The sequence below is a fragment of the Brachionichthys hirsutus genome, chromosome 3, assembly GCF_040956055.1.
Source record: "Brachionichthys hirsutus isolate HB-005 chromosome 3, CSIRO-AGI_Bhir_v1, whole genome shotgun sequence".
NCBI classification, from domain to species: Eukaryota; Metazoa; Chordata; class Actinopteri; order Lophiiformes; family Brachionichthyidae; genus Brachionichthys; species Brachionichthys hirsutus.
In genome coordinates, this window is record NC_090899.1 from 4,632,243 (window position 1) to 4,754,138 (window position 121,896).

Sequence of the window (121,896 nt, forward strand, 5' to 3'; positions counted from 1 at the left end):
TCTGACAAATGAGATGAGCAAAACTGGAGCAAAGAGGGTCTCTCACATCAAGATAATGTGTCAGGTGAACGGCCTTTCTTCTACATGTATCGACCTTCTGTGTCTGGAGCCTAAGAGCTAAAGCATGCATGAATTACTAAAGGGGATTCCTAAAGTGGTGCTGTGCTCCTTGACTTTTAAAGCCATTGCTTTTGCAGCGGACTTAAATATTAACGCTTGCTCATAGTGATCATCTGTTGGTATTAACACATCTCACAGCCACCAGTCACCCCCCAGACCATTTTATTTGACACAGAAGTTCTAGGAATCTTTGTTGAGACCCCATTTAATTGCACATTCGTATTTGTAAAGAAGATTAATGTGAGATCGGTGTCAGTCTTCGATGTATGTGGTAAAGATCAGATGAGATCCCTGACAGCGCTCGCCTCTAAAATATGTTAACTGCTGTTGATACCAAAAAGGATGACGCAACTTCCTCGATGCACAATGTGACACCATCTGCATGTGTTTCTTGTGTGTTCAGAATGACCAGTATACAGTGGGAGGCTCAGAGCGGTTCGACACGCTGACGGACTTGGTGAGGTACTACAAGCGCAAAGGCATCCAGGAGATGTCGGGGAACTGGGTGCATTTCAAACAGGTGAACAGCTCCTGCTATTTGCATTCAAATGAGGTCGATTAAACCCGTCCAGGGTAGTGACTCACAATGAGGTCATTTCTGTGGGGAATAATGAAGAATGAATCAGGATGATGGGAGGTAACGAGGTGCTCGTGAAACTTTCGTTAATGGTGAGGGCATGGTTCAGGAACAATGATGATGATGCGCTCTCTGGCTGAGCTTGTCTTTCATCTCTATTACAAGAGCTTTCCTTTCTCTCTGGCTCCATGCTCTTTGCAGCCGTATTACTCCACCAGAGTGAACGCAGCCGACATCGAAAGCAGAGTGCAACAGCTGGACAGGACCACGAGGCAGCAGCAGGAAAGCGAGGGAGAGAAGCCCAAGGCTGGCTTCTGGGAGGAGTTTGATGTGAGGCTAGTTACCAAAATGTTTCAGACTGGAATGATTCATCTGTGCTTTCTATGAAACTTCCCATGGCTTCTTTATTCTGGTCAAAACTAGAGAGGGTAAGCTTTATACTACCATCTGGCGGTGGGAAAATAGACAATGGCCCAATGTAATAATGAGAACATGATGTTCATGCAAGTTATGATCAAAGGAATGAATGTAGTGGAGTCGGAAGCAAAACATTTCTTTTCAAATTATAATGTGAAAGTCAAGTAAATTTACATTGTTGGATTCAACCAGTGTCAGAAAATAGTGAAAAATTGAGCTGTTTGTAATTTCTGCTTAAAAAACAGCAGTCAAAAGCAGTTAGTGTTCAGTTATCTGCTGATCAATTTATTGATTAATCCACGAAAGCATAGCAGAAGATCTGAGATTGCTTTTCTTTATGAAGATGAAGTTTCAACGTGAGTGTACTTCTGGTTCTTGTGTTCTATGTTCTTGTACGATTCATGCATACTATGTGACGCGAGCACACAGTCTGAAATTGGGTGTCAAACAAGTATCTCTCCTTCCTGCAGAATCTCCAAAAGTTAGAGACAAAGGCGAAGAAGAGCAGAGAGGAAGGCCAGAGACCAGAGAACAAATCCAAAAACAGATACAAGAATATTCTTCCTTGTGAGTTTTTAAATCTCATCACTATCCTTAATCAGAAAAGCAACCACCTCGTGCATGAATATGCATTCTCATCATACTGGAATTAATCCCATGCACTTGTTCTCCTTCTCTTCACAAGTCAACGACACTCGGGTCAGCCTGCAAAACGCTGATCCGGATGTTGTGGGTTCAGATTACATCAACGCTAACTATGTCAGGGTGAGTCTCTGAAGTCAGTGGCCTCACGGTGACAAACAAAACAGTCACAAGTTCTGCTTCCCATCATTCAAGGTGTTTTTAGTCTTAAAGATAACAGGCACTCTCGCTTTGTGCTCCTATAGAACACCCTGTGGGAGTCTGGAAAGCAGAAGGTTTACATCGCCACCCAGGGGTGTCTCGCAACAACCATCAATGATTTCTGGCAGATGGTGTGGCAGGAGAACACAAACGTGATTGTGATGACCACGAGGGAAGTCGAGAAAGGGCGGGTCAGTGTCAGAACAACTATCTCCAACTCTCCGAGTGTTATTCCTACAATATTCATCTACAACTTCAGCGGTACATATTCCATATGTTCATTTTTGTACAGAATAAATGTGTGCCCTATTGGCCAGAGCATAAAACATCCAAGAAGGCGGGTCGATATGTGGTGACCTGTACATCAATGACGGAAGCTACTGATTACAAAGTTCGAGTTCTGGAGATCTGTCCCATTGATAAGGTAACCCCCCTCCACAATCACATCTCCCTGTTCTGTGTCTGTGTTACAAAGTGTTTGAATTTTTATCCTTATTTGTCCAAAAAAAAGATGCCGTTTTTCTTGACTACACATGGTTGAATCAGTCGTGCTAATAATTTGCACGATTTACGAGTTTGGGTCATTAGCAGGGCAAAATGGCTCCACAGAACCCCTTAAAGAGCAGCGACTTTCCCATAAATCTGTAGATAGGTGCATCAGACTGATCTGTAAAGGTCTGCAGACACCATGAATTTAAATTTAAATGCTTCCTCATTAAACAGGAAGTTGTTGTAACTCCACTGTCCACGCTGCAATCTGCCCCAAGCGTCACATGTTGGGTAAGAATCCCCTCCCTGAAGGCATCCGCATGATGAAATTCAGTAATACAGCCCATGCATCTCAACCACAACAGGAAATGAAAAGTTTTACACTTCGTGTACTCCTGTTAGAGTGGGACCACTTTGAATCCAGTTTGGGTCAGAACAGCACATCTGAAGAGCTACACGATCCATGGTCCATCCAATTCTGCCTTTGCTCTAATAATATTCTGTGATTTTTCCAGCCCAACAATTGCCGTACACTCTGGCACTACCAGTACATGAGCTGGCCTGATCATGGCGTCCCTCTGGAGCCAGGTGGCGTCCTCAGCTTCCTCACGCAAGTGAACGCTAAACAGGCTGAACTTTGCGATGCAGGACCCATGATCATCCACTGCAGGTACAAGATGGCTACAGCCCATGACTGTGGGGCCTGTGGGGGTATTCATTGTGTCAGAGCTAATTAGCAGCAGCATGCAAGCGTTAGCGTTCTGCGTATAATGCAACCCATTGTTGCTTATCGTTAATCATTGATTCTGACATTTTAGGAGTAAGAGATGAGATATTAATGCTGATTTTTGTGTGAACTCTGCAGTGCTGGCATCGGTAGGACGGGTACGATTCTGGTGATTGACATGATCCTCCAGACGATTGACACTATAGGTGAAAGAAGAAAAAAAAAATCACATATTGATTCAAAACAAAAGCATTCAAATGAGTCACTTTATTATATTGTTTCTTTAACCTCATCCATCCAATGTTTCCCCTTCTCCCTCTTCAGGTCTGGATTGTGATATCGACATCCCAAAATACATTCAGATGTTGCGAGAGCAGCGTTCTGGTATGGTGCAGACAGAGACCCAGTATAAGTTCATCTATCTGTCGGTGTCTGAGTACATACAGACCACCAAGGCCAAAAACTGCGTTTACATGGTGAGAGACTTTCTTCTCAGAACACTGTGTATTTGTCACTTTTTGTCCATGTTGTATGTTCATTGCGGTGTGCACAGCCCTCGGCAGTAAGCAGGTAATAAAACTAATAAAATATGAATAGGCTAGTCTGCCAAGAGGGCAGGTGACGGTCACAATCACTATAAGAATAAAATTGCATCGAACTCTAACAGTGACTGACGTTATGTACGTTGTCACTGTTGAGCACGAATGCAGACAAGGTATAGGAAGAAAAAATAAAAATAAAAATAAAATAGATGGTTAGAAACATGAGTCCAAAGGTCTAGCTGGACACTGGCTATTAATCACAGAGCAGAACATCTATTTTCATGAGGCTAAAATGTTGATTGGTAATGCAAATGTAAAAGCAAGTTCAAGAAAGCAGTTATGAAACGCAGACCTTAGGGGGCTCCCACAAATCACGTGTGATATTTCACAGGTACTGTTGCGTTTCCTAAGATGTGGACAGATGATATCCTGTCACCAGTCAAAGGATGGGAGAGGGTAACCATAGTTACTTTTGAAGGAGTATAAAAAAAGAGCTAATAGGTCAATGGGCCTTTGTACTTTGTACTGCAGATGAGTTCCCTGCTAAACAGGATGATACGTTATCAGAGTGTGTTTGAGACAGACGAACATTGACCCTGAGACAGAAACATTTCCACCACATAGACCGAACCAGTCACGTCGTCTGTCTGTGTTTGAATACTCCTCCAGGTCTCTGATATGTCTGCCTCTCTCCCGCAGGAGACTGATACTGATTATGAAAATCTGCAACTCAAACACCAGCCAGCCAGCAGGACGGCCTCAAAGTGAGTGAATGCTCAGATTCACATGATTCCTCTAAACCTCACACTGCCGCTCCAAAAACTGACTCATTATTCAGTTTTCATGTCTCATTTTGCATGGAGGGAGCTGAGGGGAGGATGCCCTGTAAACAGAGCTGAACTCCACCGCAGTCTCATCATTTCCATTTGTAGATTACACTGCAAAAAGGTGAAGAGGAGAGGAACAAACATCAAACATTACACAAAACAGCTTGCATCAGGCATCATCAACAGTCCAGTGAAATATCTCAACAGATACTTGAAGCATTGGTTCAAACCTTTGAAGAAATGAATTCATTTATCATCCAAGAGCTCAAATGTGGAAAATGTTGTCTTATTTCTCAATTTGCGACATGATTGGACACTAAAATCCAACCTCTTACTAATTAATTACATAATGATGCCTTCGGTGTAGAGGATTTAGAAAGACTGGAAAAGGAATTATCCAGATCAGAGCAACAGAGGCTGCGATATCTTAAATTAGTGTTCAGAAAAACGCTGGATCCTACTAATCCCATAATGCAATTCAACAGTCTTTACCTTGACCCATTGATGCATCATCAAACACCGGGTAGTTGCTCCAAAGCAGCTTAAGAATGTACTCGTCTTCTTGACAATTAAAATAAATTTATGTGGAAACTGTTAAACTATTTATTATAAAGACCACATATTTAAACAAGATGATTAATATAGTTAGGAGGGAAGACACCTGACTCGTCTGCATCCTGTGTTGAGTACCGCAATTATTTTTAACCTCTACCCTGAACTGTGTAACGTTCTAAACAGCCAATTAGAAAAGATCAAATAGCTCACAGCAGGGAACCATTCAGCCCCAGACTCGGCAAACTTTGACCCCCTTGGCGCGCTGAATATTTGGGCTGCCAGCTTTGAGTGATGGAGTCACGGTTGGTTGGTCCATTTAAATCAGCTCCGTTCAGTAACATCTCCTTTATCTATAAATCCCGTCTAATCAGTGCTGCCTAGCATTAAAAAATAAACACGATGGGTGACGTCACTAATCCGTTTTTTTTTCTTTCTTCATTTCCAGAAACAAGGAGGATGTTTATGAGAATCTGCCAAAAGCCAACAAAAATGAGAAGAAAAAGTCCGAGAAAAAAAGTGGCTCATTGAGAAAAAAGTAGGCAGAAGAAAGTTTTATCAAAGTATGTCCTCTTGTTGTATTTATGCAGGCACCTCTTTTTTTGTTTAAGAATTTGGATTCAGTCAAAATGGATGTATACAAATCAGACACAAGATAACATGTTGATATCTGATGACATGAACGCTTTGATGTTGATGCTTCTGTTAAAAATAAAGCCAGTGAATAAATAAATTTCAGTTATAAGGAAAAAAATAAAAAGTGAGACGGTTATGTTTGGATGAATGAGTATCTAGGATTAGCTACTTTTTTCTTTTTTTTTTGGCAGTAGCATTTCCCAGCAGATTTCAGGCTTCTCAAGTTCTATTTTAACAACAACAAAAAAATCCTAATGCTGCTAAGGTTGGACAACTCATGCACCGATATCAACTGAGGGATGCACTAACAGCTCTAACACTAACACTAGGATCTTAAAGGCTGGTTGGGTTACACTGTGCTCCTCTGTGCTAAAGATCCGGCAGCCCATGAACATTAAAACATGACCAGAAATTGGGTTTCCTGACATTTAGATGTATCTGATTTCCATCCAGAAGGAATTTGACTTCTGGTCATATTCCGAGACAAAGAGAACAACAATGGTTCTTCTGGATTGTTCAGGCATTCATTCTTTTTCATACCCCTTTATCTAGTTGAGGGTCATATTGTGTGCGTGTGTGTGTTGAAGAATGGGGACGGCACATCATGTTGCACATCTCTCTCTGTTTGTTCTGTCCAGTCAGACCCCTCCTCCTCCTCCTCCTCCTCCTCCTCCTCCTGTTCTCCTTTCTCTCTGGATTCCTGCAGCATTCTTCACTCAATGGCATCAACCCTGTTGCCTCTCCTTGTAAGATCTGACTTAAGGAATGAGGGAGGGAGGGAGAGATAATGGGGCTACATGCAGAGACTGAAAGCACTCCTGAGAAGTGCTTTCAAGAGAAAAGCTTTTATATTCACTCTCTTTTACACATAAAACACCAATAAATATTACAGTTTGTTGTTACAGAAACTCTGCTGCTGGTTCCCATCGGCACAGTGACGTCAGCACATAATAAAGTCATTCAGAAATAAACACACGTATGTGGTCGGCAGCGGCTCCATAAATCAGAATTAAACCTCATCTTGAAACAACAGTTACGCACAGTGCGTGTGTTTTAGGAACAATTTTGCGCAACACGCACGGGGATTTTCGGCAGCTTTATTCCTACATTCCACACACGCAAGTCTCCGAAGCGCCGCCTCTGAAAGCTGATGCCCCATCTGAAGCATCGGGGTGGATGCGTGGACCCCCCCCCCCCCAACAGGCTGAAGCCATTTGCGCGTCTCTCCACCGGAGAACAGCGGAGTCTTCTGCGGGAACAGTCCGCGCCGCAGCCTCGTTTTCCAACAGCCGGGACAGGAAGTTAAATCGATTGATCCCATTCCCTGGCGACCGTGACGTCACTCGACGGAAGAAAAGGAAGAAAAGAGGGGAAAGCAAAGCGCAGAGCTCAGCTCGTCTGGAGTTTGCGTAACGGAACAAGATGTCGAAGCCTAATTATTCCGGCACGTTTCATTTGGTGGAGCAGGAGAACATGGACGCCTACCTCGAAGCGTTAGGTGAGCGTCAGGGTTCCTCTTATAAATGTGCTGCCTGGTTAGATCGATGGGTAATCAATCTATCACCCTGATGCTTGTTTATTTATTTGTTTATTTAAATCACTTCCAACCTTTTCGGTTCTGTCATGTTTCTTTGTGTAGATGAAATTGGTTTGCAGCAGCACATTTAGAGTGATGAAATCACCTCGTTGTCCTTTACATGACCCCAGACTAGACTACACTCACACGCACGCACGCACGCACCCACACACACGCACACACACACACACACACACAAAGAAAGAGGGGGGAGACAGAGAGAGGGCCTTTAGAGCCTATTTGCATTGAATACATCAGACCCCCCCCCCCCCTTTAGAAGCCCTGAATGCTGTATTTATATACATTTTCCGATCGATCGTCTCCTGACAGATATTAATTTCGCTCTGAGGAAGATTGTGTGCCTGCTGAAGCCCACCAAAGAGATCAGCCATGACCCGGACACAGGAGCCATGAAGATCCGCACCATCACCACGTTCAGGAACTTCAACATGGACTTCATCATCGGGGAAGAGTTCACCGAGGATCTGAAGCCAGTGGACGGTCGTACCTGTCAGGTGTGTTACTGCAGCTCCAAAACGCGGACGTTGACCTCTTTGGATACGTGTGCAGGCAGATTTGCTGATGCGGTGATTATAAATGATCATTACATGTTATACAAGTTTGCTTTGCGCGTTTAGTTTGGAAAGTTGCCTCACCTACTGCTGCGATTATCTGGGTTGTAATCCCCCCCCCCCCTCTCTCTGTGGTTGTTCAGACTACAGTGAGCTGGGAAGGAGACCAGCTGATTTGTGTACAGCGAGGTGAGAAGGAAGGCCGCGGGTGGACACACTGGCTGGAGGATGACAAGCTGCATTTGGTAAGGGGATGAATGGATGGAGTGAATAGAAGAGTGAGGGGGGGGGGGGGGATATGGAAAAGGAAGTGCAAATGATGGAAAGATATCTTCCTGGCCGATCAGTGGTCTGCAGTATGAAGTCTGTGCCAGGTGGCAAAAGAAAGTAGCGTAAAACCGAGCGGTTTTGTCGTAGTTGTCTAAAGAGGCTAAAGATTATGTGTCGATCCGGATTAAGATGTAAAACAATCGGTGTTGTTCCACTAAAGGCCTCAGACGGGATTATAAAAGCTGCTGCTCGGAGGACAAAGAGATGTGTTGTTGACGCTGCGTCCAACTTCAGGAGAGTTTGCTAAGGAAATGCCAGCGAGGATCAATAATGGATTTTAAAGGTTACACGGAGCAGGGGGGGGGGGGGCAGCAGCAGGAGACTAATGAGGAGGAGCAGGAGAACGATGGGGTTCAGGTGGGTAAAAGGAGTCGATGGTGTAGGTCAGGGGGGGAGGGGGATACAATCCCTGGTTTGTCAACTACACATTCCACTTTTTCTTGAATGTCCAAACAGTCTTTTTTTGGTTCTTTCTTCTACACCTCCCCCCCCCCCCCCTCCTTCTGTCCTGACCCCTCCTCACTGTTTTTTCTTCTCCACAGGAGATGAGAGTTCAAGGCATCGTTGCCAAGCAACTCTTCAAGAAGGCTGATTGAAGCAACCGAAAATGTGTTTTAGTCAATGAAGTCAATTTATTCTCAGTAGAATGTCGCCAATGACTTGGCACAAGATTTGTTTTTAGTTTTTTTGTTTAGTTGTAATGCACATTGATTTGAAATGTTACAATGAAAGTGAATGTTTGTCCTTCTCAACGGTTTCATTTGGGCGGTACGATCTGAGGAAGAGATCCGTGGAGCAGAATTCCTCAAGCAAACATTCCTACCATCTGTTGTAAAACAAGTCCTGCTTCTGCTGGGGCTCTTTTTAAATGCATTGTTTTTTTTAATGTCTGTCTAACATGTGTGCTATTTGTGTTTTATGATTTCATAAATACTGATAGTCAGCGGTTAAAATCAACAATATGTCGTACTGTCAAAGAAGACTAACACAATTCTCAAATGTTGTTGGACGAACGCTGTAAGATGTCCATGATGATGTCATTCCTAAGACACCCTAGCATTAAAGACGAAGCCAAGAATCGTTTCTTTCTTTTGAACAAACCCTGCAAAGTGCAGAGAGACATCAGCCTGGCTGTCTGTTTCTGACCCCTTGTGGCAGGACCAGGAATACATGTTCAATTTCTTCTGAGTCCAGCATACACTGTTGGGAGACTGATGCACGTGCACATGAAATATTTACAGCAGCAGAATAGAACATGGGGTTCCCTCAAAATAAATGACGCTGTTCTTATTCATGTACGAAGGGAACTATGTGGGTCAGTGATTAAAGCTGCAGGAATAAGCTGCTCCATCAGGCTTTGACTTTACCTGCATTGTATACTGTTGGTACAGTAATTGACAGTTTATTTGGGTCTTTTCAGAAGCAAATAAATCAATGTAAAAACAGCAATCATGCAATAGTCAGGATCCCCCACAATGTGGTGTGTTTTATTAAAGACAGGTTGGTAGAAAAACATTAATTAGTTGATTACAGTCCTTGCATATCTAAAAAAGTAGAATTTTTAATACAGAAAAAAATTCTTACGTTTCACATTATCTAAAGGCAGCCAGTACTTGAGAGATGTGTGCATAAAGACAGTCTTGTCTTTAGCAAGCAAAAAAAAAAAAAGGTCCCTGATTGACTGGTTGTGTGTTAGAAGGTTTGGGGGTTTTGCTGCCTGTCTGTATCCCTCCTCATTTTCTTTAGGTTGGAGGACAGCAGTTAACCTTGTGCTGAAATTCTCAGTAAGGTCTTTTTTTTTTTAGGTTAGGTTCAACTTTATTGTCATTACAGATGTACAAGTACAAGGTAACCAAACGCAGTTTAGCCTCGAACTAGAAGTCCAATTCATAGCAGTACACAAATATATATATATATATTCTTTGTTACACAGTTTCCAGATTCAAGTTTCAAAAGAGTAGCATCTCTGAGGCTTCTTGCGACGGTGCATTGTGGTCACGTCCCGTGCCACTCGTCCTCCTGTGGCTCTGAGCAGGTCCTGAGGAATCTGCCAGTGCAGTCAGCAGCACTTTCATTGCCCTGACTGGCTTCGACAAAGGAAATGGAAGCCTTCAGCGGAGTGATAGGAAGGCAGCTGTCCAGACTGTCATTACCTGGGGAGGGTGGTAAAATCGACATTCAATGTGGCCATCCTTTAACGTTACATCAAACAGGCTTTGCACTTATCATCCTCTTAATAAAGCTAAAAGCACAGAGCATGGCAAATGTCTATATTGTTATTGTTTATTTTTTATTATAGTTTAATTTTAGTTCATTTTCAACCCTCTTCCTTATATGCAAAAAAAAACATGAATGAATTGTGACAACGTGGGAAGAAAACCAGAAAGACTGATAACTGGATTAAAAATCAATACTAGGTTTTATCACCTGGGTGAAATGGCTGGAAGTCGCATCCATCTGCAGTGCAGCTCCACTGATAGGAACCGTTGGTCTCTGCGGAGGGTAAGAGGAGCTCCAGCGGTCTGTCAGGGGCAGCTGGAACCATTTCAGTCTGGGTAAAAGGGCTGATGGTTCCGGCTGACATACAGAAAATACAGCAGAAAGGGCCGAAAGATGACTTAATACCATAAAATGTCTGCAGTAAAAATGGTAGACAGCCATTCCTCAAATCTCTATCTGAAAACAACACTAGTTAATCGTTTTAAAATACCTCCATGCTGCTACCGCATATTCACCGAGTGTAAAAACATCACCGCCATGACTACATTTATTGCAGCACCACATGCAGCAAAACGAAGGTCTTACTGCTTCCACATTTCTTCAGATACATGACGGTAAATGTCAATGAAATACAAACTGAACATCAGTTATGGGATTATGTCGTAAATGCGTAGGAACTGCTTCTCGGTATGAGTTCACTGCCGATAACGTTTGTGTCACATTATGCAGAGTAACTGTGTCAGTCTGAAATGTGCAGGATGTGGTTTCCGGATTCAGCTGGTTTTTTTTAATTTTTTTATTGAGCATCACATTTACACCGCTTATTATTCAGCCTGACATGTTCATCCAACTAAATATAAAGAGTTAAATCATCTTCAGACATTCTGATTAACAGCATTCATGCATAAATATGACTTTTAATATACATTAATGGGATTAAAAAGAAGGTTAAAGTCTGATTGAAAGAGAAAAGCCGTGACTTTTTGAGTTTGGAGTCGTTGTGGTGAGGAACTTGCGCTGTTTGCAGTTCCCAGACGAGTCGTTTGTTTTGTTGCCTCTTCATTAAGACTTTTCTATTTGTGGCCAAAGCTGTGTGTGCTTTGCTGAAACCCACCCACACGTTACGTTACAGCATGTCCTCACCTGCTCTGTAGGACTTGCGTTTTTCTCTCCAGCAGATGAAACCAAACAGGATGAGTGCCGTCAACACGAGTCCTGACCACAGGCCTGTCGGTAATATCCAGTGGCAATCTGATGAACAAGCAGGAGGAGGCGTTGGCTACAGGAAGCAGGGTACATTTGAATGATTTTCTCCTGATTTCAAAAGTAACTTCGGATAGCGTGAAAGTGGGCAAATAGTTATTTATTCTCAGTTGTCCAGACTAGCATCTTTTAATTAAACCTAAAAGCATGATAATTTTGGATGCAGACCCTTATAGATAACATATCAGATTTATCATCATCATCATCATTTATCATTAATTGTAATTGTAAGAACATCAACTTGAAGTGTGCTTTTGTGCAAATAAAAGATCAGCTAGACCCCAGAATATTTTGCCATTTTCATTATTTCATTCTAATCAGCGATAAACATAAAATGGACAGGAGAGAAGTTTTTAAGGTATAAACCATGGAGGTCTGAAGAGATGATAAACACCAGCCTAAAGGTGAAAATGGACACCTACGAGGTTCGAAGTCGCCGCAGATGGTATCGTTTGTGCGGGTTCCTGGAAATTTAATGAGTCTTCCGATGTCCTCGCACCTACAGAGAGTATGAAAGGACAGAAAATCCTTAGCCACATATTGACAGTGAGAAGGTATTTAGAGTAAAACTAGTAAAATTGCTGATGTACTGGCAGGTATTTACACAAATTTCCCAACAAGGTGCATTATAATTTCCCTCTTCGTACAAAGTGACTGTCATGTGGGTACAGTAGGTGTGATGTGGGATGTTTTATGATCGTATAAATGTAACAATATTTGTGTTTCGTGTCAATGGATGAGTCATTCAGTGGCTCGGTCTCATCACCACATCACCATCCTCCCTCGGCTTTTGTAAACAGTGATAATGGAAACGCCGTCTGACCTGGTACGTGTGCGACAGGCTGAGTGGGAATCTGTAATGTTGCTGTAGGTCCCCTCTTCACACGGTGTGCAGATTGTGTCATGGGTTTGCGTGGCTGCAAGAGCAAATGAGGTAAAAAAAAAAAAAAAGTTAGTTGCTGGTGGGCGAAGGGTGTGGCTGGAGTTCAAAAGGGTTTATTTGGCACGTCAGAATAGAGGCTTTACCTTTGACCTTGACCCCTTCGCCCAGACTGCAGACGCTCACTGGGCTGCAGTAGTCACACTGGCCCTTATTGCAGTAGAAACCAGGCATACACTCACACACTGTGTTCTGTCGAGCTGTACACTCCTTCACCTTCCTCAGGTTGTTATCTGGAAGAATCAGAGCGTTACTGTCTGTCCTGGAAGAGGGATCCATCTTTGGCTGCCTCTATAGACCCAATGTACAGGCATAAACACTGAAGAACTACATTCTGGAATAAAACACTGACTGGTTCCTTGAAGTCAGCAAGAGAAGAAGAATTTTGTTTTCCGACTTTGTGCAGTAAGTCTCTGCGTGAGACTTACTGTAACTGCATTTCAGGCAATGTTCACAAGCGTCCAGGTGATTTCTTCTGGCTGTATAGAGCCCGCGTCCGCATTCGACGCACTCCGTCGTCTTTGTGTCACCACACTCGGCTTTCACGTACGAACCTGAAGAAGGTCGAGGAAACGGAGATGGAAGAATCGGTCGTGAGCCTCGACTGTGAGTGAATAAAGAACACTAATACACACACAGGACATACACTCATGCGGTTATCCAATAATATTTATGCATATTAACGTCGACTGACCTGCAGGACAGCGATCGCAGCATCTCCTATCTTTGCTGAGGTACTTAGTCTCATTCATGCAATCCACCTCAGCCATTTGTAGCCAATCTGAGTGCAACCCTCCGCGTTTGTGTTAAAGATCTAAGCTTGAATGCACAGCGAGCCTCTGCCTTTGTGCTCTTCCACCAGATTCACTCCACTCTTTTAAAATGAAGCTCTGTTTAAATGATCTCAGCTCTCAGATCGTTACCAAGGAGCAAAACCCTTTCCCCTTCCTCGTTCTGACATTCAGTCGCTGCTCCTGTTCTTCGGTCCTCCGTTCTGTCTGAGACTACATATGCGCTTCCCCGCCCAACTCTACCTTACCCGCTTCTCATGTCTTTCAAATGCCTCACCGTGGAAAGCCCCAGTGACCCTCTTCTGCTGGTTTCCACTCCATCTCTCTCGTTGTCTCTCTGTCTCCCCTCATTTCCTTCCCATGCTCGTACTTTCACTCCGAGGTAAGATGTGTGAGTTTTTGTGCAGCTACAGAGTTTCCGACACAGCGTCTGTATACCAAAGTCTCTCACTACCGGTACCTAGACTGGATCAATAAGATCATGGAGAAAAACTGAATTTGCTGTAATTTGTTAAATGATGGGAAAAAGTTAATGGAGCAAATGTAAAAAAATATGCACACAAAAGATGGAAAGAAAAAGCGCAAATTATTTGTCACGTAGAGGTTTTTTGAAATAATGACAAAAAAATAATAATTTATGAAATCTAGAAACTTGAATTTGAAGCTCAGAGGTTTCTTCTAACAAACAAGCTGTCCTTGGTTGAAGTGAAACTAACTGGAACCCTTCCTCGGTGGTTTTCCTAAAGGGCAGGAGGCGGGGCTTGTTCTACGGTGACGTATGACGCTCTCCGTGCTGTTTTTTCACTGGACGGTCCATTGTTTTTTCCACTTTTACTTTCGCTCCTTCATATAATGATGAAGCGTCTCCTCTACTGCCCGAGTTATTATTTACTTATAATTTGACAACGTAATCTGCAATCGAGGGGATGAAAAAAACAAAATATGACGTCAACTTCTCAGGATCTACGCTGCGCTGCTGTTAGTGGTTGAAATCAAAAGTGAAAGAGTTTTTGTGCGCCTCACTAACGTTGAACTTTATGACGCTGAAAACGTAAACCTTCCTAATAATGATCGAACTAGTTTGGTTTGGATGCTGCTTGACGCTCGTTTACGGTAAGGGCGCTCATCTGGTCGTTTTGGTAGCCGTAGCGCATGAAGTCGGTTTATTATTATGATTATTATGATTTTCTCAGGTCGTGTTTATTTCGTTCTCTCTGATGAACCCTGTTTTGTTGAATTACATTTAATCTCGTGTATATTGAATGACAGGGTATGTTCCAGGAAACGGATCAATTATTTAAAAGCTTTTTTTCACTTTCATTTTCTCACCGCTTATTCCGCTATCGGGTCGCGGGCCAAGCTGGAGCCAATCCCAGCAGTCAATGGGCGAGAGGCAGGGTACACCCCGGACAAGCCGCCAGTTCATCGCAGGGCAACACAGAGACAGACAACCAGCCACACACACACTCACACCTACGGGCAATTTAGTGTCACCAATCAGCCTAGGCTGCATGTTTTTGGTGGTGGGAGGAAGCCGGAGAACCCGGAGAGAACCCACGCAGACACGGGGAGAACATGCAAACTCCTCACAGAATGGCCACAAGCCGGAGACGAACCTGCGACCATCTCGCTGTGAGGCAACAGCGCTTACCACTGCGCCACCGAGCCGCCTATTTAAAAACAATTATTAATAAAACATTTATTGAAAAAATGTCAAAGTTATAGCCGCTGCCATTTATTGTGTGTGGTGGAAAAAATGCCTTTCATAAAATGTCTGTTAAATGTTTGTTTTTTTACGCATGCCGCTTTTCGCTCAGGCGATGGGCTTGCAGATATCTTGCTTCCCTGCACCTTAGTGGAGGCGGGCGGGATGGGACACAGCACTCTCCTCTCAAGGACTCCAGCCACTCTGGTCTTAAGAGACGTCGCAGTGGGTCCTGAGGAATCGCTGGAAGCCATCACTCCATTTGTGCCACCTTCGACACCTGATCCGGATAACATCCTCATAGAAGCCAAAGGTTCCCCCCCCCCCCGCCCTCTCTTAAGCCTGAAGTTCGGTGTGACATAAGAACATTTGCTGAACTTCTCCTCTCACCCGTCTCTGACAGTGTCGTCGCCTCGGATCCCCAATGCAGATTTGTTGCTTCACGCGGACTGCAATGAGCAGGAGGTTGTGTGCGAATTAAGCCATTACTTCACCCATGAGTCCCCGGAAGGCTCGGATCCCACTTATTTCATGGTGTCTCTGAGTGTGGAGGGAGTTGAGTTCAGCACCACACTTTTGCTGCAGACTTTGGCGGTGAAGAAGAACGAGTCAACCCTCATACATAACAAACTGGGTCTGCCTCTTAGCCAGTCGGGAACTCTTCTGACTGAGGGTGAGCTGCTGAGTTTGAGTCTCCATTTTAGTTTTGTTACCTGCGCCGAGGCCGAAGTTATGTCATCACCGGCGTTTGTGTGTCCCTCTATTAGCACCATAACTCAAAACGTATACTGATGGATCTTGATGAAATTTTCAGGAAATGTTTGGAATATTACCAGGAAAAGATTATTCAATTTAGGTGATGATCCAAAATATCATTTTGGAATCATTCTTATGGAATTTGACACAATCATGTAGGATGGCGACCTCTATCTTATCACCGGATTTGGGATACTAATGCGATACAAAATAAATCCGGATTTTCAAATTTACTTATAATGGAGGATTTTTCAAAGAATAATATCTTGTAAAATATGGACAAAAAAAATGTACTCATCAAAAATCTGTCATAAAGAGGTGCGATATTAACTATCATGCAAAATGTCTTCTGGATCTGATCCAGAATGAGGCGCTCTCCGAGTGCTTCCCTAGTTTAGTTATGCTTTTACATCAGTCAAAAAAAAATGTGTCTGCTTTTTTGTAATCCATCTGCTCCATAGTGATATTCCTGGTGTTTTCCCACAAAAAGTCTGTGTCTGCCCCTCTGAGAAGTGATGTTGTCCTCACCTGCGGGTTCAAGCAGCAGGAGACACCGTTATCTCAGGAGGTGGAGATTGAATGGCGAATGCAGCACAGGGGCAAAGGGCAGAGAGTGCTAGAAATGAAGACAAGCCTGGCTGGTGCAGAAGGCAGTCTTGCGGGTGAGTGCAGTGTAAACGAGTGTGTCTGGCCTCTTGCGGTTTAGCCAGAGTCTTAAGGCAGATTTGAGACGTGAGCATGGATTAGTGTGGCTCTGAGACTCTCCATGATGTTCCATTAGTGTCATTGGGCTTCAGTGCTTTATGCTCTAAACACTTAACTAAAGAGAACAAACGGTGTAGTTCTTAGCTATTGTCAGGCAGATTTCTCATCTCATTCAGCTGATTCATTCTGATCATTTGATTAGAATAAAATTCCCATAAAAAAAGCAAATGAGGCGATCATGACTTGAGATAGTTTTTCTTCTACACATTCGTCCTCAGTGAATGTCGAGAGGGACGGCTCAACTGTGAATGCGAGCCGAGTCGTCAGTGAGGGAGACGCCTCTGTGACTCTGAGCAACTTGAAAGTCCCGGACGAAGGGACCTACATCTGTACGGTCACTTTAGGCCTCTTCCATGGCCAGCAGGCCATTCGACTCCACGTTGCTCGTAAGTTGCAGCTCCGCTCTTCCGGCGGCGTCCGCAGAATGTCCAGCAGTTCTTCCTCTGTTGCTCTCTGTTTCAGAACCTCCGCATGTTTCCCTCTCAGAAGAGAAGTTGGTTTTTAAGTCAAAGTCTCCTCAGACTCTGAGCTGCCACTCCGCTCGATACTATCCACTGGATGCTCAGGTATGTTGTCAGACACCAGCCAGTACCTAGTTTAGTACGTTCTCTTTATTCCTACCACTTAAAAGTGTGGTATGAACATTATCTGAACATTATTCTAAACAAAATCTCTTTTTATTTATTCATTTGTTATTGTCCACATCTATTTTAACTTTTCTTACATGCATTTTTGTTTTGATGGTTTTATCCAGTTACCATAATATCATTGGTCTCATTGGTTTTAATGGTTATATTTACACAATATAAACCTTTGCACTCATTTACAGGAAGGATACTTAATCGGTTGATTGATTGATTGAACGAATGAATTGATCACAGCGCTCTGCTTTCTTCTTCATTTCAGATGGAGTGGTTGTTCCTCTCTCCGTCAGACTCGGAGCCTTCGGTGTTTCCAGATCAGGGATCTCTGTCCAGCCATCGACAGCACAGCGATGGAACTTATTCCCTGTCGTCTCGCCTCTCTGTGCCCTCCAGTATCTCCCCTGGAACTAAAATCACCTGCAGGGTGTCACACTTGGCCCTGGACGCTCCCCTCTCTGTCAGTCTGGTGGTAGAAAGTCCTCAGCCAGGTACTTAATGTTTGTCAACCGCTCTGATATCTTTCATTGTTTTGCGTTAAAGAGAAACTTTTGTATCTCATTATTGATTTGAATGGCGTTCTCTGTTCTGTATCTTTGATCTTACATCATCGCATGCTAATTAGTCCTTAATTCTTCTCTTTGTCTTTCACTTTACAGATTCCTATTGGTGGGTTTTAGGTTTCCTCATCATCACTCTACTTTTCTTTGTGCAGGTCATGAAATAAATGAGTGGGAAATATTTAGTAGCTCACCTTCCTGGATGTGGAATGAAAAAAAGGTTACGATCAGCATAAAGTTGAGACGTGTTCATATTTCTACTTTTTAATATTTATGTTTCTGGTTTTGTTCCATTGATGTGACGTGTGTCAGACAATTCTATACTTTTTTCTGGGGAAAAAAAAGTACGTCATTCCACGTTCTTGCTGCGCATCCAGTCTTTGCTGAAAAGGACTTTCTTTTATAGTTTCCAGGTGAGGACTAAAGAGTTTGGAATAACCTGATATGTCAAGCTTAATCCATTTGCTGGAGTGCTATAAATCTTTTTTTTTAAATCTGACTGTTGGGTTTAGTTTTTGGATAAGTGTAAATATCATGCAGTGTCAATTAACCAATGCAGAACATGGAATATCCTAAATGTAATTACTGCTCCAATCCCCTGTATTAAATCTATGTATAGTGGCTTGTTCCTGTTTACTAGTATATTAGGCTTGCTTCTTTTTTTTTGAAAATTGCAGGAAATTGTTTAAATGAATTCCTAAATCAAAATTCACCACAAAAAGAGAACATACTACATGTCAACACTCACTTCTGTTGAGCATTTATTTATTGGCATCAGCAAAAGAGATAAGCATGCATTTCTTTTTGCAAACCCAGTTTCATCTGTTACTGCATTTTAAGGCTGAAAATCACAAAACATATTTTCATATTTTACGTGGTAATTACCCAACAATACTGTTTTATTACAGCATCACAAGATAATTATGGCTAAATACTACAACTATGTGTAAATTTATTTTTGTTCATATTTTAGTAATTCTATCAACTCTCAAAGTCAGTCCAAAGAAAAGAAAGTTTAGCTTTTCTTTTATAACTCACACATCCTAATCTGAGAGCTGTGTAGGCTAATAGTTAATAATAATTGTTCTATCCATATGATACTACGTGTTTTTAACAATTTACAATAGTAGCAGTTGATGTTTGCAGTCTCACATCATTATTTTTTATCTTAAAAGCAATCAATGCATTGCATAAGCAGTAGCTATCAGATCAAAACATTTTACACAGGATCTGTAAACCACAAAAAAAAAACAGAATGTCAAATCGGCAGTTGGATTCAGAAATGGCACGTACACAAGTCACACTAACAAGCAAAGATTTTTGCACACCGTTTGCCATGCAAGTCAGAAACAAAGTCCTCATTTTGGCTGTTGCCACACTGCGGGTGAGTTTGTTTCAATGTGTGTGTATATCAATTGGGTGGACGGGCACACGACAGCAAAAACGCTCCAGATGCCATTTCTGCATTTTCCTAATTATGGAAAATCAATCAACTTAAAAACGGGCTTTGTCCGCACAACTTTCCAAACAGGTTGGCATTTGTAAACGTTCCAAATGTGACGCTACACATTCGGCTGTCTATGGCTGTGTTCAGTATGCTCCTCTGGGTCGGAACAGTCACCCCGTGGATGCAGTAGATTGTCTGTTCCTGACTACTTGTGTGTATTTCTTTCAGAATGTTACAGTGCCAAGAACCATCATACGTGTATTTGATCAATAATTGCTTATCGGCCCAGAATTATTTCTTATGTTAAAACATGAAAGAAATGCTGCAATAATCCTACTGCCTGTTACTTCCTTTCCCTAAACACTCACACAATCCAATTCTTTTTGCAGTTTTTTCTCTTAAGTCGTCATAAACACAGAAAAACTATAAAAAATAATTTCAGCTAAACTTGGACAAATCTTTTGGCTTCTAAGTTCTGGTTCACAAATAGACAAGTCTCACACAACAAATGTGTTCATACTTTTAATCTAACGTGGCCTTGGGTTAGCAGAAATGATGGGAGGAGTTTGTTAGTTGGGGATGTCACATTAATTTACAAATACAGGATTCCAAAAAAAGGATTATAGAGCAAACTTTGCCGTATTGTGTAGAAAGGACTGCAAGCTCTTGTTCAATCTCTCACCATCCATACATTGATCACTCCGCCCCCCCATTGGGTTCCTTCGTTCACAATAATCCTCTCTCCCTCACTTTCTTTCTTTCTTTCTCTTTCACTCTGCGTCTTTCAATAATACACAAGGTGCATAAGCAGGAGAGAGTGATGGAAAAACCTTGAAGGAAAGTAACAAGAATGGAGGGAAAGAACTCAGTGATGCTGAGGAATAACTGTCATCTATTAGTGCAAGGAGGGATCGATAGAAGACTGTGTGAAGAGCGGAAGGAGACGTCGGGTGGAACCGGGTTTTACTTCTTCTCTTCCCTCTCATCGCTCTCAAGTCCATATCCATCTGTACCGACGGGATGAGCTCAGTAGAAGAAGTACACTGAGAATTTAGAAAGAGAGGCAGAGAACATGATCAGATTAAAGGTTGTGGCAGTACATCAATGTAATAACTCTCCAAACACGCTCAAATGTTTTTGAACTATTCCTTTAACGCGGAAGAAAAATAAAAAAAAGGCATTTTGATTTGAAGTGGATAAGAATAGCTAGAGTCGACAGGACTGTTTTTAGTAAACAGAACAACACAGCACAAAAAGAAATATCAGCACTAATGCACCAATATTATTTAAAAATTGCCAGACTTACATGATCAACTACCATTTTGATTATCTTCCTCATTTAGAGATCACTCATCTGTGTTTATGAAGCCAGATTCTACTCACAGAATATTATCCCAACCACAATGACTCCAATGATGCCCATCATGATCATCATCTGAGGGGGCAAAAGAATACACTTTAAATAATGCTGTACACTTGATTTTAAAACCAGATTAAAAACACACTGTAAATATGTGGAGTAACAAAAAAAAGAAAAGAACTCATCTGAACAATATTTAACTTTGATGCTTTCACATCAAACAGCTGATTCATCTTTACATTTCATGTATCTACAGCAGCACATTAAAGGACTCAGATCTTATTGTGAGCGTCTTTCAGTGGCTGTTTAATGTGTCTAATGGACGCAGACTAATGCGCTCACCTTGCAGTTCTTCCACCAATACTTGTTCTTTAGCTTGGCTGCACAGCTTTCAAATTGGGAGGCTCCGGCTTGGAGAGCGTCCGCTCTGTCATCCAGCTCTGAAAGCTTCTGGTCTCTTTCCAAAACCTTGTCCACATTCACCCTCATGATATCCACCACCTAGCCAACCGGAGTCGGGAGCAGACAGCATTTGTAGGGAGGAGAAACGTAAGAGGATATCAAGCATGATTTAAGAAAAGCAAAAGTTTTCTTTTTCTTCTGAAACTAGAAATTATGAATGAGTTGTGTAAAGCTTTTGGGATGCGCAGCAGAGCATGTTCAGATGACCAGACCTTTTCAGAGAACAAAAGAGCAACAATAAAGCTTTTTACATGCTTGTCTCAGTGTCTGCAGAGAGACTCCAGATAATTCAGGATAAATATCCCCAAGATGCTTTATGCTTCGTTTGGCCTCCAGGTCCAGCTCACCTCCTCGACTTGGGCCTGTGTCTGCTGTAGCCTACGATTGCTGGTGGTATTGGGAGGCCCAGCAGGGGCTCCATCTGCACCAGGAGCGCCTGGAGCAGCTGGGGCAGCATCTGGGGCAGACCTGACAAGAATGAGTAGGAGGATGAGCAATTGATGTCTGAATAAAGGAGTGTATGGTGTATATTATTGTGGGCTTCACTAAAACCTAATGGAAACCTCAGAGTAAAGAGCAGTAAGAGGAGGAATGAAATAAGTGTATGCACTTTGGTGTGCACTCAGGAGATTTTGGTGTGAAACAAATTATCAAGGAGTATTTGTGATGGAAGAGTTCGAGTGTGAAGAGGAATGGGTTAATCCAGTTCTAGGCCTGATGCAGTAGTAAAGGTTTAAAACTGAAGAAATCATAGTCACTGCAGCAGCACAGAAAATGTCACAACCTCATGAAGTCATAAATCCTTTTGATGTGGTGTAACATGATCTAAAAAGCTCACAACAGATCTGGAGTGCAGTCAACAACGCCTGCATAATTTAGTGATGCTGTGACGGACATTTTCACTTGCGTCAGCAAAATTCGTTAATCTGAAAGAAATCTGATCATTTATATAGCAAAACTACACAAGTGGAAATGATCCGACTCGGATTAAAAAAGATATCCAGATATCAATAAGATAGATTTTTCATTTAGTTAAAGTGTAAAGAGTGCATCAGAAAAACCGCATTAATACTCACATCTTCTATATGCAGCTGTTTGAACTGACTCACGGGTTGCTAAGGGGGGGAGGAGGGTGACGGTCTGCGAGGCAGGAGGGGGGGGGACTGAAGTACAAAAAAAAACCCTAAAGGAAAGAGATCAGAAACCGGATTAAATGATCATTCCTTGCTACTCCAAATAGCAAAGTGCGCAAACGGCGCAGTGGAGCCGATCTTCTAGATCGGCGCATTTATACTACATTTATACTGCATTTATACTGCATTTATACTGCATTTATACTGCATTTATACTGCATTTATACCGCAACGCTGCCCGACGGTACCGGCGGTCTGGGCTGGAGCGCAGGAGACGGAGACCTACTTCTTATTTATAATCCATCCAAGGCAAATCCAGGTGTGATTCCTGCAGGGCTGCTTCCAGCTGCACTCCAAGTGATGCGAGTCCGCAAGGAACGGCTCCTCAATGCGGACACGTGATTGGCTGGTTGTCTCGCTTCTTCTAAATGCCCCTATGCGCGCATCTTCCAAATGATGGGGGGGGGGGGGGGAAACTGTCCAGTCCCGGTCGTAAAGAGCAGCCGCCGCTCACGCTGAATCTGCGGCGCTTTCTCTGCGCGTCTTTTGGGGTAATTTCGAGTGTAAGTGCTCCGACACAGGATGCTGCAATAATGCGTCTCCCCTCTTGGACTCGTAACGCCAGTGCGGTACCTCCTCCTCCTCCTCCTCCCCTCCTCTCCCCCCCTCTTTCACACTTTGCAGTACTGCAGCTCTCTGGGCTGGCTGGGGAGACACTGCGGTACAGGGGAGTGTTGACTCGACTCTTTCCTCCCTGGCCCGGGATTCTCCCATTTATCTCCTCCGACTGCTGCCCTGCCCCCCCCCCCCCCCCCCCCCCATTTTGATTTTGTACACGTTTCAAGTTAGAACAAAAGAGTTAATAAAACAGTTTTTTAAAGTCATAAAACATGGTGGTGGGGGAAAAAAATATCTTCATGGAAATAAAATATAAAATAGACCATAAGGTCAAAGTTTACGATTGCCCACATGAAATTGGTTCTGCGGTTGATTCTCGTGTTTTCGTTCGAGCCATTATTTCCATTTGACTTAGTTCAACTCAGTTTGAAGAAACAATGACCGTGAATCTTTTATTTAAACATCTGAAAATAGTTCATCTCATTTGAGAAAGAGCATTTAACCAATCTGTAATTATATTATTGTGACCTTCACCACGGTGACATAATTCAAGATCGCCATGGTAATACACAGGGCACATCTTATTTCCATTGCTGACCTCTGGGTTGGCGCTCATCTTAAACACTGGGACAGTCAGGCATCAACTACAACTACAGCATAATGGTGACAAAAGCTTGTTGGGAACTGAAAGACTTTCTGTTGGCAAAAATGGAATAAAAGAAAGTTTTTGTTGCATCCATTTTTATATTGTGTATGTTATTGACCACAACATACATCAAACAGATGTACTTCAACAAAACGGCTATTTGACAGCATGGAATTACAGTCAACGTTCCTTTTTAGGCTGGTCACATGTATTTGTCAGTGTGGTTTGTTCAGAGTTAGCGGTGTTTGCCAGTGCGGTTTAAGCGTTTGTACAGGAAGCGGATATTCTTCTCCAAGTTATGTCTCTCCAGAGTCATCATTCTGTCTCCGACCATCTTCTTCTTTCTGATTAGACGCTGCAGTTCATTGCCTTTAAAGCCCTTCAGCCAGCAGGGAGCCAAAATTAGGTCTTTGGGATGAATTTTAAAGTCCCCTGAAGACACAAAGGGAAGAGATGAGTTTCATCACACGATGAATGCATGACAAAAAACAAACAAACACGAGTGTAGGGAAAGCCCATCTGATGAAGAGTTGGGAACTCAGGTAAAGATCAAATCTCCAACTGGCATTATTCAAGCCACTACCTTTTTCTTATTATCCATGAGACGGAGGTGGTAATCAGGTGAACAAATTGTAGGGAATTTCCGTATTAGATGGAATTCCACAACGTGATTACATGCCAACACCACAATAGGAAAACATTACATTTATTTTTGTATTACTATTACTGATTTACATGAACGTCTCAATATAGATAGTGCAATCCCAATTTAAAAGCAACGGTTTATGACATGCTGAGACAGTCATCCAAAGCATTCAATAAACAAAAACAACAAATTGAACAATCGGAAGTTTGAATTTCCACAAACAGGCACTTACCTAAAATGCCTATGTTATCATAAACTCCATACATGCTCCTTTTCTCAGTCCACCTGTCCACCTTCTTCAGCTGAGGAATGGCATGCATCTTGATCTGGCAGGATGTACCTGCAGAAAGTGCATCCGTCAATCCGAGTAAAGACTGACAGACCTCTGATAAATAGAACTGCTGCTTTCAAACGGAGTAATGCGTCTACTTTAATTCAATGTTGACATTATTCAATCAAATAATTAACATCTTATGCGCTAACAGACACGCCACGCAGTGAAATCCGTGATATAACTCACCAGTAGAAATGGGCCTTACAGTGCGGAGCAGAGTGCCAGCAGAGCGACAGAAAGACGCTCCGGCTTTTAGCAACCCTCCCAGGACAGACATGTCTGGAGAATTCTGCAGCGACAGTCACTATTAACTTCACGTGGAAGATACTCAGAAAGAGCGGCGGGTTTTATTGTCTGGATCTATCAAACACAACGTTAGCTTAATTAGTTTCTCTGTTATCGTAGCACTGGCCCCGAGCCTTGCTTTTAGCTAGCACGTTAGCTTAATCAAATTCGTAAAAATAAGAACATTACCAGTTCCCTCGTCCGGAAGCGACCTAATGTCAAATTAACATTTCGTATTCTTTACGACAAAGTGCAAATTATATCCTTTTACGGATAATTAACACTTAAAATTCGATGTTATTGAGACTTCATCATTGTCGCGCTGGACGTCGCCATCTTACTCTGTGTCCCACAATGCAAAGCGGCAGCACCATATTATTATTATATTTTTTAAATTGTATTTTCTGATATTTTATTTATATTATATAGCTTATATAGACAATTTTACAGCATTCAAAGCGTTTAAAATAAAAGTCCACCCCCAGAATTTCCGGTTTTACAAATTCACCATTCATAATATTTTCGATGAAATTACATGTTCGCCGCTTTTTCATTACTTTTTTTTAGCCAGTAGAGGGAGACAACGGCACCGGAAGAGCAAAGTTATCCAAAGAACGGAAATGTAAATGTAAAATGCGCGGTTATACAAGTTAAAATATTAAAATACATACAAATAAATACAATCTAGAGATTTAAAACACAAACGTTTTTAATGGAAAATTGTCTTGACAGTTTTTGAATGAAAATAAAATAATACATAATTAAATAACTTCATCTTTGATCCTTAAGAGTTTTAAATAGATTAAGCCTTCAAGCCTGATATTCTCCTCTAATGATTACCCCTTGATATATGAGGCTAGATCATATTTGCCTTCTTATTAGATTTTACATTCTTCTTCTTGTATACTTGCTTCTTAAAAGTTTTTTCAAGGCACTTTACAGCCGTCACCTTTTTCCGCTGACCTCATGTGTTTTTGTGTTTGAATGTTTCCTAATGACTGACATCTTGTAGAAATTTATTGATGCTGCTTATTTAGCAAAAGGTGACAATGATTGAATTGATTGTTGCCTATATTAGTCGAACCTTGGTCTCTCTGACAGAAGCCAGAAGTTCCTCCAAATCAAGAAGATGCTTTTGTCGTAAAAATAGATAAGAAAACAAAATCTTCAACCTTCAAATGAAGCCGTTCATTTAAAATTGTACAGTATGTTAAGTATAGATAAATATAATATATATTTGTATTAATGTTAGCGGTGCATTCATGCATATATTGCTGTTTACTGATTAAAGCAAAAATGGGATTGCATGAAAAGTAAAATATTGTATCACATTAAGAGAAATAGTACACAATAAATCAAGCCTTAAAGAGTACATGAAGATGACATAATTCCATTAGATCCATTAGAAGGTTTGCAATGAAACATGATCACTTAAAGAATTGTTAGATTTATTTGGGATTTTGTTTGTTTTATTGTTCTATCTAGCTGACATCGGTAGCCATTCTTGTTCTAAAAACTTGAATGGAATATGTTGCTTTTTCCTGAAACTAGGGCCCTGAAATTATCTATATTTCATTATTGCTATGACGTGTGTGGAAATTCAAACTAGACAAAGCATTAACACGCAAAACAGAACAGAAAGGCTGACTTGACAAAATAAGAGTATTTCTCAGAAGTGCAGCATGCTGTTTGTGAGCTGTGCTGCTTCTGCCAGTAAAACTCAATGGAACATATTTCACCACCTACACAAGTGAACTAAAATATCATCATATTGTCAGATCAATAATTGACTCTCTGCTATCTATTATATGTCATTTTCATCATCTAGGGTTAATAATGAAAAAGATAATTCAATGAGAGCTTCACACAAGAACAAATGACTCATTTGTTGAATAGATGAAATCTGATTTGACTATTTTCCAAGTGTCTCTTTATAAACATATTCACCAGCACTTATTCAAGGTCAATCTTTTTCCATATGAGTGGCATTCGTTTCCACAGCAACAACCTCTCATAGTCAAACAATGGAGGTGCCTAAACATCAGCCCTAGGAAAGTCCTCCTCACGGTGAATGACACATGCTTGCCCCCAACACAGAGCAGTTTAGTGAAGGTGCAAGATGAAAGACATTGGTGCGGATTTAAATTGAGGCTAACTGGAGGAAGTTCTCGGTGAATGAGATGAAAAGATTTAAGCCCTACAGAAATGCTCACGCAGCAGTTGTTACCAGGGAACAGTTCTCCACACGATGAAAACAAATGCTCCGTGGTTTCACCCACACTTTCTCAGATGTATCTATCCATCCGTGCGGGGATCTGCATGTGTTTACATCAACATCCACACATCTGTGCATCTATCTGTATTTACCTAGTATGCATCTATTCATGGGACATTCTATCAAGCATCCATCTAGCATCATTTCAGCATCTATCAGACACTAGGTAATGTGCAATAATTACAAATATATTTATTGATCTTTCCATGATAGATAGATAGATAGATAGATAGATAGATAGATAGATAGATAGATAGATAGATAGATAGATAGATAGATAGATAGATAGATAGATAGATATGTCAGCTGTTTGACTGGCTCTGCAGAACCATATCCCCTGCGGAGAAATGATGAAGAGGAAAACAGGAGTGAGAAAGAAGCAGCTGATTCATTTTCTTGAATATCCACCAGACCAGGGTGTCAAGAACTGAAATCAAGTTTTTCTCGTCCTGCTGGTGATGATGATGATGATAATAAGTGACCCAACTGACTGGTAGCGACGGAGGAACGCTGTTTCAGTTTTGCCATGTTGGTTTCAAGGCAACAAAAAGATCTTCCGTGAAGATCCGGATTTGTAAACAAACTCTCTGCAGTTTCGTTCCAAAAATAATAAAAATCAAAAAATATTATAACATTGGCGTGATGCTCTGGGGAAGGTTCTATGCTGAAATGCTTTACATGAACAATCCTATGTGTGCATCATAAATTAGATGTGAAAGGAAACGGAATGAGGTAGAGAGAATCCGTGGGAGGAAGTGGGTCTCCCTGACATTTCTGTCTTAAAGTTTCCAGGTTGACGTAGACAGACCAGAAAGTATCTGAAGTCACATGATCGACAACACACTCCGCCCCCATCGCTATATATATATATATATACCTCATCAGCCCATCTCACATTAACACAATATGGGACACGCCGGTCAAAGCGAAACATAGACTTTGTTTTCATTCAAGAACTAAAGGAATAGAAGATGTTGTTGGTGTTTGTCATCTTGGGGGGGATTTCCTGTCTTCTGACAGGTAAATGAAATAATGTATTCTCCATCCACAACTTTTGAACCTTTGGTGACGCAAAGTTCCTTGGATGTGTTTTTTTTCTTCTATACTAAAGAAGCACATTTTCATTCTAAAGTATTTATTTATTTAATGGCTCGTCCCTAGGCATTCAGTGTCAGGTGATTGAGGTGCTTGCTGCAGAAGGTGCCCAGGCTGTGTTACCCTGTAAATGCAACCTGTTGTCCTCAAGTTCTCCTGTAATCAACTGGAGTAAAGGCAACAAAGGGTAAGGTGTGTTTTTGTTTTTGTATGCGTATGAACTAACTGTTCATGCACTTTCCATTTTTGCTTTATATAACATACTTCCTGCGCCATCAAATGCCCTAATGTCCCTGCAATCCACATTCGTCACCTTCATATCCTTCATCTTCACAATGATAATGACTTGTATCCACACGCTGAACATTGTGTTATCAATGCTATCTATTTTCAGCACGATTTGGAAAATAAAGAAGAATGGTCTGCAGTACTGGGGCTATAGCTGGCTATCTACAAGGAGCCAGCGCATACAATGCCCACACTCCCAATTTGAAAGAGGCGATTACAGTCTGCAAATCAACAATGTCAGAGTGGAAGATGGCGGAAGTTACTTTTGCAAGGTGGCAAAAGGAGATCAGGTTTATAAGAATGAGGTCATGCTGCGAATCATTAAAGGTAAGAAACCAATTTATGAAGCATAAAATTTCCCGCGTTTTAACATTCCTCATTAGAATCGGGCCAGAGATTAGATCACAAATAAAGTGTAATATATGTCAATAATCTCATCCTCACCTGAATCCTTTACAGTGTCAGTGTCTCCGTCAGTCGCTATATCAGAGAGCAATGTCTCAATCAGCTGTAATATGACTCCCTGGATTTATGGAGCGAGTGTGCAATGGATGCTGAACAACAGAACATTTGTGTCTCACACCGGAAGCATCACAAACAGAGAAACGGCTGCAAGTGTTGTGAGGGAAAAGGCAACTGCAGGACTGACAGGGAATTGGACTTGCATTGTGCGCTACAGGGGCAAAGAGGGGCGAGCTTCAGCGACTTTGACAGGTATACGACTGAGAAGATGTAGAAAATGGAGCTATGTTGAGATATTTTATTTTTAAACATAAGCTCTTTCTTTTACCCCCCGCGCTCTCACAGGAATCATCCAACCACCCAAAGACAACACGAAAGTGTACGCAGCTGTGGGATCTGCAGTCACACTCCCCTGTGTGTTCTCTGGTTTAATTCCCTCTAACCCAGTGTGGGAAAAACTGAAACCGGGGTTTCTTTTTAAGCCAAATCCTGGACATCTTCCCGACTCTTTCTCTCATTCCTCTCAACCTGCTTTGGACAACTCTGCCACTTTAAGAGAAGTTGCCTTTGAGGATGAAGGAACGTACAGATGCTCTGGAAACATAGAAGGAAGGCAGCTGACGCGAAACCTGCAGCTTGTTGTTGCTAAAAGTAAGCTCTTTATGCATTTGGTTTAAGGTTTAGTAACCGGATCGTTGATAATGAGTAGTAAACCTTAAATAAAACCTGTTTTTCTGTCAGTTAACAGCAGCAACTTGTCGAATAAACGAGATTCTGTGACACTGACCTGCCTGCTGACCGACACGAGTGAAGTCAACTACCAAGAGTGGGTTCATGTGGTCCACAACCTCAGTGGAAGCCAGTCTGTCGTTTCCACCCAGAGTGGGAAAACGCTACGAATTAGCAAAATATCAGCAGCCACTCAGGGCGAATGGGCATGTCGTTTCTACGGGAAAGAAGGCATGCTGGGGAACATAACCTACCACGTTGAGCTAATGAGTAGGTTCATTAAATGTATAATATACTAGAAATAATATTACTATTGATGTATGACCTCTTACTAAAGTGATATTATTATTATTTTACTTGCAGATGGACTGAGTGGACATAAAACATCAGGTCATCCATATGACAGTGGCGTCGTGATTGGTCTCAGCTGTCTCCTCCTTGTTCTGCTACTGGTTTTAGTTAAGATGTACAAAAACCACCAAAGGGTAAATACTTTGAAAAGCTCATTGATCTGTTTAAACATTTGAATGGAAAGTTGTTGTTGTTGTTTTTTTAGACTAAAATTGCTTGATGAAAAAAAACTATTTAAAAGAGGAAAGAAATACACTTACTGCAAAACCTGATTTCAACTTTTATATTGAAAATAAGTATTACAGAGTGAATACAAAATACATTAATACATCATCACATCTTGAAATGCAGTTGTGTTTGAAAAATCTTGCACGTCTTATTTTCTCAGAGAAAAAGGATCTTCCCTTACCCGGCGCTGGAGACGGTCATTCATACTATATCCAATGAGCGGGAGGAGAGAGGAAAGAATGGAGAGAGAATGAAAAGACACTTTAAACAGGAAAATCTCACAGCTCTAAACTGAAGTGAGATCTTTTTTATGTCTGCGATAGGTTGGGAGAAGTTTTTACAGTAGCCGCTGCAGCAAGACTGTTATTCTATATTCTCTCTTTGGGAGGATTTGTCAAAATGCTAACTTAAATAAACTGTTTAAGTAAAGTGCATTTAACAGAAGTAAATCTGTTTTTATTTACTATGATAAATAGTCAGAAACGCTCAGAATAAAAGGGGAAATTATTGCATATATTTATATACTGTACCGGTACATATATTTATATGAAAAAAAACAATATGTTTTATTGACAACAGGCTTATTCTGTATATTGTTTGTACAATGAACTATATTATTTAACAATAAATAAAAAGTTCCAACTGAAGGACTGTCGGTGGCAGACTACATGAAATACGTTTGTTTATCCTGTTTGCTCCTTTTCAGCTTCAGGTTATAAATAATAAAGCTTCTTGTTGCACTCATTTTGTCGCTCTGTAAGTTCACAACAATGAACTTATTGAGTTTGCATGATCGATTGTTGAATGGCGGTCTAGTCGTGGATCCTCTCAGAGCTATACCTGACAATACTCTCCGTCTTCTTGCTCTGAGTTTCCTTGGAGATGCCAGAAGGGCAACGATCGACTAATGCCCTCCAGAAGCCCCTCTTCTCTGGGTTGTAAATGACTCATGAATTCAGCATCATCGAAGCACCAACCTGGCCGGTCCACATTCACACCCTCCGTAACGAGAACGCTAAACAAGAGATGGAGACAGAATTCAAAATGAATCAGTTTTCACGCTTGCTTTGTGAGTTTTTTTTTTTTTTTACACTATATGCGACATTTGTTCAGATGCGCTCTTCTTCCCAGAGCTGCCGGTCTGCATTCAGTTGGATAATGCATTATAATTATTTGCCAATAAAGAGCCAAAGAGCACACCACACCTAAAAGTACAATAATTAATATCCCTGGTATTCACAAATTACATTAAATTAAATGTTATGTAATTTTTGGGCATAATACTGAAGTAGAATGGAAGAATAATGCATCCTATAAAATAGATTTTGATAAATATTAGTGATTAATATGTGTAAATTTGTAACTAAATCATCAGAAAGTCATTAAACTTGTTGTTTTGTAAGGAAACTGCTTAAAGTGTCCTAAAATGATAAATTCAGGACCGTTTTAGCAGATGTCTCATGAGGTGAGACGACATGCATTCATCATGCTAATTGAGACTTCAGAAAACCCATATAGGCTCTGAAAATACGAGGTGATTTTAAGTTTCCGTGCTTGTGCAGTAGTCTGTCCATTATGAGCTTAGTCATTACTGGAAACGAATTTCAATAGTACAGATATGACAGATTTGAAAGAAATCCCCCTCTTAAGGTTAAAAAAGTGATCACAAACAGAGAAACGGCTAGGTAAAAAAAGGTGCATTCTTATTTCTTAGTTTTTAATACAGGGAGAAAACATCTGTTCTATGATACCAATGAATGTTAAGGCACTAAATTATTTAGAAATGTATTTAAATGAAACTCTAATTACACATTTTAAACAGAATACATAGTATTTGTAGGAACTTATATACCTTATTGAAATGTAAATACAGCATACGGCTTTGACATTCATGTGAAGGGGTAAATGTATTTATGCACTAAATGTAGTTAATCCCAAAGATAGAACTCTAAATAATAAAAATAAAAATATTGATGATTAAATGTTTATGATTCTTTTTTTCTCTGATGCTAAATTTGTTTTGATTACAAATGTGAATAAATACACTTCAATTGCCACATAAAGGTAGATTGTCATACTAACCTGTCCTTCTCATCTCCATCATCGTCTCCATCCACCAGTTGCTCCTTCCATCCTTTACTCACAGTGAGCGCTCTGTGCCTCATCACCTTCACTTCATCTTCCCAATCTGTGTCTCTGTCGCCATCACTGTGTGATTGGGACGGTGCGGCGGAAGATGAGGGGGCTGTATTTACGTCTGATTTTGATCTGTCTCTCTCCCTCACTCTGGCAGTGGCTCTTTCCAAGGGCCCCTCCAGAGGAGAAGGTTGTCCGTTGGGATTATACTGCAAGTAGCAAAGCTGTGTCTCCTTTGCTTGGGGCATCGTGAACAGACTTCTGGAGTGCAGACGAGGCCCGAGGTCACTTTCAACACTAATATAAGGAATGGAGGCGCTCCTTTGGTTTTTCACATTTACCATTTTGTCATAGGCGTTGAAATCTGACGTTTCTGGCTCAGAGACTGTTTGGGCATCTGGAGCAACACAATTATCCACATCCCAAATGATATCTTGTTTTGGCTTCAGAGAACCCAGCTTTAGCACCCTGTTTGAACCAGAGCTGGGACCAGAAGTCTTTTTGACATTTGTGTCATTGTCTGGGTTGGAAAAAGAAGGAGACCAAGGTGATTTTTGGCCCTGGACAAATGTCTGAGGAGGAGGTCCTTGATCGGCTGTGATCAGCCTCTTCCTCTGCAGACGAGGTGACATCAGTGTTTTGGTCCAAGACGCCGGAGATGTCTCCATGTCAACAGGAAGGCTGTAGCTGTAGTTCTTCCTAGTGTCCTGGTCCAACAAAGCATTCTTCTCTGGCCTGGGTGATGTTGGTTGGTGTGTAGTTTGTGAGACACTGTCTTCATCTGTTGGGTAGTCAATCTCTGGATATTCATCCAATAAGAGGAAATGCCCACTTCTGTACTTTCTGTGATCAGTCGCCGTATTTTGAGGGAATTGATCCAGATGAGGGGTGGATTGGGATATATTATTCCAGGCCACCTTTTTCTTATTTTCCATGAGAGAGGCAAACATGTTGTCTCCTTCCTCTGGATGGAACCCAAATTGCTGCCTTCTCACTCCCATTTCTATCCATTCATGTCCTCTGACTGCATGTTGCTGACCCTTGTGCACAATTACAAAATTATTTTTACTGGGCTGGGAGTTAAATAAAGATACAATAGTGCTGTTAGTGGCTGTGTTCTCTGGAGGTCGATACGGTTCATGCGCTTCTTTAGATGCAAGTAGTCCATTGACCGATTTGGGTATTATAAAGTCATTATCAAATTCATCGACAAAAGTCTCTCTTTCTGATTGGATCAGAAGTTCTTCTTCTTCAAACAAATCCTCAGTCTTAGCTGCTTCGACCGGTTCGACCTCTCGCTGCTGGATTTTTGCATTTTCCATTCGTCTGAGGCTTTCCTTCTCTCGCCAGCTTCTTAGCGTTTCCTGACAATGCAACACAGGAACCAAGCCAATAAAGCATTGCACAACGAATGAATATGTTATTTTTATAGAACAAGATCATAGTACATAATTAGGACAAGTATCAAGTTCACATATCAGTGTAGTCTCGGTCGGATCAAGTTGAGAAAATGAGTGAATGAAATGAGATATTTCAGAAAGAGAGAATCAGGAGAACCCGTTCCAGGACCCATGAGAATTCCAGTCCATGTAGTAGAGGTAGTTATTTGATTAGTCAACAATAAAATGCTTATGGTTCATCCTCTGGGGATCATGATTGTCTGTTCGTAGCAGGCTCACACAGTCTGGACTGAATGGTTGCACAGACAATCAATAATCATCTTGATCTTGAACATCGCTCACTGTATCACGGCATAATTTAGGATTAAAACTATCATGTTTAAAGCGCTTTAGGAGGTGATACCTTTGCCTGCTGGATGGTGGCGATCCACGTGGAGCAGCTCTCTGAGGTGCTGGCTGTATATATGTAGACGTTCATTGCGGTCCGAAGCTCACCAACCTCTATAAGAACAAAGGAACCTGAGACAAGGGGAGAGATGATGATGGCCTTGATAATATATTTACGTAGAACCCACTGTCCTGTATTTGATGAGGAAATGTCACTCACAGCTGTCTTTCAGTGTCATGCAATACGTTCTGTCCAGGGCCAGAGGAGGTCGGACTACCTTCAGGCGATCGCCTTTCTTTGGGATTTGGGTCATTAGCAGAACATCTGAAAAAAGTAGAGCCACCACCTCCAGCTGTCTCATGCCAAGTCAAAAGGAAGAAATGAAAAGATAGAAAGTAATGTGATTACAGTGCTGTGACTTAAACGTGTAGTGGCTGAGGACATGGGCTCTGCTGACCTTGCTGTCTTTCCTCCCTCGAATCTTTACCTTCTCCTCCAGCAGCAGCTTGCGGACGACTTCCGGACCTACTCCTCTGATGGGGCACGTGAGGTCGAACTGACAGATCTCTCTGACAAACTGTCAAGTAAAACCGCCGTGAGCCAGCAACACAGAGATGTCAGAGAAGGTCCTTACATAATCTATCCGGTGGCGCAATGTTAGCTCTGCCTCCAGTTGACCAAGAGGTTTGTTCAATGATCAATATTAAAGCAAAGGAAAACAATCTCCTTTAACCTTGTCAATTTCTTCATTTATTCCCTCCAACTCAAAACCCTCCACCCTCTGAGCAGAGATGGTGAGAGCAAGCTGCTCATCGTGGACCTTAAGGTAGTCGTTGATACTGTCCAAGAAACTCTTCACACTAGACATCTAGAATGGGACAAGAACAAAGGGTTATTGTTCGTCAGGGGAGTTTGTTGTGCTACACAAAATTGGTCATTTGTGCTGAAATGAACAATTTTAAGGATGAGTTCCATTTCCGCTTTTAACGGCGCCAGGAAAACATTTCCTAACATTTTGACAAGAAAATTCCAAAAGCTCATTTATAAATATCAAGCTTGTAGACTTCAGACAACAAAGAGTAACTTCAGTTACAACGGACAGATCAATCCTTTTTGTAGACGGCATATTGTTAACTCAAATTTGTCTTTAACAGAGACATTTTTCTAGAGATTAATATCTTGAAATCTCTACTTCAAAATGTATATTTTGACAGAGCAAAATAAGGCCTACATAATATCTACAATCACTTTAATATCAGAACTAGAATTGCCGTTCCCTTCTAGATTTCAGTTTCTTACCATGCCTCGGAGAGACTGCTGCACGTAAGGATCCGGGGTGTTTTTCAGAATGGCCTTGAGCAGAAGAGGGTACTTTGTGATCCTCTGATGGGGTCTGGCCTGCATGTCTCCCAGCCTCATGCGCTCACAATCTGGGTGAGTCTCCACCCACTGGACAAACCAAAAGTACACAAACAAAACCTCAATGTCTTTCTTTGAATCTAGTTTATTGCACAGTAATATTTTTTTTTTGCTGGAATCGTTTTAGTAATAATACAAAAGTGGTGCATGACCGGCTTGTCTTACTGTGAGTTTTTGAGTATGCGTGTGTGATCTTTCATCTTAACACACCTGTGTGTGTGCTGCTAAATGTACCTGGACAAAAATAAAAAAATGTGGGTTGTTCTCCATCTGCGTGCGAGCAAAAATAAGACAGTATTCTTCCTCCCAGCAGTAATCTCGATAAGAATGGAAGCGCTGATGGAACTGCAGACACAAAGAAAAGGTTGCTTAATGACAGTGTGAAGAACCCTAATTAAATTTGCACGCAGTTATGCATCCAAAATGTTACTGAAAGGGAAATTCCAGCAAATTTTATTGCATATGTGAAAAATTCTAAAGCAAAACTGAACTAACATATAAAATATGTTTACAAATGTGCTACGATTCCCACACATTGTGCTTACAAATGTAATCATGCATTTTGTCTGGTGGAGCACAGTTATAATTATATTCAAACCAGCTTCATACAATTGTTGAGTACAATATTCAAATAATGGAGGAAAAAAACTAATTCATATTGATTAAAGAACAAAAAATATTATTATTATTATTATTTACATTCTTTAATTTATCTGCAGGAATATAGATTATCACACATCAGTGGGTTCCTACCTGCAGGCAGCCAGCTTCTAACATCGTGGGGTCAAAGGGCTTCCCAGTCTTCCGGACTTTGTTTAACATGGGATAAATCACCTCCTGCCAGAACAGCTGGTGTGCTCTTAAGACGAATGGAAGGTTGGAGAAAAGCAGCTCAGGGATGATCTGCAACACCAGCAAGTTGAAACCAACACACACACAAAAACACTAGTTAATGACTGACTTCCATGCTTTGTCATATTTTCTGTGTTGTACTCTGCATAAGCCACAGCGGATGTTGCTGTGCTAGTGAAGGTAGGTCAATGGTGTGCAGATTAGTGGAACGTAGGCCTTTATGTTAACTCTATTATCGGGTGTCAGATTTGTATGTTGCCGCTCTAGATGGGAGACACAGAGCCATGCACGCTGACCTCCAGGAGAAATCCATGCTGGTGTAGGTTGACCAGAGCGGCAATAACCAGCTGTGAGAAGAAGAGACAGGTTTGTTTAACATCCTGTGGAAAAACCCTTTTCAGCTGACATACACAAGAAGAAACGTATGTAAATGAGACTGTGGCAGCAGACGGAGGACAACAAATTACGTCTTTGATGATGAGGAGTTTGTTGATGTAGGAGAGCTCGGTCTTCACAAACTCCCACAGTGCCTCTTGTTGGTGTTTCTGCATCTTCGACATTGTCTGAAAGTGAGAACCGTAAAGGAGGATGGATTAAGATGCTTAATGAATGAATGCCAACATTTCATACAGAGGTATCATGCAGATAAATGCAGTTCTCCAAATATTGTAGTAAGGTAGAGTCATGTAAAACCACAATATGATGTTATGTTTAAATATGACAGTCCAATAAGCCTACCGAATGAGAGTCCACGATGTCTGTCCAGTTCTCCTCCAGCGTTGTTCCCTGACTGTCCTCCTTCCATCTCCACCTTAGAATGGCTGGTACAGCATAACTCCCCAGATCCTGCTTCAACATATCCAGCTGGCCTCTCTCCTAATTAGAAGACAAAGACGGGTGACAGATATAAAAAAAAAAATGCATGTTGCTTCTCTATACATGTAGTGTAATGACAAAAAAAACAACATCATACCTCGGACCCTAGATTTTTGTCAGACAGTCCCTGGCTGAACAGGACCTGTTTCAGTGCACCTCTGGGTTTGGGTCCTGCAGATGGTCCCTTGTTCCCTGTTGGAAGGGCAGTGACGACTTTCTCCTTGGTCCATTTCTGAAAATGGGAATAAATCTCTGTTCAAACAAAGGTGACATATTCTCAATATTAAGGCAGATTTCCCCTCTCATTTTTCAAAGGAAAAGAAATATATGTCGGGAGTCATGTCAAGGAGACTTATAAATGAGAGATATAATCAACCTGTGATGCAATTGAGATATGTAATCACAAATAGTGCCTTACAGTTCTCAACCTACATACAGTTGCAGAGCTGTGGTGCATAGAGGCATCAAGAAGGGAGTGAAGGGAGGGGTATAAAGAGGAGAGAAGTAATCGAGGAATGGAGAAGACAGATACGTGCTGTTTTTCCACAAAATATTCAGTTTAAAAAAATCAATTTTAGTATTTACTATAAAAAAGGAATAAAACCATAGACAAAAATTAATGATAATAAAAATGTACAATACTTCCTCCTATCCTACAATTGTATTCAACTATCATACTTGTCAAAATGTTCTTGATTACATTTAAGACATCACACTTCTGTCTCATTTTACGAACCTGGTGGGTCAGCGTATTGAACCTCTGTTTGTCTGACGCCCCCTTGTGGTGACTATTTGTCTCTGTAGAAACCGACGTCCAATCAGTATCTGGCTCTCTGGTTTCTGTGTCTCTCTGTCTCAGCTCCCTGTCCGAGCTGTCCGGCCATGGAACCGCTGCTTCTTCCACCAGCGACTCATTTCCTCCACTGTTGTTTACATGGCTGTGGACAAACACACATTTACTCGCTGCCAGAATAAGGCGTGTGAAAGCACAACGGAGAGGAGTTTATTGGCCCTGTTACACGGATGGATGGATGGTGAACAAGTAACATGATAGATCATTTGTCCCTTGTGGTGATTCTGATCAGTTCTCCATCGTGTCAAAAAGACAAAAGCTATCACCTTTCTTCAAATTACTGAGGACCTGAGAGGTTGGAGGTTCATTCATATATTGATGCATCAACTGAAGTTTTACAAGAGCAAATTCATCAGATGCATTTAGCCAATGCCCGATGAATTTCCTCATCACTTTTTCTCTTTTCCCCAATGTTTCATTGCATAATTATATAACATAAGAATATCTGAAAATATTAAGTCAAGTATTACATTAAAACAAATGTATTTTATCATGATTTGGATTGATGGACAAATTAGTTTTCTACTTTCGTTGCCAGTAGGAAGTCAGGTAAGCAGAAATCATTTCAGACAATTAAACATAATCCAAACGACACACAGCTACAGCTCCACAAACACAGTGTTGCATGTCGAGATGTGAGTTGTGGACTCCACTAACATGAGTTTCCACAATCCTGACATCAGTAGAACTTGCAGGACGCCCTGCTGCTGACTGAAATCAAAGCAAAGTGACTGATGCAGCCGTGAGAGAGGAGAACACCTGTTGAATTTTTGATATTATGGCTGCACTGTTTATAGTGCCACAGTGAGATTAATGCTCTAACTGGTAGATACAGTTTTTATTTCCTTTCACACTGCACTAATCTACATTCAGACTTTACAACACTGTCGTAATAACGCTCTACATCCCACCGTAACACATTCAATGCCAGATCATAATAACACTTAAACCCACTGAAGGTCTGAGGCTCAGTATAAACAGGCTTCGGTCCACCTCAGCCAGTCAACAGAACACTGAGCTGACTGGAACTACACGGCAGCTGCATGAAACACGCTCCGGCTTACTGCAGTGAAAACAGGAAATATTCCTCTAATGAATTCACGACCTTGTCCCAGAAACAGCTATCACTGTTCAATATAAAAATTAAAAGACTTACCTTGGCTTATTTGGATCCATTTTGTTTCACCCTGTCATGTTTGATTTCTGTTCCTCCTCTTTCTCCTCACCTGTCTCGAGTCCCTCCCTCGCCTCCGTTCACCTGCACCGTTGCCCCTCTGCAACTGGCCCGACAAGAACAACTGGATTCTGCAGTTGACAAATCAGTGCTCCAGTCTGGCTAACGTGTCACGGATAGAAGTATTTCCTGGAATAGAGCTGGTGATGGATTTCTTTGACAGGAATCTATTGTTGTTTCACGTTACCGAGGGCACGGATCAGCTCGAGTCAACAGGAAGAAATCATTTTAAGAGGCCAAGAAAGGTTTTCGGATCTATTAACAGGCAATTTATTGCCAATCAGTGATGAATTGATATAAAATCAGGTTTATTTCCACTTCAGATATTAACATATGTAATCACATACCAGTTTGTTCTACTTGTATAATACATTTTTGTACAATGTAAAAGTGCGTTGGAATCAAAGGTCTGGAGTCTGTCTGATTCACATCAGAATCTGCAGGCCGAGACTTGGCGAGGAGCTTGGCTGAGGCCCACTGAGTCAAGGCGTGTCCCGTTTCTCCAGTCGTGAATAATGCTCGGATGAAGGGGCTTAGCAGAAGGCTAAAAAGGGGCTACGGAAAGCCAGAGAAAAGTTGCTTTATGAGTAGGAACTACTCAACTTCACGTTTTGTTACTGGCACTTTGGCAATAGACGTCAAGAACTTTAGCAATTGTATGACAGGGAACTGATATTAATAGAGCTGGTTAGTCGCGCTGGATCGTGCACTTCCTTCTGCTGCTCTGGAAAATATATGCCTTGTTTGAATTTCTGAATAAATGATTACCGTACTGACTAACTGAAATCAGCAAAAAGCAAATAAAAGCATTACAAAATCTGATCAAAAACCATTAAGCCCATTATTATCTCAATCTCCCAAACACATATATTTCATTGTGGAAGCAGCATATCTAAGACAATTAGTTTGACATGCTGGAATGAACACTTACTCATTCTCATTTTTGCATTTGTACAGCTTAACTTGGCATTAAAATAAATCCAACCTGTATCCTCCCATAAAACAAATAGAACCAGTGTGATAATTCCTTTGGAAAAAACACAAACTAATCCTTTAACAATTAGCCTTTTTTTTGCTCATAATAAATAATGTTCATTAGTGAGCTTTGAAGGTAGGCAGTCTGTGGATTGGTTGGTGGGCTTTGTTAAGTTTGGGACAGCTGTTTTACACCATTGACATTAATGCCAACATAATGAAAGAAAGAAAATATGCATAATTACCCAAATCACTGTTCCTTAAAATATATATATATTTTAAAAAGCATAATCAATACCAAAAGTTCTTGAAAATTCTCAAACTGAATTCTTATGCAAAATGTTTTTGCTGAAACTGTCTTCTAGCACCATGCGATCCATAGCTCTCAGTAGTTTGACCCTGCCATCTCAAAGAGGGATCTTCGGGACAGGAGGTAGAGTTCTCTGGTTGCTAGGCAATGAAACTGCTTGGGTGATAGAGCCGCGCTTGCTTGCATACTTTCAGGCATGAGAGTCTCAGAAGTGAACAATACTTGGTTTCATGATGCTTTTTGCTCCACTGGACAAACTCGTAGCAGCGTTACTGAATGCCGTACTTTGTCTCCAGCTCCTCAGCTACCCATTCCAGGTTCATCTTTTTCAGCTGCTCTAACAACTCCTGCAACAAAGGCCAGTGCAGCATTCCGCCTGCGCGGGATCCTCGCTCAGCCCACACCCTCAGCATCTGGTAGTGAGCCTCCCGGCAGGGTCGGTGGTCCACCTCTGCTTGTTCAATCTCCCTCTCCTTCACACCGAGACAACGCACCAGCTGCTTCATTTGCATGACGGGAACCAGATCCAGCACCGTGTAGATCATGTCATGTACTGAGGAAGGGGTGGAGTAGGAGGAGACACGTTTGTAGAATAGTTCTTTTTGTATATTTGAGATGATACACGCAGCATGTGCTGCATCCTGTGTGGTTTAAAATGCACTCACTCTTGATTTCGAAGGGGACACAGTCCGGCAGATTGGATGGCTGCTCGTGTTCCCTCACAGAACTCGGGGGGGCAGCCTTCACGCTAACCGAAGCTTCCTCGCTGTGAATTAAGACTTCCTGTAAAACAAGCACAAATCAGATTTGTGTCATATTCAATGTGCATCAGAGAAAACGCAAATACAGTAAGCTAGATTAGCACACCTCGCAGGATTCTGGAGAGGCCGCCGCTTTTTGGGACGGGGATTCCAGCAACTTCTTCTTGGTAGACCATTTTGTCACCATATGGGTGATTACAGCCACGACCAGAACCACAGCTACAACTCCACATACGATGTTGATGACGTACTCCTCCCCAAAATGAGGCGCTTCGTTATAAGAGGGAAGCATGTGTAAGGAAGAGGACATGAAAATCGACATTTTAGAAAAGCAACACCACAAAGCAGTTTCATAAAAGAAGCCCCACCGGAAAAAAATACTTTTTTCAAACCCAAGCTGATGCCCAAGCAAGAAACGCTAAAAGTACATGTGCACAGTTTTAAATGCACGCAAATGTCTGAAGATGCGCACCTAAAATTTCACTAATGGTTTTAACTGCTGTGAGTTCTAATAATATCTGTGCTCAGTGTGATGTTTGGTGTTTTCTGACATGTGAATAAGGCAGGAGGAAGTTAAACAAATGATTGCTCTACACTCCCTCTTGTGGATTTGGAGGAAGACATGGGTTACACATGATTGGATGCTCTCCAGATCCGACATACTCTCCAACCTCATTCCGAGCTGCTCAGAAGCCAATAGCAACGGTGATATCTAGCATGTCTACCGGCCAGCGGATCGATTGCATTTGTCTCTTTAAGCCAAAGCGCCGTGGCTCGTCTCATCGCGTCTTAAGCAACCGGCAACACTCGGTGATGCTGTAGTCAGCGAGTCGCTCTGGAAACCAGTTGTGTTCTTGCATTGAAATGTAAGCGGAGAATCACACCCTTGTTAAAAACACTCACCTTTTATATCTTCACCTTTTGGGGGAAGTGACGAACAGTGGTGTTCACAATCAGTCGTGCAACTGCGGAAAGCAGAGAGGATGTTTCACAACATTGAGGAGGAAATAGCAAGCGTAAAGAGGAAGTTATGAACACAACGTCTAACATTAAAGCGCTCGTCTCCATGTCACAGGTTCCTAGTCATCCTTATTCGGAACAATTTGTAGTAATTAAAACAGAGACGATACTTCATCCGTCACAATTAATGTTGAAAGTCACATCCTGTTTTTATTAACAAGAGAGTAGCTGAAGATGCATCAGCAGGTTTCCTATTTTTATGAGTGGTATATTTGTAACCCCCCCCCCCCCTTGTCTAATAGATGATTTAAATGCCTCAGACTCAGTCTTACTGTCGGGTTACTTGTATTTTCTGTTGCCAACTAATGGAAAGATTGAGCGAGATCCGCTGTGTCCGCTAAGTTTCAGTTCATCAAACCAACTTCCCCTTTACTGACTTTTAATAAAAGCATCAGAAAACCCGGGACCAACGGGACCAAGGGCGATGGATGCACGCAAAGTTCTCGTACATTAGTGCACTCACTTCTTGCAAGGTTCACAGCCGTTGTTGACTCTGTAGTAGTTCTCTCGACATTTACACACAGTGTTTGTCTCGTGTGTACCTGTGTACAAAAATTATCCTGTTCAGAATCGATCCAAATTTCCTTCAGCATCAGTAAAATATTTATATTTGCCTACACTCAATATGACTGACTTTAAAACAGACTTCACATTTGTTGAAACTCACATTCTCGTGTTTCCATTTCTCCGGGTTTACACTTTTTACATTGGTGACACTCGGTTGTTTCTGAATCAATCTTATATCGGTAATAGCCCTTCTCACAGCGACAAATAGTGTTCCGGGTGCTCTCGCATCCGGATTCCTCCACTTCATGATATGAGCCTGTATCCAGTTGAAAGAGAGCACAAAGGTGACCGTCGGTGGATGCAGCACGGCAAACTGAACAGGAAAATCAGATTTTCTTAATAAAAAAATAAAATAAACCGGTAATGTTACTTTTACTTTTGCAGCGTTTACAACTTTTACAGTTGCGGAAGTAGTTCATCTGATCCGTGTATTGTCCAGGTGGGCAGGGTTTGCATGTGCTTCTCTGATTCATCCCACGACAGTCTTCTATGAGTTTGAAACCTTGCAAACACGAACATTGCAAACATAGTAAGGCGTTGTAGAATGGAGCCGATCGTATGAAAACGTTCTGATGTGTTCCAATAACGATCGCGTGTGAGGTTGCAGTACCTGGAGAGCATTTGTTGCAACAGATTCCACTGTCAGTGAGATAATCCCCGTGGTCACATGTCACCTCCTCTAAAGGTTTTAACAATGCCAACGACGGGATGAACAAGCACTGTAACCCAGAACATAACATGCATGTAGGAAAAGCTCTACCCTTCATCACACAGTGGTTTTTATGGATACACTCCAGTTCAAAGTATTCGGTGAATAGCCTCAAGTTCGTCTTACCGGGAGCAGAAACGTGCCGACAAGTGTTTTTCTACGCCATCTTCCTCTCTGGACACCCCCCTCCATCATCTTCCAGGTTTAAGTCAATCCATCTGAGATAACCTGCAAGAGAGACAATCGCGTAAAAGCCACTGTAATATAGCACAGCAACTGGATTGTGAGTTGTTTAACTGGTGGAGAGAATATTATCTCTACAAGCCACCAATTCCGCTATTCTACTGCCCGAAATGATTTCCCTAAACTAAATAGAGTTTATTTAATTAACGTTAGGTTACAAACCTAAGGGCAAACTAGTTTGGATTTTATGTGACTACTATTTTTTAGAATGCATTCAAGATGAAAGTATTATTGCACCACGTTCATTAAAGCTTTATTGTGAATACGCTGTAATGAATAATGAGCAAACACAAAGCCTTTTTGGAAATAGACAGCAAAACTGCAACGAGGTCAAACTGTGCCCATTTGACCCAGTTAGGAGTTCTCCAGTGCACCAGTTCACAGAGGAGAGAAGCCGGGCCCTAGAATCCTAACATTTAGAACAACATGACCTACTAGTTTTCCTGAGGGAGTCTTCCCAAGGGATGAATAAAGCCAGCGCCCCCCCGTGGCCCCCGGGAACAATCCAAGCATTCCAATCCACACACCTATAACAGCTTTTCTTGGACCTACTGACAGCTGACAGGCTTGTGGATCAACCACCAGTTACCACGTTATCTTTTACGGGAGTGGGCTGAAGCATTTTATTTTGTTAATGCCAGATTACAAAAAACAAACATATATTTATCCTGGTTCTGTGTTTTACACTTCCTCTGCAAGATGGGCATTAATTCAAGGCTTGTGTCTACATTAATAAACTTGGTACAGGAGAAGCGCTGCGTTCTAAATATTGGCATGACTTAAAAACGTTAGTAATGGTGCGTGAACCTGTGGAATTTTCTCCTGTCAGTGACTTGTGTGGTTACAGAGCCGGCACGGAGGTTCGGGGATCTCCTCTAGCTCTCCACTGGCTCTCCTCTGGATCTCCTCTGGCTCTCCTCTGGAGCTCCTCTGGCTCTCCTCTGGCTCTCCTCTGGCTCTCCTCTGGCTCTCCTCTGGCTCTCCTCTGGCTCTCCTCTGGCTCTCCTCTGGCTCTCCTCTGGCTCTCCTCTGGCTCTCCTCTGGCTCTCCTCTGGCTCTCCTCTGGCTCTCCTCTGGCTCGACAGGAGGTTTTATTATCATTATCATGTCGGCCTTAGACTCGTCTTCTTCCTGCTTTCCTCATCCAGTGTGGATCGTGTGGCAGTTCAGCAGCTTGAGTTCAAGTGTGTTTGTGTTTTTTTGTTTTTTATAACCCAAATTATAAAAAATTGAATTTAACGAAGTGACTGAATGGATGAGTGGATTCTGTAGTTCATGGAGGAATCGGGAACGAACTGCTCCACGGATCCACGCGTCCTGTCCCGTCACGTCCCCGTCGCGCTGACATTTAAAAGTGCATTTTTAGACGTTTCGGGGAACCTGACGTTGAGATTCGTTCTACAGAGATAACATTACTGTAAACTAGATCAAAGACGTAGTTTCTGTTTACGTTTCGGCTCACTGGTTTCGATTCGGCTAAACGCACCACAAAAACGGCCACCGCAATCTCACACCTCATAAGAACATTCTCCTCTTACGCAACATGGCGCGCAGGTATCTCACCAACACTTACCTGGACAACGTGCCACGGTGCCTTATCTTTTCCACTCCGAGTCCATATATCGACGCTGATGTATAGTTTTAGGTTTATTTTAACAGAAAGCTACGCGCCGCCGGCTGCGCCCCGATCCGCTGCGCGCAAGCGGAGGCGGACTCAGACGGGAAGTCGCTGCGTCACGAACCCGTTTCAAGGAATTGTGGTGGCAAAAAACACGCGAGCTCTTAAGTTCATTTTATTTACAGAAATAAGCACATGAAATAATCCTGAGTTAATGCCGGAAGCATTTTCTTCTTAAATTAAATAACAAGATGTGCAATATTGCAGAGACAAACATTTTGGAGAGATCACCAGATCATCCATCACAGGGTTAACGCAACCATTCGTGCTCGTGTGCACACACGTGCGGGTAGGTCGGAGTCGCACTTTTTCATCTGCCCGTGCGTGTTTTTGAGTTGTGGGAGGACGCGGAAGCGCGCAGAGAGGAGATCCCAGAAAAGGCTCAGAACCCACAAAGTTTAGCTCGTTACAGAGGGAATTAAGTGGCACTGAGAAATTATTTATAGATGGATATGATGCATTGCAAAAAAAAAAAAAAAAATGTGTAATTGATTCACTGAAATGTAAAATCTTAAAATTTGCTATTTGAAGTCATTATTTAATGTAAAAAATTAAAAAGCTGTGAATAGAATAAGAAAAGTGATTTTTTTTTTATATGAGATAGTTAAAAGGTCACTCTCAGTTTACATTTCTATATAAAATGAAGTGTAGATCTATAATTACAGGCACTATAATTAAAGGAAAGAATAGCCTGGAGTCGGCAGCAAGAATGTCAGACGGCAGAGAAAGATGAATGCTTCTACAGAAAAGCCACATCCTTCATCTCTGTCCTCTTCTTCCTCTCTTTCTCACTGCCTGTGTTGCAATCACCCCGACCTACATTGCTCGATGTGTAAGACACTTGAAGTAGGTTTTCTCACGTGAAAACACTCACGTTTGTGCATGTGTAATCTACTATTCAGTGACGACTGAGCGGCCCTGCTCTGAGTCTGCAATCTGATTTTGTGTTTCAGTCAAAGCTGGAAATATTTCCGTGCAACACAGTTAGTGTGTCCCTAGGAAAGGTTATCTTACATTCTAATTAAACACATTAGTTGTTGTTGTTGTTTTTTTTACTGTCGGTCTAATTCTGAAACCTGAAGATAAGCACAAGCAGGTTTGCTTTAAGTCAGTTTAGCCTTTTGATGCTCAGTCGTCTATCTCCCCAAGTCATCTTTGTACTCTCAGTGGCGCCACTCACCGAGAGCCGAGCCAGGCCTCACCACTTCCTGGTGTTCCCTTATCATGATCATATAATCATCACTGCATTACTGAGAGGTCATTTGTGAAGAACTGGCATCTTTGAAAAGTGACAGGGGTATTGATCAGCGCGCATGACAGTCGAGTAGCAATGCAATCCAAAATGTTTCATACCTTTATACTGTAACACAGGTAATTATTTAGATGTTCTGTGCAGTATTATAGGCACCTAAAGTCACAAAAAGTGATACAAATATGATAAATATTTGCACACAGGCAAGGAATTTAGAAGTCAGACATTTACCTTCAACTATTAAATATAGTCAATCATGCATTCATTTTGCACCTGCACTATGTTATTTGATCAAAGGCCTGACAGATCATTTACACAGCACATTAAATATCTTTCGTGACATTCAGAAAAAAACAACGGATGTAATTTAGTGTTGTTAATAGAAATCTATTTATATTTCTTATCCATGTAATTTGCAGGCTGCAGCTGCATCAGAACTATTGCCAGAGCTGCTTTCTGTAAAGCGGCAGAGTTGAATGAGTCCCAGCTATAAGTTTAAAATGGAGAGAACTAGGCAGATGCAACAAAGTTAGATTTTCTGCAGAATAGTTAGATTTTGGACAAAACGAGACAGATGGCGCATCTGGCAAAAAAAGCAGAGGCTGAAGAAGGTCATGTTCTTATGAAGAGCCAGGGGGGTCACAGCAAAGGGACCAGAAAAATGTTGGGCTTTCAAAATGAGTCATCGCTGACTTTTATGAATAACCTCCTGTCACACTTCTGGTCCACATTCAGTCTCACACTCAGAGGGTCGCAGGTTACATCTCCTCTCACCTTCCCATCTATGGTAAGTTAAAACTGCTAAATCATTTTCAGCCATGCCTGTCAGGTAGAAGTGTTATGCCCTTTAGGATGTCAGTAGATCTATACATGTATTTCTCCAGCGGTGTGATGCAAACTCAATGACGTTTAAAGCCTATCATCAGTACTCCTGTATGATGTGTGATTGTACAGCATGTGTACAACTTGTGTCTATTATGACTTGAGCTAGTATTATAAATCCCTGCAGAGTTTATTTCAAATGTGAACACTGTTTTTTTGTTTCACTCAGTTTCAGTAAATATACCTGAAAACATGGATGATTATTTCTTTCTCCCTTTGAACTTCTCCATCTCTTCATCTCCTCATCTCTTTCTTCTTCCTGAACTCCTCTTCCCAGATGCAGCCACTCCATTATTTTGCTTTTACTCTCTTGTGCAGTCTGTCTTTCCTCTCTTCTGTGCTTTCCATACAGTGCAAAGAGACACAATATCCTTGGCCTGCGCCAAAGCCAGAATTCTGCTGTGATATGTGCCGACCAGGTAAAAAGTAGCATCCCCACATTTCCACAGGAATCGTGGTTTTTGTTTCAACAGAAGACATAATTTGCTTTTGGTGTTTCAGGAAAATATTTGGCTAGCCGTTCACGTTTCACGTGTGAAAAAGTGTGTGAAGACTGCAAGGGCAAGCGGTACCGGGACGCCTACAACGTGGAGCTGACCTGCAAATTTTGCGAAAATTGCGATCGCCGTGAGTAATGTCGCAACAAGATAGGAACGCTCTGAACAGTGTGAAAGTCCTACTTTTAGATCAACCACTGAAACAGCCTTGGTAGGCAACATCTGTCCTTAGCTTCATCCAGATGTTCTCTTGGTCACAACCCAGTGCATTCTGTACTTTACCAATATGCAAGTAATATTATTAGACAGCAGGATTATTATGTGTGTATTCTGAAGAAGAAAGTTGCCAAAGTAAAAGCCTTTAAATGGAACTTCTAATACAGAAGTAGTCACTCATAACTCATTTAAGCCCCCTGTGTTTATTGTATATCCATTATTTTGTATGTTGTTTATGTATGTTGTGTCGGAGTTTGTTGTCAGGGCATGACTTGTTCGTGATTCATCATTTATGTCTCATCCTGATGATCAATTTGTCCAGTTAGAGCACAAAACCTTAGAGAAGTTACTTTAAATGTTACTCAACTCAAGTCAAGCATGCAAGGGGGTTCCCCATTCAAGTGTGCCATGGTGGGCTACAGTCAGAGAGAGACTAGAAGCAGGAGGGGATGGGGGGGGGGGGTCCGAGAAACCCGCTAGCTCCGGACGTTATTGTGATGGGAATCCGCGACAGATTTCGTGCTTGTATCGTGTTAACAACTGAAGCAGCAGCACAGCCCACCGACAGCGGCAAAGGCAAGAGGAAGTAGACCATCGTCACATCAGTGGAAAAAAAAAAGACAAAAAACACAGAAAAGTGCGAAACATCGGAAAGATAGCAGACAGAAATGTCATGTCCTATGTTATTATTCACGTCTCTTGTGACAGGTGAGCAAAAACAGACTGTTGTGCTGATTTTTAAATGTCACCATGGAAAGCACATGTGAGAAAAACACAATGCAAGTGAGGGAGAGTATGTGAGTCTCTTTGTAGGTAGAGGAATATGTTAATGATGTTTGACTTTTTATCTTGCAGCAGCAAACCTTTGACATCTGGTGTTAATGATTCTCAAAGATTTGGAGATGCAGGTTTGGAAGGAGGAAACATGCCACATATTTACAGAAAATTAAAATAATTTTCTAATAATTCTTTTTATGTTCAAAGTCATAATTAGACTTTAGCTGTGGATAGTAATGAGCATTGACAACAGTGGTACAACATTTATCAACTATCATCTGAAGCTCTTGCTTAGATCTCAGCCTGAATTACACAATATCATTAAAGCCCTTCAGATACTCTGTTAAACTGGTTCATTAAAACAGATTTTTGTGATGACAGTGGCGCAGTAAGCAATTTCCTTTTTAATTCTTCTCCATTTTCAAGCATTCAAATAAAAATATTGCATCAAAGTGATATGCTTCTATGGCCGGTCTCCAAAGAGGAACACATGAGCTGCCATAAGGGACATGAGTCATTTACATTTTGTCATTTGTGTCATATTTTTAGGGAAACCTGTGTGTGCATGTTTTTGTTTCTCATTCAAACTCAGAATTAATGTATATGATTATATATTCATATTATAATGACACATATTTAATGTTATTTTGTTTGTTTTTTAACAGCAAACATGGACTATAAATCTGACTGTAACGCCTCTCGTAATGCTGAGTGCAGATGTAAAGCTGGCTACGAATGCAAAGAGCATCCCTGCAAACAGTGTGTTCCAATACCAACCACCAAACCGCCTCCATCCACTGCAGGTACAGGTAGGAGCTGCCCACATTCAACCACACCTCACACCCAGTTAATAACAGCAACATGAGCAGATGAACTATAACACAAATGAAGGCTATTGTTGGTTTGACCCTGCATAATTTTAAAAGAGGAGAAGCAGAAAATTAAACAGAAACTCTTCTGTGCTGATGTAACTATTAACGATAATACAAATAAAACTTGTTCTCAGTGACTGAACGCAGCATCGGTGAAGGTTGTACATACAAAGTCAAGTGGGTTAATGGTAAGTCATGTCATGTGATTGCAAAACCAAATAATCTAATCTCACCTCGGAGGAATCCTCGTAAATAATCTGAACCAAGAACATTTTCATATTTTCACTGAATTATCAATCTGAGTTTTATTTTTTTCCAGCCTTTCCTTCCAGCCCTGAAAACTGGACATACTTGAAATACTTCTTGCGTGGGTGTTCCGCTTCAAACGTCATTATGTCTCTTTTGCACATTCTTTTGCAGATACAGTGTGGTCTCTCGTGATAATTGGCCTCCTGTCTGCAGGAATGGCTGTTATTCTTGTAACAAAAATCAAACCCTTTCTACACTGGATCAGATTAAAACATGGTAAGTACACTATTGTTTAGAAACAGATTGCACTTTCATCCATATACAGATAGAGCATAATGCTTTTATTATTTTCCGATGTGTTTACAATCTATCCTCTTGATGCTCAGACTCCCTTTTGGCTGACTCAGGCGCAATACCTGTGGCCCCATGCTCAAAGGATGAAGACGTGTCCAAGCCTGTCCAGGAGGCAGGAAATGCTACCAAGATCAAATCAGATCCTGAACTTGGATTAATGGCACTTTTACAGGCCGACCGACATTCAGTAATTTAGAGAATCTCTCGCTGCCTTCAACATTTATTACAAATGGAGACCAGTGTGACTGAGCTCAATCTGATGAACGGACACAAATCGTTTTAAGACTAATTGAGTCTCCTGAAAGGAAAAATGACCTTTTGACATCTGTGATGTTTAAAAGACAGACTGTACAGAATCAGAGATGATACGAGAAATATGGTGACTTTCTGATGGTCGTGCATGAGCTAGGAACGTTGCGTTATGATGCAACACTGTGGTACGGAGTGGTGCACAAAGGTTTAACCTGTTTTTGCATCACGTGTTTATATACAAATAGACGTTTCGCTGCAGATACACTGTTGGATTTCAGATACAAGTGAGTGTTTTTGACATGGATACATTTCAACATACCTCGACTATATTTTAAATACAATTTTATTGCAGTTGAAACGTCTCATTAAGGATTCCAACACTTTGCAGAGAAGTGACAGACAGCGTATTAAGGACTATTTACATGACATTGAATTATAACTTACAAAGGACTTCCAGTTATTTCTCCCAGTTCTGTACAGATAAAAAAAAAATATTTCTGTAGAACACTGTGATTCCCAGTGTGCCCGGCGGGAATAAACCTGCAGCACGCTCCACCTGGAACCGGCTGGATACCAGCGGTCATAACATCCATCACAAATCTTTTTACAGTGCGTCATAGCACCTCCTCTCTTGACAAGTGGCAGTCCTTCCCCTGCTCCTGTGAGGGAAACAGAATGCTGTCGGCCTCTCCACTCTGCTCCTCCTCAGAAAGATGAACGCTGCAGGATGTCGGCGGAAACACAGGGCGGTCTCCCTCATCTTCCTCTCTGCCCCGCCCCTTCTCAGCCGTCCTCCCACCTTCAACTGTTGAACCAGCTTGGCTTGTAAACTGACTCATCAAACTAACGATGACCAACCTCGGATTGTGGACGTGGACCGGACCTACAAAGACAGAAAACAAGCAAAGAGTGCGCTGAAAGGAATGTTTTTATTGAGCTATAGAAATGTGCTGGGACGCAGCGTACAGCAATTCGAATCATGACAAAAAAACAGATGAATAGTTTGCTTATTTTTTTTCTCTCTTTTTCTCAATGATGCCATAAACTGAGTCAATTGAATCACATAAACATCTTCACTTCAATCATCAGTACCCAGATTGGCTGCTGGGAGGAATGACTGCTGCTGCTTTGCACTGAACGAGTCTCTGGAAAACTGAAGAGTCGACTCCTTGGATTTATGAGGGGCCTCTTCACGTACCTAGAGAAGAGCATCCCCATCAACAAAACAAAGTGATGTCTTACAATCAAAGTTTGCATAAGACAGAATGAAGCTTTGAAATCACCTGCTTACCTTATTACATGCTACCATTGCAATAACTGGAAAACAGTACAGAAATAAAAATACCAGTAAATAAAGATTGCCACATGCACCAGCGATGATCCAACGTGTACAGTATTTGATTTACACAGTTGAGAACCGTCTATATAACATATTTGTAAAGCTAATGACACATTTGGAAGAAGATGCGGAAAGGCCTGTCCATCTTACCTTTCTTGAGACATGATTCGTCTCTGTTACGGACAAAGTAGAGGATCACAAGGGCTAAACATCCCACGAGCACCACCGGACATAAGATAGCTGGCAGCCGACTACTGCTGTCTGAGAGAAGGAAACAAGATCTGTGTGAACGTGCTCATTTTGATGCTGCTGGTTTGATAATAACAGCAATAAAGGGAATTGACAGAGACGATGCATTTTTCAAATATCTATTGAATGAATTGAATCAATCATTAGCTGCCATGTGAGTATAACGTTGTCCGTGGGATTGAAGGAAACATTTGGGAATCGACAAAATCTCAGACAGATTCTTCCTCTGGGGATCATAAATGTTTTTGCAAACCTTTGTGGTAATATGTGTCATGCTTTTTGAGATATTTATATATTTCTGGAAGGAACAGAATTTATTTTTGTGCTTCCTGCCAATAAAAACTACTTTAAAATATAACATTCTCTGGATTCTTTCTGTATCTGTTTCACCCGAACCCGAACCCGAACCCTATAAAATTCACCTGTTTTCAGATGTGTGCCATTTTCTGCTCCCAGGACTGACTGGGAGCCACAGCTGTGTGAGGAAAGAGCAGCTAATTAAATATTTTAATGTTCTCAAATATGCAACCTTATAAATGAAGACAGCTTACATTTAATGTATACCACAATAATCTCAGTGTTACATGAGTACAAGTATAAGTCATCTAGACTCTAAGCACAGCGTGACTCTAGAGTCATTTATAATACACTGGATGAAGGGAAATCCAGGACTCACTTAGGAAGCTGGCAGGGTTTTGCAGAAATCCTGTTATGTTCTGGGGAAGCGGAGGAAGGCGTGTGTTTATCTTTGCCTGAGATTATTGCTGCCGCCTCTGGAGGAGGAAAACATCACAAATATGGTTTCAGATTTTTAAAACTCGAAACTAAATCTCACTGACACCTCGTGGCAATAGGACCAGCTAAAGGTACAGGTATCTAAAATGAAGAAAGTAAAATATTTTAGAAATACACATTTAAAAAAGCATAAAAATAATTCCATTAATAATGAAGTTTAAATGTAAGATTTGTTACATAGCAATTTATTCCAAAGCACGTCAATGATGTGTATATATATATAAAGGTTGAGGTCAAACAGGTCTGTGGTTTATTATATTTACACACATCGTGCTGCCGACAGGTCGAAGAGAGTACACAAGAGTACAGGGAGATGAGACGCAAGGCAAAGGTAAAGGTGGTAAAACAGCGGGCATATGATGAACTGTATGCCAGGTTAGATAGTAAAGAGGGAGAGAAGGATCTGTACAAGCTGGCCAGACAGAGAGAGAGACGGGAAGGATGTCCGGTATGTCAGAGTGATTAAGGATAGAGATGGGAAGGTGCTGACAGAGGCCAGTAGTATGTTAGGTAGATGGAAGAAGTATTTTGAGGAATTAATGAATGAGGACAATGAGAGAGAAAGAAAAAGGTTACACCTGTAGAAACACCTTTTGTGGACCAGGAAGTGCCAAAGATTTGCGAAGGTGAAGTTAGAAAGGCAATGAAGAGGATGAAAAGACTAGGAAGGCAGTTGGCCCGGATGACATACCTGTCAAGGTATGGAAATGTCTACCGTATGAACACTACTACTACCGAGCCACTGTGTCAAGTCAAATCTGTTCAAATGTCTTAATGTGTTTATCAGCCTTTTACACTCAGTAAAAAAAAAACTTGTCAACTTGTCAACTTGCACTTCCTGTTTATCATGATGCCCCCTGCTGGTGGAGGCCTGCTACATCTGACAGAACTGTAAGTTGACATTTACCAGATGTGGTCGTTTCCTTGATCTTCTCACAGTATCTGCAGTTTGCTGAGTATGAGGCCATGTCAGTGCATCTGAAGCCAGCCTCACAGATGCACTTCACATTGGATGTACTGGTGCAGCCCTGAACCACCTTCAGATTAAAATCTGAGGCAGTGGAAGACAGACAGAATTTTTTACGAGCTTTGAACATTACAAAAGAAGGATTATTTTTTATGAATACAAAGGTAATTATTTTTTGAATTATATTTTAAAGAAACACACCTCTGCTATCATCAGTGTCCTGTGACACTTATTACCTGGTCTGCAGTCTCCGGAGCAACGGTGGCACCTTTCTTCTCGGTTCAGCTGAGTCGTGTAACTTCCGTCAGGGCAGGGTTTGCACTCTGTGCACGACTTCTGAAACTGACCTGATTGAACAGCAACAAGAGACAAACCAAAACCGCTACCTGAGAGGCTGCGTCTACTCACCCAACATTTATATTTGAAGGCGGATGTGGCTATTTAGCATAATTTCCTGTACATTGTGCATATTTTCTTTCTTCTCCTTTTTGATCAGGTTAGAGAGACGTGCAATAAAAACTGACAATTGCATGCCTCAGTGCATCTTTCTACATGTCATACAGGTTTTTATCAATTAATGAGATTAAAATTTATAAACAAATGAAGAAGAAAAAAACATGAATAATCTCTTACCATAGAGGAGAGTTTTCTTACCTGCAGGACACATTTTACACTCTCTGTCACTCGTGGGGTGATACTGAGTCAGCTCTGTCTGTTCACACATACAAATACCATTACACAATAGCACTATACAACACCCGAATAACTTCTTAAATTACCCATATTGTTAAAACTGAAGAGAAGGGATTGTTACCATTGGATAAGTAAGCACCGCCTGTGTAGATAACATCAAGACAATCACAAAATATTGCACACGTCCCATCCTATGAAAAAAACATTTATATCAGCAGCAGATATCAAATGGTTGACTGAGAAAAAAAAGGAAGCGGTCTGTAAAATTAAAATTCTCATTAGATAAGTGCAACATTAAAATTCTGTAGTTGAGCAGAAAAATGATCATTTGTACCTGTTTCCTTCTGTCTTTTGCTGTATATTTTCTCAAGGTGCTTCTTTTGTTCCCTCCGTCTTCTCACTCACTCTACCCATCCTCTGTGTCACTGTTTCCTTACCTGATTACATCCTCCTATCTTCCTGTCTTCCACGCCCACTCAGCTCTGCCAGCCTGCTTCTGTCCCGTTTGTGAAAGTTCGTGCGAGGATTTACACCGTTTACACGCTCTCACACCGTGACTAACATTTCTGCACCAATGTCTCATTATTTACCACTTTTGTTTTTACTTACCGTATTACTCACTACTTTCAAGACAAAAAGTGAGAAGTGGCAAATAATGAATCAAAGAAATGTTCATTTACAGCAAAAACAACATAATGGGGTAGGTCATGTTGATGGAGGTGCATGTCTTAGATGGTGACTGTTAACAGTTCTGTAAAAAAATGTAAAAACATCAATATTTGAGGACATTTTATCAGATATTCCAGGTATAATGGAACATGGTGCACTCTTAAAAAAAAAAGGAAATGCTGGTACATAGCCATGTAGAGGGGATATCTGTATAAAAGCTGTATTATATATAACATATCAAGGTTATAGCTCCTGAATATAATTTGATAGTTCAGTCAAATATTTTTTTACGTATTGCTGGAAAACTTAGAGAGTGGAGTACCGTAGTCATTTCCATGAGTTCCTACAATTCTATATTTAAATTTGGTATAAATTACGGAGAAATACAGTGTTTAAGCTGGTATTTCAGTGAAATGTCTCTTCAGTGAAACAGCTCAGCCATGACTATAAATTTCCTTCTACAAGTGAAACCGTAAACAAACACTTCAGATATGTGAGAAAGCTGTAATCTGTAAGAAAACATAGCTTCTAGGTGAAAACTACAGCTGCATGTCGAGAGGAAATACATGTATAACGCAGCATGAGCTCCATCTTTACCACATTAATATGATGCTGCATAGTTTTACCAGCTTTTCAAAGTTGGCAGACAGAAAAAAGCAAAGTAATCACGCATTGTCTTGTTGCTTCGGCGCAAACTTTTATTCTTTCAGTCTCTCTCGACACATTACAAACTGTTGCTCTGCAGTCAAGCTTCATTAGCCTCACTCTTGATATTTAAAGCTGCATCAGTCACACATCCGAAACACTCAGTCGGGATTCTAAACAGAATGTGATGAGGCACAGATTATAAACAAAATATTTGAGACAAGGCTTTCTCTTCTAAAAAAGACATGAAAGTAACATAAGAACAACCATTGGTGCGCTATTTAGCCTTTCAATGGAAACACTGTAAAGCTTCATAGCGCAACCAGATCATCATTGTATCATAATGCAAATTCAGAACTAATAAGATGGGATGTTCCTTTATTAGTCCTGCAAGGGGAAATTCCAAGTTACAGCAGCAAGAGTAGAGCAGGTAAAGTTTTCAGTCAAACACACAAGAGTCTGTACAGGTAATCCTGTCAGGTGTGTGTGACTGTGGGCATTCTTGATCGGCAGTCTTATAATATTCAAAGCTATATTTCTTTACACATACATTATCAAAGTTTGTTGTACATTATCATCCAACCAAAGCATTTCAATTCAGTATTTCTTTTACCTTAATTGTTTTCAAACCTGCCTTTATTTTTGCAAGCCCGTACACTGATAACGGAAAAAAAGAACTTTTCATTTATTTAAACTATTTACATTATTTTACTTTTTTTGGTCAAAGGACAGCTCTGTTGCTATATTTGTTCTTGTACAGTTCAACTCAGAGACAATTATTCTAATAGAAATATTTCTGCGCCAAAACACACACACACTTCCACACGCAGTCACATGCAAACATAAAGACTCACACTCAGTGTCTAAAAACAAATCAATACAAAAGGAAAACGTCTTTTTTCTATTAGAGTGACATATACACAAGCGTATGGGCTCAACAAGCAAATGTAACTTCCTGTCTATTGTTAAAAGAACGGTTTGAAATGTGAGATTTTAGTAAAAGCGGGAGAAATACAATGCAATAGATTTCACCTAGTTCAACCACGCACAAGACACAACAGCCATATTCAGTAGCCAGTGCCTGATAATTATGACGGGGTGTTCCCCTGACAGTGACGGTTTACAGCAGAAAGAGTTAGAGGATGACGGTTAAATATTCACAAAAAACAAATAAAAATGAGGTCTTTGTCAATTTATTACTCTGGTGCACCACCAACATGTAGAATATGAAGTATTAATGGGAGAAATAAATGTCTATTTCCAGCATGTGTTAGTATCAGTGCTGATTGTTTCACAGACGTCTTCGCATTGCTCTTTCTTTCCATGTGCAAAAGTTTACAGGCTCAAAAATAGGTTTAGTTATTTACATCAAGCACCTCGGTGGAACTGCTTCGGCAGCCATTTTTAGTAATTCCTTTATTCCAAGAACTTCCTGGTGATCCATCAATCTTACCGCTTTATTTTGGCACTCAATGGCTAACTGACATTATTTCACAGCCGGTCTTTTCTTTTTCTTTTATGATCCTAACAGTGATTTGCTGTTTGTACGGTACCTTCTTCTCAAAGTCAGAAAAGAAAAGCCCTACACCGACTCCAGATTAGCTTCAAGTGCAAAGCACCAACAATATGCAATACAGTACACACCTCACACAGGGATACCTGCAATATTCAATGCATTGTGTTTTTCTTATGAAATATTGTAAATATAATTGTATTTAAAATGCTTCTGTCTCTTCTTCACTACCATTTGAAGTTCATTTTAGTGCCAGGGCTGTTGTGGTCCAAACAAAAGTCACCCACATTTAAGATTATACAAGATAATATATTGTACCGGTATGTAGAACTAGAAAAGCACTCAGAGCGCAGCTCATTCCCCTCGTAATTAGATTTACACCGTCCACATGGTGATATGCATCATCACCAAAAGGTTCTAGATTGCTCTTGGTATCTTTATACACCAACCATGAAAAGTAAAAGTGAATTGGAGTTGATGTGTATTTTTTAAATGATTTTTGAATCCATAAATGTGGTTTTCAAACTTAAAATTAAATATTGTTTCCCAAGGTCATTCTGGATCCGATCTGGATGAAATTCAGTGGTGATAGACGTTCTCACCCTACATGACTGTGTCAAATTCCATAAACACCAGTCAATAATCAACCGAGCTATTGATGAACAAGATTTGAAGCGCCATTGACTGCAATGCTAATGAAAATTTCAAAGTGATTCAGAATCCAAGATCTCTTCTTGATCATCACCAAAATGTAATAATCTGTTCCTGGTATAATTCCCTTTTTAAGTTATCATGAAGTATTAGCTGCGTGTTTGTTTGTCTTTCAGATGAATTAACAAAAACTTATGAATGGATCTTCATGAAATTTGATGGGAGAGTACGGCATGTTTGCTTGGAATTGTAAAAAGCTCAAAACGGTACAGCCCTGGTTGGCACCTACTCTGGCCTGAAACCGTCTGTCTGAGAGGGCCGTGTGTTATTGATTTATTTATGACTCCAAGTGAGCCCAGAATCTGCAGCTGTGAGGCAGTAAAATGCTGAATCATGGCATCCTCTTAGTCATAAGATTAATGTCTCAAAGTCAAATCCAGAAACACACTCAATTATTTCCAGAAAAGCATGTCGCACGACTCAAAGGGCCCTGCTGTTTGAAGTTTGTTGATGGTTTATATGTTGATTAGAAGAAGTTAAGTCATCCAGATTTTTCTCATTATGTAGATTTAAAGAATGATGTGTGAGTACCGGTAAGTCCCGTCATGGCTTCTTGTAAATCACAGCCCTATAGTACAACGCACAAGGACACAAGCCTGTCTACTTAGAATGAACCCAGAATCTGCATTGATCCGAATTATTACAAGAACATTTTACGGGGCCAAGCTACAGCAAGCCCCCCCCCCCCTGCAGGGTAGCCGTAATGATGGCGTCCCAACCAAAGCTAATTTATGTTGACAGCAGGAACAAGAACGCGTGAGACCCAGTAACTGAAGAGGATGAAGCGTAAACATGGTGTTGCTATAGTTACAGGCGCGCACCGCATTGGCGTTGTGTAGCAGGATGCATTGGAGGTCACATGGCTGTGGCCCCCCCATTACTGCCGACGCGTGGCAGTGTTGGAGGTGGAGATGCTGAGGTTCTGTCGACCGCTCTCTGCTCAGCGTCCTCAGAGGATGCAGGTGCTGCAGCGCCGCTGTCACAAACAGAAAGCACACAACATGCTAAATAATGCAGCTTTCGCTGTATTAAGTATTGCTGGGAAAATGAAAGAATGAAAGAATATTTTTTATGAGAGTATATCAGAATTTCTTTGGATGGTTCCGAGAATTCTGTATTTAAATTGGTAAAAAAAAACAGACAGACAGTGTTTAGCTGGTATTTGCTGTTTGCTGAATTATTATTTTTTATTTGGTACACAGCAGGTGAGATGAACATGTAGACGTACAGTTTGGGAAACATTTTCCAGTCCTGAGCAGAGATCAACCAACATGAAACAGGAAGTTCTAATTGTTACATCTCGTACATTAATAAGACGTACATAACTAGATTAGATTATGTTGGATGCTATTTATTAAACGATTGTATCCTACTCGCGAGGGCGGGGTTTAAATGAACAGTGGCAGCCTTAGATACTAAAAGATGTGTAAAATAAAGCCAAAAGAAAAACAAACGGACGTTAAAGCAGACTGGTGTCCAGCGTGAGTGTGTGTGTCACCTGTCTCCACTCTGTGTGATGAGTCTCCTGCAGGTCTCCATTTGAACATCTAGGCCTCTCTTCATGGAGCACATCTCCATGTACTCATGCAGATGTCGGTTCATGTCACTCTTCGCTGTGGCCAGGTCCATCTGGAGTCAGGAAGCTTAAAGTCAGTCAGAACCCGCTTGTGTGTTTGACATAAAATGCACTTCACTTCTGCACAACTATGTGCTGAATCCACCACAGAGCAGGTCACTGGCTGAGCCTTCATTCGGTCGAAGTAAAGACTCGTTTCCAGAGACGAATGGCAGATTACGAGAACGTTCTCAACACAACGAAATCTAACAAAGGAGGTTTTTGACCTTTGATTTAGTAATTCATCAAAGTAACTTGTTGCAATATTGAAAGATGTGCAAGTAAACAAGACTGTGTAATGCTTAATGCTCAGACATCATATAAATCATCTTTCGTGGACTTTGTGAAGCAATGTGGAAACATTAGGCGAGACACAAAAAAAGCAAAGCACAGAGCAAAGGAATTTAGTAAATACAACGTAAAATGAAAGACAAACAAGCACCAAGAACAGAAGAAATATTAAACTGATGTTTAATTTAAAGATATGGAGCATATGTCTGACCTCAATCTGGTCAATTGTCTCTTGGTATTCCTTCTCTCGGGACTTGAAAAGACATTCAGTGTCATTAATCACCTTTTCCAGACAATCCTCCTGGTAGAGAGAGAGTGGGGTAGCAGAGTGCATGTAATAAACTGTGCCATTTTGCAGTAAACAGAATGTGTGTCTGTGGGCTAATAAGAACACAATCATCACTAAGTGAAGTTACATCACTATTAGATCACAAGAGGCTTTATAGTCCCATCAACTCAAATTGCACGACTAATGCAGCTCCCTCTCAGCAGGACAGCAGCCTGTGCAGGCACCACACAGCCGGTGATCTGTCTGAATGAGTGTGTGTGTGTGTTTAGTCCTGAAATGGCCCTGCCACAGTCCGGCTGAAGGTCATTGGATTCATCGGCATGTCGTGACGTCAGAACTTAATGAGCTCCCTTGAAATCTGAACTAAAAATATCAGAACGCATGCAGCTGTCTAAAGGATGACAAGTGGAAAATGATCACACAAGACAAATTCTGCTTTGTCATCATCATCCTCCAAGAGAAACACAGACTGGAAGAGACGGTCTGGATTTCAGGGATGAATGGATGATAATATTAACAGAAAAACAAACACAATGGCCAAGTATGTATGAGATCGCAGAATAAAATGTCTTTTTTCCTTTTATATTTGGATTAAGACTGAATTTATACACACTGGTAGTGATACACCTATAATTACGGTAAATAGAACTCAAAAGGTAGCAGACCTCCACAATGTCATCGTCAGTAACACTGGAATAATATGAAAATACTTCACTACAGTGCTGTCTCCATGACAACGTCACTCAACTTGGATTTTAATCAGGCTAAAATAAATAGCATCACTTTGACCTCAACACACTGACGAATGAACCAACACGTCTCCATACAGTCGGTGGTGTTCATAGAATCTGAGCCATGTGACCTTGACAGTGTTGACAAAGTGTTACCTGTGTTTTGTAGCATTAGGTCTGGGTCTTTAAAGCCAGAGCTCACCTCTCCTGGTGGATGGGTGGGATCAGGGGGCAGAGTGCATCCTGGGAAGTCCTCCCAGAGAAGAAGTGTCTCCTCGGTCTCCTCCCAAGCCAAGCTGTCACAGTCATCCTCAAACTCACACTCTCGTCTTAAAGCAAAAATGAAAATGAAATCAGTAAGAGACGAACATTATACTCACACTCGAACTTCAGACCACTTACAAGTGACTCAGCATCCTCTGCACCTCCTCGTTAATGTGATTGACTGATGAACCACAGCGCTCTTCATCTTTGACCACGCCCCCATCACTTTCAGAGGTGCTGATTGGTTCATCACACTCACTACCATTAAAGGGCAGATGATTTTGTTTCCGCCGACAGTTTAGGGCTGATTGGTTGTTTGGAACCTGTAGTGACATAAAGGTTCAGCTTTAAACACAAACCTTGACGGGAAGGATCGCCGTGGAAATACAAGCACTGAGAAGAGGGCCGCGACTTCCTGGTACCTGGTACATCTGGATCACATCTTCACAGTTCCTCTGCTGAGCCACGTCACAGAGACGAGCCGTGATATCGATCCTGCGGCAGATGTCCATGTCGACCTTCATGGCTTTCTCCTGGATTTTGGTGTCCAACTCTGACAAGTTCTGCAGCGAGGATGGAAGGAACCAGATAAGACCTGTGTCTTTAGTTATATACTTACTAATTATTTATGACAATGTAATAAGAAGTAAGAACAACTTTTGATACGTTTTAAAATGACCTAGAGGATAAAAAAAAAACATGTCAACCCAAATTTAAAATGTTATTACTGCTGTATAAAGTACCAAACTGTTGACCGATGTGATTGTGGTGTTCTGTTCTAGAAACCATTCTCGCGTCATCAGCTTCAACTAATGAATCAATTAAACAGCATTTCTTATAAGTGGTAAATAATTGCAACCTTTTAGTTTCATTTGAGAGCAGAATCAGAGACACGCGATTGCCGGTGCTGCGTGACTAGTTATGTGACCGTGTAAGCCAAGCTGTGCTCACATTGCTCATGAGGCCTTTGAATAGAACCAGCTCGGCCTTCAGCTGCTGAACTCTGAGAGCCAGCTCGTCCTGACAGCTTTCACTCTCCTGCAAGTCCTGCACACACAAAGAAAGATTTGTACTTATTATAAACTGCTTTTTGGTGCTATGTGAAAAAAAACTAACAATTCATTTACTGTTATATTACACATCCAAAGGCAAGCGACACAATAAAAGGCCACAAAGAGCCCTTAAACGGCACGGATCTCTTTTGAGTCTCAGGTGATGTTGAGGTGACGCTGCGTGCAAAACGGAAGCGGATAAAGATTCCTGGCAACGGTAGCTGACCACATGTACAGTGCACGTATGCACGTGCACACACCCATCTACACCCACATACATTTAATAAGGTCAGATGTGAGGAAATTGCTTACATTTAATTCCTGTAACTTAACACAAACTAAAATGTTTGGGAACTCGACTAACTTGACCAGATGTCCCCAGTTAACTGATCCAGAGTCTGAAATGTGCCTCTGAAAGCAGCCTATGATTAATACAGCCACACACACACACAGGAAATCAACGAACTGCACACAGGAAATGATCAGCAGCAGCAGAGCGAGATCGTCCTCTCATACTCTGAGTTGAAACTATAACTGTTCAACTTGAGGAAAAATCACACTTCTAAGCGATTCAACTGCAGACACTGGTTATTATTGAGATGACAAAATGACACAGCAGAGTTCTAATAATCATTATATAATAGCAATGCAATAAAAAAACAAGAGACACAATTATCTATTTCATCCGTGTTCTCTCTGATGATGTCATCGGTTTGTGTGAGTGTGACTGAATCAGCCTGAAGCACAGGCCGTTTATGTGTTGAACAGTTTCCTTTTTCATTGAAAATATAGTCAAGTAAACATTACACACACAACCCTACACAATCTTACTTCTTGTAGGTCCACAATTTTCTGCTGCAGATCCATCCTCAGGGAGTATTCGTCCTCCCACCTGGAAAAACACAAATATAGGAATAGAGGAAGTAAGCAATTGTTCAGTCCATGTTTTAATGTAACCAGAGAAAACCGCCCTTGACTTCAATCCTATACTACGGGCTACATATTATATACACACACACACACACACATATATATATATATATATGACTATGTACTGTGGCTGATGTATACGCACATGGTCTATTTTTGTATCTCCTGACCTGCTTAGGTATATTTGGACCCATGATTACTTCAAGGGACCAAAATAGTTTGAAAGTCATTCTAACCAGATTAATAGTTTGTGCAGCTGACCTCCACATAAAATCCTCCACACAATACATCACAGTTGTGCAGTATACATATATTCACTGGCACTGATGCATCTGCAACAAATAAGCCCTCAGCCCTGCTGATTAGATTGACAGGACTATGCTATGCTCTGTGCACTTATATAAATTGGAGGAATCAACCGGATGCAAATTGTAAACGTGACGTGATTTGCTTAATCGCTTACAGATATGTGGGTTATTTGTGAATGTAAATGTCACTTGTGCGGTACGATCTGCAGATCAGATGATTGGCCAATTAATCTGAGATTTAATGCTCTGTGCAATCTGTTTCTGTCATTTCAAACCACACATGTGCAGAAGGGGAAACCCATCCACTGCAGAGTCTGCAGCCTAAACGGTGTTTGAAATGCAGAACTCTGCAGCACATTGAGCCCTTTAGGGAATACTAAATCTGAAACTGAGTCATGCAGTAGGAGCTGTTGTATGGGGGGGGGATGCTGGTTTGATCAGGAAGGTGAGAGAATGCAGGGAGGTGCTTCTCTCTGCAAGCCAAGCCCCCCCCATCCAGCAGTTACAGCTTGCAGCTCATGCTGCAATGCAGACGCAGTGTAGGGTAGAAGGAAGGGCGCAGTGAGAGAGGAGAGAGGAAGAGGAGGAATTCAGTGCATGGGACAGTGTTAGGTTTATGTGAGGAAAAAAGGGTGTGCAAGAGGCTGGAGCGATGGGCGGGGATAACGGGAGGGGGAAAGTTGTCCTTGGGAAATGATAACAGCTCCAGGAGGGTCATATAATGACTCATAGGGGCAACAGCAGGCGTTTCATTATTAAATCTCCAGACCCGACACAGACGCAGCATCGGGCTGGAGGTGATGGATGATGGAAACTTTTGTGCTGACTTTGACTTGTGTTGGAGGCAGACTGTCTGCAGCTGCTTTACTGCCCTGCTTACCCTAAGTAAAGCATTAGAGGCACTAAAGAAAGCTACACGTGCCCTGCAGACCCACTACAAGTGATAGAAATGACTTTCACTCCATTTACCTGCGTTTATATTCGTCCCTCTCCCTCTTCACTTTGCCCAGGACATTGTAAAGGGCTCTTATCTCAGGGGTGATGGTGTCGATCTGGACCCCGACTCCATCGGGGTGAGACCAAGACACTCCCGGGCTGGTCAGGCGCTCCATCCCGATTCTGCGGGTTTGGTTGTAGGACCACATGGTTCCTGGGAGGAACCGTGGATGGGGGTTGGTGGAGGCCCTGAGGCCCGAGCTGGTGCTGGAGACAGTTCTGGAGGCGGAGCTCGGGGACTCCACGCAGGGAGAGGACTGACTGATGGTGATGGTTGGGTTGCCAGGGGTGCTCGTTTGCCCTGAACTTGAGTTCTCTGATGCTGCAGGTGAGAGAGCCGCCGGTGGAAACAGCGTCGTAGGTCTCCTGGCCGAGTTGTTGGTGTTGTGGAAAGGAAGCGAGCCGGGCCTGAAAGATACGGCTCCAACAAACCCGGTCTGCACGCCCGCCTCCTGGGTAAGCGCCCGGCCCTCGTGGCAAGCGCCTTTGCAGCTTTTGTTGGCATCCAGCGCCTGCTGCAGCTGCTTCTCTAGAATCTTATTTCTGCGCTCTAATTCGTGCACTTTGGCCAAAAAGCATCTGAACCTCAGGTTGAGCGTTTTGAGGACGCTGATGTTGGACCCCAGGTCGTTTCTGAGAGCCATGGCTGCGGGGGCGTGCGGCACGGTGCGGTGCTGGTAGTGGCTGTAGTTGCGAGGGAGGTAAGGTGAGGTCTGGGAGGGCGCGGTGAAGTCGGGCCCCTGCTGATCGAGCCCCGGGCCGGGCTGCTCGCCCAGGAGAAAAGCACCAGGGTCCGGTCCACCGAAAACGGCGTCGGCCAGGAGGCCGGAGGGAGAGTCCGGGTGTGCGGGAGCGTGGCCCTGCTGCGGATGCTGCTGGAGATGCGCGTTGGCCCCCAACAAAGGATTCATGCTATGGTATGGAAAACTGAAGCGCTGCAGATCTGGCATGAACACGGACGTGAATGATCTCCCAACAGCTGACGATGACAGATTTAATAAAAAAAAAAAACGAGGCTGTTACCGGCAGGCTTATCAATAAAAGGCTGCGCCAAAAACGACAGTATTTACCTGATTATATAAATACATATAAATAACAATGTTATCCTTAAGGTCTGCTGGTAGATCCGTTACCGTCCAAAACAAAAACGTGAAGTAACGATTCCAGACTGTCCGCGGGTGAATAGGAGACCGGATGTAAAAAGGTTTCACAGAATAAACGGAGCTAAAGCGACAAGAAAGACGCAGAGCGTGAATTAATAACGATGAACGCCGAAGTTCAGCCAGCAAGATGCGACCGAAGGCAGAAGAAGAAGAAGAAGCGAGGCGCTGCGGGATTGGAAGAGCGCGGTTACCGTAAACACCGGAGAAGGGCCGGCTACCCTAAACACCGGAGAAGAGCCGGCTACCGTAAACACCGGAGAAGAGCCGGCTATCGTAAACACTGGAGAAGGGCTGGCTACCGTAAACACCGGAGAAGAGCCGGCTATTGTAAACACTGGAGAAGGGCATGCCTACCGTAAACACCGGAGAAGAGCGCGACTTTAATTTCCTGTGCTTTTTTGAAGACCAGTGTTGGAACTGGATTTACACACTTTCTAGTAATTTTTTTCTCAATGAATGAAACACTGTATTCAGTAAAAGTAATGGGTGCATAATGGGGCAGGAATAAAAGGGAGGGGGCATTTGTTTTTTAAATAAGGTTGTGTAACTATTCCAAAAACATAATTTACTGGGACAAGAAACAGTTTCAAATGAACCGGTCCATCATCATTCCACCGATGAGCAAGAGACCAAACCATTAAAGGCTGTTTGTATTCCCACAGGAGGGCGTTACATGATGGATGCCTGGTGGATAGCAGACTAATCCATCGACCCGTCTAACAATCCATCCAGTCACCAACATCATCCCAGAAACAGATATTTATTATATGTGCCTTCACAAAACAGAGAAAAGCAAGACGTGAGTCTCACAAACGGGAGAATTTATTCCACCACAGACTTTCACACCTTCGCTCCATCTCACAAGAACAGAGCAGGGAAGTTGACAGATACAAAAAATAATAATAGTTGGTCATCAATTTAAGTGTTTTGTTTCCATGGGACTTTTCCTCAGGCATTACGTTGGGAGTTTGACACAGAGTCATAAATACAATGTCTCATTGTAAACATACAACTCTGCTATCAGGAGACCGTGTCCAGCGTGGCTCAGTGCTCGATTGATTTGTTTTACTCCTTAGAGGCCATGTATGCCATCAGGTCACAGACACGGTTGCTGTATCCGAACTCATTGTCGTACCTAGAAAACACGAACGCAAAAAAAAAAATCAGTATGCATCATTGGAAATGAATAATCAAATACGAAAGCAATGCATGATGAAGTTGTACCATGAAACCAGTTTGACAAAGTGGTCGTTAAGGGCGATGCCAGCGCCAGCATCAAAGATGGAGGAGTGACTGTCGCCATTGAAGTCTGAGGAGACAACCTGGAGGAGAGCAGAGGCCACATTAATGGGAACCAGGACAACATTTTAAAGATCACAGATGATTAAAAAGAAAAACATACATGATGGTCTGTGTATCCCAGAATGCCTTTCATGGGTCCATCAGCTGCAGTCTTCACAGCCTTCTTGATGTCTTCATAATTGGCCTGGTAAGAAATAAAAAAAGCAGTTTAGTATCACGTTTTGTTAAAAGGCTTTTAATAAACTTTATGGTGTCATTTAGAATCCCTTAACAATCAACAATCAATCAACGAGCACCGAGTTGTCTTAGTTAACAGAATAAACTCGTTGGTTTGGCCTTTTCAAAATTTGCAGAATATAGAATAGAATAGATCAAATATTATCAGTCTGGCAGATCATTTTGACTTTCTTTTTATGAACGCTTCTAGTCTGCTTCACTCACAGGCTTCTCCAGACGGACCGTCAGGTCAACCACTGAGACGTTGGGGGTCGGGACACGGAAGGCCATACCGGTCAGCTTGCTGTGAAATGCATCATCCAGTCGGTTAATGTCACAGATTAAAGTCCCTGAAGTTTGTGAAACAACTGTCTGTGTTATAATAGAAGTCATTTGGTTTTTTTGCACCGACCCATTGAGGGCGGGGATGACCTTGCCGACGGCTTTGGCAGCACCAGTAGACGCAGGGATGATGTTCTGGCCGGCACCGCGGCCGTCTCTCCACAGCTTGCCGGAGGGACCGTCCACAGTTTTCTGGGTGGCGGTGATGGCGTGGACCGTGCTCTGATTGACAAAGAAGGCAGGATGATGACTGAAGCTGATACCCCCCCCCCCCTCCAGCTTCGTAATGTTCCCTGACAGTAAGATTTACTCCTCACCATCAGGCCCTCGACGATGCCAAAGTTGTCATTGATTACTTTCGCGAGGGGAGCCAGACAGTTGGTTGTACAGGAAGCGTTGCTATGGAGATGAAAGGCAAGTTAAATAAAAAAAAATTAAAAAGCTGATGTTTAGAAAACACTTGATAAATCATGCAAAGGATTTCAACTAAACTCTTTAAATTTTCATTTTCCTGTAAATTTTTAAACTTAAAAACTGAGTTTGAGGTTGTTGTTTTTTTTACACACTTGAATACAAATACACTAAAATAAATTTTTTGTGATTTGTACCTGACAACCGAGAGGGAGTTGCTGTATTTCTCGTTGTTGACACCCATCACGAACATGGGAGCATCGGCACTGGGTGCAGAGATGATGACTCGTTTGGCACCGCCCTTCAAGTGGGCCTGCGGTGCATTTTGACGTGGTTTAATGTCACCTTTCTTGTCCGATTAAACATCACTTGCTATAACTGTGGAGGATACGTACAGAGGCCTTCTCGATGGTGGTGAACACACCAGTGGACTCAACCACATACTGGGCTCCAGCATCGCCCCATTTAATGTTCGCAGGGTCCCTCCTAAAAGCCGGCAGAGAAGAAAGAAATGTCAGACATGCTCAGCTCTTCAATTTGCAAATTTGACATTTAACAGAAATTTGTGCTATGGTAAATGAACTCACTCATGGAAAACAGAGATTTTATGTCCATCGATGACCAGCTTGTCACCTACAACCTTGACTTCACCTTTGTAACGGCCGTGAGTGGAGTCATACTTGAACATGTAAACCTAAAGAGAAAATGTCAAAGAAAAGATGACTTCTAAGCCAGTCCTCGCCTAATTATGAACCTTGCTACAAGTCTACAGCTGACGGCTGGAGTGGATTATAAACCCAAATCACATCCTCCGAGGGAAAGACAGGAGGCGGAGCTAGAAGTGGAGGAGATGAAGATGCTGAGGTTCTCCTTGGGAGTGGTCAGGTTGGACAGGATTAGAAATGATACAATAAGAGGGACAGTGAAGGTTAGACGTTTTGGAGATAAGGTCAGAGAGGACAGACTTCGATGGTTTGGACATGTCCAGAGGAGAGACAGGGACTATATCAGTAGAAGGATGCTGAGGATGGAACTGCCAGGGAACAGGGCTAGAGGGTGACCCAGGAGAAGATACATGGACGTAGTGAGGGAGGACATGAGAGTTGCTGGTGCTGGGGAGTGGGGAGGACGATGCAAAGGACGGTGAAGTGGAGAAGGTTGATTTGCTGTGGCGACCCCTGACGGGACAAGCCTACTGATTTACCATGTACTCCAGGTCGATGAAAGGGTCATTGATAGCCACGATCTCCACCTTCTTTGAGGTAAAAGCAGCACGGGTCACCAGACGACCGATTCGGCCAAATCTGAAAGAGAACGGTGCAATTCCTTATTTTGGCCTCTCGATGGCGGTACGATCCAATGCAACTCCAACACAAGCCAGAGGAAACTGGGTCACGCTCATCTCTCACAAGAATGCAGTGAAGCTCTGAATATTTAGAAATAATAAATAATATTAACGCGTAAAATTGGGCTCCTGATATTCACTTCAATATAAACATGTCCTGTGTTACTACTGTAGCTTTTACCCTTTTTGTATGGGATTTATAATCCTCCAGGAGATCTGAAACCACAACTGATGGAAGGGCAAGGTTTAGAAGGAGGGGGCAGAGGGAGGTGTGTGATCTCACACCCCTTTCTCTGGGGGAGTGCACCATTTGATCAAGTGGTTAAGTTACTCTTTAACCGCTCGTCCAAAATCCTGGCATGGGTCCCCTGTGTCCTCAGACACTGGGGGAGGAGGACGAGGGGCAGAGATAAAGAGCAGGTCCACGGACCAGATAGGGAATGTGTCATAAGTGTTTAGTAACATTTAAGTTACGCAGGTCCTCTTTGAAACAGACAGCAGAAAACAATCCCCTGTTGAATGACCGCCATGTCAAAACCCACAGCGCTATCTGAGGGACAAAGTTCAGGGACGGGGGGGGGCTGTCAGGTTGGTGTACGGAGGCCTACATTTTCCTTGTGACCGGGAAATATTAATTTTAATATTCAAAGACAATATGTACATGTTTGTGTGTAAGTATATATGTATGTATGTATGTATATATTGAGTAATTTCCTAAAGAATTTGATTGCTATAAAAATTTATTTCTACTGACAGTCCTGAAGAGAAGGGAAAAATATTTTTGGGATGTTGTTGTAAGAAAAGGGGGCGGTTCCAAATAAGCATTCGCTTCAATCTACCCCCTTTCATTACATCAGGGTTACAAAGCCTTTGAAATATTGTCATTGACGCCTTTGTCTCCGTCTCATTGAAATAAAATTCATTCATTCATTACGGTAATAATCACAACGAGACTGCGTTATCCTAAAGAGGATAAGGTTCAGAAGTCAGTCTGAGTCGATGTTGATCTATTCCTCTATGGCTATAAATGCTGTGGGTTTGAAGATTCAAACAGCTTTGAGATACCTTTAGCTTCGGGTTTAAACTGTCCTGTATCAAAACCACAGTTTTGAAATCTGCAAGGTTTTATATCAGTTTTGTAACGAATGAGCATTTGTAAGCAGATGAAAGGGTTTCTTACCCATTGATACCGACTTTCACCATTTTCTCTGGTCGTTCTCGTCCTCTGGAAGGAGGGAGGAAGAGAAAAGTCAATGAGAGGACTAACAAATCCTGTTAAATATTAATGTCCTAACATTTGCAATGGCCTACATTTATGATGCCGTGTCAAAATTAAACAAGGGAATGCTTTCCACTGATAAGTTATCTGTAAACGCCGCTTATCAACGTTTTAGCACAAATACATGCATAAGGGTAAAGCACAAAATAACACCGTAAGAAAACTACTGGAAGCAACTTTAGAACAAAGTACAATTCCATTTCAAATGTCTAAAGTAAAGCGAGTTGATTTGAACCTTCTGACTACATTTGCTTGAAGTCTTGCTGGTTCCTGACCCTGATCCTAACAGAAGTGACCCCCAAGGAAGGTATTTACCGTTTGTGGGGGGGGGGGGTTCAGTCTTTCTTGCGACTCCGGGTGTGAGTGGAAAGAGCAAAGACGAGCAGGTTGTTTTTATGACTGAGGCAGTTTTGCAGCTCCGCCTCCTCACAGAGCGCCTCTCATTGCCCCGCCCCCTTGGGTCAAGGTCATCGGCCTGCTATTCAAGCTTCTATCTGTCTGTGACCTTTCTCTCCAAAGACCATGACCCCGTAATTACACGCTCTTTGTAGCTTAGTCTACTCCTCCTCCTCATCTCTTCAGCACACATCGGGAGTTTCGATTACTCGGAATGACCGTATGATCTTTGCACATGTGCAGAGGCGGCGTTTTCAGTCTGACTATATGTTCCTGGTCAAGTTCTTGTTTGCTAATAATGACAATCATAGAACTAATAGTTGAATTACAATTCTGCATCGCTGCTTTGCAGCTGCCTTCACTTTCATTTGCTGCGTTTGAGTTTATGCCCAGTCTTTTGTCTGGTAGCGGTTTTTGCAGATGAAGGGAAAGCACACCATCCGATAACAGAAGATGTTCAATCACAGTAATTGTGAGGGATGATGTCATTTTAAACCAGAAGGATGGATCTTGTTGTGGCAGCATTCGGGGCCTCATAAATGGGCAGCCCTGACTGGAAAATGAAACCTTATCCGTGCTGGCACAATACATAAAATATAGAATTTCTCTGAAGATGACATTTGGTCATTTGTATTTTCCACCTCGGCAGATGATGCTGTCAGACGGTAGCTCTGCTCCAAAACCAGACAGACTTGGTGTGATTTATGGCAACGGTCCACTGGTCCTGGCAGAGCTGAACTACAACAACCCCCAAGTGCATGCCAGTCCTTGGCTCCGCCTTTGCTGCAGCTTAAGGTCAAACAGAGGAAGTAAAGGTCGGGCTAAGATTAGACGTTAGCCGGGTAGCCAACACCTTGTTCATTTTGTTCTCACAGAGCTGTAAATGCACTTTACAAACATTACACGTTCTTGCTGCGATTTAACAACCAGATTCCACTCAGTAATAACTGGTCATGAGAAAAAGTGCAGTGACAAGATCTAAGAAGCAGTTTGGTGATCTGTGCACAAGTAAATCCAACGTGTAAAGATGGCTTTTCACTAGATTTATACAACTTGTGTCCTGCACTAACTTTGAGAGCATAGTCTGGAGGGCAGCTGTGTGATAAAGAGCAACTAAACATGCGATGGATTGAGACTGCCATCTCGTGTTGCATTTATGACAGTCCAAAGTCAACTTAGACCATACGAGAAAGAATCAAGCAATTTACAGAGTATTACAAGTACAAAATCGGGGGTCTCACTTTAGTCCTGCCAAAACTGTTAAATGGGCACGCAGCATAGATCCTAATATAACTAGACACAGACAGACGCTGACAATCACCAGTTCATTCGGCAGCTGCGCCTGAGTTTTCCCATAACAAGATCAGATGATGAATCTGCTCAATCGAACGATCCCCGTTGATAAAGGATCATGTTAGGATTAAAAGCCTAATAGACTTTTAAATGAGAAATAAATCTGCTGCTGTCCAAGTTTGTGATTTTTATTTGCTTCGTAACTACAGCTTATATAAGATTATCTGCAACATGAACAAAAATAGATATATTGCCAGTTCCTTTCAAAGTATATTTTTGCCCTGTTAGTATGGATGTAATGCCAGAATGAAATGAAACAGGTTTCTGTTCCCCCAAACACGCTTTAATTAGGATTTGCCATCTATAGGCAGGAAAAATGTGGGAAGAAATGCAGCTTCCTCCAGCACCTATGGATAGTTGAAAATAAATGTTCCAGACGCATCTGCTCGTTTTAAACAACAAATTGAGGTGACGTGTATTCAGTAGAGCAGGATTGAAGCGGATCTTGAATCTTAGCCTCATTTCTGTGGGCAAAGCAAATAAACTAAAATAAAAAAAACATACAAAACAGCAAGTGTCAAATTTATTCATTCATGCAAATGATAAAGAACCATAAAAACAGCATGAATAACAGGTGCCACTATTTTTGGATATCCACATTTGTTACAGCCTATTTTTCCACAACCCACCGGCCACAAATTACCAAAACGCCAACACTCGATCTACACAGCAAGATGAATCTTGAAATCCAACAACTGAAGATGAACATTTGATGTAAACATAACTCGCAGGATTCAACATTCAGTTTACACGGGGATTAAACAGCTACAACATGAGGCTGGTGATCTACGGTACCTACTCTGGATGAAACCACATTAGCAGTGCTTTACGTTTACATCACACTGCATGTTTTTTCTTTTTCTTTATGCTGCTCTAAGAATGTCGTCATCAGTCTTTATTTTCTCTCCACTAACAGCCCAGTCCACTCATGGACCCGATCCGATCCAGTTTTAGGCCAAAGCATCCTCTGTTCCATCCCCTCCGTGACCGATCCGGTTCTGCTCGCTTCTGATTGGCCAGAGCCCCCTTTAACAGACGCAGCCAGGGGGTCTCCGCCTGCATTTGCGAGTCAGCCCACTTTGAGTCGTCTGTCCCTTTGACCTCCGAGGAGGTGGACTGCTCTTCCATCTGGCTGTTCAGCAGGTTTTCCAGGTCGTCCAGGGTCAAAAGGTCATTGTAGCGTTCCAGAAAATGCTCCAGAAACTACAGGGGGGGCATTAAATTTAACTGTCAGGTTGAGTAGAAGGTAAAATAATTCAATCAGTGATACATTTCATTACCCTGCCCCTCCCCTCCTTCCACATCTTTCATCCACTTGGAATCCTCCTCAAACCACTTTTCTCAATCTCCTATTCCTCCCCTCCTCCCGCCTCCTTCCTCCCCTGTACCTGCACAGCATCAGAGGAGTGCAGAGCCCGAGCCTCTGTGATCTCCAGGGGTGCCAGGAGGAGCAGAGTGGCACAGAGCAGCGCAGGACACAGCATGGCAGCGGTCACGACAGGCAGGAAGAACTGAAAATACACAGGCGAAGACAGAAAAATTACTGATGCAAACACACTGAAAATATAGGCTCATTTTAAAATGATGGCTTTCAATTGCAATAGAGAGGGATTTATGCTATCTTTATGACATGAAGGAAATTTAATCGCTTAGCATCCACATCTAAAAAAAAAAAAAAAAGAGAACATTTGTCAACACATAAATTTAACTGGGACCATAAAAAAAGGAAGGAGATAAGCAGATGTCGGGAATTTAGCTGGAATTACGAATATTGATGTTCCCAAAAGCGGCATGTCATACATTAACATGATACACTGCAAGTACTTCGTCAAGTTTCTACTGCATACTTAGGTTCATATTCACCATCTTACAACGACATGCTAAAAAAGAACAAGCTTTTAAAAAACGTGGTTTCATTTTCATTTACTAAATCAGTTGCCTCTTTGCAGTACAAAATGTGGAATAAAATTTTCTACACATTTTAAATTTGTTGGTTAAATGTTTTTTTTTTATTACTGTCTAAACGCTTTAGTTCCACACAACTACCTAAATATCATTTAAGCATGCTCACCTGTTTCTTCTGAGCTTTGGGTTCCTCTGCTTTCACAGACTCTTCTCCATCTCGTCTCCGTCGGCGACGTCTCACTTGTCGGTACCTGCGGGGAGCATCACTATCTCACCCTCCTGACTCCTCCCACTCCGCGTTACGAGATGGGATGAAAAGAATAATTTGCTTCCTCCTGCGTCTGTCCTCTTGGCAGGAGCTGAATGTTAGGGCATCAGCTGGGATGCTGCAGAGGTTTTATTTTATGGAGACGACCCCCCCACCTCCATTTTTCTTTGGAGTGATGTCATAGTTGGAGAAAGTACCGGTCATTGCCAAGGTGACTGCACTATAAGCCATGCTGATGCCAGTGCACTGCAGACAAGGTCAGGGGGCGAGTCGGCCATCGCCTCATCACTTGAGTTATGAATTACTCTCGCTGTGAATATTCACTTTATACGTCATGACTCAACCTGAATTATACATTTCCGATTTGGTTCAAATGCTCCCAGCCTCCACGGTCTTTCCCAGCATGCACCGGCCTCCCCTCCTCTGCTGGGTAAGTTACAGTCAGTCTGTAGCATCTGCTCCCTGCACCCCCTGCTGCCAAATTACAACACCAGCAAGGGACGCGAGTCGGGCACAGACCTTAAAGTTCAGCAGCCTTTGATTATTTCAAGCAAATAAAGGCCAGTAATTAGGAACGCACGTCAGGAGATGGGCATGCAATCAGTGAATATTATGTTTTCATACCGAGCTAGGACAAAATAAACATGCAAATTTACTCACGTTTGGGCATTTAACACATTTAAGTTAAATTTGCCCACATATAAAACACAAGTACGGCTGCAATAATTCCATTAGCCTGTTGTTGGCAAAGTGTCTTTATATAATCACACAGGAACGTACCCCTCTCATCTTTTCGGAGGACAACGCGTGGGAGATGGAGTGGGCAAAACGGAGAGATTAACCCCCCCTCCTCCCTCCCCCTCATTGCTAAACTACTGTGCATGAGATGTCAATAAAGAGAGGAACGCTGTAAACCAGGAATAGTAGGTAGGAGGGAGGCAGAGCGCAGAAGGAGACTGACAATAAAAGATTGATTACAGGAGAATGGAGGCGGCAAAGTATGCAACACGACACACGTCAAACAGAACGAGACAGAAAAAACACGGCATAATTGTAAATAAACATCAGGCAGCCGTGGTTCAGTGGTGAGGAGGAAAAGGACAAGTGATGGAAAATGGAACAAGTGAGAAGGACATGGAGAGGCATGTGGGGTAAATGCCTGGACAAGCTGTGACAACTCATTACACACCACTGTCCAAACACAGAACGCAAAGCAGACATTCAAACCCGCTGCTACTGATGGTAGAAATAACCAGGGGACAGACAACCCGTCCACAGGTCTGTTGGAATGGCTGAGACGGGCAGCAGCAGACTTAACCTAGAATCAGGTTTATTTATCTTGATTCTATGTCAACAGAACACTTTTAGTTTGGTGCCAAGTACCAATAGCTTAAAAAAAAATTAAAAGAAAAAAGTGTACAAACAAATGCAAGGCATCAATTCAGATGAAGGATTAAGACGAGGAAACAGAAGTTAGGAAACTACGGACGACATTAGTTTCTGAGACGTGCTCTTCGGGATGTGCGGGCGATGGGAGTCGTCACTTTCGGCGTCTCGCTCTCCGCCATGACAGCTTCTAAAGAACAAAAATAAAGATACAGTGAAGAACCAGGACAGGCCAAGGTGCTCTGGTCCTCGAAAACACAGAAGAAAATGCCACAATTCTCATTAGATTATGACCGAAGGAAAATCTTTGCCTCCAACATTAATTAAAAAATTCACATAATTGTCCAATTCTGTTAACATAAAACAGACTGACTGACTTGTAGCTTAAATGTTGTTTTCTATTAAATCTATCCTGAGATTTTGGGATCAGTTCTGCTTTAACGCACAGCTGAAGAGTAACTGTCCCAAATATTAGATGTTCTGGTCCAGCACGGTGCACCAAACACTCTGGAGTTTAAAGTACGGACCTGAGCTCAGCTAAAGCAAAGAAAAATACCACTGAAGCAAGAAGCAGAGAAAATGATTTAGGCCGAGTCAGAGAGAAAAGGGTCGATGTTTTAAAGCTTATGAAAAAAATAACATATTTAATATATATATATTTTTAATTCTAATTATCTGATCATTATTAAATAGAAAGAGCTATTATTTGAAAGGCAGAGTCGTACTCTAACATTCCATTTAATAAATATATTCATCATTCATCCACTCATAGTGAATATTTATTAAGACGGCTGCGCTGACCTTCATCTTCCTCTTCATCGCTACTGAAAGTGATCACAGGTTTCTTGGAGCAGCGAGATTTCTGAGGCGTCACAAAACAGTCATCAGAGAGAGATCCAGGAGTCTTTGCTTGACCTGTAATATAAATGAAGAAAAGGTCAAATCTAAAAAATAGTTCTGTGTGCAGCTTTGAACCGGACCCTTAGTAAGATCTAACGGACCTCTCTTTGCTCTGGAACGGCCCCTGGTCGGCACGGGCGTCTGTTTGACCGTCGTTTCCTCGCCCGTCTCTGGGCTTTCCACGTTCTCCAGCCCCCGTGTGTGAACCGCCGTCAGCCGCTTTTCAAACTCGCCGACCTGGGCCTGGGGAGCGAGCAAGTCACCATCCGACGTCCAAGATGTCAACGAGGACCCGGTTTTAAACAACGCGTTGGGCGTAGCACCTTGAACTGGGGTTTGGCCCCACGGCGGAGCTTGGTGCTGATGGAAACCAGAGGCTGGTAGACCCCAACCTCTGTTAGCTTATCGCTGTAACATTCCCAGCATTCCTGCAGCCTCTTGAACCCACGCTCACACATGGACAGCAGAGACAAAGACATGGCCAAGTCGCACCACTGACGCTCCGTCCTGAGCGACGGAGGAGGAAGAGAGACACGGGGATTAGGGCCTAAACTTGATTAGAGGCCATGTGACATGCATAGAAATTCTAGGTTTATATAAAAGCTCATTACTCATGAATACGGCTTTGCCCTGGCATCTAGACCAAATCTCATTTCCCAGGAAACTCTTGTACCTTAAATTAATTTTCTATTGTGTAATATAAAATGTCATCCTTTTGAGTACGGATGAGTCAGAGGCAGGCTGAAGCCTGGCCAGGCCAATTGTCTTTCAACAGTAAGTTTGGCAGGTGATCCGTGCCGTAAACTCTCTCAATCAATACACGTGTAACGCCTACTAATTACCGTACCCTCATCACACACCAGTTAGTTTAGAAATGAAATAACCACCAGGGCTGACTCAGAAAGGGCCAAGAACAAACACTTAAAGAAGCAGGTCAAAGTGGTGAAGATGAGGAAAGCGGTCGGGGATAGACTCACTTGGCAGTTCTAAAGCGCTGACACAGTTTCTCCACCAGAGACTCAGTTTGCCTCTCTTTGGTGATGTATGAGAATAACTGCCTGGAAAACACACACAGACATCACCGTTCGCCCATGGGCTGCTGGGACGACCTCATTATCAACGACCAAGGCAGCGGGCAGAGAACCGGAACTCACTTCATGATGGTATTGAAGTCCTCGGAGGTCATTCCTCTCTCCGGGTCAGACAAGCGGCTGATGATGTCTGGCAGCAGGTTGTAGATGGCGTTGTCCTGGTGGGAGACACCAAGACGACGAATGAAACGTCCCAATTATTGAGATGCCATTAAAGGTTATTGATGGACGTGTGTGTGTGTGTGTGTGTGTGTGTGTGTGCGCACCTTGGTGGACAGCTCGTTGAAGAAGTTCAGGGCCAGGCTGGTAATGTGAGGCTCCGGGTCAATTAGCAGCACAGCCACCTCGCTGACTTGACCCTTGACCTTGAGCACGTCCTTAAGCACCAGCTGAGTAAGAACTGTGACAGCCGTCTGCCTCACTGAGGGAACCTCATCACTGAGCCTGGAGGACAAGACGGCAGGAAATGATCAGCGGCCTTCTCTTCGGCAAGGAGGAGTTCCATTATATCGGCTTTGAGGGACTGAGAGCTACTTATTATTGCTGCACACAGAACAGTGCCGTTCTAAAATCATAAAGATTTGAACCCGGAAGGATGTAAGAAAGTTAACGGATTAATAAAATCATTTGCGTTAATTATTCAGGGAACTGTGGCAGGTTCATACGACGATGATTCATACAAGAGGCATCGATAAAAAATATTTATCAGCCTTTACTTACATTTGAAGAAAAAGTGGCATGAAAATTATTAATGCCCTCAATGATCAATAGAAATGCCTTATTGGCCATTACAGGAATCAAACGCTTCCTATAATTACTGACCAGTTTGTCTGCCTTTATTTTCCACCAGCCCAACAGAATTTTAAGGAAACCAAGCGACTGTGACTGAACACAATGTCACAGGGCAGCCCCTGACGGGCCAATCAGATACCATCCCAGCGCTAATTCAGAGCTACATTCACCCACGTCCACAGGACAAAAGAAACCCATTAAACAGGGTTTAAACAGAGCAGGACTCCATGCAGAGAATATCTAACACCTCCACAAGCCACAGCTGAAGCTTACAGTAATGAACATGGCAATTAATCCTTACTGCTCTTATCAGGAGTTTCCAGGGCAGCAGCTTTGAGAGCAGTGGCGGTACGGGTGCGTGGGAGACTATTAGGAAGTGCTATAGCATGCTTATCAGCTGGAAAACACTACAAGGGTAATGCCACATTAAAAAAAAGAAACTATAACGGCATGCTTTATATATCTGAAACACCTCATTGTGAGCATTATCAACCATTAAATTAAAAACATACATCAAACAGAGCAACTTCAACTTTTAAGTTTGCTGTGGGGGAAACAGGAACCATGGAAACAACCACGAAGTGTTTTTCTTTAATTAAAGCATACCCACCCGTGTAAAACCGGTTCCCTTCAGCTCACCCAAGTGGTCTGTGTAATTACCACACACACACACACACACGTCATTTGTTCAGGTCGCAGCCTGTAACAAGCTGCTCATTAAGCTGTCCCTTGTCTAAAATTGACCTCATCTGGAGCTGGTCCAGGACTCCACCCAGTTCACCAGTGGGCGTTGCGTGTTCTACTGGCCACAGCGCCTGCAGCAGTCCGAATACCAGGCCGGAATCAGCGCTCGGCTTCATGCTGAGGATCTCAACGCTTGTCCCTTCCTACCATTAAAAGTTGTGATGGGAGAAGAAAACTCTTTCCCATCATGTGGCTCAGTGGAGCAACGCTGCAGCCGTAACACTTCAGTAGCCGAGATATGGATGAAGGGGGGGGGGTGTCCTTTACAGTAACTGGTACACACTCCCAGCTCAGCAGCCAGGTGGGGGCCGAACCTCATAAGAAAACCAGCCTACAGATAACGACGATGAGGTGCCACTGCGACAAATTCTGTGTCTTACATTCCCAGGCTGACTTGATTGAAAGTCAGCACATTTACCTGGCGTAGAGATTCTGTGTCCAGGGTTCCAGGATGTTTGGAAAACGAACGATGAGGTCTCCCAAGGCGATTATGGCATTAGCCCTGACCACAGGGAGCGTCGAGCGTTCCAGCACCGTAAACATGAGACGGATGTTTTCTTCACACACGGACGGACTGAAACAACGAATAAAAAAAGAATAAAAAAGGTGTAATCCAATTATTTTTACTGCAGTCCAAGGAGAGGAAGTGAAGGATGCCTTCATGAAGGTTTTGTTCAACCATTTTAGAAAAAGTTGTTGATTTAACAAATCAAAGTTTTGTCAAATAGAACATTACCAACACAACAGCTTCCTAATAAGATCCACATCATCTTAGCAAGCTTGCGCACACACAGGATGAGAGGCTACACCAGCAGTGAGTCTACCTGATCATCATGTACTGAGAGAGCGCCAGGCAGGCAGCAGTGGTGAGCTGGGGGTGGGAGTAGCGTCCCGGGGAGCTGCAGACTCTCACCAGCAGCGGAAGGAATGCACACAGCAGGTTTTCCTCTGAACAGGCAGACGGCAGGGAGGAGACGTTAACCGAATGAAAATCAGGTGAAGTGCGGCTGTTTAATGCAACCCAAACAAATCACCAGCCAGTAATTCAGTCTCGCAGATCTTTCTGATAAGTTCAGCTTCTGTATCTTCAGCGGAGGCACCAACCAACCCCAGATCGTCCTCCATGGCGCTCTCAGTAGCCGCTTGCTGTTGGACGTAAACATAACAGCTCAACCAAAGGGTCACTTCTCTCTGCAACATGTTCTATTAAAATTAAAACAAGAGCAAAGACGACAAAAATATAGAGATCAAGGAGAAACCTTTGTTCTCTGAACGCAAGCATTCGCTGAAAGGTGTATGACATCATCATGTGTCATAACAACTTTTGGAAACAGGCTCAGAACGTCAAGCATGATGACATCACTTTTATCCACACACGTCCCACTTTAAAGTACTGCCGGTACTTCATTTCAAGAGTACTATTAACGCAGCAGTACAGGCGCCAAACCCCTTCACCTTAGCTTTGTTGGATGGGCCCTTCTCCTCCTCCCTTTCCTCCGTTTCTCCTCTCCTCCTCCGCAGCTCGGTGCTCACGCTGCGCTCCAGGTGAGACACCTGCCAGAACGCCACGCAGCCACACAGCGCCAGCATCTGGGCCAGACACACACTGTTCACTGCAAGAGACACACACAGGATTAATAATATGCTGAGAGAGCACCGAGAACACGACACCCCGCCGGGCTCACCTTGTTCACCGTGCTCCTCCGACTCCTGAGATCCTTCTTGCGTTTGGCCGGCATCCCTGTCGATTTCGCCGCCTTCTGCAATCCGATCCAGCAAGAGGCGAGCGCTGCGCTGGAGGAGCCGGGAGCACAGCTGGTCGGGCGATTCCGCCAGGAAGTAGACGAGACGGACGGCCTGCTCCATGAAGCTCTGCCAGTAGGGGCTTTCCATCGCCACGCCTGGAGCAAACGCCAACAGAAGACGTGAGCAAACAGTCAACGGCAGGCGGGACGAGGCTGCCGTCGATTCGTTATTTTGTTTGCATTTACCGTCAGCGATGGCTTGCGTGAGGCAGGTGAAGAGCTGATGGTCCTGGGGCAGTCTGAATGGCGTGCCTTTAGATTGCTGGTGATGTTAAGATGTACGAGGCCTCTGTTATCAAGCTTAATATTTATTGCAACACAGAACTCATTTTCAAGGGACTGAAATTCACATTTTCAAAAAGGCAACAATTGGCTTCCTACCCTGACATGGTCGGTGACGCTGCAGATGGTGATGACCGTGTCTCTCGCCAGAAGAAAATCTTCAGTCGCTTTTTCTCCCAGAGCCCCCGAACAAAGCGTGTCAATATTACTGAGGACCACCTCCCTCTCTGCCCTGTAAGGTTCATGCACAGAAATACAAAATAGGCATCAAGTACGAACTTTATATTCGCATCGCAACGATCAAGTGAAGCCACCACATCTCAGCCGTGCATCGGCCCACCTGCTGTGCACTGGCCCTAATCAGTCTCGGATGCAGCCCAGGAGCCAAGCACTAATGCGAGTGGGGGGGGGGGGGGGGGGGGGGTTCGGAGAAGCTCATAAGATTTAATAGCTTATGAATGCCGCCGTCTGGACGAGGGGAGGCAGCAGTGTGGGCGGACTGCAGATAGAGTCTGTGCTCATTCGTCCCTACAGCTGCATTCTTTGGGGTACACTCGGGGAGGAACTTAAAAACGTGTACATTCAGTAAACCGTGCTGGCAGAGCGCCAAGCTCCGCGGTCGTGACTTTGATTGTAATGAAGAGGAGCCGTTCCTGAGTCTGTGCGCTGACTGAGGGGACCTGCTGAATGTCAAGTAGATGCAGCAGGACCATAAAACAAAAGGAAGAGCCCGAGAGCATCTTACGTAATGCTTTGAAAAGCTGTTTTGTCAAACTAAAACAGTGAAGTATATATACAAGTATAATATATATTTTCCAACAGATGAAGAATCCCAGACATTTTAATCACATCGTAAACAAGTCATGCGAAAAGCTAAAAGCTTATTTGGATGTCGCATACTTGGGAATCAAACAAGCTGCAGCGCATCACTTGAGGTAAAACGGCTGACCGTTCATAAAGCCTGCACACGAGCAGGAATCAGACGGACCCCCCCACATAATCGGCCCATTTAACAGTGAAGACCAGCTAACATTAGTGTTACAGTAATAGAAAAATAAAAGTGTTACCGTGCAGCCATGCCCAGCAGCAAGACCGCAGCTCGCCTATGCAAGACAGAAGTCTCACGTTTGCCGGTGAACCTCTCCCACAAGACCTGCACGACAGTCGACTGGAGATTACTGCTGGAGCCAAAGAACTCCTGCACCTGTGCAAAAAAACCATCAATAGGTTCAACAAGGGCATTAGGGCAAGAGTTAGGCCATTACCACAAACAGGCCCTCAATAATCCGTTTACACACAAACTATTCACTGGAGTAATAACAGCTGCTCACTATTTCCTCCAGACACTGGATTGTTCCCAGAGACGCATCAACCATCAGCTCGGATAAACTGTCCACAAGAGTCTGCGCTTTCATTCTAAGGAGAAGAGAAGCGTTATGCGTTTAGGTTTGCTTGAATCACACACGTATGGCCGACCAGTAATTATTAACACATAATGCAGCATTAGAGACCTGACGGTGTCTCCCTCGGGGTTCAGATACAGTCGTCGATAAGCCTGAACCACAGCATCTTTAACGGCCCCATCGGCGGCCCACACCAGCGGCAGCATCTTCCTGACCCCGCTGACAGAGTTGGCGATGCTGAACTCGCACACCGTCACACAAAACTGTACGGCTTCCTGAACCACTGCAAACAAAGACTACAGCTGTGAAGAGTTGGAGCATTAAAAGGTGGTGGACCAGGCTGCTCTCCGGGGAATACGGCCTCCAACCTGAAGTAGTTTTCCAGTACAGCATAGAGTTGATGATACAGATCGCCCTTTCCACCTGTAAGGAAAAGGTTTCGGTGTCTCTCAGGTATTGCACGAGCATCTCCTGCTTCTTCAGCTCAGATTCATCCCCGTCCTTCTCCGCCTCCTTCTGCGGGGTCGGTGGTAAGTTCTGGCTGACCTCAGAGTCGTCCTCGTCAGAACCTGAAAAAAAATAAGAGCAGCTAAACAAAAGGATTAAGAACCTACTGCACATGAACTAAACCACACTTCTATTGCCGTCTGCAGCATAGTAATGCCATTACACTCTATTCTTGTGACCGTTACGCTCTCGGACGTCTTAAATTAACTGATTTTTGATGAGTATCTCTAGAAATTCTAGGCTTACCTTTGAAAATCAGAGCCATTGTGTTCATCAAGGTGTCAGGAGTGACCGTGGACAGAGACGCAAATATCTCAGATTCAGGGAAGCAGGCGTGGGCTCTTACACAAAGACGCACAGCATTCCTACAGAGATGAGGAACCTCACATTATTGGCTAATTGACAGTGTGGCAGAGAAAATATACATCAGATTGTGATTTCAGACAAATGTTTCCTCACGGCAACACCGAAGGCCGATCAGCATCACCTGTATTTGTTGACGCGGAGGTACTGAGCAATCTTCACTGCAGTTGCTCTGTCACCTTCCTCCACATCAACATCCTCTTCCTTTTCCGTTTCACTTGCGGGCTCCAGCGCCGTCCCGACAGTGGTGAGCAGCTCAGGCGTCATGGCAGCCCACAGCTCAGATGCTTTAATCACCGCCACTGATGGAGAGAGAAGAGGAGAAGAGCAGGGCGAACACGTTAAAGTTCATGTCAAATCCTCCCACCAACCATTTGTGCAGGTAGAAATAACTGATTCAATGGTTGTTGTTTTTTTTCCCTTTCTCACAAAGAGAAATAAAGTGTATGCAAAAATCCTGCATTCATCCGAGAATAAAAGGACCACTGAAGCAATTTGAAAAAGGAACATCTGGCACTTCACAAAATGCAACAAATTGCTGCTGGGTCTTTCTGAAGTTGTGAATTCTGAGATCGTTTTTAAAAGGGACAGCGAGTTCCCGAAGTTGCCCTCAGATTACCAAAGAAGAAACTCACAGCTGACTGAAGTAGAAAGAGAGTTGGGTGAACTACCATGCCGAATAAACAAACATGTGCATGCGCGCACGCACGCACGCACGCACACACGCACACACACACTGTATGCCTCATCGCCACTATTATTCCACAGTTACTTTTAGGGAATAATTTGGGGACGAGTCAGATCACTGTAGGCAGGCCCTTACAGCAGAGCAGGAATCCTCCCCCGCGCTACCAAGATTACCCGCCGATCACGGCAAAGGAGAACCCGACTCTCATTCAGTCAGCTCGTATTCGCCTTGGTCTCATCACTGGGCAAACTGTGACCGAACACGAACGCTCAAAGTTTTCATCTCTTTGACGACACAAGAGTCATCCTCACCTGGCGCTTTCCCCTCCAGCTTCTCTTTCATCTCTCCGAGTTTAGCCGTCTCTTTCTCCAACGGCTTCCTCAGATCCGCACTGCTCAGCTGAAAGACAAGCAACCATGACATTGTGAAAATCCTAAGAACGTCTACAATCGCGGGTCCAAAGCGCGCTGAATCATTTACTTTGCAGCTGTAAGGGTTGTGTGCGATGAAGGCCGCCAACAGCTGGATGGCGTTCTTCACTGCATTTATAGATTTGTCCATCAGCCGTCCCACGGCGAGCTCCATCACCTCGCTGTACCGACACAGCGGCAGTGCCTAAACACATACACTTTTTTAAAAAACTCAGAGTAACCATACTTGTCACTTTAAAGATGCGTTGGGAGTCTGAAAACATACTTGGCTGTTGACGATGCGCGTGAAGACCTGCAAGACACGTGCCCTGACGTGGGAATGCGTGTCGTGCAGATGCTCCTGCAGAGTGTCAAAGAAGCGGTCGCGGTCGGCTTTACCAGATTCATCAAGCCCGTCGCCACACAGGACCCGCACCAAGATCTCTCCAAGCACCTCGCACACAGCGACTCGCATTGTGTGGCTCTGGAAAGAAGTCTGCATATAATCTCATACTTTGCACTGTTTAAATAAATAAAATTAAAACTCAGAACTTTTTAAATAAGGATTTATACATTTAGCAAACACAAAAAAAACGTAAGTCACAGTTACTGAACTTCACCCTCAGATTACAATAGGAGGCAATTCATTGCTAAAGAGAACTGATTAAACTCCTTCCCCCACACACAAAGACACACAACACAGCCAGCTCGTCAACTTCGTCCAGCAATTACTGTATTGTGACTTCAGGGGAATAATTTGGGTTGAGCCGGGTCACTGTGGGCTCAGGCTGGCCCTTACAGCAGAACAAGAAGCCCTCCTTGCACAGCCAAGACTACCTGCCAGTAAAGGCAAGAAGAAACCAACTCTCCACACTAAGGTTGCATTTGATTTCACCCCATCACAGGGAAAAAGCAGAAAAACGCGAGTGTGTATAATGGACTTTCACGACAAATCAAAGAACGTGCGCCTTTTAAACTTATTCCCGTGAACTAGAGAAACTCTGTCGCATTCTCGGATCAAAACTTCTTTAAAAAACAGAATGAACATGTTCATGTATTTAGTACCTCTCCTTCCAGGTGTGTGATGAGCACACTAATGTTGGGAATCATCAATTCGGGAATGAGAGCACCGAGTTCTGAAAGGAAGGATGCAAAAGCTTTGACTCCTGAACCTTCTCTGGAAAGTTCTTCACTCGACTTCTGACCAATTTCCCTGGAGGAATGGGGGGGGGGGGGAAGAGAAAAAACGAGGTATGAAGGTCCCTTCCATCACATTTCTACAATAGTCAAAGAAATGCTCACATGAAACATAACATGCGGCATTGGTTGTGCCTGCAGACCTTACTACTTCTCCAGTGATAGCCCTGGCTCCGTAGTCTGTGCTCCACACAGATACTGCCTGAGCAAACACGGAAGACAACTGCTCAAAGTGTTGCAGCAACTGGATCACCTTTACACTGGCGCCTGTAAGAGTCGAGGGTGTGCATTAAAACCAAACCATCATAACAAGCCTAAATTAGATTTTTATGCTGAACAGGTTGCATCATGGTATTATTTGCTCTTTACACACACACACACATTACATTCTTGACACGAACACGCTATGAAATCTTGTCCAGTTTCTTGATATGACAGACTGACCTAGGAGGTGATTGTATTTCTTGATTAGCACCCCCAGTAGATGGATGACAGAATCTCTGGTGGGCTTACTCTTGACATGACTGATGGTTGGGTTCTCAAGCAGTTTATAGCAACAGCAGGTCACACAGCTAAAAAAGAACGAGACATAATTAATTGTGCTCATGTTTTAAATTCATGTTTTAGTTTTAAATTATCTTGATCTTTATTTTCTGCTCATGTAAATGTGCTTCTACATTGTTGTATGGTGGAACACATTTTATTGCCCTGATGCGCAATTAAGTGCCTCTTTGGTTTATTATGCGTTTCTGAAATGGATGTCAAACGCTATCAACCTTTCTGCAAAAGAAATTCTACCCACAGGTATAAAAGTAACCTCGATGTTTTATTCTGAAGCTAATAAAACTTGAAATGGATTCTGACTGCACGAAAAACCAGACTGGTCACCTGTGCCCTACAGTAAGAAATAACTGATACCCCCAAAATCTAGAAATCAACTTACCGGAATGTCATTTCATGAAGTTCAAAAATTACAACTTTATCTACTTCAACGTGAAATCTTGAGATCATTTTTAAGGGACAACGAGTTCCTGAAGTTGCCCTCAGATTACCAAAGAAGCAACTCACGGCTGACTGAAGCAGAAAGAGAGTTGGGTGAACTACAATGCCGAATACAATCACACACACACACACACACACACACACACACACACACACACAACCACTCAGGCGCACACTGTATGCTTCATCACCACAAATATTCCAGTTACTTTCAGGGAATAATTTGGGGACGAGTCAAATCACTGTAGGCAGGCCCTTACAGCAGAGCAGGAATCCTCCCCCACGCTACCAAGATTACCTGCCGATCACGGCAAAGGAGAACCCAACTCTCATCCAGTCAGCTCGTATTCGCCTTGGTCTCATCACCGGGCAAACTGACTGAACATGAACAAAGAATCAAATGTGTTCACGTTTGGGGGCGCCGTGCAATTTTCACAAAAACGTTAAGCCTAAAGCGCTGAAGCGTCAAAAGCTTCTAGAACCAACACGAGAAATACCTCACGCTTTTGAAGTTACGAGAGCAAAGCTTGCTAGAGATCCACACGTAGCCGAGTACCTGATGAACTCCTCCTCCACCAACGACAGGTTCCAGAGAGAACGGATATCCAACTGGAGGAGCTGGATGAGGGCCTGTAACACCCTCTCCCTCTCAGAGTCCCACTGCAACATCTCTCCGCTACCTTTGCCCTTTTTACCACCCTGCACAACAAAAGCGATAGAAAAGGTTACCAGTTTAAAAAAAACACCGCATGCTTGCAAACAAAGATACCCACGTATTATTCAAAGGTATTTTGAAGCCTTATAATCATACCTTCCCAGGCGCCGTGATGATACTCTGTCTATAGGACTCGCTCTCGAGAAGCTCTGCGAGTTTACACAGCAAATAGACGCCCATTTTCACTGCATTGAGCTTCTCCTTGCGCTCTGCGGCCGAGACGGACACGGTGACGAGAAATGCTGGCAAGGAAGAGGACAGCCCAATAACCACTGAAAGGAAGAAGAAAGACGGCGAACACGTGACTATCCAAGCACATAAAGGATGCATGTATGTCTATTTAAAACAAATATAAAAAGATCAAACCTTGTATTAGTAGCTCCAACGTATCCTCTTTCACAGCAAGCTCCGCTGAGTTATAATGCCTTTAAGGAGTAAACAGCTTTGTGTTATTAATAACAGTAACTTCCTCAAGCTGCAGCTGATCAATACTTACTGCAGCACGCTGTAGCCGGTGTCAAACTGCTCCAGCACACACGAAGGCCCCTGACTCCTCAATGCGGCCTTAAACTCTGCGTGAGCGAGACCCAACATTTAGCAACAGAAACACAAGCTAAAAGCATCCAGACCTCCAGCACGCTCTCCTCTTACTGCCGAGATGGGCCGCCAGCTGTTTGGGGGCCACGACGTCGTGGACGACGTACTGGTTAATGCCGCCGGTCTTCACCAGGTCTCCCACGCACACGGGCACGAAGAAGTCCCACGACATCCCTGCGTCGGAGAGGGTTAGCCCATAATTAGCATTGTGAATTCGGCACCGCTACGTTAATTTGGAAACGGTGCTTTGTCTAACTGTGCGTGCTTTGCAACGAAATTAAGATATTTGATCAATACGTAGCTTCGTTGTTACGAATTAGCTAAACCAAAAGCCGGCGACGTTAGCAGGTTAACAAGTTCGGCGAGTGCTAATGTGTGGTTTAAATTGTTATACCGTATTTATTTACCAGACACGGCATCAGCTCCCGACTACAAATGAAAAACAAATCTCACCTATGGCGTGCGAAGCCTCGTTAGCCAACGTTTCGATCTCTGAAGTCAAGAGCGTGGACTGCTCGGTTCAACGCCTGTACGCACTTTGAATCCTCTTTCAAATCTGTTCGAAGATGGCGCCAAATAAGCGGAGATGTGACGTCATATTAACGCGCCTTTGTTTGAACGTAGCCTTATGCATTACGCAACACTGCCGCCTAATGGAAAAAGGTAGTAATAGTTCAATCCCCTCAAAACTCCTCTTTCCGAGAAAACGATCAATGTGCTGAAAATCAAAAGGTAATATTTCCTCCATCCATTTCCCTTGTAGATGAGGAAATGGTCACGTAACATATACCGCATTTAGGGAAGACATCCGTCCATCCGTACAAGGATAGATGAGACGATTTGCTCATTTATGCCGCTTTTCAGCTTTGCAGGTCAGGGGAGTCGGTCGAGCCTACTCCAGCTTGCTATGGGCGAGAGGCGGGTACACCCCGAATGCGTCACCAGCTTGCAAGATATGCGCAAGGAAAAAAAGAAGAAGAATCAACTGGACTTGTTTAATTTCTGATTGAAGACATTTCGCCTCTCATCCAAGAGGCTTCTTCAGTTCTAAACGACAGTCTGGATACTTGTTCTCCTGTATCTGGACTCTCCACCAGTCATTTAGAACTGAAGAAGCCTCTTGGATGAGAGATGAAATCAAACACTTGATTATTCTTTTTTTGCTGTTGATTTATTTTGACCTGGATGACTGAGAACCTACAGAGACATCTCCAGACAAAATGTTTTCACACACAAGCAAACATCAGGACCACGTGCCCTGTGCTTCCATTGTCAGGGAGGATAAAAAAAATATTCAGACACAAATGTTTGAGGTAGTAGCTGTATTCAAATGATTGACAACACAAGCACCCGCCTCTCCCCTGTACCAATGTTTCAGCTACAGAAATGACAATACTTTTCACAAAAATGTCTTACTGTTTATACAGCACTCAATCCAAATGTTAAAAGGCGGATGTCACTAACAAAGATGTCTAATACTGACAGAATGCAGCATTTGTCTTCAATTCTTTAACCTCTTAGTATGCTTAAAACAAAATTAACTTCCCAGGTTAGGCACACAAAATCATCAATACAACAAAGAAAAAATATCCATTGCAAAAATGCTTAGAAACAAAATTCATATTTTTTTTGTAGTTGTACATGTGAATACAGTAAAAAGCCTTGTGACAGCTTGGAACTGTCAAACCATTAGGGGAAGTTGTAGTGTTTAATATTTACTGATAAAACACAATAAAATAAAAAAAAGAAGTCACTATAAGAGCACCAAAAGTAACAGACAATACATGGTTGATCCTAAAAAGAAAATAAAAAAATCAATATTTAAATACTTTTTAACCATCTGGCTCATTAACACACACTGCATCAGACCGAGGAAGAATTATGTAATCCAAAAGAAAAAGCACCAAATGTTAAGAAGAGGAGAAACAAAAATTATATCAACTCGTGAGGAATAATCTCCTAATTTTTAGACTGATCAGCGCCCAATATTGTTCCAGGACAAGATGTTTTTATTTTCTCTTTCTGTCTTGAGAGCATCGAGGACAATACCTGCTCAACATAGACAGAGAAAAAAAGCAAAGACAAAAACTATTATTTCACCGACTTGATGGGTAACAATCAACACTCTTATTGTACGCATTTCAAATTGGACACAATTTTAGTGTCTGAGTTTCTTACCATTTGCCTCTCGGTTTGGTCGTCAGGCCCACACATGCAAAATGGAACCACTCAATAGAGCACTGGTGGAAATAATAATAAAAATACAAAATCAATGTTACAAGGACATGACAGACAGTATTAGTAGGCAGGGACCTCCTACTTCATTACACTTGACTAGTTATTGCGAGATTCTGCAACACTGTAATTCCTACAGAAACAAACGGGATCATAACACAGAACTCACATCAGTGTTGTCACAGCCGATCATCTCCCCATAGGAGACTTGATGACACAGACAGTAAGTGGGTTCGTTAGGATCCACAGGCATATCCAGTACATCAGATGGGTGCACATTCCCAAAGTTGCTAGAAGGGCTGTTGAATTCTCCTCTGATGATCAGAGCAAATGATGACAGATGAGAGTGAAATAGCATGATCAGAAAATAAACAAACTTAGAATGACTGACTGAAACAAATGAAAGGTAAACACTTGTCTGATGTCACAACAGTCAGAGGCTTTCACAATATTATAACTGACTGGGAAAATATATCCTTTTCACTGGGACATCATAACCATACATCATCATCATAAGTGCCTTCGCAAATGACTGTGTGAGTCAGGTGAGCTGGTTCAGGAGGTGGCCTTGGAGCACTAGCTTGTCCCTACAGAATAAACCGAAGTGCTATAACAATAATCAGAATGACAGCAACGGAAAAAGTCCGTTTTTGTTCTCAGGATAACCAATACAGCCCCATATTACTCCGTTTTATTTTTCAGGTGATGGAGATCAGTAATATCAAGCAGACGGTTAGATAAATAACATACGGCTGAAGGAGCTTGACTTTCTTCTGTGTACTCTTGGGGCTTCCATCTTCATCTGAGCTCTTCACTTTAGATCTTGTTTTAGCCATCTTCTTTTCCTTTTGTCTGGAGTCACCTGAAATCACCCCCACACACTTTAGTATTCCACGTAGTTTGGTTTCAGGATGGATTAGTTACGTTAGTAAGCCAGAAACACACTTTTCTTCCCCTTACTGGAGGTGGAATCATAGTCTGTGCTCTCGATCTGCTTTTCCTTCAAATCAGCCTCAAACCGAGCCAAGTCTGTGTCGAGACGCCTGATGTGTTTGTCAACCTGCAACACAAAAAAGAAAGTGCTTTGCATTAAACAAAGCGGATGTAGAAACTGTTTTCTCACATTACCTACAATATGAAATGTTTTTGTTTGTGTAGATTCTCTTACATCTAGATTATAGTTATCGCTGTTGCAACACAGAGGAACAGAAGGACAGGAACATTGTCTTCAACACTTAAAATCATGTCCAGTTGTTTTTATCTTCAATCATTGAGAGGACATCATTTATTGCTATGGGACTAACCATCTCATAGGTCTGCATGGCCAGTTGCACCTTGTCATCTCCAAACTCCTTGCATTTACTGTAAGACTGCTGAATCTGCCTCAGTATGGACAGCTTCTCTTCAGAGGAAAGCGTCCGGGCATTGGCAGTGTAATCTTTAGCCAGAGAGTCTATCTGTCCTTTAAGATCTGGAAGACAAAAGTAAAATCTTTCAAAGAAAAAAAACTGCAAAGATAATGTTACAAAGCTTTCTATAACAGGTATTGAATGTAATTTTCATTCAAGTTAAGCAATACAGGAAATAGATAACAGTTTGAAAATCACATTTCTTGTTTTGTTTAACTCAAAATGTAACTTATTTGACAATTATTACTATTGGATCAATATCGTGACCTTTTTTTTTTACAAACTTATCAAGAATCCAGCATCCTAGTATAAATCAGTTTCCTTCACATTTTGGATTTAGACCCTTTAAAATTAAGCAACTGTTACCCTCATCTCAGGTATGATAATTAGCTGTTCATGAATGTAAGCATTCAGCAGAGCCCTGGAGTAATTAACTCCAGATATTTGTTTTTGAAGAAGTCAAGAGAACAAGATTGATACATTATAAGATGAACTATAGACTACCCAAGCGACCCATTTCTTATTCCTTAAACCGTGCCATGATTTAAGGCAGGGGTGGGCAAACTTTTTGACTTGCGGGCCACAATAGGTTCTAAAATTTGACAGATGGGCCGGGCCAGAAACAGATGGATGGAGTATTTGTGTGAGCTAATATAAATGACACATGAAAGCTATTGCATGAAAGGATTTGGCCTTTTACAGGTAGCATTACAGGGAAAAGGTCAAATGAATGAGATTTAATCATAATACAATTTTATTTAATTATATAATTTGGACAAGTTTGGCGGGCCGGATTAAAAAGACCAACGGGCCGCATATGGCCCCCGGGCCTGGGTTTGCCCATGCCTGATTTAAGGACTAAACAACCCTGACCCTCAGGAACTACTGCTTTACAACCAATTCAGCTTTTAAACCCGAACTACACAGTTCTCTCTCACCTTCTGTGCGTTGATCCAGATCCCTCATCAAATTGAAGTTTCTCTGTAATTCGAAAGGCAGGTTTTCTATGCCTGGTGTGGAGGGAGGGGAAAAAACCCACGATTTAATAACAATTCTATTAAATGGATTTAACAATTTCGTTGTGCAAGCGTTGTTGTTATCTTAATTATGTATATGGACGCTACAGACGGATGCAGGTAATGATGGAACTAGCATTCACAATGGAGGCTATCGTTAGCATGGGACACAAAACAGGATTTTGGTTGCTTATTGCGTAACTATGGTCTACTGTTCAGCTAATTCAACGTGGGTGCGGTGTAATTTCAGTCTTCTTTCTTTGATACGGTGTGATGAGAAAACCCAGCAATTAGCCTGAGCCTAAACCCGCTGACCGATCGGGAACAGATGAAGGAGTCCGTTCTGCACGCGGACGAGCAATAACAACATTATACGATGCAGCGCAGCTTAACACGAACAAAACAAGATGAAAACAAGTTTAATATAACTAGCATTTAATGTTGAACAGCTTACTGTCCAAATAATGCTCCAGATACATCCCAGCCGCCATCTTAGAAAATGTAAACAACACAGCTTCCGGTCCGGCATTGGCCGATCGGATTGGTTGTTCCCACACAGGACCAAATCAGTTCCACTTCCCAGGACTACAATTTTACATTTCGACTGGAATGTGATTTTCATGTAACAATCATTTCTAGCTGGATTATTCCAAGCCCCTGTAAATAGATAAATAATTGACGGAATTTAAGCAGAGAGGAGAAATTAGAAACGACACACCATCATCCAATCAGAATTATTTAAAAGGTACACTTTTAATGACTGGGGGTCTGATTCACATTTGTTTTTATTCTGGAAACTATTTACCATATCATTACAGGTGATAAAAATGTTATTCGATTGGTCGCACATCATTAATATATATTAAGAAAAACTTAATGTAAACTCAGAAGCCAAAATATATTTATAATTGAGCAAAATGTAGTTAGGGTTATTTAAGTGAATTTTATACTGAAAAGGTTTGCTGTAGTTGCCTTATTGAACATTTAGTTCAGTCCATTATTCAAGACATTTAAAAAAATAAAGAGTGGTCCTGGGCCTGCGATGAACTGGCGGCTTGGCCAAGGTGTACCCGCCTCTTGCCCGTTGACTGCTGGGATAGGCTCCAGCACGACCTTCGACCCGGTAAGATGAAGGAATGAGCTGTCGTCCTAATCCTAAAAAAAACTCAAAAAGGTGATTTTAAGTTTTGAAGCCCAGAATGTTCCAAAAACCTCAATGCAACAGTGAAGCATGGCTGGAAGATGAAGGTCTAATCACATAGGAAAAATGCTACATATTTAATGAATCCATCTTTCTTATCAACACTCTAACCTAACAATCTGAAAATTAACAATCGCATAATTATTATAAGTTAATTATAAACGGAGGGATCCAGAGCACACCTCCATTTCTGCCTCACCACTTTGTCGCTGTAGTAGTTGTGTAAATAACTAGAAATATAGATTTATTTCTATTGATTTGGAAGGTTTTGACATTTTTGGCCCAGATATGACATGACGCTGACAAACACAATTAAACCTTCTGACTGATAAATGATGAATCAAACAAGGGTTGAGAAAACATCTTAAAAGATTTATGTTTTTTCCAGATTTATGGAAGTCGACTACATTTAAATCAACAAATAAAATTGTTTTTTGTATTACAGATTAAAAAAAGAAAATAAGCCGTCTCAATTGGTTCAGTTGACCGGTCCAGTTGGTTTGTACACCAACATTACAATCATGTGTGACACTAACATCTGAAAGGACAACAGAGCATGCGGGTCTGAAGCGAGGTGATCCGGGGGAGTCAAGCTTTCCAAAGCTACATGCTGTCACGCGGCACACAGTCACTCTGCATCCGGTTTTCCCAACATGTGCTTCAATTTTTTAAATTTATTCTTTCCCATTCTGTTCTTTGCTTTCTTGGGCGTCGTTCTCTTTTTGTCTTGTTTTTTCTCAAATCTGCTTCCTGCCGTTTTTTCAGCCCTTGCTTTAATTTCATCGACTGCCTTCTTTGTAGGCTTCTGGGCCTTTACTGCTTTCACCGTCTCTTTATCCATCTTGGCCACCTTTGCCTTCTTTGGTCCAGCAGGTGAGTCCTTGAAGCCTTTTGGTTTGACCTTGGGCTTTTTCCCGTTTGTTGTTCCATTGGCTTTGGTTTTCTGCTGTAAGCTAGAAACAGCCTTCTTTGCTTTGCTGCTGTTTGATGGTTTCTCTTCAGGAGAATCTGTAGCAACCGCCGCCTCAGGAGCATCTTTGTTTTCCTCTTCTGAAACGTTAACAAACACGGATGAGTATATGTCAAATATGAAAACTATCGTGATCAAATTTGACCTGGGCTCATAGCAAAAAGTTGTACCTTTTCCCGCTGGTGCTGTTGGAATCACATTCGAGAATTTCTTCAGCTTGGCCACAAAAAAACCATCCATGTTGTGGGAATGAGGGTAGAAGCGGCGAGACAGTCGTAGAGTGGGATGGAATCTGCGTTCTTGAAACCTGAAAGGGAAAAGGTTTAGGGTTGACGAACGGAAATTTGCAACAACTCAACCCCCCCCGAAAAAACGATTATCTTTTACCTGATGAAGCCTTCTTTGCCAAAGTCAAGTCCCGTGGGAACTAATTTGACATTCCTTTTCTTTAAAGCGTAGTCCACCACCCACTCGTTCTCCTCCACCTGTTGGGAGTAGATTTTAAATCAAGACAAACCCTTTGTGTGAGGATCTTTACACCATATAAAACAAAGTGTAAAGTAGAGAATAAAATGAAAGAACACAAAACAAATCACATTGTGCATTAAGGGCGAATTCAGAGCACAGACCATAATTGAACAAGTGCAGTAGACCAGATAACCTCCTGTGGGGGACTCGGCATTGACGGAGTCGATGGCAGACAGAATCAGTTCTTTTTGCAAGTGAGCAGAGCGATGGATGTCCGCCTCTTCCTGCCAGGAACAGAAGGACGTAGAGCATAGAGTATTACCTGCCATTAAAACCAAAAACATGCATCTGTGTGTTCGTGTTCGTGAATAATGTTTTACCTTACTGGTCTTTACAGTTGGATCTTTAGCAATGACTCCTGTGCCTGAGCAAGGGGCGTCAAGTAGCACTCTGTCAAACCCGCCCATTACCTATAGGCAACATTTTGAACACGTTAGGTCACAAAATAAAACTGCCACAGAAATGTCCTAAACGTGGAGCAACGCTACCTTTGGGAACTGCCTCCCATCGTAGTTGCAGACAACAGTGTTTGTGATCCCCAGACGGTGGACGTTACCCACCACGCTCTTCAGTCTGTCTGCGTTGGCGTCATTGGCCACGATCACGCCTGTGTTTCTCATCAGCTGAGCTAAAGGTGGAGCATTCACAAAAGGTCAAAACAGGGGAAGTGCTTTAAATAACTGGGGAGAGGCTATGCATATATAATTTACCGCAGTTCTACTACAACAAACTGAAGTGCTTTGTAAAGCTACTGTTAAGTATAACCTCAGAGCATCGTACCGATGTAGGTGGTCTTCCCTCCCGGAGCTGAGCTCATGTCCAACACTGATTCCCCCTCCTGTGGAGAGAGAGCCATGACCGGAAGGAAACTGGAGGCTCCTTGCAACATGTACTGACCAGACAGATACTCTGGGGTGGCTCCTGTTGGAAAAACATAGGAAGAATTCAAGATTGTGACTCTGCTGTCAGCCATTAATATTCTCCAGTAAAGGTTTTTTTTTTTTAAGACAGGCAGCTGAATGCACTGAAAGTTACCTATAGGTACCGAAGAGTCATAGACTACCAAACCAACTTTAGACCATTTCCCCAGTGGATCAAGATTCACTCCTCTGTTGATCAAGGCCTGAGCAGAGAGACAGACAACGCATTAAAAAATAAAACATAACATCATTTGTTCTTGTGGGGATTTCTGGCTTGATTATATCATCGTGGAAACTAAAGGAAGCTCATCGTAAGCAGTTACCTGTGCGAGGTCCCGCCTCCTGGATTTCAGTGTGTTGGTCCTAATAGTGACAGGTCTCTGAATTTCATTGGCTTCAAGGAAATCAACGAGCTGTCACCAACAAAAACACAAAAAAAAAACATTTTCTTTTTTAAATAATGTAATGTAACACAGAATTTCAATCAGATTTTGACATAGCATAGGCTAAGACTGTTATAATACTGTACACCAATCACTTCTAATTGCAAAGATATGTTTTCAGTGATACATTAGGAAAATAAATACACACCTCTGACAGAGGGAAGAGGTCTATAAGTTTCTCTATGAGGAAGTTGTTGTAGCTGTAATAGGTACAGAGATCCTTTTTCAGGAGGGAGATGTACTCTGATCTGTCTTTGCCCTCCTCCCTTTTTGTTGAGAAGTTACAAAGAACATCAACATTGTCCTTTATCCTCTGATGGATCGACTTTAGGTCTAGAGGGGTGACACCTGAAACACAGATTAAAGAAGCACTTAGATTAATCTAAAACTGTCATTTGGTTCTTTAAAAAGGAGAATGTTTTAAGTTACTTACTTTCTTTTTCATGTTCCTCTGTCCTTGGCAGCCTAAACTGTTCCATTTCATCTATGTTGGTCTGTAATGTGTCCTCTTCACCCACATCACCATCCAATTTATTGTTCTCCTCTTCATCGTCGTCATCTCCTTCCTCTTCTTCGTCATCATCGCTCTCTATACCCATGGTTTCCTTAAGCCTTTTCTGCTTTTTGGCCGCACGCTCAATAGGAAGAAGCTAGAAATGACAAACAACAAAATCATATTTAATTTCACTAACAATCTGGTGAATCAGAAATTTGGTGCACACATAATGATATCAGGTATTTTATCTATAAATGAGAACTTGGGTAATAATTCAAGCTTGATAATTGATTCACGGTCGACTGATTCCCGTCACATGACCCAGCCATAGAAAACACAACAAAATATTATAGAACTATTACACATACTTCCTCCCCATCACTTTCATCTTCAGCTGCATCCTCATCACTGCTGGCATCTTGTGTACCATAGTCATCGACCATTTCTTCTTCATCATCATCTTCTTCCTCCTCTTCACCATTGTTGTCCTGCTCCATTTTAACTACTACTTTCTTGTCTTTCTTTCTGTGGTCTTTTTCTCCCTTCTTTTGTTGCTGCTGCATCTCCTCCTTCTCAGAGTCATCTTCTTCCTCCCAGTGCTCATCACTGTCATCCTCACTTTCAGGTTTATCCATTTTGCGCTTCCTATTTGCTGGTTTCAACCATTTACTGTTCTCATCAGTAAATCCTTTGGAGAAATAAAAAATAGTGTGTTTAGTGCCTGTGGTCAAGTTAGTTTTTCTTACCTTTAAAGCGACAAACAACAGTGTCTTCATACAATTTTCATCTCATCATCTCTGACAACAATCATTGATCGCTACCACACACAACACACAAGTCAGTGTTGCCCGGTATCAATTATCTCCAAAGAAAACAGGGTTACCTTTCTTGGGCTGTTGCTCAGAAGCATCTTTAGGTTTTTTCAAAGTCTCGACCCTTTTTGCAGCTCTGTAAAGTGATGACAATGAGAATGAGAATGAGAAGCTCGTAAACAGAGTGATGTTAAGTAATCACTTCGTCACGCACCTTTTTCTTCCTCTACTTGACAGGCGTTTTGGCTCGGTTTCCTCTACAAAGATAAAAAAAAGAAATTTTGGACCAACAATCATGCAAGACCAATATATGGATTTCTCGAGTGAATGCGTATCTTTCTAACCAGTGGAGATAAAGGCCACAATAATTACCGTCTTTTATAAACTGGGCCAACTCAGTCTCTGCTCCTCGCTGCTTCCTCGACTTTTTCCCTGGCCCCCGCTTGACCTTGTTAGTGGGATCCAATTTTCGACCCATGACTTCAAGCCTGAAAAGCAGAGGAAATTCATGTTCAGTCTTCTTGAAACCCAACTAAAATATATCGTCTGCATTTATGAACAGAAGCCACTGGGTTTGTGCTGTCATAAACCATGATGTTGAACCAGATGTTGAACCAAATGGGCGTTGAATTACAAAACATTGAGTTTAACCACACATTTACATTCAGTAAATAAAAGCACTTTTGTATTGATGTTAAGTAAAAACATCTTTATACCGTGAGCCTTCCCAGTCGCGACATTTTAATTATTATTATTTTACTACGTTTTTTTTAACGAATTGTATGGTGTTTAAATTAATCAAAAAGGACGCCGCTAAAGACATAGCTACCTTAAATGTTTGTAGACATGCAATTAAAACACTTCCCCACGTTTTTCAGGACAAAGTACGGATAGAATGAAATGCATATGACACGTTAAACATGAACTGACCCGATCCCGCATTTCCGAGACTAAGGCCTCCGTTTTTAAACAAGGTATGTCAACAAGATAATCAATAACTCCTCAAACACTCACAAAACAATCTGCTACTTTTCCAGCCGACTTCAGAAAGTACGTGTACGATGCAACTCAAAAAACTCCACACGTGAATAATTCTTCAGCACGTTGTACAAGAACTTCCGGTGCACGTAAGTGACGTAAGGATGGCGGCGGAAGTGAGTCCGCGTTTGCTTTCATGTAAACACAGTTTAAATGGAGTCGCAGTTTAAAACTAAACTGAACTAGTTAGACAGTGGCAAATCAAAAATGTAGCTTCGCTACATTAAAAGACGCAAACTAGGCTCTTACTAATTCGGCTGGCACTCGCAAATGGGCGCTTTAGTCGTGACGCGCACATACCGCGACAGACATTCCAAGGAAGGCAATATGGCGGCTTCTGATGCGAAGAAGCGTGGTCTTGAACATTTGGACGAATATGAGCCTAAACCAGCCAAACATCTCCGCAGCCTGCATGACCGTATGGCAGAGAGGAGACTGGTCGTCATTCTGGAGGGTGCTTCGTTAGAAACAGTGAAGGTAAAGCTTCAGGACGTGTTTGTGTTGTCATGCCTTTCCTGCTACTCGTGGTAGTAACATCGATATGTTAACCGCAGGTACCTTTAAACTGGGGCAGCTAATATAATACGTCAGTTTATTCGCTCACGACTAGCTCTTTGCTTGTTTCTCTTTGTTCCCCAGGTCGGAAAATCATTTGAACTATTAAATTGTGACCAACACAAAAATATGATCGTCAAAAGTGGAAGGAATCCGGGCAATATAAGACCAGACATCACACATCAGGTAAATATCTATATGAAAGTGGCGTGGACAAATGTATTCGTAACATTCTTTTTTTATTATTGTTTTAGTCATTTCTCATAAGTATAAAAACATTCAGCAGTAAGTGTTTGTCAAGGCTTTAAGAAGAGTACCAAACTAAATGTAAAACAACCCCGTGCAGCTTATATGCGTGTAATATGAGTCTCCGGAAGCACAGAGATGCCAGAATGATACGAGACAATGTTATTCACATTCTTTTTTTGATTGAGAAGGTCTTCACTGTCGCCATTAGTATCAGTTTAACCTGTTTAAGGTGGGTCCTCACAGCGTCCAGGTAGCAGGTACCATATGTTGTATGCTGAGAGCTCCAGTTGTCCCGCAGCACCATGCATGTGGGTTTCAACTCGTGCTGTTTTCAGATGTTTAGGCAGTGGGGCTAATTTCTTTCCTTTTTTTTTGTGCTAGTGTCTGCTCATGTTGATGGACAGTCCGCTGAACAGGGCAGGCCTGTTGCAGGTTTACATCCACACAGAAAAAAATGCTTTAATAGAGATCAATCCACAAACCCGCATCCCAAGGACATTCACGCGCTTCTGTGGCCTTATGGGTAAGCTACCAGAGAATGTGCATTTGTTTCATATAGGGAACTGTGGGGTTCACTTTTCTTGTGGAAATACAAAGCTTCCAGTTTGATTCTCCTGAGGTGATCTCATAAACATTCCCTCTTCTAATATTCTATCACAGTTCAGCTGCTGCACAAGCTAAGCGTCAGGGCTGCCGATGGCCCTCAGAAACTTCTCAGGATGATTAAGAATCCAGTGTCTGACCACCTGCCACCTGGCTGCCCCCGCATAACCACCTCCTTCTCTGCCGGAGAGGCTGTTTGCCCCCGGACTTTGGTGCCAGAGGGACCGGCTGCAGTGGTGATTGGAGCTTTTGCACATGGAGCGGTGAGCTAGGGCTCTAGATAGTAGCTGGTTCACTGGTGTCAAATTGATATCTTATGGATCCCTGTGTCTTTTTTTTTTTTTATAGGTGAAAGTGGACTACACAGAGAAGACTGCATCCATCAGTAACTACCCCTTGTCTGCAGCTCTGACCTCTGCAAAGATATGTTCAGCATTTGAGGAAGTGTGGGGTGTGCTGTGACAGTTAATGGATTACTGGTGCTCTCTACAGAAGACAGTGGAGCATATTGATGTTTTTAATGGACTAGAAATGGATGAAAATGAAACAAGGGGCCTCGTGGTCCCTTTCTTCACCAGTTGTGCCACACGGATAACAGACATGTATCCTGTTACACTCTGTGTATACTACGATGGTGTTTGACTTGTATTTGTAATACACATGTTCTTCTGTTTCCAGTGTCTCCTCTAATGTTAATGTAGAAACCTGGTACTAAAATGATCGATTACAAAATTGAATAAGTAGAGTGATTTTTGTTTCATATTGAATGAGTAGAGGCCACACAGGGAAATTATGAGATGGAATATGAGATAAAGACAAAATACCTTTTACAACCAAATTTGTGTATCAGAATAAAAAAACAATGCCATGTTGCTAGAAGTTTTACTTTATTACTTCTCTCTATAAATTATTCTAAAGGCTAGTCCTAAATATAACGGCAGTAATCTCTTCTCCCGGTGATGCTTTTATAGTTGATGTCCGTTACGGTAAGCTGCCATCTTGATACCTGTCTGTGTAATTTTGGATTCACTTTGGTCGGCGTCCCCGACTGCTGAGGCGCTTCTTAGTTGGAGCTTTATTAAAAATCTATTAGTGGTCATGGCAGTGTATGAAATGAGTCAAACACTGAAAATACTTTTTAAAATGTCTTTTATTTACACATGCTTATCATCTCGTGCACACTATGGAAATGCAAATATATCTTCATAAGAACTACCGATACAAAAATGTCAAGTGTTTTCTTTTATATAGTGTAACTTCAGAACTTGTGCCATTAGTACCTTTATATTTATTCTCACAGCACTTTTACATCCACATTGCTCAACTGTAGAAATTGCACAGTTTTTAATCTCTACAGCATCAAGTCAACAGTTGCCAGATGATGCAATCACTAGCTACAAAAAAAAAATCAAAGTGCCTTTCTTCAGAGGGGGATGTTTAGCATGTTTTTAGTGTATGCTGCTGAGTTCTATTGTGGCAATGTAGTTTTGTGGGACATAAGTCAGATTTGGCACAGATGACTGTAATCAGGAAGGACGGCTCCAAGGGCATGAGCTGACTGTATGGATCTGAGTCACAGTTAACCTGGAAAACATTCAAATGCATAAGGTCAGTAGTTTAAATGGAGAGAAATGAAAGCATAGCTAAATAATAAAGGCATAGCACCTGAGTAAAGGATGTGAGAAACAGACGTGTGTGTGAAAGTCCTGAGATGGAAGTGTCACCTGGATGCTCCTGTAGACTCCGATAGTAAGCCTGAAGAAAGATGGGACGCATGAGCTCAAGGTTTTTGTATATTTGGAGAGTAATGTGTGAAGGTGGCCGCTCACCTGCAACGCTATCTGCAGTGCAGAGTACTGCACCCACACCTCCTGCTGCTGTGCTGCTGACAGTGAAAAGGCTCCAGCTTGTCCTGCTTTTTGTGTCACACTGAGGTAGTGAGTCCAAACGCATTCACCCACATCGTAGACTGCCTCACTCTGAGAATTAACTACACAGCAAAAAAACATTATTTTGCAGTAATTTACTGCCAGTAAATAATTAGGGTGTTGAGTGGAGAAAATGTCTGAGAAACAATACGATATTAACCTAATTAATTTCAGGGAGGACAAATGTTATTCGCTCTTACTGTCAGGAAGAAGCAAGTGGAGGATATCTTTGGCAATTAAGAACCCTATTACACCGTAATTCATTGCTCTGTTAAAAATATAAAAGAAAGATTGTGTTTTCATACTGATTAAAAATGCAATATGAAAATCCATTATCGCTTTTAAAATTAGTGTACACTACCTAGGATACGTAGGATGGAAGAAAGGAGGAACAAACATTCCCATAGGAACGAGGAGCTCGTCACCCAGGAGAAACGATGTGACAGACAGACTAAAAATGATAAAAGAATATGAAATACACATGTGAAACATTCATTTTTTAAACTTTAAGAATAGAGAGCAAAGATACTCACATATCAGCAGCATCAGTTTGTTCGGTCAAGAGCTTACTGCGTCTCCTTTGCCACAAGGACAGGAGCTGGACGTAGCTGGAGAAGAAGTTTTGTGTGCCGACTGATACCTGGAATCAAAGAGTCAGTGGTGTTATTCAAGTTTTCATTTTGGTGGAATAAAATGGTTATTAAAACATTCACTTTGTATCTCATCCATTAGAGATCCTGGTGGCCTCAAACATACCTTGGAAAACAGTGGATCAAGCTCAGATGCATTAGAGATGTAGTTTGTAATCCAAAGTTTTGAAATTAAAGCTTGAACCTGGAGAGAGACGGGCATCTTATGTTAAAAACAAATCTATTAAATAAGATAAACACAAAAAATTCTTTCACATGTTTACCTTTTTCATTACAAACTGGAGGGAAGTGTGATCTTTCCACCTGAATTCATGTAGTTTGGCCTTGAAGGAGGAGAAGATATTCTGAACCATGTCTTCCACCTGTTAAACAATAAAAACGCTTAAATGCACTTTATATTAGCCATCAAAATGTAAATGCTTCTTAATCCATACCACCCCAAATCCCTGGCTTTTTCTTTTTTTACTTCTCTGTTTTCTGCCCTTTCACGGAGAAGGTCCCTAAGAACGAAGTCAAAGCCTCTCTCAGTCTCCAACACACACTGTTCCCAGCGTGGGGCAACCTATTGAAGAAGTCCAGAATAAATATGAGACTCAACACGCCGACTCTAAGATGTCATCTATTGAAGAAACGCAGAAGTCGACGTCTGTGTTGACTCACCCCTTCGCTGTTACCCAGTGCAACAGACAGATCGTTTGCCGTTTCGGAAAATCTGGAGTCTAGAGCAGGCATCAGGGTGTGCAGCAGATGGAAGATCATGTAAGTATGAAGGGGGCCGCTGAGTGGAATCAAATGTCCATGCATATAGAATAGAGTAGAATAGAATAGAACAGTACTTTGTTATTACACGCAGTGATGTAATGAAATAAAAGGTGCTTTGCGCAGTGCACTGCAAGGCAATACAAATACAAATACACACAATGGATGATACTTATATGTGAGTGGGCTGTTTAGTGTCACAGTACCTGTTTCTCAGCTCATGCGTCAGCCATTTGCCAATTATGTGGGACATTTGCTCAATGTAGGGTAAATTGTGTAGAAGGACAAGATCATCTTCGATAAGGGCCAGCGGATGGAACGCCGCTCGCAGACAGCGCAGCCAATCAATAGCAGGGGCCCGGCTCTGTTGACGCATTTACACAATAGAAATCTATTTACCACAGCAGATGCATCATGTGCTCATGGCTGCAATGTGTCCCTCCTCCGGTACCTGCAGCTCTCTGATGGTCATGCGTCGATAAAGCTGCCCCTTTGACAAGCGGTGGTGCAGCGGCGTAGCAGCTACAGCCAGCTCAGAGGACAGAGAGATGAACACACCCACATGGATCATACTGCTGCTGGGCGGGGACCCCAGCAATGCCAGATACCTCTGACACGACGCCAAGAAGGGACGCAGTTTCTGGATGCAAAGTGACAGGAGAGTCATGCAGTGATGGCTATGGCTGCATGCAGTGAAAGATGTCTGGCTGAGTCATCAACCTCAGTTTTAGCTTTTGACTTTTGAGTCTTGTTGTTCCATTCGATTGGGATCAGCACATCCGGCTGATCAATCTGTCGACAAAGAGGAAAGTTAAAGTCAAAGCAATAACACAATGTCCGTTTTCCCATCCCAGTGCTCCCACCAGCACGTGAACGCTGAAGGATCTTAATGGGGACTGGCCTGTATGTATCGTTTCGTTCTTCCACGGGTGATTTCATTTGGGTCTCTGCCCACTCGAAGGCTGAAGAATGGAAACGTGGCATAGTCTTTCATTAGCGTGCTCAGGGTGGAGTTGAAGTCAGTCTGATTCCACTGGCCTGATACTGCCCAGCCTCCCAGCTGCACACAGAGCAACACATGCAATGCATGCGGCGCCGTTTTAAAGACTTTTGTCAAGCAGGGAAATCTCAATCAGTTGCACAATTTGTCCCAAGCTGCCCGGTTTAAACAAGACGAGCATTACAGCTATGCTGATGGCTTGTAGAGGCTACGGTTTGCGCTGGATGCAAACACCAGAGTACAAACACACTGATTATATCTGCAGAACATCAACTTGTGAGCAGCTTTTTCCCCCCAAAACAACTGTAAACGTTGCAAAGTCAGCTGGAGAAACTTCACCTCCCTGCATCTGTTCAAGAGGCAAATATATGCCAATGATCTCTAAATAAAAGCAGAGCTGAGGCTGATTGGAATGAATAAACCAACATGTTGGGGTTGTAATCTGATGGTGGGCATTCTGCAATAAAGTAGCTGCAGTTGATTCTTAGAAAATGTACAAAGCTGTGCAACAAAAACACAAATTCAGAGGATTGCAGTCTTCAAGTTATCTGAATGAATAAGCCATCGCTAAAGATTCTGTTTCGTCATCAGTCAAATTTCTTTCTCTTGAAAGCTCTGAATAATGCACACATCTTTAAGGCAAATAAAGGTCTCACTTTCTGAATGAGTGCGAGGAAGGGCTCGGCTCCAGCAGTCTCTATGGATCTGGTGTCCAAACAGGAATGGTAGAATTGTCTGGCCTTCTGCACGGCTGTACTATCCGGCCTGTCATTTGATTCTGCAAGAGTGATTAAGAAATACACAACTTAGACAAAACATTGATGTAATACTCCTATGCAGAACACACAGTGATATTTCAGTCCTACCCAACATTTCAGACAGATACTGCAGCAGCACAGCTCTCCTGTCCAGTGTGTTCTTATCTCTTAGTCCGAGTCCTTTATTTGGCGTGCTCTCCTGCGGCCCTGCAACCTTTACCTTCTGGTCCAGAGGACGTCCAGGGAGTCCCTTACCTCTTTGCATGCCCCTGCTTCTTGGCGAATATCTATCAGACCCACATGTGAATAAGAAATAATCACAAGGATGTGTGAAGGGATCGGCTGACATGGCTAGACGGTCCGAGGCCGACCGACAGACCGGAGTAAGACATCGATACTCTACAAGAAATTACAAGAGAAATATTCTGTATTTATTGTCATGTTGTTGAACCATTGTTTCCTTTTTTGTGTGTTTTTTTTTTTTTGGAGGCCTACCGATGCCAGCTTGGTTCGTCCTCCTAGTTTGGAATTGAGAATAATAAATTAGTCCTAGAATGGCGGCACAGAAGGAGAAACCCAGGAGGAGGAGGAGGAGAAGCCTCCAACCAATCACCCACACTCTTTTTGTTTGGGGCCGGTGCTCTGACAGCTGCAGTTCATACTGGAGCTGGGCCTGCTGTTGGGTCTCGGAGGGGTCTTGGGTGGGGAGTGGCAGCTGATACAGAGGTGGGGGCTGAAGCGGCCTCTCAGGTTCTGACTGGGACAGTGTGGCACGCTAAAAGAGAACAGGTGAAAAGGGAAAGTAACGCAGAACACAGATTATTATGAGCACTGATGCAGTTGGTGATTTATCAGAATAAATAGCTCCATGGTTTAAACCTTCTCATCTCTGACTATTATATGCACACAAATTGCACATCATTTAAATGTTATACCAAAAGGTCATTACTATGATTATACATGAATGTAAAAGCAGGATTTTATGTGACTTTAACAAATCATTATTGTGAGTGTGAAGTGAAATTTGTAAAATGATTTCTCTGGCTCCCCAGCACCAGAATCATCGGCAGAACTGGGCCCACAGCACCTTAACAGTGAAATCTGCACGGTAACCCCATCGATTCACTTCTCCCGATCAACACACAAGTTCTGGTTACAGCTTGAATAATTTCCAGTGCTCCACTCGACACGCAGGCGCCTCTCAACGCTGCCACAAGCAGCCCCTTAGGAATTACCGTTCTCATGGCAATAAAGAATTTTGAGCTGCAAGAAAACATTCTGTTCATGAACTTTAGCATCAACCTTTATCAGAATGCCACATAACAAATATATCATAAACGTCTATTTGAGATTAATTTGTTCTAATCCAAACAGCTATCAAACTGCGACATCCGCAACTGTTGAAATCTCCATTGAGCTCTATTTTACTATTCCAATATCATTGTCAGACTACGTGTTAATATTATTGTTATGCACACATATTTTCACACTTGATCACTTTGCAACGTTACTGGAAAATGCTGGTTCAGGCAAAACCATTTTGTATTTTGGCATCCAACAGAGCTATCATTTTGGTCCACTGCTGGCATCACCAAGCCAGGCAATTTAAATAATATAATCTCCCCCAGGAACAAACCACTTTGGTTTCCAGCAACATCCCAACCATTACCATAACATTGTACACACAGCTGCACCCTGGTGAACTCTGCATTTGGGTAAAGAGCCTACCTCAAGTTCTCTTTGAGATTCCCTCATTCTTAGCATGTCCTCCTGCTGTGTTTTTCTAAAGGCGTGCACGTCCTTGTCTTTTTCATTTGTTGTTTCACGTGTGCTTCCTCCTCCTGCAGCCTTTAAGTCAAACAGCTGTCATCTCCGCTCTCTATCTCACGTCATCACTCACTTCTCTCTTCCTCTGATAAAACCAACTCTGCTGACTATGTCTTTGCGTTCCCCTACAGGGCACAGCACCGAGGAAGGTCTGTGGGTCTCCTCTGGGACTTGCCTGTTTTCTTAATCTGTGAAACCAGAAGAAACTCAACATGAAGACTCTAACTTGTGTGTTTCAATACATTTCTTGTCCACAGTATCAAAAGTTAGCACGTCCTGGAATTTAAGAAATATTTATGCAAACAAAACGACCGCTGGCGTCACTATCAGCGCAACGCATGGCTGTTAACTACTGATAGAGCAGTTTGGCATCTCCTATGCAAAGCAACACATCAATGAGAGAGCGGAGGACACGTTACATAGATGTCACATGGAAACCTACCAGAGACAGAGTGCGGTGGCAAAAACAAATATGACAAGTTCTCATTTTCAGCTTTTTTGGATTCTGCTTAGCACCGCACAGTAGTGGAATATAACAAATTATACTTACATATCACATACATATATACAGCATTACGTTTCTAGTATTGTACTTGTACTTATAACAGTGGCATATTAGTACTTTTACTCATGTAATGCATCTGAAAACCAGGTTCATTTTAATAAATGAGAAAAACCCTCAGAGCAGACCTCCGCCAAGCAGCTCATTCCCCTCCTAATTAGACTTACACCGTCCACATGGCCATCTGGATCATCAAAACATTCGAAATTGTTCTCGGTATCTTTATACACCAAACGCGAAAACTAAAAGTGAATCATCGTGTATTTTTAACTGATTTCTGAATCCATAAATGGGGTTTTCAATGTTAAATTTTAATATTTTTCCCTGACCTCATTCTGGATCAGATCCATTAGACGTTTTACATGATAGTTCATATCGGACCCCTTTATGACTGATTTTTGGTGAGCAAATTGAATGCATATTTTACAAGATATGATTTTTTTAAAGCCTCCATTATGAGTAAATAAGAAAATTCAGATTTCTTTTTGTATCACGACAGTATCCGCAATCCGATCCAGATGAAACTCGGTGGAGAGATAGAGGTCGCTATCCTACACAATTGTGTCAAATCCCATAAATATTGGTCAATCTACCGAGATACCATCACTTTTTGAGTTATGCTGCTAACAGATAAATCGACCGACCGACCAACGTCGGTGATTACATAAGCCCCACCTCGATGCAGGTAATTATTGGTGCTTCTAGCTTTACAATAACACAAGTGACAGTTGAGGAATCGGACATAAACCTGTTGGTATATAGCATTTTATTCATCTTCTGATACAGCCAGAGGGGAAGGGGTGGGACAGAAAAATGTTTTTAAACATATACAAATATCAAAAAGGAAGTTATTTAAAAAAAAATGTATATGAAAAGGCATCCACATTTAATACAATAGGACTTAACACAATAAAACACCAGATAAATGCAACTGTGATGGCATTATCATATGCGTATCACATTTTGGTAACAAAGGCAGGGCAACAAAGGTTGTGTATTTGGTGCAAACAAGACATAATACTATAAACGATGCCGCCACCAATACAAACACAGCGAGCATGCAATGCTGAAAGCCTACCGCCATGTTGGTCACTCTGCTGTTTACACTGGACCAGGCTCAATGCAAGCACAAATTATAACTTTTATTTATTTATTTTATTACGGAATGACTTTCTGTGGCTGAAAACCAGGCTCAATTCAGAAGGAACCCACAGAGGAGACGGAGAAGGCAAATCTCAAAGTTAAAATGAAATCTAATACCTAAGCATTTATCAGTGATACAGTACAGTAAGATAAGGGTGCAACAGTATAAAACACGAACAGACGGAAAAATACAAAAGATGACGATGGGAAATAGTGGTCATCTAACAGAGCCAAAAAAATGTAATTCAACGCAATTGCTTTAACCTTAATGTTCGTGCTTTCACATACTTGGTCATTAAGAGTTAATATCTAAAGCTAAAGCTAAAGCTAAAGTCTGTGCTAATCTATTATCTGGAAGTAAAGGGGCATTTTAGTATTGTTAAATACAAACTTAAAAACATCAATAGATTCTATTATATAAAGCAAGATGTTCTGAAATGCGTATCAAAAACTCATGTTTCTGGGTGGCATCTACTTTAAATAGGAACTAAATTGATCATGTGTTGGGACTGGAGTCAAAGTGACGATGAAAGGTTACCGGTATAAAGCAACTGTGCAACCATCACATAATAGGTCCCGTATTCAACCATTTTTTGTTGTTGAAAATGACAACACTCAAATTGCATCTATTCTCTGCAAATCTGTGCTCGTTTGTTCTTATTTTGTGCATCGGAAGAGCATGCAGCTAGAACAAATACGATGCTAAATCAGCTCTGGACCATTTTTGAGAGGAAAGTGACATTTTTGTTCTTGTCTTGCTTGCTTATACAGTATTTATGATCTAATAAGAAAGCAAGACATAATTCCACATGCATATAAATGATCAAATTCACATCACGTACAATGGAAAGCAACATTCACGGTTATAATCATTTTTGCAGTCAATGTTCTGCCCCCAAAGACTTTTTGTTTTAAACCCACTTATCGGCACAGCAACTGCAGAAGTCCTCAATATATTTGACCAGCACTCAAGTAGTGATAGCTGCACAATGGTCGATGACACGCCTTTTCAATGACAACAATTTCAGTATTAATGATACTGAAAGTCTTGAGATGGACATATCTTACTACCATTGAAGAAAGATAAATGCAAAGTTATATTCATCAGACTGCTCTTTTTTATCAAACTGTTTGTGCAAGTTATGCTGGAATTCTTTTTTAGCGTAAACATAGAATTGGCACAAAAAGTATGCTCTGCTATACAAAGAAGGCAATAGATCGTAGAGAATGCGATTGGGAATAAAAGATGAGGGGCATTTATTCCAGTGCAGTACATTACTTCTGCACTGAAGTGAACAGAAACGGGGGGTGGGTGGGGCAATACTACGATATATCCGCATGCCAAACCTTTCACACGGCACGTTCACGCTCACACTCGCACACGTCTACTGATTCAAGCCCTGTTGTGAAGGCTAAACTGGCAGCCGAATAAATCCTGTGCTTTTGGATTTTGGTTTGTAGTTGGGGTGTGCTTAGCCAATCACTGCGCAGCTTGCTTGGCCCGCTGGGTGTGGCACTTCATACACAGGATCCTACCATCCAATGGATAGCAGCCATTTTCGTCCGCTTCTATGGAGAGAGGGCGAGCGCAGTCCTGGAGAGTAAATCGGCGCGTTTGTTAGTTGGGCTGAATCCACTGAAAGATGCATATTCTGGGGAAAAGGTTCAACTACCTCACCTCACAACGGTAACACTTGAGGTGGAAGTTCCTGTCCAGAGCCACCACTCTAACCGTCTCCTCGCTGCCTGGCGCTGGAACAATGGGTTCGTTACAGCTCACACACAGAGGGGAGAAACGCCTGGGGACGAAAGAGACAAACTGGCTGTTAGTTAACGGCCTTCAGAAAATAGCTTTAGGGCCTGTAAAGAGAATCACAGGTGAAGACGTTTTGTCCTAGGACTCTGCCCACGGTGTATGTATTAGTACGCATCATACACTGGCTATTAAACCAGTAGATTTTGTTACTCACTGAGGTATCAACAACCACTAGCTTACCTGTGATAATCCTGGACACAGTAAGGGTTGTTGTTGTCGTCAGTGATAAAAGGTGCCCCCTCAAGTGCACAGGAACAGGTGCTGCAGCGGAAACAGTGGGCATGGAAACACTGGCCCACGGCCTTGAGCACACGGTCCGTAATCTTCTCCCCGCATCTGGAGCACACTGCCAGAGAACTCTGAGGACGAGCAAAAGCAGCACGCATGATCATTGGACGCATTTATTAATGCGTCAGCTTGCACATTTTCTTATCATATCAATCATATTCTCCATGTGCAGCATGAACAACTCTGTTAAGTGTTGTTTGCATCCTCACCATGTAGCAGTCCTCACACTGAGGCGCGTTGTCCCTGTCATAGAACTGCATGCCCTGCAGGGGGCGATGGCAGCTCATGCAAGAGAAGCAGTTGGAGTGGAAGAGTTTGTCCATGGCCCTCACTGCTGGTTGAGTGCGGGACAGAGCCTCACCACACTTCCCACAGATGTCTAAAAAAGCGGGGTGTGTGTGCGTGCGTGGGGGGGGGGCAGAAGAAGGCAAACATGATACAAATACATCCATCTTTCTTCATTATTTCTGTTTGCTTTAATATATAATCTAATTGCGGAGCATAACTGAGTTGAAAGCGGTTTCTTTGCTTAAAGGCCTAAATCTTTCCATCATCGCAGTCCGGTTGACCCAGAAATGACTGCTGCAGTGATTTCCAGCGTCAGACTCAGCATGAACGTTCCAGCCATCACTCTGTTCCCGAGTACGCACCTGTAGGTGGGGAGGTGATGACAGGCGCGTGTGTGTCCATGTCTTTAATGAAGTCATTGGTCATTTTCTCCAGCTCCTCCACTTCCCTCATATTCAAAGGAACTCCTCCACCTGGGATAAGAACTGGGCCAGGTGGTGAGGGCTGCTTCTACACACACACAGACAAAGTCATTAGAGTACCTACATATAGATTATTTACACACCCGCCTTCAAGTTGTCTTGCAGAGCATTTTGTTATTTATGACTGGGCACAGTCACTTAGTGCATATTCAGAAATTCAATATTTCGATCTGTTGACTATAAGAAATTATTTGCACGTCCTACTTTTATACAGTGTATTCAATGTAAAAGTGTTTCAAAGTAACGAAATAAATAAAGTTGGAACATACTGCGGGTGCAGGAGGAGTTTTCATTGGCTGGCTAAAAGAGGCGCTGGGAGGCGCCACCATCTTGGGTTGAGGAGGTATCGCAGCAGGAGGGTTCTGGTTTGCATTCACCGGACTGGCAAAGGGAGACCGCCTTACGGGATTTGAGGCTTGGGGAGCCGCCATATTGTTTGGTGGAGTAGCAGGTGCGAGTGGAATGGCAGAAGGAAGAGGAGGGAAAGAGCTGACGCCAGAGGGTGCGGACGGTTTTGGTCCAGAATTGATAGGGGTGGAATTCTGGTTCAGGTTCTGGTTTAGTTTTTGTGCCAGAGCAACGGATGAGGTTGCCGTTCTGCCTCCGAACCCGGACTTAGGGGCCGTAGCCGGCGCCTTAGCGAACGGCTGGGGAGCAGCGTTCGGAGCGGCGTTGTGATTGGCGTATCGGTTTGTTCTGGCTCTGAGTTCTTCTGCCCAGGGTGCAGGAGGCGGGTGGTCTCCCATCTCAGGTGGTGGGAGGAAGGAGAGCGCTGGTTTAGGAGCGGTTGGAGGAGGAGCTGAAGGTTTGGGCGCTGGTGCTGCAGCATACTGGCTTGGTAACTGTGAATAAAGCAAAGAAAGATTATTCTATACAAACGTTCCATTTCTGAAGGATCCATTATACAAGGGAGGGAAATGTTGGGAGCAGTCACTTTTAATAGTATAGGAGGCAGATTGATTAAAAGAAATATTGTTAGTCCTCCAAAGTTTGAACTCGATAGAAGTGCTTCATCTTTCTGACATTTATTTTGCAGTTTTGTGCCAACATTATTCCGCCTTGATCCGGTACCTCCCACTTGGATGAAAGTGCTCTCCATTTATGGCCCCCTCGCTGGTTCTCTGGCAGCACACATTGGCGTCATCACACTTTCATGCTCTCCACTCAATTCTGCATGCATCTCTCCTTCTGTCCATTCGCTCCGTGACCCCCCCCCCCCCCCCCCCCCCAGCTACTCCACCCGGGTTTCCACGTCCCTTTGTTGCTTGTTGGTGCAGTTTACTTACCACTGAGCTTTCACCCTGAACGGATGAAGAGAGCGCGATGAACCCAACCTGGCGTCTCCCTGAACTCTTTCCACTGACCTACCTTGCTTGCGTGACTCATTCTCTCTTCATACAGTGAGGCTCTTGAGCCAATCCTCTCATCGTCTTTAGCTAGAATCCTAACTCCTTTTTATTTTATTTTTTTACCTTCGGGTTGAAAGGTCCCCTGGTCTCCATCTCAGACAGCAAGTCAGTTAAAGAGTCAAGCTGTATATCAAAGCTGGTCTGCTTCTCCACCGGCCTCTGGCAGAGCAAACACAGAAGAGGAAGGGATCAGAATGAGGAGAGGAATCATGAGTAAATAACAAGAAACCATCACAAGATAGAAAGTAAATAAATGATGAAAAAATAAGGTTTACCGTTGACGATGAATTAAAACTTGAATATATGAATATGAATTTTTATTCCCTAGTTGGCTGAAAGAGAATACCGACTTTTTTAATTATTTTCAATTCGCGGGATTGTTTGCGTTGCAGGAGTCTCTTTATGCATGATGTATATTAGTATTTATATTATATCCAAGCCAAGTTTTTCCTTTTTGTATACAAGCATTTCGTAGGTTGACAAGCCAACTGTAATTATAGCAATCCTGCAGTAAACAACTCCACAAAAGGCCTTTTGTTGCCTGTGTAAAAACTATTTCTGTTACACAATTGAGCAATAATCCTGTTTGGAGCACGGTGCCGGGTGATTTACTCCAGACTGACGCTAATATAATTTGCAGCAACAGTATTTCCCGTCAGCGCTCCGGGGACCCTACAATATCACGAGAACAGCGTCCACCTTTAAGTGATACCGACACGCGATGAAAGAATGAAACAGGCAGGCACCGCAACCCAAGTTGGAGAAGGTTCCATCGTGACTCACATGTGGGTTTCCAGCAGCGCTGGGAATACTGGTACTGGAGGCAGGGAGAGGCGGAGGGGGTGGGGGAGAAGGGAAGGTGGGCAAACAGGCGCTATCCTTGGGGGGAGCCGGCAGGGGCAGGTCATCTGCCACCGGAGGCGGAGCGGGGAAGGCGGGAGGGAGGGCGTCAGAGGCGGTGAGAGTGGTTTGGCATTCAGGTGGAGGGGCTGGCAAATCATCATCCAGGGGAGGGGGAGGGGGTGGGAATTCTGACAGAAATACAGAGGGTTGATTGGTTAAATGCTGCGACAAAATGCTTTTTTTAAATTTTATACTCACGCTGCATCTGATCGTCCAATGCAAATGTGGCTGTTTTGTGAAAAAAAAAAGAAGTAGTAAACAAGTAAACAATAAAAATCTAAAAGATTATATCCGTGCTTCTGATTCGTTTGGGTTTGAGGTGCATGATAAATTCCTGCCATGTTGATGTGGGTGTGTCAGTAAATGACGTACGGTATTAAAAGGTTCACTCGATAGAACCAACTAGAAAACATGACTCTTTACAGAAGTCGTTAACGTCACACACACAACCTAACTTTACCTGGATTCACGGAGTTAAATCAACTCAGAAAGATCCTAATTTGTACAAGTAGTATGTAAAAAAAGAAAAGAGACGCTCCAACATTTAACTGAAATGTAAAGACAGGAGTTAAAGTACAGTAGGCTGATAGGATGTCTCAGAGACAAAGAATTAGGAGACCAGCACCAAATATCTAATAGGTTCTTCAATAAACTGAGGCTCCGCATGCTCTACCCTGCATGCTCTACCCTGCATGCTCTACCCTGCATGCTCTACCCTGCATGCTCTACCCTGCATGCTCTACCCTGCATAGCAGTGATGGCGGGGCCGGGTCGTGCTGCTGACTGAGTGGAGATGACATAAGTCACAAAAATGGTTCGGAAAACCGCATAAATAATGCAAATACCTTCACAGAGCGAAGGGGGCGGTGGAGGCAGGTCCCCCACTCGGCCAATCACGCCCGTGCCCACTGGCGTCGGTGATGGACCCGAGGGAGGCGTCACACTTTTGGGGCGCGGTGGAGCCACAGAGGCAAACTTCTTTGGCTGGTTGTAGAAGGATGGCGTGGTGACTTTGAAGTTGAGAGAGGACGTCACCATGAAAGGCTTGCTGCTGCCGGACTCCTCCATTTTTGGTTTTTTTTATTTATTTATCTGAGGATGAGCACAAGAAATCACATTACAGAACAGATCGATCGATCAAAGATGAACAACCACGATTCAACATGGACGCCGCGAAGAAGCTGATGGCCAATTCATAAACTGACTTTAACCCCTCTGCCCCGTGGCGAGGGGTTAATATTCAGCTGCTTAAAGTCACTGGGTTGCATTCAGAGTCAGGATGTCTGCTAGAAAACATCAGCATTAAATTAGTGATGAAAACTACAGACTACGTCGCTAACGGTAACCAGATGTGGCGCATGCCAAGTCTTTATGCTGATTTTTTTTTTTTTAAATAGAGTCTAAAAACTTATTTGATACCAGAAAGTGGTGCTCCTGCATGAATTCTTGTTCAATGTGATGCAAAAGTGAAAAGCGTTCACTAATCAGACGGGGTAGAGAGAGGCAGCGTTGGGAGCAGCTCAAAGCTGGAGTGATGAATGTGTAGGAAAATGTTGCCTTCGCTCTGCCAAATCTTCCAACCTTAAAATTGGCAATAGCTTCCTGAAGTTGCTACGCTGCTCGGCTTCTCCAGTTAGCAGAAGACATTTCTTTTATATTGAGGGCAGAACCAGTTCACTGTGCAGAGCGGTGCCTCCTGGCATTCTGCAGATCAACTACTACTCTTTAAAAAACACAGTTCGCTCATGGATATAGTCTACGGAGGAACGAGGCAGTGTGCGGTAACTTCCTCAGGCAATGGCCAGAGACGACTCGTAACATTTAACACATGGCCGTTTACAGTGACATGGAAACACGACAATGGTGCTTCCTGTAAGAGGACAGCAGTCTGAAACTATCCTAATGTTTTCCTTTGGAGGTGCGTCGAAACGAGGCCCGGCTCAAATATTTACCTCGCACATACCGCTGCGTAAACAGACGCTGCCGTTACGTCAGCGTCTCCGTCGAGATTCCTCGGAAAGTTTGAACACGTTTTGCCGCAGGCCGCAGACCCAGAACACGACCTTTAGCCAGACGCATGGTTCTTGTCACCGAACCGGAACACGAGTACGCCAACTAGACACTGAGCGCATGTTCTTGCCGTTTGCACTACTGTACCCGAGTGCTCTGAAACATACTGATAATTAAGACTGAGAAAACTATTAATGCACCAATATTTACACAGCTTTTAACGATAGGGTTGCACATCTCTGCGACATTTTACGACGAGCTGGGAGGAGTGGAAAGCAGGTCGGTTTTAGTTCAACCTCCTTCATTACTTTATGCCGCTTACAACGTTCAGTACCGGCGGTCCTGCTAGCTCCTCTCCCAGCGGTCCTATCATTAAATCAAACTGCACTGCAAGGTCACACAATAGTTTCAGAGCCGACAAGGCAAGAAACTCTTTAGAGCTCAAAGTGTTTCTGGCACAACAGAACTTCTCTGAAGCCACAGCTGGGCTTTTCTCCTCGACCCACGAGTCGGCTTCCTTTTAATCGACAGTTTCAAGCATGTGTCTTAAAACCACAATCGTTTTTAAGTGTCAAATATTTCATTCAACTGTCTGAGATGTTTCAATACTAATCTTGTGTTGAACCTCTTGGCTGGACACAACCGGGACATAAAAAGTGCGTATAGGCACATTTGTAATTAGATATGTTTGTAGACCCCCCCCCCCCCCCCCACCTCTGTTAAATTTACAATGTTAAATCTTTACAAACTTCACTCGCTAAAAGTACAAGTTGAGAAATGATGGGATCTTAAACCTTGCAGCATTGACTGATGTAAAATCTAAATCAACTTGCTCCGGCTTCGCTTTCAAATTTCCCCGTCCTCTTGGAGGAGTTGGAAAAACAACCCATGAAACCTTAGCCGCACTTCACAAAATTGTGCAGAAAATTGCTCCATGAATCAGCAAGAGGTGATGCAAACCGCTCTGGTCGCCAGCTTTCTGCAGGCGAATAATGGGGAAGCAGTTTACAGCAGTGGAAAAATAGAACAGCAAATTAAAAGACATTGGAGCAAGGACAGATCGTTTTGCCAGTCTTTTGGAAAAATAGCTGGCAACTCATTAACCTAGTAACGCGACCTACTTCAGATTCCACGGGACGGAACGTGTCATGAGAAGACCGAGTGACTGCGATAAGGTTCTTAAACAAAGAGTTATGAATCGAGACAGCATGCACAGCCAGAACTAAAGGGGCTTCGAGTCTCGACGAGGGCGGTGCAGGCTGTGATTGAGCATTTTCATTGCAATACATACACAGCAGTCCCTCCAAGTTATTCACCAGTGATAATAACAACATGGCCGTCCTGTTCCATCTGCTCCTAGTCACCTTCCTGGGGGACCTAATTCTATGAGCTCAGCTCCACAGTCGGCCTCAGACGTCCTTCTGTGAATCTTTCTGGAAACCTGATCCTTGGGATCTCAGCGGACCCTCCGCTGAGGAACAGATTTGCCGCTGGAACTTAATGACATCATCATCACCTCCTTTTTGTTTCACTCCATTCAGTCTCTCGGCCGTTTTCCTCTTTCCTCCTGTCATATTTTACTCCCCCAAATAAAGAGCGCCAACACTCTGATGGGCAAACTGTTTCTGCTCTGTGGCGGACCCACGACCATTTCATCGCTTTCATTTTTGCGCTTCCCTCAGCCTCATCCCTCATCTGTAACCCACACTACTTGAACTGAATGACATCACTCAGGGCGGCTGTCTTTAATCATTTTTACTCTACAGCTGCGATGGAGGATGGTGCAGCGTCGCCTTGGGATACGCACCCAGCATGCATTACACACTGTACTCTACAATAGTAGCACTTGGCATATAAACTAAAGGCCAATATTTACGGACACGTTACATAAAGAGAACATGATTCGCTGACAGTAAGACCTCCCGTGTCCAGCGAGACATCGCGTCAGCTAAAAACCTCTCCACTGTTCTGATGTTAATAGAACACCCAGTTTCTCAGAGTCTCAGCCTGCCATTACTGATTCAGGAGCAAAAAAAAAAGCATTTTAAAACCGATGACCACATCAACTAATAGCCCCCACGGCCAGCTCTCACCCAAACAACCTTATCCGCTTGCACTGGGATGAAGGCCAAGCAAGAGGCACAAGAGAGACACAATGGAGAATTGGGGTAAATGTACGCTCAGAAATAACAACTCCTCATCAGCTCCCTCATAATGAGCAGCATAAAGCCGGTCATAGCTAATCATCACTCACAGACTTCAATTGCCTCACCGATCACCAAGGCGTCAGAGTAACCATAATGCCAGGCCTTTCAAGCAGAGCCACCACCACACTAACCTCAGGAGAACTCAAGCCTGAGTCCTTTTCCCATAAGTTATCCTTAAACACGCTTCGGTCGAGGCTTCCCAACAATCTTGTTGTTCAAAAAGGTAAATAATAGCGGCAAAGAAGCACCGACGATCACAGGATTTTTACATTCTTGCAGCAGAAAATCTATTCTAAAATGTAGGGATGTGGAATGTGTTTAGTGTGTCATTCATTTTGCATAAACCCGTCAAAGTGATACCTCCACATCCTGAACACTCCCCCATCGATCGTCTTGTGCAGTTTAGGACAGATTATTACGTGATTGCACATGCACATTGTGAGAGCATGCAGATTTAATGGCGGCTACATTACAGTGATATAACTGAGCGACCACCAGTCTCCACCATGCATGTTGCTAGACGTGGCTCACTCTGATTTGGGTTCAAAAAGGAAGATGCAGCTCAAAAGATTTGCTGCAAGATTTGTCAGAAATCTGTAGGAAGTTCCACGCATATGTTGGATATGTTGTTTTAACATCTCCAAATAAAATACAGCCTAAATTATGATAATAAAAAAGCTTTGGGAGTCAGCTCTCCATGACAGACCTAAGCAAGCCACAGTACAAAAACAAACAGGAGTTTTAGTATGAAAGTTCTTTATGACAAGAACAACAGATGGCAACACGTAGCAAACACCCTCATCAACGACATCTCAAAAGACATGGCACCAGCAAACCATTTTGTGCTGGCGTTCTAGTAGTCCTCTATCTAATGTTCATGCCTTTTGCAGGTCGAGTTATTTTAACAATGGAGTGGTGGTCATAGGGGATTGGTTGGATGAAGGCTATTTCTCTGAAAATGGTGTTTGATGAGAATATCGATGTACAAACAAGTCTAAGAAAAAACAAAACAGAAAAGGGTCACAATGAGTGTGTCTGTTCTCTGAGGAGTGTCAGTCAAGCCATTTTTAAAACAGGCCTCCCTGACACGGGCACAAATGGAGCAGAGTTTAATTAAACATAACATTTCATCATTAAATAGCAAAATGCTGAATGGAAAAATTAATTAGAAGCTGATGTTAATACCACGTTAAATGTCAACATTAGGCTATATAATATTCAAAAGCAAATTATATTGTTAGCTCGTTCTAACCCAGATTGAACAGTCATAGTTTCGAGTAACATTAAATCCAGAAACGGATGAGCCACATTTCCCCTGCGCGTCTGCCAGGCGGATATTGACAATCGTTATCTCTCCGGTTTGTCAATCACACCAGCGGTTAGCTTAGCTTCATTCACGAACACCCGTACAGGCAGACGCTACCGAGGCCACCCTGTTTCATCTTACCTTAAAACAAAAGAAGAACGTCTGGCTTAAGCGTCCAGTCATAAATCAAAAGTTCTCCTCCTCTATGAAGTACACGAAGGACTAGAGCCGCACCGCCAGAATGCGAGCTTGATCAACTTTCTAGCCCGACTTCCGGTCGTAACTTCCGCATTGTCCGCTCTTATCTGCGCTCGTCAGCCGGACGACCGACTGCACGGTCCGTCCACTCGGCTCGGGTGACAACGGGACACCGACCCACCCGAAGCCGGTGTCTCTGACATGACAGCGACGTTTTTCATTTTTATTTTATTTTTTTGAACAGGGGAGGCACATATAACGATCCTTGCTAAAGATGGCGTTCAAAAAAATCTGCGGTATCATAATTATTGACAAAATAAATAAATAATAATATTACAAGAGAACTACAGAAAAACAATAAAGAAACTAAATTCTGACTGACAACAGTTACTTGCCTTAAATACAACAGCAACGTGGATGTCCTGTTTTCTCTCCCTTTTCCTTTTGTTCCGTTTTTCTCTCCGTTCAGGATGAGAGAGATTCGACTGTAATGGGGAACTTCTCTTCTCCTCTCCAGCTATTAGACCCTCCCCCTGTACTGTTCAGTCTGGCAAAGGAATGACACCATCCTTCCAAACAAGTTCTTTCTCGTTTGACTTTGGTTTAGGACTTGTGTATCAGTATGTAAATAGCATCTCTCTCTCTCTCTCTCTCTCTCTGTTCTGTCCAGTCAGACCCCTCCTCCTGTTCTCCCTTCTCTCTGGATTCCTGCAGCATTCTTCACTCAATGACATCAACCCTGTTGCCTCTCCTTGTAAGGTCAGACTTAGGGAATGAGGGAGGGAGAGATAATGGAGCTTGATTAGATGCAGAGACTAAACGCAGTAGGGGTTTTAATCATGAGGAGGTATAACAGCTGAACAAAGTATGTTCAAAAAGGAGTGGAAATCTTTGCTGTTTAACTTCATTTGCAGTCAGGAAAAGATATGGCTGTTTCATTAAAAAAAAAAAGTCACTTGCCTCAACAAGCAAAGCTGAGGATCATGTT

At 42.6% G+C, this 121,896-nt stretch overlaps 19 protein-coding genes and 2 non-coding genes across 22 annotated transcripts in view; 5 read left to right on the top strand and 16 right to left on the bottom strand.

Moving 5' to 3' along the window:
• ptpn6 (protein tyrosine phosphatase non-receptor type 6) overlaps positions 1 to 5,807 on the top strand; it is an 11,389-nt gene extending 5,582 nt beyond the window's left edge. Inside the window, exons 5-16 of the mRNA XM_068755561.1 lie at positions 1 to 64; positions 524 to 640; positions 899 to 1,027; positions 1,585 to 1,681; positions 1,800 to 1,879; positions 2,002 to 2,148; positions 2,250 to 2,381; positions 2,962 to 3,116; positions 3,312 to 3,379; positions 3,498 to 3,649; positions 4,415 to 4,479; positions 5,543 to 5,807. The exon at positions 1 to 64 is cut by the window's left edge and continues 120 nt beyond it. Of these exons, the coding sequence (XP_068611662.1) occupies positions 1 to 64; positions 524 to 640; positions 899 to 1,027; positions 1,585 to 1,681; positions 1,800 to 1,879; positions 2,002 to 2,148; positions 2,250 to 2,381; positions 2,962 to 3,116; positions 3,312 to 3,379; positions 3,498 to 3,649; positions 4,415 to 4,479; positions 5,543 to 5,636 (1,300 nt within the window). The 3' untranslated portion in view covers positions 5,637 to 5,807. The remainder of the gene's footprint in view (positions 65 to 523; positions 641 to 898; positions 1,028 to 1,584; positions 1,682 to 1,799; positions 1,880 to 2,001; positions 2,149 to 2,249; positions 2,382 to 2,961; positions 3,117 to 3,311; positions 3,380 to 3,497; positions 3,650 to 4,414; positions 4,480 to 5,542) is intronic.
• A 1,103-nt stretch (positions 5,808 to 6,910) lies between these two features.
• rbp5 (retinol binding protein 1a, cellular) lies at positions 6,911 to 9,278 on the top strand. The gene is made up of 4 exons (XM_068758181.1): positions 6,911 to 7,228; positions 7,637 to 7,821; positions 8,022 to 8,123; positions 8,751 to 9,278. Exons 1-4 carry the CDS (start codon positions 7,153 to 7,155, stop codon positions 8,802 to 8,804), a joined length of 417 nt encoding a protein of 138 aa, XP_068614282.1. The 5' UTR covers positions 6,911 to 7,152; the 3' UTR covers positions 8,805 to 9,278.
• Positions 9,279 to 9,819: 541 nt separating this feature from the next.
• Positions 9,820 to 12,910, bottom strand: LOC137914256 (tumor necrosis factor receptor superfamily member 5). Its single transcript, XM_068757861.1, has 6 exons — positions 12,718 to 12,910; positions 12,515 to 12,608; positions 12,114 to 12,190; positions 11,572 to 11,679; positions 10,636 to 10,785; positions 9,820 to 10,361 (listed from the first exon to the last, which is right to left on the bottom strand). Exons 1-6 carry the CDS (start codon positions 12,908 to 12,910, stop codon positions 10,204 to 10,206), a joined length of 780 nt encoding a protein of 259 aa, XP_068613962.1. The 3' UTR covers positions 9,820 to 10,203.
• A 1,579-nt stretch (positions 12,911 to 14,489) lies between these two features.
• On the top strand, positions 14,490 to 18,469 carry tapbpl (TAP binding protein like). Its single transcript, XM_068760390.1, has 8 exons — positions 14,490 to 14,535; positions 15,240 to 15,440; positions 15,531 to 15,800; positions 16,345 to 16,545; positions 16,867 to 17,034; positions 17,111 to 17,214; positions 17,555 to 17,780; positions 17,949 to 18,469. Exons 1-8 carry the CDS (start codon positions 14,490 to 14,492, stop codon positions 18,014 to 18,016), a joined length of 1,284 nt encoding a protein of 427 aa, XP_068616491.1. The 3' UTR covers positions 18,017 to 18,469.
• Positions 18,470 to 20,671: 2,202 nt separating this feature from the next.
• vamp1b (vesicle associated membrane protein 1b) lies at positions 20,672 to 21,940 on the bottom strand. The gene is made up of 4 exons (XM_068757873.1): positions 21,903 to 21,940; positions 21,466 to 21,622; positions 20,999 to 21,157; positions 20,672 to 20,731 (listed from the first exon to the last, which is right to left on the bottom strand). Exons 1-4 carry the CDS (start codon positions 21,938 to 21,940, stop codon positions 20,672 to 20,674), a joined length of 414 nt encoding a protein of 137 aa, XP_068613974.1.
• A 1,367-nt stretch (positions 21,941 to 23,307) lies between these two features.
• On the bottom strand, positions 23,308 to 25,127 carry mrpl51 (mitochondrial ribosomal protein L51). The gene is made up of 4 exons (XM_068760304.1): positions 24,970 to 25,127; positions 24,682 to 24,784; positions 24,394 to 24,501; positions 23,308 to 23,947 (listed from the first exon to the last, which is right to left on the bottom strand). Exons 2-4 carry the CDS (start codon positions 24,770 to 24,772, stop codon positions 23,751 to 23,753), a joined length of 396 nt encoding a protein of 131 aa, XP_068616405.1. The 5' UTR covers positions 24,773 to 24,784; positions 24,970 to 25,127; the 3' UTR covers positions 23,308 to 23,750.
• A 5,208-nt stretch (positions 25,128 to 30,335) lies between these two features.
• Positions 30,336 to 39,308, bottom strand: plekhg6 (pleckstrin homology domain containing, family G (with RhoGef domain) member 6). Its single transcript, XM_068757884.1, has 16 exons — positions 39,289 to 39,308; positions 38,016 to 38,217; positions 37,377 to 37,511; positions 37,142 to 37,276; positions 36,871 to 36,966; positions 36,700 to 36,750; positions 36,305 to 36,454; positions 35,786 to 35,896; positions 35,432 to 35,581; positions 34,866 to 35,000; positions 34,590 to 34,709; positions 34,352 to 34,484; positions 34,148 to 34,263; positions 32,291 to 33,708; positions 31,049 to 31,223; positions 30,336 to 30,414 (listed from the first exon to the last, which is right to left on the bottom strand). The coding sequence occupies exons 1-16, from the start codon at positions 39,306 to 39,308 to the stop codon at positions 30,406 to 30,408; spliced, it is 3,156 nt and encodes a 1,051-aa protein (XP_068613985.1). The 3' UTR covers positions 30,336 to 30,405.
• A 312-nt stretch (positions 39,309 to 39,620) lies between these two features.
• On the bottom strand, positions 39,621 to 43,939 carry tnfrsf1a (tumor necrosis factor receptor superfamily, member 1a). 2 transcript variants are annotated; one of them, XM_068759633.1, is made up of 9 exons: positions 43,835 to 43,939; positions 43,610 to 43,718; positions 43,376 to 43,501; positions 43,100 to 43,255; positions 42,896 to 42,974; positions 42,316 to 42,377; positions 41,519 to 41,682; positions 41,317 to 41,434; positions 39,621 to 41,204 (listed from the first exon to the last, which is right to left on the bottom strand). In XM_068759633.1, exons 1-9 carry the CDS (start codon positions 43,901 to 43,903, stop codon positions 40,921 to 40,923), a joined length of 1,167 nt encoding a protein of 388 aa, XP_068615734.1. In that variant the 5' UTR covers positions 43,904 to 43,939; the 3' UTR covers positions 39,621 to 40,920. The 2 variants fall into 2 exon arrangements, with proteins under 2 accessions (XP_068615734.1, XP_068615726.1); XM_068759625.1 differs by having other exon boundaries at positions 43,370 to 43,501.
• A 3,603-nt stretch (positions 43,940 to 47,542) lies between these two features.
• Positions 47,543 to 50,924, top strand: LOC137914287 (CD27 antigen-like). The gene is made up of 6 exons (XM_068757895.1): positions 47,543 to 47,668; positions 48,041 to 48,182; positions 48,265 to 48,390; positions 49,919 to 50,062; positions 50,546 to 50,650; positions 50,761 to 50,924. The coding sequence occupies exons 1-6, from the start codon at positions 47,543 to 47,545 to the stop codon at positions 50,922 to 50,924; spliced, it is 807 nt and encodes a 268-aa protein (XP_068613996.1).
• A 455-nt stretch (positions 50,925 to 51,379) lies between these two features.
• On the bottom strand, positions 51,380 to 53,023 carry si:dkey-260g12.1 (uncharacterized). Its single transcript, XM_068760565.1, has 5 exons — positions 52,991 to 53,023; positions 52,470 to 52,580; positions 52,272 to 52,297; positions 52,073 to 52,178; positions 51,380 to 51,863 (listed from the first exon to the last, which is right to left on the bottom strand). The coding sequence occupies exons 3-5, from the start codon at positions 52,287 to 52,289 to the stop codon at positions 51,595 to 51,597; spliced, it is 393 nt and encodes a 130-aa protein (XP_068616666.1). The 5' UTR covers positions 52,290 to 52,297; positions 52,470 to 52,580; positions 52,991 to 53,023; the 3' UTR covers positions 51,380 to 51,594.
• Positions 53,024 to 59,378: 6,355 nt separating this feature from the next.
• On the bottom strand, positions 59,379 to 65,987 carry LOC137915672 (non-homologous end joining factor IFFO1-like). Its single transcript, XM_068758821.1, has 9 exons — positions 65,011 to 65,987; positions 63,635 to 63,695; positions 62,703 to 62,798; positions 62,174 to 62,314; positions 61,890 to 62,074; positions 61,690 to 61,816; positions 60,679 to 60,768; positions 60,060 to 60,190; positions 59,379 to 59,537 (listed from the first exon to the last, which is right to left on the bottom strand). The coding sequence occupies exons 1-9, from the start codon at positions 65,985 to 65,987 to the stop codon at positions 59,417 to 59,419; spliced, it is 1,929 nt and encodes a 642-aa protein (XP_068614922.1). The 3' UTR covers positions 59,379 to 59,416.
• A 1,013-nt stretch (positions 65,988 to 67,000) lies between these two features.
• Positions 67,001 to 71,436, bottom strand: gapdh (glyceraldehyde-3-phosphate dehydrogenase). Its single transcript, XM_068758025.1, has 12 exons — positions 71,411 to 71,436; positions 70,997 to 71,041; positions 69,676 to 69,775; positions 69,059 to 69,165; positions 68,867 to 68,957; positions 68,669 to 68,784; positions 68,378 to 68,459; positions 68,131 to 68,282; positions 67,944 to 68,022; positions 67,603 to 67,686; positions 67,425 to 67,522; positions 67,001 to 67,335 (listed from the first exon to the last, which is right to left on the bottom strand). The coding sequence occupies exons 2-12, from the start codon at positions 71,017 to 71,019 to the stop codon at positions 67,266 to 67,268; spliced, it is 1,002 nt and encodes a 333-aa protein (XP_068614126.1). The 5' UTR covers positions 71,020 to 71,041; positions 71,411 to 71,436; the 3' UTR covers positions 67,001 to 67,265.
• Positions 71,437 to 73,753: 2,317 nt separating this feature from the next.
• On the bottom strand, positions 73,754 to 74,349 carry nppcl (natriuretic peptide C-like). The gene is made up of 2 exons (XM_068760383.1): positions 74,233 to 74,349; positions 73,754 to 74,047 (listed from the first exon to the last, which is right to left on the bottom strand). The coding sequence occupies exons 1-2, from the start codon at positions 74,326 to 74,328 to the stop codon at positions 73,754 to 73,756; spliced, it is 390 nt and encodes a 129-aa protein (XP_068616484.1). The 5' UTR covers positions 74,329 to 74,349.
• Positions 74,350 to 76,510: 2,161 nt separating this feature from the next.
• ncapd2 (non-SMC condensin I complex, subunit D2) lies at positions 76,511 to 89,071 on the bottom strand. Its single transcript, XM_068759520.1, has 31 exons — positions 88,954 to 89,071; positions 88,799 to 88,874; positions 88,669 to 88,727; positions 88,399 to 88,574; positions 88,144 to 88,286; positions 87,030 to 87,157; positions 86,729 to 86,852; positions 86,454 to 86,601; positions 85,675 to 85,872; positions 85,459 to 85,593; positions 85,290 to 85,377; positions 84,415 to 84,592; positions 84,174 to 84,292; positions 83,789 to 83,989; positions 83,529 to 83,703; positions 83,349 to 83,433; positions 83,085 to 83,221; positions 82,117 to 82,249; positions 81,922 to 81,997; positions 81,625 to 81,831; positions 81,392 to 81,543; positions 80,965 to 81,076; positions 80,755 to 80,878; positions 80,349 to 80,504; positions 78,661 to 78,838; positions 78,458 to 78,552; positions 78,281 to 78,361; positions 77,627 to 77,810; positions 77,405 to 77,546; positions 77,205 to 77,318; positions 76,511 to 76,593 (listed from the first exon to the last, which is right to left on the bottom strand). Exons 1-31 carry the CDS (start codon positions 89,069 to 89,071, stop codon positions 76,511 to 76,513), a joined length of 4,125 nt encoding a protein of 1,374 aa, XP_068615621.1.
• On the bottom strand, positions 84,896 to 85,224 carry LOC137917864 (small nucleolar RNA U85). Its single transcript, XR_011106678.1, has one exon. It is a non-coding gene; the product is annotated as a small nucleolar RNA U85 (small nucleolar RNA).
• Positions 87,624 to 87,958, bottom strand: LOC137917860 (small nucleolar RNA U85). Its single transcript, XR_011106674.1, has one exon. It is a non-coding gene; the product is annotated as a small nucleolar RNA U85 (small nucleolar RNA).
• A 1,192-nt stretch (positions 89,072 to 90,263) lies between the features above and the next one.
• Positions 90,264 to 94,050, bottom strand: ing4 (inhibitor of growth family, member 4). The gene is made up of 8 exons (XM_068758826.1): positions 94,014 to 94,050; positions 93,482 to 93,553; positions 92,439 to 92,605; positions 92,080 to 92,194; positions 91,885 to 91,996; positions 91,304 to 91,448; positions 91,078 to 91,139; positions 90,264 to 90,948 (listed from the first exon to the last, which is right to left on the bottom strand). Exons 1-8 carry the CDS (start codon positions 94,048 to 94,050, stop codon positions 90,909 to 90,911), a joined length of 750 nt encoding a protein of 249 aa, XP_068614927.1. The 3' UTR covers positions 90,264 to 90,908.
• A 1,147-nt stretch (positions 94,051 to 95,197) lies between these two features.
• On the bottom strand, positions 95,198 to 100,007 carry nop2 (NOP2 nucleolar protein homolog (yeast)). Its single transcript, XM_068759233.1, has 16 exons — positions 99,944 to 100,007; positions 99,302 to 99,417; positions 99,144 to 99,186; positions 99,001 to 99,065; positions 98,486 to 98,805; positions 98,055 to 98,271; positions 97,770 to 97,969; positions 97,502 to 97,591; positions 97,294 to 97,381; positions 97,039 to 97,179; positions 96,747 to 96,886; positions 96,579 to 96,668; positions 96,360 to 96,482; positions 96,118 to 96,215; positions 95,901 to 96,037; positions 95,198 to 95,810 (listed from the first exon to the last, which is right to left on the bottom strand). Exons 2-16 carry the CDS (start codon positions 99,405 to 99,407, stop codon positions 95,389 to 95,391), a joined length of 2,280 nt encoding a protein of 759 aa, XP_068615334.1. The 5' UTR covers positions 99,408 to 99,417; positions 99,944 to 100,007; the 3' UTR covers positions 95,198 to 95,388.
• A 273-nt stretch (positions 100,008 to 100,280) lies between these two features.
• emg1 (EMG1 N1-specific pseudouridine methyltransferase) lies at positions 100,281 to 101,857 on the top strand. Its single transcript, XM_068759471.1, has 5 exons — positions 100,281 to 100,444; positions 100,607 to 100,708; positions 101,153 to 101,294; positions 101,432 to 101,637; positions 101,723 to 101,857. Exons 1-5 carry the CDS (start codon positions 100,295 to 100,297, stop codon positions 101,834 to 101,836), a joined length of 714 nt encoding a protein of 237 aa, XP_068615572.1. The 5' UTR covers positions 100,281 to 100,294; the 3' UTR covers positions 101,837 to 101,857.
• A 943-nt stretch (positions 101,858 to 102,800) lies between these two features.
• On the bottom strand, positions 102,801 to 109,942 carry kel (Kell metallo-endopeptidase (Kell blood group)). The gene is made up of 19 exons (XM_068757906.1): positions 109,937 to 109,942; positions 108,198 to 108,317; positions 106,965 to 107,244; positions 106,578 to 106,868; positions 106,368 to 106,489; positions 105,613 to 105,771; positions 105,432 to 105,503; positions 105,163 to 105,351; positions 104,918 to 105,075; positions 104,613 to 104,730; positions 104,419 to 104,514; positions 104,216 to 104,314; positions 104,059 to 104,136; positions 103,836 to 103,942; positions 103,664 to 103,753; positions 103,503 to 103,570; positions 103,204 to 103,364; positions 103,040 to 103,129; positions 102,801 to 102,958 (listed from the first exon to the last, which is right to left on the bottom strand). Exons 1-19 carry the CDS (start codon positions 109,940 to 109,942, stop codon positions 102,812 to 102,814), a joined length of 2,451 nt encoding a protein of 816 aa, XP_068614007.1. The 3' UTR covers positions 102,801 to 102,811.
• On the bottom strand, positions 109,595 to 121,475 carry zyx (zyxin). Its single transcript, XM_068759251.1, has 10 exons — positions 121,304 to 121,475; positions 116,033 to 116,279; positions 115,083 to 115,315; positions 114,348 to 114,443; positions 113,145 to 113,717; positions 112,756 to 112,900; positions 112,315 to 112,484; positions 111,998 to 112,176; positions 111,680 to 111,800; positions 109,595 to 111,595 (listed from the first exon to the last, which is right to left on the bottom strand). The coding sequence occupies exons 2-10, from the start codon at positions 116,253 to 116,255 to the stop codon at positions 111,482 to 111,484; spliced, it is 1,854 nt and encodes a 617-aa protein (XP_068615352.1). The 5' UTR covers positions 116,256 to 116,279; positions 121,304 to 121,475; the 3' UTR covers positions 109,595 to 111,481.
• Positions 121,476 to 121,896: the final 421 nt, after the last annotated feature.

Excerpts from the sequence above, each read along its gene's own strand:
- rbp5 (XM_068758181.1), top strand. The coding sequence starts at position 7,153 with ATGTCGAAGCCTAATTATTCCGGCACGTTTCATTTGGTGGAGCAGGAG. Across the intron at positions 7,229-7,636 it reads CGCCTACCTCGAAGCGTTAG|ATATTAATTTCGCTCTGAGG; the intron begins GTGAGCGTCAGG and ends GTCTCCTGACAG. Across the intron at positions 7,822-8,021 it reads TGGACGGTCGTACCTGTCAG|ACTACAGTGAGCTGGGAAGG; the intron begins GTGTGTTACTGC and ends GTGGTTGTTCAG.
- LOC137914256 (XM_068757861.1), bottom strand. The coding sequence starts at position 12,910 with ATGGATCCCTCTTCCAGGACAGACAGTAACGCTCTGATTCTTCCAGAT. Across the intron at positions 12,191-12,514 it reads GCCTGTCGCACACGTACCAG|GTGCGAGGACATCGGAAGAC; the intron begins GTCAGACGGCGT and ends TACTCTCTGTAG. Across the intron at positions 10,786-11,571 it reads ACGCAAGTCCTACAGAGCAG|CCGGAACCATCAGCCCTTTT; the intron begins GTGAGGACATGC and ends TCTGTATGTCAG.
- tapbpl (XM_068760390.1), top strand. The coding sequence starts at position 14,490 with ATGATCGAACTAGTTTGGTTTGGATGCTGCTTGACGCTCGTTTACG. Across the intron at positions 15,441-15,530 it reads CATCCTCATAGAAGCCAAAG|TGTCGTCGCCTCGGATCCCC; the intron begins GTTCCCCCCCCC and ends CGTCTCTGACAG. Across the intron at positions 17,781-17,948 it reads GGTAGAAAGTCCTCAGCCAG|ATTCCTATTGGTGGGTTTTA; the intron begins GTACTTAATGTT and ends TTCACTTTACAG.
- vamp1b (XM_068757873.1), bottom strand. The coding sequence starts at position 21,940 with ATGTTACACCACATCAAAAGGATTTATGACTTCATGAG. Across the intron at positions 21,623-21,902 it reads AGGATTTATGACTTCATGAG|ACATCAATTGCTCATCCTCC; the intron begins GTTGTGACATTT and ends TCCTTTATTCAG. Across the intron at positions 21,158-21,465 it reads CACAGGCCCAAGTCGAGGAG|GTGGTGGATATCATGAGGGT; the intron begins GTGAGCTGGACC and ends CCGGTTGGCTAG.
- mrpl51 (XM_068760304.1), bottom strand. The coding sequence starts at position 24,772 with ATGTCTGTCCTGGGAGGGTTGCTAAAAGCCGGAGCGTCTTTCTGTCGC. Across the intron at positions 24,502-24,681 it reads TGTAAGGCCCATTTCTACTG|GTACATCCTGCCAGATCAAG; the intron begins GTGAGTTATATC and ends CACTTTCTGCAG. Across the intron at positions 23,948-24,393 it reads TGATAACATAGGCATTTTAG|GGGACTTTAAAATTCATCCC; the intron begins GTAAGTGCCTGT and ends TTGTGTCTTCAG.
- plekhg6 (XM_068757884.1), bottom strand. The coding sequence starts at position 39,308 with ATGGATCCAAATAAGCCAAG. Across the intron at positions 37,277-37,376 it reads ACAAAAATCTAGGGTCCGAG|AGAGGCCAGCTGGATATGTT; the intron begins GTATGATGTTGT and ends TCTAATTAGGAG. Across the intron at positions 35,582-35,785 it reads ATTTTTTTATTTTTGTCCAG|TGGGTGGAGACTCACCCAGA; the intron begins GTACATTTAGCA and ends TGGTTTGTCCAG.
- tnfrsf1a (XM_068759625.1), bottom strand. The coding sequence starts at position 43,903 with ATGATGGAGGGGGGTGTCCAGAGAGGAAGATGGCGTAGAAAAACACTT. Across the intron at positions 42,378-42,895 it reads GGCTGTGAACCTTGCAAGAA|TTGCACGACTGATTGTGAAC; the intron begins GTGAGTGCACTA and ends TGCTTTCCGCAG. Across the intron at positions 41,435-41,518 it reads CCTCTCCAGAATCCTGCGAG|GAAGTCTTAATTCACAGCGA; the intron begins GTGTGCTAATCT and ends CTTGTTTTACAG.
- LOC137914287 (XM_068757895.1), top strand. The coding sequence starts at position 47,543 with ATGTTGGGCTTTCAAAATGAGTCATCGCTGACTTTTATGAATAACCTC. Across the intron at positions 47,669-48,040 it reads CTCTCACCTTCCCATCTATG|ATGCAGCCACTCCATTATTT; the intron begins GTAAGTTAAAAC and ends TCCTCTTCCCAG. Across the intron at positions 50,651-50,760 it reads CTGGATCAGATTAAAACATG|ACTCCCTTTTGGCTGACTCA; the intron begins GTAAGTACACTA and ends CTTGATGCTCAG.
- si:dkey-260g12.1 (XM_068760565.1), bottom strand. Across the intron at positions 51,864-52,072 it reads CCTCCCAGCAGCCAATCTGG|GTCCGGTCCACGTCCACAAT; the intron begins GTACTGATGATT and ends CTGTCTTTGTAG.
- LOC137915672 (XM_068758821.1), bottom strand. The coding sequence starts at position 65,987 with ATGCCAGATCTGCAGCGCTTCAGTTTTCCATACCATAGCATGAATCCT. Across the intron at positions 63,696-65,010 it reads AGGGACGAATATAAACGCAG|GTGGGAGGACGAATACTCCC; the intron begins GTAAATGGAGTG and ends GTGTTTTTCCAG. Across the intron at positions 62,315-62,702 it reads TCAAAGGCCTCATGAGCAAT|AACTTGTCAGAGTTGGACAC; the intron begins GTGAGCACAGCT and ends TCCTCGCTGCAG.
- gapdh (XM_068758025.1), bottom strand. The coding sequence starts at position 71,019 with ATGGTGAAAGTCGGTATCAATGG. Across the intron at positions 69,776-70,996 it reads GTGAAAGTCGGTATCAATGG|ATTTGGCCGAATCGGTCGTC; the intron begins GTAAGAAACCCT and ends GTTCTCTTTCAG. Across the intron at positions 67,336-67,424 it reads TTTGTCAAACTGGTTTCATG|GTACGACAATGAGTTCGGAT; the intron begins GTACAACTTCAT and ends CGTGTTTTCTAG.
- nppcl (XM_068760383.1), bottom strand. The coding sequence starts at position 74,328 with ATGCTGTGTCCTGCGCTGCTCTGTGCCACTCTGCTCCTCCTGGCACCC. Across the intron at positions 74,048-74,232 it reads ACTCCTCTGATGCTGTGCAG|TTTCTGGAGCATTTTCTGGA; the intron begins GTACAGGGGAGG and ends CCCCCCCTGTAG.
- ncapd2 (XM_068759520.1), bottom strand. The coding sequence starts at position 89,071 with ATGTCGTGGGACTTCTTCGTGCCCGTGTGCGTGGGAGACCTGGTGAAG. Across the intron at positions 86,602-86,728 it reads ATCACTGGAGAAGTAGTAAG|GGAAATTGGTCAGAAGTCGA; the intron begins GTCTGCAGGCAC and ends CCATTCCTCCAG. Across the intron at positions 84,293-84,414 it reads CTCCGCGTCAACAAATACAG|GAATGCTGTGCGTCTTTGTG; the intron begins GTGATGCTGATC and ends TCATCTCTGTAG.
- ing4 (XM_068758826.1), bottom strand. The coding sequence starts at position 94,050 with ATGGCGGCTGGGATGTATCTGGAGCATTATTTGGACA. Across the intron at positions 93,554-94,013 it reads TCTGGAGCATTATTTGGACA|GCATAGAAAACCTGCCTTTC; the intron begins GTAAGCTGTTCA and ends CCTCCACACCAG. Across the intron at positions 91,449-91,884 it reads AAAGTCAAGCTCCTTCAGCC|AGGAGAATTCAACAGCCCTT; the intron begins GTATGTTATTTA and ends TCTGATCATCAG.
- nop2 (XM_068759233.1), bottom strand. The coding sequence starts at position 99,407 with ATGGGTCGAAAATTGGATCCCACTAACAAGGTCAAGCGGGGGCCAGGG. Across the intron at positions 98,806-99,000 it reads TGAGCAACAGCCCAAGAAAG|GATTTACTGATGAGAACAGT; the intron begins GTAACCCTGTTT and ends ATTTCTCCAAAG. Across the intron at positions 96,216-96,359 it reads ACTGCACTTGTTCAATTATG|GTGGAGGAGAACGAGTGGGT; the intron begins GTCTGTGCTCTG and ends TACTCCCAACAG.
- emg1 (XM_068759471.1), top strand. The coding sequence starts at position 100,295 with ATGGCGGCTTCTGATGCGAAGAAGCGTGGTCTTGAACATTTGGACGAA. Across the intron at positions 100,709-101,152 it reads GACCAGACATCACACATCAG|TGTCTGCTCATGTTGATGGA; the intron begins GTAAATATCTAT and ends TTTTTGTGCTAG. Across the intron at positions 101,295-101,431 it reads GCGCTTCTGTGGCCTTATGG|TTCAGCTGCTGCACAAGCTA; the intron begins GTAAGCTACCAG and ends ATTCTATCACAG.
- kel (XM_068757906.1), bottom strand. Across the intron at positions 105,076-105,162 it reads TGACCATCAGAGAGCTGCAG|AGCCGGGCCCCTGCTATTGA; the intron begins GTACCGGAGGAG and ends ATGCGTCAACAG. Across the intron at positions 103,571-103,663 it reads TTCCATCCTACGTATCCTAG|AGCAATGAATTACGGTGTAA; the intron begins GTAGTGTACACT and ends TATTTTTAACAG.
- zyx (XM_068759251.1), bottom strand. The coding sequence starts at position 116,255 with ATGGAGGAGTCCGGCAGCAGCAAGCCTTTCATGGTGACGTCCTCTCTC. Across the intron at positions 112,901-113,144 it reads AAACTCCTCCTGCACCCGCA|CAGCCCTCACCACCTGGCCC; the intron begins GTATGTTCCAAC and ends TGTGTGTAGAAG. Across the intron at positions 111,801-111,997 it reads TGTGTCCAGGATTATCACAG|GCGTTTCTCCCCTCTGTGTG; the intron begins GTAAGCTAGTGG and ends TTTCGTCCCCAG.